The sequence below is a fragment of the Rattus norvegicus genome, chromosome 4 (assembly GCF_036323735.1).
Source record: "Rattus norvegicus strain BN/NHsdMcwi chromosome 4, GRCr8, whole genome shotgun sequence".
Lineage (NCBI taxonomy): Eukaryota > Metazoa > Chordata > Mammalia > Rodentia > Muridae > Rattus > Rattus norvegicus.
The window spans coordinates 144,470,842-144,615,020 of NC_086022.1; the positions used below are offsets into that span (position 1 = coordinate 144,470,842).

General features: G+C 37.4%; 1 pseudogene; it reads left to right on the forward strand.

Moving 5' to 3' along the window:
* Positions 1 to 59,031: 59,031 nt before the first annotated feature.
* On the forward strand, positions 59,032 to 59,112 carry LOC120102553 (U4 spliceosomal RNA; annotated as a pseudogene).
* The last annotated feature ends 85,067 nt before the right edge of the window (positions 59,113 to 144,179 follow it).

Sequence of the window (144,179 nt, forward strand, 5' to 3'; positions counted from 1 at the left end):
TGGCTGACTTGTGCATCTCAGCAAAGGCCTAGTGGTTTCTGCTAAATTGTGCCACCTCTACTGAAGGAGGCTTGCTATCATAACACTGCTGAACAGGAAAACTGGAAACTGAAAAACAGAGATTAAAATTGCCCCAAGGAACTACTTCTAACCAAGTCCATATCCCCTTGGCCTATTTAGCATCTTTTCTCTCATACCTAGAAGGACTGGGAGGTGGAAAGATTTGAGAATGCTTATTAAAAGTAAGCTTTAAAAAATCTAAGCCTACATCATATGCCTTGGGGAAATCTTGAATCTTTCTGAGCTTTGGGATAGAGTACAGTTTTCACCCTTTTGTTCTATATGCAGAACTCTGTTTTGGGGGAAGTAAGAGAAAACAAGTCAGTGTGCATTTCTATTGAGGGTCAAACAGCAGATATTAGCACCTTTGTGAACCATCAGACAAATATAACAGATATGACAGCATGACATTGTGAATTCAACCACAGCAAATTCATAAATATCATAGCCATGTTCCCACAAGGCATTATTTATGAAGGGGTAGTAAGCTTTGATTTTCATAACTATTTCCAGGAATCATGAAATATTGTATTTATTTTTATTAAAAGATGTTTGAAAATGTAAAAATAAAAATGTTTTTTCATGAAATATTTAAGACATTAGGTAGCATCCAAGCTTAACCTAGGTTAAGCTTGCTACAATAGGAGATTTGAGATTCTCTTAGCAAAAGGAACTTTTGGTAGCCCGGTCACTACATAGAGGATAGTTGCTCATGACTTGGAATATCTCTTTAATTTATTTTTTGTTCATAAATCTGTATGATGTGAAACCTGATTATTATGTTTTGTATTTGTTAAAGTGGCTAGTTTTGCTCTTAATAATGAATCATCCTATGAGAATATATAAAACTTCAATGGGGGAATATGACATTCATTAACAGAATGCCTGGTATGCATTGAGAGTTGTGGACATACATTGCTGACTTAGTCCACAGAGAAGCAGTGGACTTTCCAACACTAAATGGCCATATTGAGCCTCTTAGTTCACACGTGACTGAGAGCCGATCTATTCAATTCTCCTAATCTTCATTTACAGGAACTTCAGTGATATTTTTTGCAGTAAAGCTTTTTCAAGTATAGTTGCTAGAATATGAATTGTAGGTATCTCTCTAAAACTCTCATGGTAAAGACATGACCCCAAAGTGAAGCAAGTAAAAGAATGATGAATGTTTCAAACATGCTGTTTTGTTTCAGCTAATCGATTTTGTTAAGTTCACTGAGGTAGTCAACTGTCTTGGAGACACTTCTAAGACGTCAAATATGGTTTGATTCTGCTATGTACTCTCACCATGATATTTGGCTTCATCAGAGTTCCAAGAAGTTATGAACCAGAACATACCAAATGTAAGCAAAAATGAACCTTTTCTCTTTATAAGTTGACTTATTTTGTGTAATTGATATAATTGCAGAAAACAGACCAACCCAGAAATCTAACAATCCTATGTGTCCTTATAGAAAATGTAACCTATCAGGTCTACTAGACAATACATCACATATTTATCTATTGTTTGCAGCTAAGATACATCTAAAACCAATTTAAGAAAACACTTCATGTAGGGACATATCTCTTCTATGCAGAAAACCAGCTCCATGTATCTGCAGTTTTCAATATAAGTCACAATTTTTTTTAAAAAGCACAACCACTAAATACAGTCTATAAATATCTGTCCTTCTACTCACAAATAAGTGTATCCTTCACCTCCATCATGGAAAGTTGTCTTTGCAACAGATAAGAACCATTACAGAAAACCATAAACAGTCCAAATCCAGAGCTAAGCATGCCGATATCAATGACTACAAAACAATTCCACACCTAAGGCTCAGGGAACATTGCAAAGAGAAGAAGGAAATATTATAAGAGCTGGATGATAAGGGAGTTTGCTATGAGATTGTACTTCCTAGTAATATCAGAAGCTATACCCATAAGTCTCACTGAATGATGTCTCAGACGTGAGCTGAAGTGTGGCAACACCAGTGAATGTGCCAAAGTGGACAGGAAAAGTTAATGAATCTTCAACATTACACAACAAACTATGGGCAACTGAGGAAAGCTGGGAGAAGTGCCTTTTCCTAGGGAAGAGCACTATTGTTTACTCAGTGTCAAATGTCATCCATAAAAATATACATAAGAGTGATATGACATGAATTGAACATGTTATATTTAAGAATATATATTTATATTTGTATATGTATGCAGTCATGATTAATTAAAAGAAGAGTTCATGAAATTGGAAGTGAGAGGGGAGAGGTTATGCGGCAAAATTTAAAGGGGAAAAATGGAAGGGGAAGTGTAATTTAGGTTATATTATAATCTCAAAAGAAAAAGCAATATGAAAAAAGTAATATGTCAGAGAGTTGTAGCATACACTTTAAATATCATGAATTGGGGAGGCAAAGACAGGTGGATCCTAAGAGATTGAGGCCAACCTGGTCTACAGAGGAGTGAGTTTTAAAACAGTCAGGGCTACATAGAGAAACCCTGTCTGAAAAACAACCAAAATGTTCATGTAGTTTTCATGGAGCTATCGATAATTATTTGATATTAAAATCACAAGACATTTGACATGTTTCTGCTGTCATTTTTATATTAAAAGATACAAGGTTTCAAGCTTTTTCCAAAGTCAATATAACTGCTTCTGTATGGTCCAAATATACTTTTGAGTTTTATTTTAATCAGAAAACAAATTAATAATCCTTAAACACACACAAAAAATGTCACAGAGCGATTATATGTGGGTACTTTACATATCATAATCACTTATACTTTTATGCTTAACATTGAAGCTTTTAAAATAATGTGTGTATGTGTATATGAAGTCTGTGTATGTGAATATACAAGCATGTGAGCGTTTGTGTTTATGTGTACGTGTGTGTGCATACAGGCATGCATTTGCCATAGTTTATATATAGATATGGAAAAATAACTTCAATTGTGTATCCTCACTCTCCACCTTGTCTGTATTTATGCTTCTTGTTTGCCAGTGCATCATCTAAGCTAGCTGTCCCATGAGCTTCTAGAGATCTTTCTTGACTTAAACTCATATCATAAGATTAACAGTAGAGATTTCATATGTGTATTCTTATGTCCAGCTTTATGTGTAGTCTAGGAATCTGAATTTATCTGATCATTCTCGCAAGGCAGGAGCATTGCCTGCTGAGCATTCTCTAAGGTTAGCAGTTTTTAAAATGATAAATTTTAAACTCAAGTTGTTTGACTATATGTCAAGATCAAATCCACTAAAACAAGCTAGGAGAGATGATCTTTTACATTTTGACCATGTCCTTTAGGCTTTGAATATTTTTGAGCTTCAATTTGATCCCTCTCTCTCTCTCTCTCTCTCTCTCTCTCTCTATATATATATATATATATATATATATATATATATATATATATCTCATATGTATACATTATGATACATACATAATGATGATGCGATGAAATGAAGTTTGTGGCAAGTCTTTATAAGCTAGAAATCTCCATAATTTGTGAACAGGTCTTTTGTAACAAAGATTTTGACAGTTTGTAAGCTGTTCCTTAACTGGTTTTATATAAATGTAATTTTTATTGTAATCTTTCTTATTCCCTACCAACACAACACATCCCCCCCCACAGAGAGAGAGAGAGAGAGAGAGAGAGAGAGAGAGAGAGAGAGAATACATGATGAGTTGTGATGTTAGTTTGAAATAAACATTATGTCCATTGCTGCAAAAGAAACTTCTGACCATATTTCTTCAACCTCTGTGAGTGGAATGAGAAGAAAGGTGATAGAACTGTTGAAAAATGAGAACAGCTGCCTGAACCTTGGCATGCATGCATTGAAGTTTTATTTCTTCTGTGCAAATCTGGAGATCTCAGTTTGCTAACAGGCAAAATTTACAGCAAAATAAATAGTTTGTTCAATGGCTTCAGGAGCTATCCATTTGAAACAGTATATCTGTGTAGAGAGTTGCAATAAGAAATGGCTAGAGCATCAATTCTGGAGCTCTTCTGAGAATTAGATGTTGACAAAGTGACTCTTTCCCCATATGTTGCAGATGCCCCCATCTCTCCCACAATTCCTTCAGGCACTAACTTTATGTATTTATATCTTAGTACTGCTTTTACTGAGAAAACTTGCTTTGGTTATTGTGAAGTTAGTAAATCATGAGAACCTCGTATTCTCACTGGGAAAAATGATGTAGTAGGTTGAAACTAAGTGCAGGACAAGATAACTAAATTCACCTCAATGGAAGCTGGGTTATGGCCTGTGTTTATCTCTAAAGCAACTACTCAAGGGCCTCACTGGAGGACAAAGATGAGTGATGTGAAATGGGAGACAGATTCTAGGCTTTGCTTAAAGGAATGTACCCCCAGATTTTTCAGTGCAAACTATAATGTCTAGGCTACTTGGCTGCAGAAAGCAATCTCACATCATTTGGGGTTTGCAATTCACATGTGTCTTGGGTGAATCATGTTTTTAACAATTTGATTCACAAAGTCAGTACTTTAAAATCTATTCCTTGGGATAGTGGGACATAGTTGTTATGAAGGGGCAAATAGGAAAAATCAGGGTGCTTTAATTGGGTAGTGGGCAGGAGGCTTAATAAAGAGAGGAAGGAAAGAGAGAAAACAGTATTTAAAACAATCTACAGAAAAATGCAACACTATATAAGCTTTTAAAAAAATAACTATTTGTAAATCTGTGTGTCTGTCTGTCTATCTACCTACCTATCTACCTACCTATCTATCTGTCTGTCTGTCTGTCTGTCTCTCTGTTTTTTGCCACTAAGTGTGACAATGTTATATCCAGAAGTCATAGACTACCTATAAATATCCCCAGTGTCAGGCATTGGGCACCATCCTTCACATTAGTGTTTGTGGGGGGAAAGCCCAAGAGTTTTCCCAAATGATGTAGACTATTGCCACTGTCCTTTGCTGCCTCCAAGTGTTGAAGGTAAAACTTCATTGCTGAAGACAGTACACATGGTATGCAAAGGATTCGGAGGTATCTAACTGGAAAGCATCTGGATTTCTCCTTGAGGACTAACTCTCACAGTACCGAGACTTGCTATCTAAGCTGCCAACAGCGTAAAACAACCAATAGTTCTACCCAGATGCAAACCTTGAGAACCTCAACCTGATAACATATCCCTAAGGAAGCAATGGTGGCACTTTCATCTTGGAGGTAAAAAACAGTTCTCTAAATTGACTTCAAACCCACTCAATCAAAGGGAATTCATGCTTGTTATCCTAAACCTCAGTGACTACTCATGGCAGGAGAGATAATAGAACTTGTAGGAAAATCTACCATTGTGGTGATTCTAAATCAATATAAATTCCAACTGTATTCTAAATACTTGTATTTATATCCTTCATAAAAGGAGATGTTTTTGCATCAGATAAAGAAATAACCCTTATCTGTGATGCTCAAGAGATATTTCTGAATAGAGGGCAGAAGGAGTGTAATAGCCAGAATAACAGTGTATTGTAGGCAAATCAACAAAGGCAAACCCATAAAATCTCAACAATATGATTGCCCAAACAGGACCATCAAAATGTTAATAGTAGTTAACATGCCAATATTGATGGGGGAAATCTCATATGGTCCTACTCCAGTTGAAGGGCTAATATAAATGGCTGCTGAGAATGACTTCCCCAGGGACAAATCTCCTGATAGGTTACTGAGGTGATACACAGTAATTTTTAAGTACAAGTACATTCCAGCACCACTTAACAGACTCAGTAGGGTATGTGTCTATAACAGAAATAATTAATGAAGAGGACATGGATTGGAGAAGGAGTAATGGAGACATGAGAGGAACTAGAATAGGTGGAGGATACATAAAATTATGTGAATATGGTACTTAAGTATGGAATTCACAAAAAATAAATAATAAATAATAAAGCTACTTTTTACCTTAGCACCTTCTCACATATAGAATGAAAAAGGAGCTATTGAATTTGTTCCCTGCATGTTGTTAGGAGTCTCAAAGGAGTTAGAATGTTCTCATAGAACCTATTTTCACATAATTAAGAGGTTATTTTGGAGATTTTATTCTGGTTTTTTTCAATAATGATACTGGAAATGCAATTAATGGATGGATGCAACAGAAAACAGATGGTCAAAAATTAAAATATCAGTTATTCACAATTCCTTAGCTTGATTAGCCATTGATGGCACCTCTTCTATTCTACCTATATTTAGCTCAGAGCTATGTATATAACAAAAATGTGGTTTCCCTGCTTTCAGAATGTAATGTTTTTCATGAGGATGAATTTACTCTGTTAATGGAGGGAGAGTATATGTTGTTTTGGTTCAAATTTTTATCAAGTATAAATAATCATTACAAAAAAATAGTTGGCAATGACAATGTCACTTGCAGATTTTAGATTATGGATATTACTATGTGGAGTCATCCTGTTTATCACCCCTACCCTTATCATGATTCTATTTTTTGAACATATCCAACTTCATTGCCTCTATAGGTAAGTTGTCCTGCTCTTTGCATGTTGATATGGGCACTGTGTTATTATGAGTTGCTATGATTTTATAATCTGAGTTTTACTGGGACATTATTTGAGTTTATACATGTAGGCTAAGATATACTATCTTTGAATCTCATTTCTAGGTGCTGAACATTTTTTTAAAAGAGGGCTATCAAAAGGAAACAAATAACAGACTGAGAAATAGTGGATTTCACTCTTATGGCTTTATAATACATTTTAGAAAGAACCTTTGATACTAAAAAGATATAACAAAAACTGAAAGCCAGCAATGCAGGCACTTCAAAAACCTCTGAACCAACCAAAGTGATTTTCTTTACCATTGGTGAGCATGGGCTATTTCTATGTAATGTCATCATAGGCCCCACAGAGCAACTGTATTTTCTCATAGCTAACCGCATGGCTCCTTTGTAAAAAATTACGAGGTAATAAACTTGTTTCCAGCTTCTTAGAGACAGAAAAGGCCAAAGAAGTTCAAGCAACCTTCTCATAAAAAAGTACTCTCTTAGGCAAATAATATACAAATTCAAGATTTGTTGCTTCAGTGTCTCTGGAGATGGAAAAGTTATTACCATTCAGATTTTGTTTTCGTCATTCTATGAGCAATTTTAGAAAGGTCACACTAAAATGTCTCTACTTAAAATTCCATCCACTTGTCCAAATTTAAATCTCATTAGTGACACGGAGCCAGTTTCTATTCCTCCCCAAAAGAGGTTGGACAAGAATGAATGAGTTTGTAGAGAGGAAGTAAGACAAAGAGCAGCTAAAGGGAAGTGGGAACATGTGATCTCGGTAGTCTCTGCTGAGGGCTCTGTGGTGTGGATCTAGGCTGAGGCTACAGTCAATATGTGAAAAGTATATTCAGGGGTGTTTGACTGAGGACTCTATGGTATAAATCTGGCCAGAGCACAGAACCACAGGAAAGGGATGGGTATTTTTCAATTCCCGCATTAATTTCTTCAGCTACCTTTCCTTCAATATCACAGTTAACTCCAAAATCTCAGAAACTATGAGACACTTTTGAAGGAGATTGTGTTCGAGAGAGAGAAGCACCAGTGGGACTATGGAAAGTAGATAAGTTGGACTTTATGACTTTACCATCTTGGGTTTCAGTTTGTGTACCTCCTGAGAAAGCAAGAACACACAAGTTCAATATCTTTGTGGGATTATTGATAGCTCAATAACTCCACTATCCAAGGAAAAGAAGTATTCTCTATCACCCCTTTTCATTTCCCCTATCTTTCTTCATACCCATAGAGGTGTGGGTGGGTGTGAGTATATTACAATGTTAGTCTAGTGTTTTCTGCTTCCTGAGTAGAAAAGTTCTTACTCACACCTCTATTTTCACTCAGGTCTTGACCTTACTTCAGGTGTTAACCCACATGTAATCTGCTCAGCAGACAATTCGTGACACTATCAACACCTAGCATTCTCACCCTTACCCAACTTCCTCTGTGTTGGGCTGCTTTACAATGCTTGATAAAAGCTGCAGAGCTATGAGATATATCTTCAGATCTATCATAGCTTCTAATGTCCTTGCCTTAAGGAATTGTAAATTTTATGAAATTCTGGCGTTCATTTGCCTGCTTACCTGCATATATTAAGGACTTTCAGCTGAGTTTGGATGTGGTGCATGCTCAGTAAATCTGTGACTGAGTAAGGGGAAAGAATAGAGAGAGCTTTAGGGCTACTCTTTTGTATTTTAATTGTTTATGTTTTACTTTTTCAAGTTGTGCAGAATTTTTCTTCTTTCTTCGAGCTTTGTAAGTATTTCATTCTATCCATGATATAGCCCACACTCTCATCTTTGGAAATAATCTAATGTTCTTTTTTAAAATATGATTCCTAACATAGAACTGAGTGTATCTTTGGCTCAGTAACTTTGGTAGCCCAAAGACTTAGGGCTTGGGATATTCCAATTTTATTCAGTGTTGCTTAAACTCTGGAAATAGCTGGTTGAATCTACCTGAGCCATTTGTTACCCTTATTATGTAGGTTAATTTTAAATTATTTTTGTATGTTTAGTTTTCCGGACTTTCTTCCTCCATGTACTCACATTATGAGATAGAACTTTATTAAGCAACATGAAATCATTTGAGTGTGATGCTCTGGTCTTCATGTAAAAATGTCAAGTTTGACCAAGCAAATTTTTTAATTGATTATGTTATGGGTTTATTTTACATCTCTAACACAGCACCTTCTCTCTTTCTTCTTTCAAGTATCTCCTTCTCACCCCCTTTCCTCCATATAACTCTCATTTCCTTCTCTTCAGGAGGAGAGGCCTCCCATGGATATCATATAGTCTTGATATATAAAGTTATAGTAAGACTAGGAGCACTCTTCTATTGAGACTGGAAATGGCAGTACAATTAAGGGAAAGGTATCCAAAGGAAAGCATCTTTAGAGAGAGATCCAGCCCCTGCTCTAGCTTTAGGAATCCCACATGAAGACCCAGTTGTGCAACTGTTGCCTATGTGCTGTTAGGTCATCTCATGTATGCTGTATGCTCTCTGGTTGGTAGTTAAGTATCTATCAGCCGCTATGGGCATAGTTGAGTTGATTCTATAGGTTTTTATGGTATTCTTCAAAGCTTGTTGTCCTTCAGGTCTTTCCCCCACTCTTCCACAGGCTTTGTTAACCTCCACTTAATATTTGCCTTGGATCCTTGCATCAGTTTTTATCAGTTGCCGGGTGAAGCCTTTCTGCTGACAGTTATGCTAGACTCCTATCTGCAAGTATAGCAGGTTATCAATAATAGTGTCAGAGATGGGCTCCCTCTCATGGAATGAGTCTGAAGATGGGCTAATCATTGCTTGTACCTTCTCTCAAAATCTGCTCCATCTTTTACCTGTATACTTCTTGTCAGCAGGACAAGTTGTGGGTCTAGGGTTTTGTGGCTTGAATGGTGTCCAAATTCCTCCATTAGAAATGTTGCTTGTTTACAAGAAATGGCACGGGCTTAGCTAGAGTAACCCTCATAGATTCTTGGATAGTAGGTCCAAGTCCTAGGTTTCTAACTCTTTTCAAAGACGCTTGCTCAAAGCTCAATCCAAATATTGCAGATGGCCAACATGTAAAATACAATAAAGAACTTAAGAAATTTGACATCAACAAACTAAATAATCCAATTAAAATGGAGTATGAACTAAACAGAGAATTCTTAACAGAGGAATTGGAAATGACTGAGCACTTAAAAAAAATTACAACATTCTTAGTGGCTCATGATGCTGAGGATGTGGAATAAGGGAAACCCCTTTCCATTACTCGTGGAAATGCAAACTTGTGCAACCACTTTGGAAGTCAATTTGACAGGTTATCTGAAAATTGAGCATAGATCTACCTATAGATTTACCTATACCAGTCCTGGGCATATACCCAAAAGAAGCTCTACCATACCACAAGGATATTTGCTCATCTATGTTCATAGCAGCTTTATTCATAATAGCCAGAAACTGAAACAATGTAGTTGCTCTTCAAACAAAAAATAAATAAAGAAAATGTGGTACAGTTATACAATGGAGTATTACTCAGTCATTTATTTAATAACAATGGCATCATGAAATTTGCGGGCAACTGAATAGAGCTAGAAAAGATTATCCCAAGGAAGTTAAGACAAAGAAAGACAAATGTGAATATATGTATATGTGTATATATATATATATATATATATATATGTCATAAAGTATAGGTTAACCATGCTACAAACCACAGATCCAAAGACTACTAGGGCCTAGAAGACAATACTTGAGTCTCACAGAGAAGAGGAAATAGATTAGATACTGAGAGTGGATGGAGGGAGGGTACTGGGTAGATGAGGAGGTATGGATTTTAAAAGAAGTGATGAGTTAGAAAAGGATGAAAGTGGTGCACATTTTAAATTCCACCACTGGAGAACTGGCGATAGATAGGTTCTTGGGACTTCCTGACCAAACAGCTCAGTCTATTTTGTGATCTATAGGCTACTGAAAATTGCCTTAGAAGAACTTGTGGGATGAACCCTCCTGTGTCTACATTATACACACATATACATTGCCTACCCCCTCAAGTACAATGCTAGATTTTAAAGATTTAGTTAGGATAAGTATTATTCCTGCTATAGTACACTTTCATGACACCTAGATTCCTACATAGTCATTATTTAATATTCCTTCAGGTATGACAGATATTTTAAGTGTTCTTCAATAGATCTTGCAGTATCAAAAGCCGTGTCTGAACATTATTCTTTTGATATACTACTTAATTCTATATTTCATTAAATGTGTGGAGATCCAATTAATTTGTAATTGCAGAAGTACATCGCAATTTAAATGAATCCCACCATGAATATATTTGTTAAGAAGTAACAAATTAATTTTATTCATATGTAATACTGCTTCAAATTAATTAATTTTACTCTGATGTAATTATAAGCAATGTAATTTATTATTAATCACCTAGAAAAAGGATAAATCACCAGAAACATGTGGAAATGTTCATGATTTGAAATTGTGATTCTGATAACATTTTAGATGGTGGCTAGGTCACTGTAAAAGTAAATCATTGGAGAAAATCCTTTTTTTCCTTTTTGAGAAAATCAATGTCACTTTTCTGCAGGACTTTTATCCTTTACAACTTTTTCATTATAATGGCATCTGTTGAGATGAACAGATGTGGCTAATTTTATTTATTCCTTTAATGTTTATCCATAATTAAATATAACAGACAATAGAAACTAAAAAGCTTTCATAAAGATTATGGATTAAAGGATGTTTCTATGCTTACACCACTCAGCATTTTAAAATATAGAATATTTTAGTTTGGTTTCTATTGAAATGACCAACAGCAAATTGGGGAAGGATAGAGTTTTCTTACATGTCTGGTTAGGTTCTATCATAAAAGGACGCCATGACAGAAGCTTGAAGCAATGACCCTAGAAGATTGCTCTTTCTCAGTTTGTTCTCCCTGACTTTCTCAGATAGCTTTCTTATAAAGCCCAAGCCTACACGCCTTGGAGTGACACTTCCCACAGTATGATTGGCATTTTCACATCAAGTAGCAATTTTAAGGATGTCTCAGAGACATGAACATAAACCAATCTGATTGAGGCAATGTTTCAGTTCAAGTTATTCTTCTTCAGGTAAACCTAGGTTCGTATCAAGTTGACACTGAAGATATCTATAATATGAATGGAATTTTACACTAATTGTTATACTAATACGAAATGTTAAATATGACTAAATTGATGTTCTGACTGACTATATGCTATATACTCTGACTTTCATAATTTGATTGCAAAGATGACCCCTTAATATAACTTTGCAGATAGTGTTTTTTCTCAAAGAATGCTGTATTTATGTCCTTACAAGTCCTGTGTTTCAACTCAAGCAATGGTTTTTGTAGTCTTTTGGAGAAAACCCATCACTCCTAATAACTGCTACGAGATGACCACCACCTTCAGGTGGTTCTTAAATTCCTAGGTCTATGAATGTCTGAAGAATGACAAATTCTATTCTGAAGGGAATCAACTATTGACTGTGACATTAGTTATATAGATGTCCGAGAATCTTTGTCTATGGAACACAGAGTCCATTGGAATCATTTTCTTTAACTCTATATGTTTGTCCTTGTGGATGCCCAGTCCAAGGACCTCTCATTACAGTGATATTACTGGGCTCCTAGCGCTCGTGCAAGCACTGTCCAAGGTGCTGAATAAACACTGACCAAAATGACCTCCCTCTTGGATATTAAGCTGTTCTTCAGCTTACTTTTTTTCACCTTCTTGCTCTATTCCTGTCAGGAACTTTCCTTGACTCCTCCTGCCATCAAACAAAATTTCTGAAGAACTATATCATATATAAAATGCTCCTGACATTTTCAAGGGAATTAGAGTGGCACGTTGCAGTAGCAATCTCTGACTACACCTGTCAAAGTGCATTCATTGGGCCGCAGTTCAACAAAAATAGATACACAGTAGATAAGTAGTGGTAAAGTCAAATTGTTTTCCTCTGTATTTGTTTTTACAACTGGCTTCTAAATAAAAGGGTAAGACATTTATTTATTTATTTATTTATTTATTTATTTATTTATTTATTTACGCAATCATCGTTTTGTGCTTAAAATACCCAAAATTTAAATGGAGAATGATTTTAATAAATCTTACTTGATAACTATAATGAATGAGAATGTTTTTATTCGGTCATTTGTTTTTATTTGAGTGTGACATTGTGCAGCTAAGTTTACATAGTGCCAGTGACTATGGAGGCCAATAGAGGGCATCAGATCCCCTTAAGTCAGAGAAATAGGAGGTTCAAGTTTCCAAATCTGAGTGCTGTGAACTGAAATTGGGTGCTATAAAGATTATTAGCAAATACACTTTGCCACTAAGTCAATTATCCTTCCTGGTATTCCTATTCCTGTTCTCATATAAGAAAACCTAGATTAAGAATCCTTGAAAACTTACAAAATAATGGATCCTAAATTTCAAAACAGTATACTTCAACCCATAGCCAACAACAGCACCCTGAAATTAATATTTCCAGGACCATATATATCAACTTTCTTCTCTTAAAGGACGGTTGAATTTTGAATACATAATTTGTGCTACAGATCTGGTATTTTTTATTATGAAGATACTGTTTAATTTTGGGTCTGACCTGAAAAATGTACATGGACAAATGATTTTGTCATGTACCATTAAAAAGACTTAAAAACTATCATGTAATCACTAGATACTTCTTTTCTGTCTATGTTGTAGAAAGTGTATTTCACATGATTTTAAAGGAGATGCTGAAATAAAACTAGAGACATAATAATTTCACTTTCAGCATTTTATACCTTTACAGTATCTCAAGTAAACATTGTAAAACTAGGTATCATGATTTCTAAAAGGTGTCAACCAATATTCCAGTCCACTTACAGTCTATGGACTATTTGAGGCAGGCTGCTCCAGAAAAGGAATTACATAATTTATAGAAATGTGTATGTGTAAATAATGTTATTGTTGACTGTGCTTTAAATCATATTTATGCATGAGTTCCAGGGGTGTGCAATTAATTATTAATTCAAATCTTTTTATTTATAGTTGTCTATTTGTTTCTCTATGGCATGATGATACTGTTGTTAACTAGTTTGAGAGTTTTAAACTAAACAAAATTTCATTAAGGTCAACCCTGCAGTTATCTGACTTGGGTCAGTCTACTGCTAGGTAAGTCTGATATTTCAGAAATAAATTTGAACCATTATGATTCAGGCTGATAATAGTTTAGAGTCATTATAGATATTCATTTTATAACCTGGAAACAGTGTTGTTGACTTGGTTCATAGATGTACCATGATAGAAGGTGCCTGGTGAAAATTGTTATGGCAAACAGAAGTTGTATCTGGATTCATGAAACAGTGTCATGTTAGTGTGGGAATTCAGGTTGTGTATTCAATGAATTGTATTTAAAATGGTAGATGAATGCTATGGGATGACAGCTTTTAGTTATGGATAATGGAGGGCTTTATAGTTGTCTTTTATGTCCAGCAATGCTTCAGTAAGCAATAAATTATGATTCTCTGATCTTAGGATTTATCAAACATAAGAAAGTGCAGATCTGATAATGGCTTAGGTGTGAATATTAAAATTGGTGTGTGTGTGTGTGTGTGTGTGTGAGAGAGAGAGAGAGAGAGAGAGAGAGAGAGAGAGAGAGAGAGAGAAAGAGAGAGAGAGTTGTATAAACATAATTATTATGGAACACTTCTATATGTAGGTCATCTATCAAGTGATAGTTAAGTTAGATCAGTAAGCAGTAAGTACACTCATCAACTTAAACAACAAGAGTTTCATGATTGATACATCCAAAATTGTCTCTTCTAGCATTTTGAGATATGCCTTTCAATCTGGTATTCCCTAAATCTACAATTTAAAATAGATTGTGCTCTAATATATTTTCATTTATGTATTATGTTTTCTTTATAATGTCAACATTATTTGCAAACTTGTTTTCTTTTCACTACCTTTCTCTTAACTATGCTTTAAATTTCTCATTGCCACTGCCTTACAGATGTTTTGCTGGTATGCTATTTTCCTGTTTCATTGAAGTGTCCTGTATCCATATGAGAGTTGTGATCAATATATACAGCTTCATCTTAAACACTTAAGAACTCACACATTTAGATTTACATTCAAATATTACTCTGGAAATAAGTTTGTATGAGTCTCAGCTTACTCATACAAAACCACACTTCCTTTTGTGGACTCTTGCAAAAACAGTGAATATGTTAATATTAATGGTAGTTATTCAAGGATTTTGAATACATACGTAAGAATCTTTTTGGTATGATAAAATTGATAGCCCCTCCCCCTGCTTTAGCCCATGTACATGCATAAAATGTATGTTATGTTTTGATTTTCATCATTTTAGATGGCTCTTCCTGAGATCACAGGTTTTTGCATTATTGTTCCTTAACACTTGACTTTGCGCCTACTCCTCCATGGAAAACTCACATATGCCAGAGCTTCAAAAGTGTTGATCCACACAACTGAGCTGCTCTTAGAAGATGGCTAGAATTGTGTTTTATGAGTCTGAGATTAATATATGCTTGACACTAACATTTTGACATTTTAGAGTTTTTCAAGTTCCATACATCTGAAATTCAATTTCTACTTAGCTTCCAATGAGATTGTTTTACTTCATTTTATGGGGTTTTATCATTTAATAATCCATGTGGGAATATGTGAGCTTTCTTGGATTTCATCCATTTGCTCCTATTCTTGGGAAGTGAAGAAAAGATAAAGTATACTCTGGGAATTCTATTTCATGATTCTACAGTTTGTAAGAGATACCTCAGTGTAGTCCTCTTTTTTTATCTTTGTTTCCAGAACCTTCAGTGAGTCTGCTCTATCTTTGGCCTGAACCACTGTAATTATCTCTTCATGGGTTCCCCTGATATCTTTTTAATCATTTCAATTCATTTTTAAAGACCAAATGATATTTTCTTTTGCTTTGTACTTCAAAAAGACAATAAATTTTGTTTCAAAATAATTATAGAATCTTCAAAAAGTTATACAATATTGTTTGAAAATATCATTTAAAGTAATATTTTTGAAATTCACGTCTCATGTCTCTGACTTGCTTAAACACAATTAGAGGTTACTTATTTTCTTTAGGATAATAAATAGTGCCATGTGACTCTAAATCTGAGCGCTAACTCTGATCTGTTTCTTTAGTTTCCTTTTTATTTTGCTTTTCCCTTCAATTCAGGTTGCTCCATTTATTCTGAATTTCTGTTCCTTTGATATCAAAACCTCCTTCTTGGCTAATCCCCTCTCGATGTGCTATTTTTTGCTGATCCCCCGTCAATCCATTAACCACCAACTCCTCAGTCTAGAGTTGGTTCCTTTTTTATTTCGTCTTATTTATGTCTCATCTTTCCTACTTTCTTTTTCTTTTCAAAATTGTATAACTAAGAGAATACTATCTCTAAAAGAGCATATTTTAGAGAAGATGTATATTTTAATTAAAATTTAATTATATCAATCCCTACTTGTTTTTCCTTGTTTGTGTGTGTGTGTGTGTGTGTGTGTGTTGTTTTTGTTACTTGTGTGTATATAATTTCAAGGATGATGAATTTTAGTATTGGAAAATCCATTAGGGAACTTATTTCTATAATGACAAATTCTCCTCTTGAAGTCTCTAGTTGCCTGTAAATCTTTGACTATGGCTATTAACCATGAGACTTCCTCCTTCCACGTAGCATGCCTATTGGTATTGCCTCTCTTCAGTTCATATTCTCTATACACCATCAAACTTGTTTACATGCTTCTTTTTTACTGTCCTCTTTACAACTATACTGTAAGCTTGCTCATCCCTTTATGGTCTCTGCCATGGAGGTAAGAAGGTGTCTTAGAGTTTTCAAATCTATGAAGGGTCATGTGTACATAAGACAGAGTTGTGATTGATATTTGCAATTTCATCTTAAACACTCAAGCATTCACACAGATACTATATTAGCTTGACCAGTTAATTCAAACAAATTACTTATACATATTGAAATCCAAATCACTTATCAAAAGCCATGCCACCTTTTATTGACTTTTGCAAGGATCAAGTGAGTAAAAAGAATTGCCAGAAGTAAGCAGCCAGGTCTTGGGTACATTGCTTTTAAATGTTTGTTAGGAAAGCAGCTATGCACAGCAACATACTAGGAAAACCCCAAGAATACAATCCCTCAGTACCCCCTCTGAATATGCTATACCTTTCATTCAATTTCCAAATACTATGAAAATTTATAATCTTGGAATTTTTATGAGCCCTTTTGTACAACATTGTCTTTTATTTCTTATTGTATTTCAATTTAATATTCAAAATACAGCTTGCAGCTTCCTTTCCTCTTGTCTTCATCTTACTGTGAAACATGATAAATATCAACTCCCTGGGGTGAGATCCTTTTATAGTTTACTAATCTAAGCAAGATAGCTTCTCTTTAGTATAAAATGTGAAACTTGCATGAACTGAATTTTGACCCTTATAATACAGAGTAGATAGTAAAATATCCCAAGGCCTGGTAAGTACAGCTGGGCCATCAAATGGTGCCAGCTTTTGTAATTGCCACTAAATGGATAAGTCATTTTAAAAGCAATTGTGGTCTCACAAACCTAATAAAAATGGCATAGGAATGACTCCTGAATAAATTTCCATGTAAATAATGAGAACATTGGCAAATGTCAGCAGAATCAAGTTTTCGAGGACTCTCAAAGTGAGGTCTGACACAATCTAAGGAGCATAAACTGAAGTAAAATAGCTTTTGTAACCTTTGTGAAAATTAAAGGCTTTGTGGCATATGCCTTATTCTATCTTCATTATTCCATCTCTGAATCTGCCTTAAAAACTAGTTCTCAGCAATGTTACTGGAAGCCAGAACACTAGAGCAACTATGGATGAGAGAAATGGGTTTGGAGCTATTTTTAAATTTCAGAGAGTTGTCATTCTGTAATTTGTCTAAAAGTTTCCTAGCCCAACTATTCTCAGTGTGCGAAGTGCCCTTTCTAAATGCAAGCAGAGAGGATTTGTTAACCTTGTGGCTCTCTTGGATAGTTAATAGAAGTTGAACTATGCAGTAATGTAGAATTTGCATGTTCATACACATGATTAGCTCTGCCATGTACTGTGAATCTAGAAGACAACATGCATGTATACATGTTCTCTTGACCATGTATATCCTACAAATCTGATAAGGCCATACCTCTTAGCTTTGTACAATCCTAAGTCACTGTACATGGAGGGAGTAAAAGTTAAGGCAGAGATGTAAAAAGTTTTATGAACATGTAAAGTTTCCCAGAGAACATATAGAGATATTTTTTATATTTATAATTTATTGGTTGGGGGAGGATCTACTCAATTGTCAACTGGTGACTATGCTGTCTCAACTAGAAATATTTTTGTAGTTACCTTAAAACTTTATAGACTTACTTCAAAAAGAATTATTTCAACTGTACTATCAAAACAATAAAATGCATCAATGAAAAAGAACAACGATAAATTCTAATAGGAGAGATCTTACATCCTGAATTTAACATTATATTACTAAAGGTGATCATTAAAAAATAGGAGATGCATAAAGAAAATAGTATTTAAATCTCATATATTTTTAAAGAAAAACAAGGAAGGTCTCTCAGGGGACCCACATTTCTACTTTTTAAATAATTTAGAATGCAATTTTCAAAATAGTCACACTGAAATACAGAAAACTGTGAGAATATTATTTTAGTTAAGTTTATACAAATAAAAAGACAAACCAAAATCATAAAGATAAATTATGAAATTGAATTTCCAGAATTAAAGGTTAATAACATCTGTAGTAAAAATATTTCAAAGAAGGTTTAAATAGACAGAATTCTGAATGAGTTTAAATAAAGAGCAATTGAAATTGTACACCCCAAAGAGCAGAAATACAAGAATAAATGAAGTGTCTTAGAGACACACACCAGTGAACACTATATCATGAGTCTTTGAGAAAAGCAGGGTCAGAAAGAATGCTTGATTGAAAAATGGCAATTGCTAACAAAAATCCTGGGTATTTATATCCAAAAGGCTTAGTGATCTTCTGATAATATATACTAAGATATATATTTATAGATTTATATATATATAAAGACACTTCATAGCTCAATGGTTGAAAGATAGATGAGTGAATGATATTCAGTCAAGAAGATTATGGCTACCATAATTGAAGAAATATTATGACATTTTCAATTAAAAAGAAAATACAATTTCTCTGATCTTATGATCATACAAGGGCAATTTCTGAAAACAAAATCACATAAATAATAAATAGATTTATGAGTAGACTATCAAATAGAACTGCTAATGGAATCCTTAAATGATGGACACCTAAGTAAAAGAATTGATCTGCATACAATTCAAAATTAAGGTAACTATATATGTAAGCAGTGTAGCTAGACATGTTTGCACACACCTATAATCTAATCACATGGAGATAGAGACAGGAAGGTACTCAGTTTGGGGCCAGTCTGTGATATTTAACCAGATCATTTATCAAATTAAACCAAACCTGAGAGTGTAAATGTGTTTTGGGACAGATCACTTTTTATCTTTTATGTGATTTAAAAAACACCTACATTAAGGAGTTTTTTTAGATATATTTTGAAGAGCTATAGAAGCCATAAATCCATTATTCAAAAATTGACTTAGCTGAAAAATAGATTATTGAACAGTAAAATTAGTATCTTTAATGATCTTATTTTTGTCATAGATAGAGCAAAACATTAGATCATTTGTGAACAGAAGACTTGAACGCTTTAAAATACACAGATGAAGCAGTGCAGGTCCTATCTCAAAGCAACATATACTTCCATAAGTCTATGAAAAAATTTTCAGGACATAAAATATATCAGGCATGAAATAAACCTCGGGGAATTTTTTTTTTGTTCTTTTTTTCGGAGCTGGGGACCGAACCCAGGGCCTTGCGCTTCCTAGGCAAGCGCTCTACCACTGAGCTAAATCCCCAACCCAAACCTCGGGGAATTTAACTGAGTTGACATCACCAAAGTTTTGTTCTCAGACTACAGCAGACTAAAATTTAAAATCAACAATCAATCCCATAAAGATGGGTAAAAACATCTTAGTAGAGAGTTCTTCATAGAATTTGCTGATAGGGAACAAACACATGATATTCACAATATGATTGGTAATAAAGAGAGAATAAATAGTGTAACTCAAATTTGTATTGTGGTATCTGTATAACCTTGCAGGTTGATTTTAATGAAAGATTCAGTAATAATTACTGGAGAATTAGAATTGGAATACTAATTATTGAAAAATTATTATTCTGAGGATAATAAAGAATGATGTAGCTTGTTTGGGAAACAGTTTGAGGTTTCTTAATAATCCAATACAATGCAGTTTTAATTTATCTATCCAGGGGAGAAATGACAAGAATAGTCTCCCCAAATATTCATGCAGAAGTGTTACTAATAACATTGCTTACCGATGCTTCCTTTGCCTCATATAGGAACAATTTTAATATCCAGTTGAAGAACAAAAAAAAAAGAGGCCTTATAGAATATATACAATGGAGTAACAATTCACCTGTAGCAATGTAAATGATACAACATATTTGGACTTGGAAACTACTATGTTAAGTGAAAATAGACAACAAGAAAAGGCTGCATACTTTATAACTAAGCTTATGTGAAATAGCAAGAGTAGACACTCATAGTACAAGAAACTAGACAATTTCATTCTGAGTGAGGTGACTCAGACCCAAAAAGACATGCATAGTATGTACTCACTAGTAAGTGGATGTTAGCCAAAAAAGTACAGTATACCTAAGATACAATCTACAGAACTCAAGAAGGTTGATAAGGAGAAGGATCCAAGTGAGGATGGTTAAATTTCACTTGGGAGGGAAAAGAAAATAATCACAATCAGGGGAGGAAAGGAAGGGAGGGAAGGAGGAAGGGACAGAGGGAGGGCAGGAAGGAGAGAGGGACCTGGGTGGGAGAGGAGAAGCAGAGGTGAAAGGGGAACATGCTCAGGGATGGGGGTGGGGGGCAAAAGAGAAGCCCTGAGGGCCAGCACAGTAAATGGAAATATGCACCCTCAAGGTTGTGAGGTGGCAGGGGGTGGTGCTGGGGCTGTAGAAAGTACCAGAGACCTAGGAGGTGAGATATTTTCAGGACACAAAGGGAGGAACCTTAGATGAAATGCCCAACAGTAGGGAGAGGGAACTAGTAGAATCCGATTCCAGTAGAAAAAACAGGGTACCAAGTAGAGGGATAGGGTTCCCATTCCACAGTCAAAACTCTGACACAGAATTGTCTCTGTCTAAAAGAACTGCAGGGACAAAAATAGAGAAGAAATTAAAGGAAAGGAGATCCAGTGACAGGCCCAAATTGGGATCCATTACAAGGGGGTGGGGCTCCAAAGCCTGACATTATTACTGATGCTCTGGTGTGCTTACAAACAGGAATTTAGCATGGCTGTCCTCAGAGAGGTCCAACAAGCATTTGATGGAGACAAAGCAGACTGAACTAACTCAAACCTCTGAAATTTCTCAGACAATGAACCACCAACCAGGCAGCATTTACTAGATGTTCCCAGGCTTCCAACACATATATCGCACAGAAATGACTGTTTGGTCTGACCTCAGTGGGAGAAGATGCACCTAACCCTCAAGATATTTGAGATCCCAGGAAGTGGGGAGGCCTAGTTGTGGGGGGGGGGATGCAACTTCTTGGCAACAGGAGAGAGGAGGACAGGTTGAGGAACTGTGGGATGGGGACTGGGAGGGGAGCAGAAAAAAGGTAATATATAATCTAAAACAGTAAATTCTGCAAGAGCCTGATCAATACAGATGATACAGATTCGGATACTCACAGCCAACCATTAGACTGAGCATTGGAACCCCAATGGATGAGTTAGGGGAAGGACTGAAGGAGCTGAAGGGGTTTGCAATCCCATAGAAAGAACAGCAGTTATCAACCAACCTGAACCCCAGAGATCCCAGAGACTAAACCACAAACCTAAGAGTACCCATGAAGGGACCCATGGCTCTAGCTGCATATGTAGCAGAGGATGGCCTTATTTGGCATCAATGGGAGGAGAGGCCCTTGGTCCTGTGAAGGCTTGATGCCTCAGTATAGGGGAATAGTAGGGCTGTGGGGCAGGAGTGGGTGGGGGAGCACCCTCATAGAAGCAGGGAGAAGGTGAATGGGATAGGGGCTTTGTGGAGGGTAAATTTGGAAGGGGTGGGGGTTAACATTAGAATTATAAATAAAGAAAATAAACAAGAACAATTAATAGTAAATAAAATAATAACAACAGAAGAGGTTGGATTACTCAGCCTGTGTATTAAAACAAGTGGATTTTCAAGTGGAAAATAGTTATTGTTTAATAATTTAGTCAGAATAAGCAACATGGAAAATATGGAAAACTTTTTAGTAAACATTCCGTGTGAGAAACCATCATTGAGAATGCTCAGGTGTAAGCACCTCATGTACTTAACATGTATGTGTAATAATGACCAAATACATAATTGGTCTTCAAGACTATAACAGAGGCCATGTTGCCATCTTTAGGCCCACAGTCTTATGTTAAGACCCCTTACTGTGAATGAGATAAGATGTTAGACATTCTGGAAATGGGGACTAAGCTTTTGGCAGTTCTATTGAGAGCTGATATTTGACACAATACTGCATTCCCAGTGATGAAGAGGAGGGGCATGTGTAAATGTAGGAGCAGGACATTTGTTATTTCTTTCCTCAATGACGGTCAATGTGTTTATGTGCTGTTGAAATTTTTTCAAGAGTTGCAAATGTTGTATTTCCCCTGATCCTCCTTTATTTCTGTTGAAGTGATTATTCATGATATCTTTATAATATTTTGATGATCTATCTACAAGTAATCCATATGCATAAACAACTTCCATCAATGTCTCTCTTTCCCTCTCTCTCTCTCTCTCTCTCTCTCTCTCTCTCTCTCTCTCTCTCTCTCAAACACACACACACATACACACACAAACACACAAGCACACAAACACACATACACACTTCATGAACAGCTTCTGAATTCTTAAATCAGAGTTCAGCAAAGGCCCTTAGCTGATATCAAACTCTGTGAGAATTATGGCAGCTTAAGTAATTTCAGCTTTATATTTTGTTTCAGAGATATTACCTCAGCTGGATGGTTCCCTTGAAGGCTAGGCTAGGCTGTTATTTATGTACTGACTCTGAGTTCCCATTTCTCTCTCATTTTGAGCTTGTTATAGTTTATGTCCCCTCTTGGAACCAGAAACTCAGAATTTTTTGTGGGATAATTGATTATTTCCTTCTTTGGTCAGCTGTATTTCATGTACTATGTTCTGAATAATCTTTGAAGTATTTAAAATAGAAAAACGGTGTCAGTTTTGGCATTACCCAAAGATGGGAAATTGGCTTTATCCTGTATAGCCAAAGATTAAACATCTTAAAGAGAACCTTATACAGGATGTACCAGTCCAAATGTTTTAAGGTGGTTTTAACAACAGCTCCCAAGTCAAGTTAACCTAACGATAAATTGAATTGTTACTTTCAACTTGTAAATTAGTGTGTGCAGAGCTACCAAAAGCTCTGGCTGTGGTCTAGTTACACAACCCATCCTGATTGTACTGTTGCTTTCAGCTCTGCCTTTAATCTAAAGATGATTGTCTCCATGGTTGCATGATGTCTGCCATGCTACAAACAGCTTTTCTTTTCTTTATGTCTGAGTCACTTTTGGACACATATCTCCTGCACAAATCACTAACAACTGTCTGAGAAATTCATACAGCAATCTGTTCATGCTACAGATACCTGAGTTTGCTCAACTTATCCTTAGCCACATTTTTGTCTAAAGAAAGAAAAAATATTGATAGAAAATATAAAATTTTTTCATGTATGGCTTGATTCTTTATCTGAAAATAAGGTTACAGACAAAATTTTAACCAGCTGCTATAAAATATCTTGGTGTGTGTGTGTGTGTGTGTGTGTGTGTGTGTGTGTGTGTGTGTGTGGAGAGAGAGAGAGAGAGAGAGAGAGAGAGAGAGAGAGAGAGAGAAACTATTAAGTTTAACCTTAATGAAATTTAGATTCAATAGTAAATTTAGAGTACTTGGGAATACAATTAAACACATCCATGTATGAACTTCTTTTTATGTCTTGAGAGTCAGTATGTTCTGATAAACTAGCCTATTTTGAAATATTAAATTTCAAATATCCTTAAAACCTTTATTGTAAACTATATCTAGATGTGAGCAGAGAAAACACACTTAATTCATTAAACTGATATTTTGCAACTGTGGATTTACATACAAATGAAAATATTCTGGCTTTCTACATGTAAGAGCTACTTGAGTTAATGTCAGAAATATTCTCTCATATGATTGTGATGGGTAACCAAGTTCCCAACTCCATGTCATGCCCTTCCCAGGATGTGCACATGGCTAACTTTTCAGAATAGAGATCCTTACCAGTTCAGATGAGATCTTTATGGTATCCTCCAGCTAATATCCCCAAGGTGACATATCTTTCTCATACAGGGACACTAAAAAATGGACTACAGGAAACGATATGCTTTGATGAGACAACTGATTGGCATCTTAGCAGCATGCCTGAAAGGCTCTTCACTCCAGACATGAGTGGGATGTGAAAATGGACCACATCTGCAAACTGTGGAGTGGTGGAGTGCACACTTGTAAAAATATGCTTTGAATCAGTGATTTCAGAATCTGAACTCCAGTTTTACTTTGATACTCATTCAGACAAAATAAATGAATAAGTAAATAGCCAAGTATATTTTTGCTTTACTCGTGTCATGAAGTGAAAAAAACGCTTATGTCTTATTAACTGTTAATTTCTGCCATTCAGATATAGTTCAAACCTAAAAAACAAAGCAAAACAAAACCTTCCTTTATTTTTATTGTTTGGGAAAAAAATCTATTCTCACAGACCAGTCTGCAAAGGCAAACAGTTGTCTGCACACACATGATGGATTTGGTCCTTGATTTACTAAGTCTCTATTTACTTTTGAAACACCTTTTTGAATAAAGTCAAATAAAACAGGGTATTAGCAACTACTTAACTGAGGTTTAAGCTTCAGCCAAAGTAGCAACTTGAGAATCACTCTAATCCAGCACCACCTCACAGCTAGTCTGCACACATGATGAGCACCTACCTTGACTCATAGGAAGTGCTCTAGGAAGAATGAGGCTCCACAGAGAATACAGCATGGGTTTGTGGAGGGAGTTCTCACACAGGGACTTGGCAACACAGCATAGCTACTACTCTTGAGAAAATATAAGGGACAATCCGGAAGTGAAGTCACGGTGTCTGATGATTTTCATTTCTGTCTTGCAGATAGATGTATGTGTTATATTTACAGAAACAGACATGCACACTCATACACACATATGTATGAATTGCTCCTGCCCTGTAACCAACAACATTGGTTACTTGCAGAAAATATTTATGTTTTGAACAAATCCATCTCCTCAAAAAAGACTTTAGGACAGCATAAATAGATGCATACAGGGGCTTCACTTGGTAGCTTACCAGTTCCTCATTTTACAAAAAACAAAACGAAACAAAAACAAAAACAAAAACAAAAAAAACCTTACATCTAGCAAAACTAGATTTTTTAAACCATATGACCTTAGCTTAAATATTCATGTAGGATTTCTGTCTGAATGTTATGTAATAATATATGGAGGAGTACTTACAAGCTAATTGTCTGACTTCATAGCTTTCTAAATAAGCTAAAATTTCTTTTTACATGAAACTCTTTATATTTTATTAGTATTTATTCTTTTTAAAAATTTATTTATTTTACCTTTTTTTAATTTTTTTTACACTCCAGATTTTACTCCCCTCCCGGTTCAACCTCCGACTGTTCCACATCTCCTACCTCCTCTCTGCTCCCACCTCTGTCTCCATAAGGATGCCCACCCCACCCCCACCCCACCAGACCTCTAAACGCCTTGGGGCCCCCGGTCTTTTGATGGTTAGGTGCATCTTCTCTCACTGAACCCAGCCCTGGGTGTCCTCTATTGTATATGTGTTGGGGACCTCATATCAGCTGGTGTACTGCCTGGTTGGTGATACAGTGTCTGAGAGATCTCTGGGGTCCAGGTTAATATTTTTCTTTTTTCTTTTCTTTTATTGGATATTTTCTTTACTTACATTTCAAATGTTATCCCTTACACGGTTTCCCCTCCGGAAACCCTCCATCTTATTCCTCCACCGGCTGCCTCCACGAGGGTGCTGCCCCACACTGGTGTTCCCCTACACTTGGGCATGGAACCTTCACAGGACCAAGGGCCTCTCCTCTGATTGATGCCCAACAAAGCCCATTCTCTGCTACATATACCGCTGGAGCCATGGGTCGCTCTGTGTGTACTCTTTGGTTGGTGGTTTAGTCCCTGGGATCTCTTGGGAGTCTGGTTGTTTGATACTGTTGTTCTTCCTATGGGGTTGCAAACCACCTTAGATACCTCAGTTGCTAACTCCTCCATTGGGAACCCTGTTTTCAGTCCACTGTTTGACTGTAATCATCTGCCTCTGTATTTGTCAGGCTCTGGCAGAGCCTCTCAGGAGACAGCTATATCCGGCTCCTGTCAGCATGTACCTCTTGGGATCTCCAACAGTGACTAAATTTGGTAATTGCATGTGGGATGGATCCCCATGTGTGGCAGTCTCTGGATGGCCTTTCCTTCAGTCTGTGCTCCACACTTTGTCTCTGTATTTCCTCCTATAAGTATTTTGTTCTTCCTTCTAAGAAGTACTGAAGCAGCCACACTTTGGTCTTTCCCCTTCTTGAGTTTCATGTGGACTGTAAATTGTGTCCTAGGTATTTTGAGCTTTTGGGCTAATATCCACTTATCTGTGAGGACATATCATGTGTGCTCTTTTCTGATTGGATTACCTCACTAAGGATGATATTTTCTAGCTCCATCCATTTGCCTCTTTGAAAAAGTACATATGTATGCATGCATACACTAATGCAGAAATATAGAAAATTGTAAATTCCTATAAAAAGGATGCCTCTCAGTTATGTGCTAGGAAACTCTTTTAAACCCTGAATGAATGAACAAATACCATATGTTGGATTGTTCTTTCATGTGAAATGTCCAGAACTAGTAAATGCCGTTTTAAACAAAACTCAAATATTTGATTTTATCAATGAAGACTTGGGAACCAGGTGCTGGCATGAAAGCCTGCTACCTTAGAAAGCCAAAGAAAGCACTCAGCTCATCTTCCTCCTCAGGTGATATCCCAAAAGAAAGAACAAGCTCTCCTTCACAAAATTGAATGTCCCTCTCTTCTACTTCCTGTACATGTCTACAATGCCACCTGATGCACCCTCCCCTTCCTCTTTTTGGTATACTCAATTCCTATCAACTCTGTCTCTTGACCTATGGTTTACTGTATTAATTTTTTTAATAAAGAGAAAGCTTGGTTTAAATCTCTATGCTAGCGCTGAGCCACACAACTAGAAACAGGTCTTTCCAATAAATAACATACTTTTGAGTTTTACAGTGTGACCAAATATTCTGCAAAAGGCAAATCTACAAGAAAAGAAAATCTGTTATAGATATGGTAAGGCTGGGGGAGTAAGGTGATTAGAGAATATGGCTAAGGGGACTTAAATATCTCTTGAGAACTATGAGAATGTGACAAATTTGACCGTGAACTACAGCAAATATGTGAGTATAGTAAGGTCTTCACATTATACATTTTAAAGTGAATAAATAGTATGATACATGAGTTATGACTTAAGAAATCTTTTTTCAAAATATTCACTTCTATTTCATAGTATATATCTTTATATTTCTATTTACTAGAAAGACCCCTTTCTCAACAATTTGATTAATATTTTCCTGGCACTGTTAGTTTGAGGGGGGAGGTGATAACTTGAGGAGATAAGAGTACAAGTAAAATCTAACATCATTAGAAAACTAATGATGGAATCTAACTTGGAAAACTAACTTGGAATCTAAAAATCTTCTGGAGTAGCTGGAATTTCGTGTGAACAGAACTCACTGCCACCCTACACCCCTCCAAGTACATGTGCCAAGACTTCGTATAGACAGAAGAGTGAAAACTTCCTAGTTAGTCACTGCAGTAACTCTCTATGAATGATTTTGTGTATCTCAGCTAATTTATGAAAAGGCATGAACTTATAAATGGATGAAAATGTTGTCCCCTTAACTTAACAATGTGTGCAATTGTAGAGTGTTTGTATGAATGCAATGCCCATGGAGGTCAAAAGAGGGGAAGGCATCTCTCTGGAGTTGGAGTTACCTATGGCTGTGAGCTACCATGTAGGTGTGGAACTGTTAGGTTGTCTGTAGAAGCATCAGTTCCTCCTAACCTCTCAGCCATCTCTCCAGGCCCTCTCTCTTTAAACAAATGCATCACATCAAAATGAAATGAATCATGCTATCACATAACAGCATTAGTTTTTCATTGGATGGATCATTGCCTAATTTTCCTCTTTTGACATTCTAAAAGTGTTTACTGTTTATCTCGATCACAGTGAAACTTGTAAGCATAATGTCAAACAGGAGAATAAAATGTCTTTGCTAATATCCAGTGTCTTCAAAGTGATTCGTCATTTTAAAATTTGAGGTTCCATCCAAAAATGGTGAGAATCTATTCCCCATGAAAAATATGGTGAGCAAGAAAATGGTTACTGAACATAACTTAGGTTGTAATATTAAAAGCAAAGTAGTGAAAACACAAATGCCCATATAGATAGCTGATAATATCAAAAGAAGCATACAGATGGTGCTATGGTTTGGAATCTTGATGAAATTGGTTTCAGATACCCAAAATTACAGACTGAACGAGGTCCTAATATAAAATAAATTTCTGTTGCCATATATACTATTATATGTGCTTTAAGTTTCTGCTAGCTAATTATGATACCTAAAGAAATGTAAGCTGTAAATAAATAGATATTATATTCTATTATTTCAGGAACCATAACAAGACATAAAATGACCATATGTACAATAGATTGCTCATTTTTAACATAATGTATTAAATCTCTGGTTGGTTAAATATGCAGATAGATAAACGGCAGAGGTGGATGAGAAACTCATTGCATCATGTCTAAAACAATAGAAGCCAGGTGCCAGCAGCCAGATGTCACCATGGAAGATACCACGTAAGCTTTGCATTTGCCAAGAGAATCTCATAACAGTTTTTCATTTTTATGTGAGCAGTGACAGACATTAACATCAAGACTAACATTAAAAGTAGTTATGACTTAGATTTTATAATGTTAAGACACTTAAAGTTAGAGGTAAGAAAAATATTTAATATTATCTTTCCAAACAAAATGTATAATATCATTGACTTAAGTAAAATATATAATTATTTATGGTACTGGAATTAGTAAGTGAAACTATAGAATTTAGGATAAAAAATAAAGTTAAATTCAGAATTGTGAAAAGTTATGTCATTTAAAAAATTAAACTTTTGGAAAGTCAAAATGAAAGACACCTGTGAGTAAGATTTCATCGTTATTGATCATCAGCTCTCTACAACTGGCATATGGCCAGCCACCAAAATTTGATTGATAGCTTTATTGATTTCTTCAAAAAATAGTCACTGGTTAGACTGAGGTCTTCAATGTGCCATCCTGAAAATAAAAATGGAAAGGAAAATTTTGGCTCTCCATTCTGACATGAGAAAGGGCACATTCAAAGGAACAACTACATAGACAGAAAAAACAGAAAAATAAAAAACAAACAAACAAACAAACAAACAAACAAAAAACCCCTCTACTCTATACTCTTGGAAGAACACCAAAAGAGGGTTGCTGTCTTTGGATTAGAAGATACTGAAACTTTGTTGCTCGAGCAAACAAGATTTTGAAATTTGAAGGTTTTTTTTTTTTTTTTCAACAGAGTACTTAATGCAGGTTAGAAAAAAGGAGAGCAAGCCAGAGTTTAAGGAGTGGGGAAACTGAGTTCAAACTCTCTGAACTCACAAATGTTAGTTACCCTTTACTCTTCATACCTATTGATCTCTCAATGCCAGCGCTGTTCAGTGACAATGGCTCTGAACTTGCCTTTCTTTGTGACTCTCACCGCTGAGAACACCTGACTTTGGGGGTTTTAGAAAAGAAAAGGGCTTATGCAAACAGAACATTCTGGAAGACTCTTGTGTGCCTCCCATGGAAATTAATATTTAGAATACTGATACAAATGAGTTAAATTTCTGGATGACTAGAACTTTGCCTCATGCCAGGTTCCAACTGCAGTAAGTATTTAAGGAACACTCTCAGGCAATCAAGCAGTTTGGGCAGTTTAAATCTACATTTAACAGCTACAAGCTTTTATCTACAAAGGTGAGAAGGCGAAGTTGCATGAGAAACGAGAATAATAATAGTTTGCACTTGATGGGTACATGTACCATTAGGGACAGATTAAGAGTGTATGCCATCAAGTTTGTACAAAGAGAAATACACATTCTGGGTGCCTAGTGGTTGTGCAATATATTTGTTTCTGGTACATAGTTTTGTTAGATCTGTGGGCTACCCCTCCCCAATAGTAGACTGCCTTGTGCTGTCATGCGAACTTAAATAAATTTGTTTAAAGAGCAGAAAAGGAAAATAAAGGTATATTACTTCTGCAGCATCTTGTTGCCTAACTTCAACTAAGAAAGGCTCAGGAATTTGCAAGAGAATATAAAAAGTCATAATAGGAAAAATGGCATCGGACATCAACATTGTGATAAATGAAAAAATGAGTTTGGAGAGATGACTCAGCACGTAAAGTACTTGCTGCGTAAACGACATGAAACTGAGTTTGCATCTTCAGAATGAAGAGGAAAACCAGGCACTGACCTTGGTACCTATAATTCTTTTATATGTGTATACACATATGTACATATGTACATGCATGTATCCACATATACATTTAATGTATGTATATTAATTTGTTCTTTTATTCTTCTATACAATACATCCCAACCTCAGTTTCCCCTCCCTCCACTCCCTCAGTCTGTCTCTTTCAGATCCACTCCTTCCTTATTACCCCTTAGAAAAGGGCAGGCCAGAAATATCAACTAAACATGGCCTATCAAGTTTCAATACGACTAGGCACTTACCCTCATGTTAAGTGTAGACAAGGCAAACAAGTAGGAGGAATAGGGACCCAAGTACAGGTAAAAGAGTCATGGTCAGTCTCCGTTTTTACTACTAGGAATCCCACAAGAACAACAGCTGCACAACCACGAGATATGTAGCAGAAGACTTAGCTCAGACTCAAGCAGGGTCTAAGTTTGTGGTGTCAGTCTCTTGAAGCCCCTAGGAGCCCTGCTTACTTGAGATTGTTATCTGTGTTCTACTGGTGCCCTCTGCCACTTTGGCTCTTAAGATCCTTCTTCCCCACCCCCTTCTGTAATTCTTGGACTGGGAGAAAAGACAGCAAGGTCCTGGAAGCTCACAGGACCATCTAGTTCAGTAAAGAAGGCAGCACGGGGCCTCATATGTAGCAGGCAAGTAATTTGGAGGTGAGGTATCTGCACAGTCCTGCAATATGATATTTTGAGCTGTCATCTAAAACCAAACCAACAAAATATTCTTCCACTTCCACAATTTACTCCCATAAAGTTGCTGGAGTCCAGAAAATATTGTCTAACTTGTCTCACAAATGTATGCCTGGGCCTGAAGCATTTGCTGTTCAAATCCTCTCTTTTTTTTTTTTTTTTTTTTTTTTTTTTTTTTTTTTTTTTTTTTTTTTTTATTAACTTGAGTATTTCTTATATACATTTCGAGTGTTATTCCCTTTCCCGGTTTCCGGGCAAACATCCCCCTCCCCCCTCCCCTTCCTTATGGGTGTTCCCCTCCCAACCCTCCCACCATTGCCGCCCTCCCCCCAAAGACTAGTTCACTGGGGGTTCAGTCTTAGCAGGACCCAGGGCTTCCCCTTCCACTGGTGCTCTTACTAGGATATTCATTGCTACCTATGGGGTCAGAGTCCAGGGTCAGTCCATGTATAGTCTTTAGGTAGTGGCTTAGTCCCTGGAAGCTCTGGTTGCTTGGCATTGTTGTACTTTTGGGGTCTCGAGCCCCTTCAAGCTCTTCCAGTTCTTTCTCTGATTCCTTCAATAGGGGACCTATTCTCAGTTCAGTGGTTTGCTGCTGGCATTCGCCTCTGTATTTGCTGTATTCTGGCTGTGTCTCTCAGGAGCGATCTACATCCGGCTCCTGTCGGTCTGCACTTCTTTGCTTCATCCATCTAGTCCAATTGGGTGGCTGTATATGTATGGGCCAAATGTGGGACAGGCTCTGAATGGGTGTTCCTTCAGTCTCTGTTTTAATCTTTGCCTCTCCCTTCCCTGCCAAGGGTATTCTTTTTCCTCATTTAAAGAAGGAGTGAAGCATTCACATTTTGATCATCCGTCTTGAGTTTCGTTTGTTCTAGGGATCTAGGGTAATTCAAGCATTTGGGCTAATAGCCACTTATCAATGAGTGCATACCATGTATGTCTTTCTGTGATTGGGTTAGTTCACTCAGGATGATATTTTCCAGTTCCAACCATTTGCCTACGAATTTCATAAACTCGTTGTTTTTGATAGCTGAGTAGTATTCCATTGTGTAGATGTACCACATTTTCTGTATCCATTCCTCTGTTGAAGGGCATCTGGGTTCTTTCCATTTTCTGGCTATTATAAATAAGGCTGCGATGAACATAGTGGAGCACGTGTCTCTTTTATATGTTGAGGCATCTTTTGGGTATATGCCCAAGAGAGGTATAGCTGGATCCTCAGGCAGTTCAATGTCCAATTTTCTGAGGAACCTCCAGACTGATTTCCAGAATGGTTTTACCAGTCTGCAATCCCACCAACAATGGAGGAGTGTTCCTCTTTCTCCACATCCTCGCCAGCATCTGCTGTCACCTGAGTTTTTGATCTTAGCCATTCTCACTGGTGTGAGGTGAAATCTCAGGGTTGTTTTGATTTGCATTTCCCTTATGACTAAAGATGTTGAACATTTCTTTAGGTGTTTCTCAGCCATTCGGCATTCCTCAGCTGTGAATTCTTTGTTTAGCTCTGAACCCCATTTTTTAATAGGGTTATTTGTTTCCCTGCGGTCTAACTTCTTGAGTTCTTTGTATATTTTGGATATAAGGCCTCTATCTGTTGTAGGGTTGGTAAAGATCTTTTCCCAATCTGTTGGTTGCCGTTTTGTCCTAACCACAGTGTCCTTTGCCTTACAGAAGCTTTGCAGTTTTATGAGATCCCATTTGTCAATTCTTGATCTTAGAGCATAAGCCATTGGTGTTTTGTTCAGGAAATTTTTTCCAGTGCCCATGTGTTCCAGATGCTTCCCTAGTTTTTCTTCTATTAGTTTGAGTGTGTCTGGTTTGATGTGGAGGTCCTTGATCCACTTCGACTTAAGCTTTGTACAGGGTGATAAGCATGGATCGATCTGCATTCTTCTACATGTTGCCCTCCAGTTGAACCAGCACCATTTGCTGAAAATGCTATCTTTTTTCCATTGGATGGTTTTGGCTCCTTTGTCAAAAATCAAGTGACCATAGGTGTGTGGGTTCATTTCTGGGTCTTCAATTCTATTCCATTGGTCTATCTGTCTGTCTCTGTACCAATACCATGCAGTTTTTATCACTATTGCTCTGTAATACTGCTTGAGTTCAGGGATAGTGATTCCCCCTGAAGTCCTTTTATTGTTGAGGATAGCTTTAGCTATCCTGGGTTTTTTGTTATTCCAGATGAATTTGCAAATTGTTCTGTCTAACTCTTTGAAGAATTGGATTGGTATTTTGATGGGGATTGCATTGAATCTGTAGATTGCTTTTGGTAAAATGGCCATTTTTACTATATTAATCCTGCCAATCCATGAGCATGGGAGATCTTTCCATCTTCTGAGGTCTTCTTCAATTTCTTTCTTCAGTGTCTTGAAGTTCTTATTGTACAGATCTTTTACTTGCTTGGTTAAAGTCACACCGAGGTACTTTATATTATTTGGGTCTATTATGAAGGGTGTCGTTTCCCTAATTTCTTTCTCGGCTTGTTTCTCTTTTGTATAGAGGAAGGCAACTGATTTATTTGAGTTAATTTTATACCCAGCCACTTTGCTGAAGTTGTTTATCAGCTTTAGTAGTTCTCTGGTGGAACTTTTGGGATCACTTAAATATACTATCATATCATCTGCAAATAGTGATATTTTGACCTCTTCTTTTCCGATCTGTATCCCTTTGATCTCCTTTTGTTGTCTGATTGCTCTGGCTAGAACTTCAAGAACTATATTGAATAAGTAGGGAGAGAGTGGGCAGCCTTGTCTAGTCCCTGATTTTAGTGGGATTGCTTCAAGTTTCTCTCCATTTAGTTTAATGTTAGCAACTGGTTTGCTGTATATGGCTTTTACTATGTTTAGGTATGGGCCTTGAATTCCTATTCTTTCCAGGACTTTTATCATGAAGGGGTGTTGAATTTTGTCAAATGCTTTCTCAGCATCTAATGAAATGATCATGTGGTTCTGTTCTTTCAGTTTGTTTATATAATGGATCACGTTGATGGTTTTCCGTATATTGAACCATCCCTGCATGCCTGGGATGAAGCCTACTTGATCATGGTGGATGATTGTTTTGATGTGCTCTTGAATTCGGTTTGCCAGAATTTTATTGAGTATTTTTGCGTCGATATTCATAAGGGAAATTGGTCTGAAGTTCTCTTTCTTTGTTGTGTCTTTGTGTGGTTTAGGTATAAGAGTAATTGTGGCTTCGTAGAAGGAATTCGGTAGGGCTCCATCTGTTTCAATTTTGTGGAATAGTTTGGATAATATTGGTATGAGGTCTTCTATGAAGGTTTGATAGAATTCTGCACTAAACCCATCTGGACCTGGGCTCTTTTTGGTTGGGAGACCTTTAATGACTGCTTCTATTTCCTTAGGAGTTATGGGGTTGTTTAACTGGTTTATCTGTTCCTGATTTAACTTTGATACCTGGTATCTGTCTAGGAAATTGTCCATTTCCTGAAGATTTTCAAATTTTGTTGAATATAGGTTTTTATAGTAAGATCTGATGATTTTTTGAATTTCCTCTGAATCTGTAGTTATGTCTCCCTTTTCATTTCTGATTTTGTTAATTTGGACGCACTCTCTGTGTCCTCTCGTTAGTCTGGCTAAGGGTTTATCTATCTTGTTGATTTTCTCAAAGAACCAACTTTTGGTCCTGTTGATTCTTTCTATGGTCCTTTTTGTTTCTACTTGGTTGATTTCAGCTCTGAGTTTGATTATTTCCTGCCTTCTACTCCTCCTGGGTGTATTTGCTTCTTTTTGTTCTAGAGCTTTTAGGTGTGCTGTCAAGCTGCTGACATATGCTCTTTCCTGTTTCTTTCTGCAGGCACTCAGCGCTATGAGTTTTCCTCTTAGCACAGCTTTCATTGTGTCCCATAAGTTTGAGTATGTTGTATCTTCATTTTCATTAAATTCTAAAAAGTTTTTAATTTCTTTCTTTATTTCTTCCTTGACCAGGTTATCATTGAGTAGAGCATTGTTCAATTTCCACGTATATGTGGGCATTCTTCCCTTATTGTTATTGAAGACCAGTTTTAGGCCGTGGTGGTCCGATAGCACGCATGGGATTATTTCTATCTTTCTGTACCTGTTGAGGCCCGTTTTTTGACCAATTATATGGTCAATTTTGGAGAAAGTACCATGAGGAGCTGAGAAGAAGGTATATCCTTTTGCTTTAGGATAGAATGTTCTATAAATATCCGTTAAGTCCATTTGGCTCATGACTTCTCTTAGTCTGTCGACATCACTGTTTAATTTCTGTTTCCATGATCTGTCCATTGATGAGAGTGGGGTGTTGAAATCTCCCACTATTATTGTGTGAGGTGCAATGTGTGTTTTGAGCTTTAGTAAGGTTTCTTTTACGTATGTAGGTGCCCTTGTATTTGGGGCATAGATATTTAGGATTGAGAGTTCATCTTGGTGGATTTTTCCTTTGATGAATATGAAGTGTCCTTCCTTATCTTTTTTGATGACTTTTAGTTGGAAATTGATTTTATTTGATATTAGAATGGCTACTCCAGCTTGCTTCTTCTGACCATTTGCTTGGAAAGTTGTTTTCCAGCCTTTCACTCTGAGGTAGTGTCTGTCTTTGTCTCTGAGGTGTGTTTCCTGTAGGCAGCAGAATGCAGGGTCCTCGTTGCGTATCCAGTTTGTTAATCTATGTCTTTTTATTGGGGAGTTGAGGCCATTGATATTGAGAGATATTAAGGAATAGTGATTATTGCTTCCCGTTATATTCATATTTGGATGTGAGGTTATGTTTGTGTGCTTTCATTCTCTTTGCTTTGTTGCCAAGACGATTAGTTTCTTGCTTCTTCTAGGGTATAGCTTGCCTCCTTATGTTGGGCTTTACCATTTATTATCCTTTGTAGTGCTGGATTTGTAGAAAGATATTGTGTAAATTTGGTTTTGTCATGGAATATCTTGGTTTCTCCATCAATGTTAATTGAGAGTTTTGCTGGATACAGTAACCTGGGCTGGCATTTGTGTTCTCTTAGGGTCTGTATGACATCAGTCCAGGATCTTCTGGCCTTCATAGTTTCTGGCGAGAAGTCTGGTGTGATTCTGATAGGTCTCCCTTTATATGTTACTTGACCTTTTTCCCTTACTGCTTTTAATATTCTTTCTTTATTTTGTGCGTTTGGTGTTTTGACAATTATGTGACGGGAGGTGTTTCTTTTCTGGTCCAATCTATTTGGAGTTCTGTAGGCTTCTTGTATGCCTATGGGTATCTCTTTTTTTAGGTTAGGGAAGTTTTCTTCTATGATTTTGTTGAAGATATTTACTGGTCCTTTGAGCTGGGAGTCTTCACTCTCTTCTATACCTATTATCCTTAGGTTTGATCTTCTCATTGAGTCCTGGATTTCCTGTATGTTTTGGACCAGTAGCTTTTTCCGCTTTACATTATCTTTGACAGTTGAGTCAATGATTTCTATGGAATCTTCTGCTCCTGAGATTCTCTCTTCCATCTCTTGTATTCTGTTGGTGAAGCTTGTATCTACAGCTCCTTGTCTCTTCTTTTGGTTTTCTATATCCAGGGTTGTTTCCATGTGTTCTTTCTTGATTGCTTCTATTTCCATTTTTAATTCCTTCATCTGTTTGATTGTGTTTTCCTGGAATTCTTTCAGGGATTTTTGCCATTCCTCTCTGTAGGCCTCTACTTGTTTATTAATGATTTCCTGTGTTTCCCTAAGTGTGTTCATGTCTTTCTTGAAGTCCTCCAGCATCATGATCAAATATGATTTTGAAACTAGATCTTGCTTTTCTGGTGTGTTTGGATATTCCATGTTTGTTTTGGCGGGAGAATTGGGCTCCGATGATGGCATGCAGTCTTGGTTTCTGTTGCTTGGGTTCCTGCGCTTGCCTCTCGCCATCAGATTATCTCTAGTGTTACTTTGTTCTGCTATTTCTGACAGTGGCTAGACTGACCTATAAGCCTGTGTGTCAGGAGTGCTGTAGACCTGTTTTCCTCTCTTTCAGTCAGTTATGGGGACAGTGTGTTCTGCTTTCCGGCGTGTAGTTTTCCTCTCTACAGGTCTTCAGCTGTTCCTGTGGGCCTGTGTCTTGAGTTCACCAGGCAGCTTTCTTGCAGCAGAAAATTTGGTCTTACCTGTGGTCCCGAAGCTCAGGTTCGCTCGTGGGGTGCTGCCCAGGGGCTCTCTGCAGCGGCAGCAACCAGGAAGACCTGTGCCGCCCCTTCCGGGAGCTTCAGTGCACCAGGGTTCCAGATGGTCTTTGGCTTTTTCCTCTGGCGTCCGAGATGTGTGTGCAGGGAGCAGTCTCTTCTGGTTTCCCAGGCTTGTCTGCCTCTCTGAAGGTTTAGCTCTCCCTCCCACGGGATTTGGGTGCAGAGAACTGTTTATCCGGTCTGTTTCTTTCAGGTTCCGGTGGTGTCTCAGGCGCAGAAGTCCTGCCGCTCCTGGGCCCTCCCCCACGGGAGCCCAGAGGCCTTATACAGTTTCCTCTTGGGCCAGGGATGTGGGCAGGGGTGAGCAGTGTTGGTGGTCTCTTCCGCTCTGCAGCCTCAGGAGTGCCCACCTGACCAGGCAGTTGGGTCTCTCTCTCACCAGGTCTGGGAGCAGAGAGCTGCTGCGGGCCGGGATCCGCGGGTGTGGGACTTCCGGTAAACACAGACCGTGCCTCCTAGAGAAATTCTGCTTCCGTGTCCCAAGCTCACCAGGCAGCTTTCTTGCAGCAGAAAATTTGGTCTTACCTGTGGTCCCGAGGCTCAGGTTCGCTCGTGGGGTGCTGCCCAGGGGCTCTCTGCAGCGGCAGCAACCAGGGAGACCTGTGCCGCCCCTTCCGGGAGCTTCAGTGCACCAGGGTTCCAGATGGTCTTTGGCTTTTTCCTCTGGCGTCCGAGATGTGTGTGCAGGGAGCAGTCTCTTCTGGTTTCCCAGGCTTGTCTGCCTCTCTGAAGGTTTAGCTCTCCCTCCCACGGGATTTGGGTGCAGAGAACTGTTTATCCGGTCTGTTTCTTTCAGGTTCCGGTGGTGTCTCAGGCGCAGAAGTCCTGCCGCTCCTGGGCCCTCCCCCACGGGAGCCCAGAGGCCTTATACAGTTTCCTCTTGGGCCAGGGATGTGGGCAGGGGTGAGCAGTGTTGGTGGTCTCTTCCGCTCTGCAGCCTCAGGAGTGCCCACCTGACCAGGCAGTTGGGTCTCTCTCTCACCAGGTCTGGGAGCAGAGACCAAATCCTCTCTTTTTAATGGCTTTTGCTCCCACTCTTTGGTCCTGCAACTGTGTGATAACTTGGGTATAAATTCTTCTTAAGGAATCTGCCTTACATGGAAACAACTTGGCAATATTTGCACAATGACTGGAAGAAAGGTCTTTTCTCGAGACATACAAACAGGCCAAGCGTGTGGATCGCTGATTAGACAAGGCAAAGGCCATGAATATAAGAAGGATGGGCTGGGTCCCTGCGTCAGTCAAAGGAAGTCTGACCCGGCTCCACAGTGAAGTAGAAAACGCAGAATCCTGCTCGCATTGAGATTTCACGGTTAAATGGGGCAGAAACATCCTATTATATTGCAGCTACAACCATGGCTGTTGCTTCTTACGATGACATTTGTGACATGTAAAATGTCCTCTTGTTCCCACACTGTGACAACTTAGATATTTCTAGTGTGGGCCAATTTGCTTATGTAAGGTTCCAGAGAAACATAAAAGAAGCCTCATGAGGAGGTGAATTGTAAATGTTCTGGTTAGAATTGCCAGGTGCTTCCAAAACCATCACAGCATATTTACACAATGCAGTTTTTAAAAATAATTTTTTTAAACATACACATGGAATTCCTTTATTAGTAGAAATTGCTGGCTATAAATGTAATGAAAACACTTAAGTACAAGACTACTAACCTTTATTTATATTATTGTGTTTATAAAGCATATAATTTTATTCAAAACAACTACATAAACATTACTAACATATGCTGAACTACAATTAAAATATATTGAAGTATACTGTTGTCCCAACTATTATTTGTTCCTCATCATATATGTGGCTGTCATTTCCCTTTTCTTTCTTTAGTTTCTTTGTTTTTTTTTTGACTCCTGTTTTTTTAGAAGGGTCTTCTGAAGCTGCTCAATTAATTTTTTTCATATTTACTGAAAGACAACTCAAGAAATTTGTGAACAGAAACATCAGAAGAAAACTAAGAACCCATACAAACTTACAGTGTGAATAAGACTCATCTGATGAATATTAAGTACCATGGTATAGGCAAAATTAAAGTTGATTTTAAAGTTTTTTCTGTAATTTCTTTCTATACTAAAGAAACTGCAATTAATCTTGTATTGTACAGTTTCTTGACATAATGTGTCCATTATATCAAGTCCATCTTATGTTATGCTAGATGAAAGTATATTATATCTAGTCAAAAATGATGTAAATATCCTTTATAAAATTGTTTTCATCAAGCGTGTCTTAGTAAAATATTGTTCTGTCGCTTTTGGAGACATTCATTCTTTTCATTTACTTCCAAGTGATCAATTTTGCACGTGCACATCATAAAATATTTTCTAAACAATTATTATTTGTTTAGTAACTGAAATTGGGAATCTAGAGATAGAAAGAGAGAATACTGATAAAAATCTCAAGTTGATAAAATGCATGTGTGCGTGCGCGCACACAGTGCTAATAAACAGAAAACCCAAGCCAATATTCGCATTTATAGAAACATCAATGTCAGAGGTTTAAATTTTTTCCAAAAGATGTATGGACGAGATATCTATGTCCACAGAGATGCATATCCAAGAAAGGCAGAGAAGAAGGATAGATGGGGTATGGATGGGCATTCGTGCAGAGATTTCATAGGTAGCTTATATGGTCAGTAGCCTACAATGAGACTTTTGCCTGATGCAGTTGTGGTACAAAAAAGAACTGAGCCCAGATCAACATGTAAACTCTATAGTCCTTCTAAATCTACCATAAAAGGGAAGGTTATGATTGTAATTGCCAGATATTGAAAAGGGTGAGAGAGAATAGGAAGAGGTTGATAGCTACAAAATTATGGTTAGGTAAAGAGAATACATCCAGAATTCTGTTATATGACAGCAACATTGTGTATTTCATTGTGGTTAAAAGGATTTTGAATATCTCCAATAAAATAGAGAGATAAATGTTTGGGAGGATATCCATGCTGATTATCCTTACTTGATTAGTGTTATTTGTCTTTTTGAACAAAAATCACACAATACCCAGTGGTTATCTGTAACTACACATAAATTAAGAAACAATACCTTAGCCTGCTATGTTTTCCTTCTAGGACAGGTTCACAAACAGAAGAGAACCTGCAGGAGTGGAGTCAATACTGAGCTAGAGACAGACAAGAGAAGAAAGGAGAGAGAAGACGTAGATCAAAGCCGTGGAGAAGCGGAGTCGGGGAGCTGCCTTGTGCTTTGAACACTGCACACTTAGAATAGAAGAGCGATCTCTGTGAAGTTAGACTCTACACTCCACGAAGTTTCCTTTCAAAAGGATCAGGACCACACAGTCACATAAAATATTGAACAGAAGGTTATTTTGAGGTCTCATGCATCAGAAATTACCATAAGAAAAAAGTAATAAGCGTGATAACTTCCTCACAGGTGACAAAACGTACCATGACCACTTTTTGTAGAAAGATCCTAAGTGCAATGTGCTTTTTAGTAATTAGCTTAAAATGCTTTAAAGGACATGGGAAAAGATAATATACCTCAGAATTGGAGGAGTTTTGGTTTTTAAAGTCATTACAGACTTTATCACAGACTTTATTACAGACACTACAGACAGGGTTTCCATTGATGTGAAGAGACACTGTGACCAAGGGAACTCTTACAATGAACAACATGTAGCTGAGGATGAAAGGTTCAGTCCATTATCATCATGGCAGTATCCAGGCAGGCATGACGTTGAAAGAACAAAGAGTTCTACATATTGTTCCAAGAGAAACAGAAGACTGTTGCCTAGGCTGCTAGGAAGAGCTTCACAAAACCCATTCTCACAGTGTCACACTTTCTCCAACAAACCTACACGTAATACATCAAGTCCTCAATTCCTTACAGTGCCACTCCCTAGGCCAACATATTCAAACCACCATAGACTTTCATTGTTAGACAAGGTATATATGATGTTATCATATTAAGTAAGGGAAAGTTGAGAAATACAAGTGTGATTTTTAGGGGGGAGTTTGTTTTGTTTTCTTGAAAATTTAATTGGTTACAGTAACACAGGCACAGTGTTAAAAATATTTCTTCATGGAATCAGAGAAAGAACTGGAAGAGCTTGAAGGGGCTCGAGACCCCATATGTACAGCAATGCCAAGCAACCAGAGCTTCCAGGGACTAAGCCACTACCTAAGGACTATACATGGACTGACCCTGGACTCTGATCTCATAGGTAGCAATGAATATTCTAGTAAGATCACCAGTGGAAGGGGAAGCCCTTGGTCCTGCTAAGACTGAACCCCCAGTGAACTAGATTGTTGGGGGGAGGGCGGCAATGGGGGGAGGATGGGGAGGGGAACACCCATAAAGAAGGGGAGGGGGAGGGATTAGGGGGTATTTGCCTGGAAACCGGGAAAGGGAATAACACTCGAAATGTATATAAGAAATACTCAAGTTAATAAAAAAAATTCTTCATAGTATATGAAAAAAATTAAAATTAGGTTAGAGTTATTTCCCTTTTATTGTTTCCACAGTCCAAATGAATCATTGGATATATTTTGACTTCAAAGGACATAAGATATGAGGTAGGTAAAAATCATAGTTCAGGTTAAAGTTGTTAATACTTAAAATTTTACACTCAAGTAAATGTTATATATATATATTGTATTTTCAGTTAAGAATACATTATATTATAATATTGCATCTAGTTATCTATGTGTTATATAATGAGAATAATACATATATGCACACACACACACATACACACACATACTTTCTCACACACACCACACATTCTCTGGAAACCTATTAAATTGACCATATAAAACCGAACCCCAGATTTATGCTTAGAATACTATTATTCCATTATAAAAATATGATTCCTTTTGTTAGTAAGCCTCTATCAGGACCATTTCAAGTGGACTCATAAGTCTACTTGTTGAGGTTATTTGAACGTCAAGACTGAAAATTGTCAAGATAATAAACTCTATTAAACACATATTCATGTATGGATTCACAACTGCATATTATGTTTGTAGTTACAAATTCTGTTTTATTTGAGATGATAGATATGCAGTTAACTAATAGTGCCTAAAAAGAAAAAAAATCAGTTAACCTTATTTTGAATAGAAAATGTAACATTTGTCCAAATAGATGAGAAATGTCTCTCTACAAATACTTCCAATAATGAACATGAACTATCACTGTGATTTCTAAGTAATTAGTAGACCTAGCTACTGAAATAAAAAACACTAATGAATATTATGCATGTAACATTATACCATTTATAAAATTTTTCAGTTTATACTCGATCCATTCATTGAGAATTCTATCACATTAAAGCATATACTTTAGCAGATTTTAGTGGGTTTCTCATGTTGCTAACCACCTTTATTTCATGCCAGAAGAATTTTACCTGCTGAAAACCAGCTACATTCCAAAGCACTCTCACTAACTGCCTAATTTATAATCAGCCCTAATGGACATTTAATATAAATCATATGTAAATGTCACTTTTATTCCCTCAACCTAAGTAATGAAATGATAGCCTTAGTTAAACTGTATGGTTTCTTGGCTTGGACTGAGCTCAGAGTATTTCCTTCTCTGTTCTAACTATCCATAGGCCAAGGTCTAGAAGGTTCTCTAAGATCTCTGAGAAATAAATAAACGATGCTTTATTACCTTTAATTTTTGAATGAAAATGAGTCAGAAACAACAGCTACTGAAATCCAGCTTCCTGAATTGTAGGGAAAAAAAACCAGCAAAACCAAAACTACTGAATTAGATCAACCTATTATATTTTAAAGGTGTTTCAACATTAGAATGTTTTACATTGAGGAAGGTGTTTGGCTTATACTCCCACAGGTGATAAAAGTCTATGGGTTCCACCAAAATTATTAATATCTGATTTGAATAAGAGAAACTTCGTAGGAAAGACACTGCTTAAGGAAGAGATCTAGAGAGAAAACAACTCAGACAATGTAGAAGGCTGATCCAGTGCATGACATTTTAACGCCTGGCTGGAAAAGAGCAGATTGTTCAAAAGATCGGCAGGCCAAAAATATCTTGATGCTGAAATGGACATTTTGAGGGATGAAGAATGATCAGAACTGAGGTTATGAAGAATCGTCTGTTATCATCTCTTTAGGTTTGGTTTTTCTAGTATTTCATAAATCTGTAATCATGTAGTGGTATGTAGATTTTGTGGATTGCTTCTTTTTTCCTTCACTTAGTAACAATACACACTGAAGTTTCTTCAGTGTCTTGTGTGTGCTTACATGTGTGTGTTCACATACGAGCGTGTCTGCACATAGAATATGTGCAGTTAGAGGTCAGAGGGTAGCCTCAATCTTCATTCTTTGAGAACCGTTCGTATTGGTTCTCGGACAAGGTCTCTCATTGAGATCTAGGACTCACCAACGAGACTAGGCTGGGTGGCCAGTGAATCTCTGCAACTCTCTTATCTCTGCTGCCTTAGCACTGGGATTATATCACTTTCCCGACTGAGCTATTTCTCTAGCCTGCCTCCATAGCTTTTAATATATCGACTATACTTAAATGGTCCTTTGAAGCTAAATTTTATGCATTTGTAGTTACTCCATTCTCATAAAGAATACTATTAATTTATGTAAAACACCTGTTTGCACAAGAAATATTCTCTTATACCCTTATATACTTACATATCTACAAGTATGTTATGGATTAAGAAATGTATTTTGCTACAGCACTCCTGACACACAGGCTTATAGGTCAGTCTAGCCACTGTCAGAAATAGCAGAACAAAGTAACACTAGAGATAATCTGATGGCGAGAGGCAAGCGCAGGAACCCAAGCAACAGAAACCAAGACTGCATGCCATCATCGGAGCCCAATTCTCCCACCAAAACAAACACGGAATATCCAAACACACCAGAAAAGCAAGATCTAGTTTCAAAATCATATTTGATCATGATGCTGGAGGACTTCAAGAAAGACATGAACACACTTAGGGAAACACAGGAAATCATTAATAAACAAGTAGAAGCCTACAGAGAGGAATGGCAAAAATCCCTGAAAGAATTCCAGGAAAACACAATCAAACAGATGAAGGAATTAAAAATGGAAATAGAAGCAATCAAGAAAGAACACATGGAAACAACCCTGGATATAGAAAACCAAAAGAAGAGACAAGGAGCTGTAGATACAAGCTTCACCAACAGAATACAAGAGATGGAAGAGAGAATCTCGGGAGCAGAAGATTCCATAGAAATCATTGACTCAACTGTCAAAGATAATGTAAAGCGGAAAAAGCTACTGGTCCAAAACATACAGGAAATCCAGGACTCAATGAGAAGATCAAACCTAAGGATAATAGGTATAGAAGAGAGTGAAGACTCCCAACTCAAAGGACCAGTAAATATCTTCAACAAAATCATAGAAGAAAACTTCCCTAACCTAAAAAAAGAGATACCCATAGGCATACAAGAAGCCTACAGAACTCCAAATAGATTGGACCAGAAAAGAAACACCTCCCGTCACATAATTGTCAAAACACCAAACGCACAAAATAAAGAAAGAATATTAAAAGCAGTAAGGGAAAAAGGTCAAGTAACATATAAAGGGAGACCTATCAGAATCACACCAGACTTCTCGCCAGAAACTATGAAGGCCAGAAGATCCTGGACTGATGTCATACAGACCCTAAGAGAACACAAATGCCAGCCCAGGTTACTGTATCCAGCAAAACTCTCAATTAACATTGATGGAGAAACCAAGATATTCCATGACAAAACCAAATTTACACAATATCTTTCTACAAATCCAGCACTACAAAGGATAATAAATGGTAAAGCCCAACATAAGGAGGCAAGCTATACCCTAGAAGAAGCAAGAAACTAATTGTCTTGGCAACAAAACAAAGAGAATGAAAGCACACAAACATAACCTCACATCCAAATATGAATATAATGGGAAACAATAATCACTATTCCTTAATATCTCTCAATATCAATGGCCTCAACTCCCCAATAAAAAGACATAGATTAACAAACTGGATACGCAACGAGGACCCTGCATTCTGCTGCCTACAGGAAACACACCTCAGAGACAAAGACAGACACTACCTCAGAGTGAAAGGCTGGAAAACAACTTTCCAAGCAAATGGTCAGAAGAAGCAAGCTGGAGTAGCCATTCTAATATCAAATAAAATCAATTTCCAACTAAAAGTCATCAAAAAAGATAAGGAAGGACACTTCATATTCATCAAAGGAAAAATCCACCAAGATGAACTCTCAATCCTAAATATCTATGCCCCAAATACAAGGGCACCTACATACGTAAAAGAAACCTTACTAAAGCTCAAAACACACATTGCACCTCACACAATAATAGTGGGAGATTTCAACACCCCACTCTCATCAATGGACAGATCATGGAAACAGAAATTAAACAGTGATGTCGACAGACTAAGAGAAGTCATGAGCCAAATGGACTTAACGGATATTTATAGAACATTCTATCCTAAAGCAAAAGGATATACCTTCTTCTCAGCTCCTCATGGTACTTTCTCCAAAATTGACCATATAATTGGTCAAAAAACAGGCCTCAACAGGTACAGAAAGATAGAAATAATCCCATGCGTGCTATCGGACCACCACGGCCTAAAACTGGTCTTCAATAACAATAAGGGAAGAATGCCCACATATACGTGGAAATTGAACAATGCTCTACTCAATGATAACCTGGTCAAGGAAGAAATAAAGAAAGAAATTAAAAACTTTTTAGAATTTAATGAAAATGAAGATACAACATACTCAAACTTATGGGACACAATGAAAGCTGTGCTAAGAGGAAAACTCATAGCGCTGAGTGCCTGCAGAAAGAAACAGGAAAGAGCATATGTCAGCAGCTTGACAGCACACCTAAAAGCTCTAGAACAAAAAGAAGCAAATACACCCAGGAGGAGTAGAAGGCAGGAAATAATCAAACTCAGAGCTGAAATCAACCAAGTAGAAACAAAAAGGACCATAGAAAGAATCAACAGGACCAAAAGTTGGTTCTTTGAGAAAATCAACAAGATAGATAAACCCTTAGCCAGACTAACGAGAGGACACAGAGAGTGCGTCCAAATTAACAAAATCAGAAATGAAAAGGGAGACATAACTACAGATTCAGAGGAAATTCAAAAAATCATCAGATCTTACTATAAAAACCTATATTCAACAAAATTTGAAAATCTTCAGGAAATGGACAATTTCCTAGACAGATACCAGGTATCAAAGTTAAATCAGGAACAGATAAACCAGTTAAACAACCCCATAACTCCTAAGGAAATAGAAGCAGTCATTAAAGGTCTCCCAACCAAAAAGAGCCCAGGTCCAGATGGGTTTAGTGCAGAATTCTATCAAACCTTCATAGAAGACCTCATACCAATATTATCCAAACTATTCCACAAAATTGAAACAGATGGAGCCCTACCGAATTCCTTCTACGAATCTACAATTACTCTTATACCTAAACCACACAAAGACACAACAAAGAAAGAGAACTTCAGACCAATTTCCCTTATGAATATCGACGCAAAAATACTCAATAAAATTCTGGCAAACCGAATTCAAGAGCACATCAAAACAATCATCCACCATGATCAAGTAGGCTTCATCCCAGGCATGCAGGGATGGTTTAATATACGGAAAACCATCAACGTGATCCATTATATAAACAAACTGAAAGAACAGAACCACATGATCATTTCATTAGATGCTGAGAAAGCATTTGACAAAATTCAACACCCCTTCATGATAAAAGTCCTGGAAAGAATAGGAATTCAAGGCCCATACCTAAACATAGTAAAAGCCATATACAGCAAACCAGTTGCTAACATTAAACTAAATGGAGAGAAACTTGAAGCAATCCCACTAAAATCAGGGACTAGACAAGGCTGCCCACTCTCTCCCTACTTATTCAATATAGTTCTTGAAGTTCTAGCCAGAGCAATCAGACAACAAAAGGAGATCAAAGGGATACAGATCGGAAAAGAAGAGGTCAAAATATCACTATTTGCAGATGATATGATAGTATATTTAAGTGATCCCAAAAGTTCCACCAGAGAACTACTAAAGCTGATAAACAACTTCAGCAAAGTGGCTGGGTATAAAATTCACTCAAATAAATCAGTTGCCTTCCTCTATACAAAAGAGAAACAAGCCGAGAAAGAAATTAGGGAAACGACACCCTTCATAATAGACCCAAATAATATAAAGTACCTCGGTGTGACTTTAACCAAGCAAGTAAAAGATCTGTACAATAAGAACTTCAAGACACTGAAGAAAGAAATTGAAGAAGACCTCAGAAGATGGAAAGATCTCCCATGCTCATGGATTGGCAGGATTAATATAGTAAAAATGGCCATTTTACCAAAAGCAATCTACAGATTCAATGCAATCCCCATCAAAATACCAATCCAATTCTTCAAAGAGTTAGACAGAACAATTTGCAAATTCATCTGGAATAACAAAAAACCCAGGATAGCTAAAGCTATCCTCAACAATAAAAGGACTTCAGGGGGAATCACTATCCCTGAACTCAAGCAGTATTACAGAGCAATAGTGATAAAAACTGCATGGTATTGGTACAGAGACAGACAGATAGACCAATGGAATAGAATTGAAGACCCAGAAATGAACCCACACACCTATGGTCACTTGATTTTTGACAAAGGAGCCAAAACCATCCAATGGAAAAAAGATAGCATTTTCAGCAAATGGTGCTGGTTCAACTGGAGGGCAACATGTAGAAGAATGCAGATCGATCCATGCTTATCACCCTGTACAAAGCTTAAGTCGAAGTGGATCAAGGACCTCCACATCAAACCAGACACACTCAAACTAATAGAAGAAAAACTAGGGAAGCATCTGGAACACATGGGCACTGGAAAAAATTTCCTGAACAAAACACCAATGGCTTATGCTCTAAGATCAAGAATTGACAAATGGGATCTCATAAAACTGCAAAGCTTCTGTAAGGCAAAGGACACTGTGGTTAGGACAAAACGGCAACCAACAGATTGGGAAAAGATCTTTACCAACCCTACAACAGATAGAGGCCTTATATCCAAAATATACAAAGAACTCAAGAAGTTAGACCGCAGGGAAACAAATAACCCTATTAAAAAATGGGGTTCAGAGCTAAACAAAGAATTCACAGCTGAGGGATGCCGAATGGCTGAGAAACACCTAAAGAAATGTTCAACATCTTTAGTCATAAGGGAAATGCAAATCAAAACAACCCTGAGATTTCACCTCACACCAGTGCGATTGGCTAAGATCAAAAACTCAGGTGACAGCAGATGCTGGCGAGGTTGTGGAGAAAGAGGAACACTCCTCCATTGTTGGTGGGATTGCAGACTGGTAAAACCATTCTGGAAATCAGTCTGGAGGTTCCTCAGAAAATTGGACATTGAACTGCCTGAGGATCCAGCTATACCTCTCTTGGGCATATACCCAAAAGATGCCTCAACATATAAAAGAGACACGTGCTCCACTATGTTCATCGCAGCCTTATTTATAATAGCCAGAAAATGGAAAGAACCCAGATGCCCTTCAACAGAGGAATGGATACAGAAAATGTGGTACATCTACACAATGGAATACTACTCAGCTGTCAAAAACAACGAGTTTATGAAATTCGTAGGCAAATGGTTGGAACTGGAAAATATCATCCTGAGTGAACTAACCCAATCACAGAAAGACATACATGGTATGCACTCATTGATAAGTGGCTATTAGCCCAAATGCTTGAATTACCCTAGATCCCTAGAACAAACGAAACTCAAGACGGATGATCAAAATGTGAATGCTTCACTCCTTCTTTAAATGAGGAAAAAGAATACCCTTGGCAGGGAAGGGAGAGGCAAAGATTAAAACAGAGACTGAAGGAACACCCATTCAGAGCCTGTCCCACATTTGGCCCATACATATACAGCCACCCAATTGGACTAGATGGATGAAGCAAAGAAGTGCAGACCGACAGGAGCCGGATGTCGATCGCTCCTGAGAGACACAGCCAGAATACAGCAAATACAGAGGCGAATGCCAGCAGCAAACCACTGAACTGAGAATAGGTCCCCTATTGAAGGAATCAGAGAAAGAACTGGAAGAGCTTGAAGGGGCTCGAGACCCCAAAAGTACAACAATGCCAAGCAACCAGAGCTTCCAGGGACTAAGCCACTACCTAAAGACTATACATGGACTGACCCTGGACTCTGACCCCATAGGTAGCAATGAATATCCTAGTAAGAGCACCAGTGGAAGGGGAAGCCCTGGGTCCTGCTAAGACTGAACCCCCAGTGAACTAGTCTATGGGGGGAGGGCGGCAATGGTGGGAGGGTTGGGAGGGGAACACCCATAAGGAAGGGGAGGGGGGAGGGGGATGTTTGCCCGGAAACCGGGAAAGGGAATAACACTCGAAATGTATATAAGAAATACTCAAGTTAATAAAAAAAAAAAAAAGAAATGTATTTTGACACCTCTAGTAATGACATCTCAATATTGAGATGATTATTGTCAATTTTGAAAATTCCCAATTTTGAAATAGCCCAATTAGAATGTGATATAAATTAAAATCACATGAGTAAAAGGAAAAAAAATTAAGACATTATTTTAAAATATGCATAGAATAAGTTTTAGTCTTTCAGAGATTAAAGGCTTGGTTTGCTGCAGAAGAATTCTATTTTCTCTCAGAAAATGACACTTGACTGTTCTCTTTAAGCTGACTGCCTCTGGGACAGCTGCAGAGAGGAGGTGGAGGAGGAGGAGGAGGAGGAGGAGAAGGAGAAGGAGGAGAGAGAGAGAGAGAGAGAGAGAGAGAGAGAGAGAGAGAGAGAGAGAGAGAGAGAGAGAGAGAGAGAGAGAGAGAGAATGAATCACTTGTGTGTGTGTGTGTGTGTGTGTGTGTGCAGCATCTGATAAGCACATACCTGAGATGCATCAAAGGGTATCTTCCCAACCAATGTCATAAGAAGGAGGCAGCATAATGCCCTTTCCAAAGCAAGAACGTGGCACACATTACTGATCCATAAGAAGAACCAGCTTTGGCTTGAATTAGAGGATTCCATGCACACTATCGCAATGGCATGTGTAATATTTTTCCTTTTTCCAATTAGTGCAGTGTAACATATTCATTTTGTGGAATAGAGAATAAAGATGCTAATTAGTAGTGTACCATCAAAAGCATTGGTGGCTATTGGGATACCTTGTTTTCTGGAGAATTCGCTAATGTGAGATGCTGCTTTTCAGGACAGTAGTCAAGGGATCAAAGAAGAAAGGACTGTGGAAATTACCCAGCTTCATTAGAGAGTCATCTCTTTTATCTCGTGTTTATAAATGTCACTAAAATAGTGTTTGAGTTGAAGTCTAGTGTTGCTTTGTGGCAGCTCTAATGACAGGTATTCTGAGCAACCATGACCTGCTATTTACAAATGGTGCATTTGAATCAGTGGAAGGCTGAGAGTAATGCTTTCTTGAGTCATGCTGTCTCTATTAAACCTTCTAGCATTTCCTCATCCCTTAGTTGAAGTGAATTCTCTTGGTGAGTTTGGTCTTTTGACTTATCGGTGACAGGAGAGGTGGAAATGATCTGCAGAGTGACTTTTACTCTGACTGATTCCTACGAATGCACTCTTCATTCTTTCTGTACTTCTCAATTCTGCACTGCCAAAGAAGGGCCAGAGGATGGAAAACCAGTAAATAACCACATGGTTTGTCATAGCCAGCACTAACATTTTATAGCACCAAGTAGATGGACCCTGTGTGTGTGAGAATCCAATGAATGTTGTTATATGATTCTGAGATGTGGAATAGTTTGCCATGTAGCACTATCTTTTATTCATATGAATAGACCTTCGGTTAAGATGTTCCTTCCTTCTGGGATGCTCCTATTTTATTTTCATTCCTTTGCAGTCTTTTTGATTTGTTTCTGTTATAGCTATTGAAAATTAAAAAAAAAAGTCAGGCAACTGAGCTACATGACCTTGGTTTAACACTTGAGTAATTTTGTTATTTTTTGGAATGCATTTTGGACATAACACTTTCTTCTTTTTGTGTTGAAGTCATATAATATTTGAGTTTGTAAGGTTTGAAGAAATAATATATACTTGCAATTTAATACATATTGCCAAATATATAATACTTACTTCAGTGTCTTACATATTAAAGCACTTATTAAATGCCAAGGGCAGGGGCTCTATTTTCATAGTAATAGGACATTTTTACTATGTCCTATTTTATTATGTCCATATTTACAGTTCTAGCTGTCTATCTTATTTTGATCTTTAGAGAGAAACAGCCTTTAGTTAGCTGTTTATTTTAATTTTCTGCGATCATAATTTTTTAGTTTATAAGAAGCATGATTGGTTAAATATTTGGTTCTTCTGTTTATTTACCATTAATACTTCTAAAAATAGTGTGTGTTGACATTTTTAAAAATAGATTTAAAAACTAATGTAAAAGATACAGCAAAACCAAAAGTTAACATCAATTCATACACTAGTGCTTGAAACAGTGATTTGATTCACAATTATTCTTCTCTCAGGAAAGGGTAGCACCACTTTTGGAATTTAAATTTACTGTCCCCAACTGGAGTTAACCCTCAGGTTTTAGAGTTTTGCCATTACATTGATTGTGAGTCTTCCAAATGGACAAAACTTGAAACATTTTTGTAAAGCTACATCCCATCCAAATTATGAAATCAATTAAAATGACATATGTATTATAAACTCAACTGAGTATGTTTCTCTCACCTAGTACATTTATTTTTTCATTTTTATTGGTTATTTTATTTATTTACATTTCAAATGTTATCCCCCTTCCAGGTTTCCCCTCCACAACTCCCTATCTCTTCCCCTTACATCTGCCTCTATGAGGATGCAACCCCCACCCTTCCACCCACTCCAGCCTCAGCGTCCTAGCATTCTTTTATCCTGGGTCATCAAACCCCCACAGGACCAAGGGGCTCCCCTCCCAGTGATGCCAGATAAGGCAATCCTCTGCTACACATCCAGCTGGAGCCATGGGTCTCGACCCTTCTCATGTACTCTTTGGTTGGTGGTTTAGTCCCTGGGGGCTTTGGGTAGTCTAGTTATTTGATATTGTTGTTCTTCCTTTGAGGCTGCAAGACCCTTCAGCTCCTACAATCCTTGCCCTAACTTCTCCATTGGGGTCCCAGTGCTCAGTCCAATATTTAACTGAGTACATCCACATCTGTTTCTGGGCCAGCTCTGGCAGAGCTACTCAGGGGACAGCCATACCTGGCTCCTGTCATTAAGGACTTCTTGGCATCAGCAATAGTGTCTGGGTTTGGAGTCTGCAGATGGGATGGATCCCTAGGTGGGTCAGTCTCTGCATGACCTTTCCTTCAGTTTCTGCTCCCATCTTTGTTCCTGTATTCCCTTTTGATGGGAGGAATTCTGGATTAAAATATTCCAGATTTTGCATGAGAAATTGAATTTTACCTTAAAATGCCTTAGACACATAGACTAGATATGGTAACTGAACTTATTGATTTCTGGAATAGATGATAGAGATCATCATAACAAATGAGTGAAAATACTTCTATGCTAATATTATAATCTTAATTTGTTCCTAAATATCTTTACTATTTAAAATTCTTTGGAAATGTATTCTTTTCTTAAATTACACTTCATTCAAATTCTGATTATGGGTGACTCTTGTAATTTCATTTCTTTTTTAGTCACCTTATTGTTAGTTCTGTTAGTCATTCTCTGTCAAAGAGGACCTTTAGCTTCTCATTACCAGTGCTTTAAGAATATACTTTACACTTCGTTTTTTGTTTTATAATGTTGCTTAAAAGCTGTCTCCTCCAATGCAATGGCTATTCTTGCTTGTCAACTGGAATACATCTATAATTAACTAAAACCCAGGAGCTGTAACCAGCAAGGTGTTTTTCTTAATTAAATCATTTCATGTAAAAAGATTCATATTTAATCTAGGTCTTTTGAGACAATAAGGTCCTTCTTAAAACTGGGCCACATTTTCCAACGGTAGTCTACATAAAAGACAAGAATGGAGAACACTTATGCACTTTGCATGCTTGCCCTTCCTCTCAATGGAGTGTTTGTTCTTCACTGGAATTATAGTCAACTTCTTCCATATTCCAGCATATACTGAAGTCAAGTTGAGACATCCAGACTCTTGGAATAAACAATTATTAAATTTTTGGATATTGCACTAGTACACAGCCACTGTTGAACTATCTGGATCATAGTCTGTAAGTTACTCTAATATGTATATTGCATGTATACATACATACATACATACATACATACATACATACGTGCATACCTATATACATATCATATATGTGTGTATACATACTCAGTTTTGTTCCTCTAGAGACCTCTGATTAATATAACCTTAAAAACATTGGGAAAGTGATGGAATAGTAAAAGGAGATTTATTCAGTATGGCATTGGGAAAAGTAGAGGCATCCAGTAACTGCCCCAAGTCCATCTTCAGGGTCTTGATGTGAAGTTAAAGTTTAAATAGAGGGCCAAGGCTAGACACATCTAAGCAGGTAGGATCAATGTGTATGATTTTCTATCGTTGACTTATCATAGTACGGGCTTCAGTCTCATAAGGTGATCTGAGAAGGTATTAGAACTGTGTGAAATGGCTTGGGGTGAACATGACCTTCTTCTCCTGGGATGAGATTCCTGAGGAAATCCCACTTGTTTCAAGTATTTATTTCAACAGTCTGAGAATCAACTGGAGAGAGTAAATGTCTCTTTAGAATATCTTCATTTTACCAGACCAGCTATAGCCCCCCACTTTTCATTGTAATGCCTCAATCTTGAGGGAGAATACATTGCACAACAATATATTTAAACTGCAACTAGGGAAAAAGGTTAGCACACATTTAGCTAGTGCTCAAGTTGATCTTTTTCTCTACTCAACTCTGAAATCCCACACAGTCAAGGAATTATCTTTCTAGAAACTTTTCTCTTAGTACCTAGATAAACAATTCAGTAAACACACTGAAAAAGTGATATTTGAAAGGTAGAATTATCTATTTACTTAAATTTTTAATTTGATGGTCATTCAGAAAAAAATACCAGCACAAAAATTCTTTTCATAGTGTGTGTGTGTGTGTGTGTGTGTGTGTGTGTGTGTGTGTGTGTGTGTCTTTCTTTTCAGATGAGAAAGCCTTGGGGCTAAAGGTCTTTCCCTCAGTCTTCACTCATTCTCATTCAGTTAGCACTTGTGTCTTCTCAAAAGCAATGGGAAAATATCTGTGTGGCTGCATGTTTTATGTCAGTTCTGTGGTTTTGATCCAGGTTCTCATGCTTGCATAATATGTATTCTTAAAAAACTCTCAATCCCAGACTTGTTATTAAATAGTAAAATCCCATAGTTAAAACTTAGAAAATTAAACCAAAACTCCAACTCTATATTTATAAGCAATTATTTTATGATATTTAATATCTACACACCTCTATTTGTGTGTAACAACTTACGCATGAGGATAGGAAATTTAATATTTGTGGCAGAAATAACATTATTATTCAAAGACCTTATGTTAAACATACCTTAGTAGGTAATATTTCACATATTACCTTCACTTAGTTAACTGAGTTATGAAGTCTATAGGGACATGCCACCTTTGATATTATGGAATATGTTTTTGAAAATTTGACAGGCCATTGTCCCAATTTTTGATGAAATCTGGTGATGACCTACTTCTTATGATGGTTGAAAGTTAAATAAAATGTCTATGAATATAGTATATTTTCTTCCTCATTAATTTCTGTAAAGATTGGTGTCTATAGATTACAGATGACTCAGGAGAAATTAGAAGCCACTACTGGGCTTCTTAATCTAAAGGAGAATAGTCTCAAGCAAATGCTCAAGAGAAATTTTATTAGCATAAAAGAAAAACGTAAAGGATAGGCAACAGGTAAAACTCAGCAGTTGCCCAGGGAATGAAGGAAAGAAAGGGAAAAGGGGGCCATATCATTTAAACTGATATGTAGGTCATACATACACCCTACAAGGAGCTGCTTTCAGTGAGGGAAACTGTAGGAAAGAGTAAGGAATCCCCAGACATTGGAGAAACACAAAGTGTTAGGAAAAATTCAGAAAAGTAGGCAGACATATGTAGGGTTATGAGGTACCACTTCCACTCTGCCACAGGGCACAGCCGCTTGGTGAGGCAAGACACAGAAGTTGACTGCACTTACCCCACGCTGTTTCTAGGCTGGTGTTGGGTTGTAGAGAAGGCCTGAGACAAGCCTTTGGGTGTGGGGAAGTACAATCTTAGGTGTGGGACAACCTGAGTTGGTTCAAGGGTCCTTTGGCTTTCTGGTTCTCAGGCTCTTGGACATGTAGGTACTGCTGGATTCCGAGGAAGAGCTGAGAAGGGAGTGTGGGTCTATAGGCTGGATGTAGCTCAGGGCTGAGAGGGAAAGGAGGGCTCCAGCTAGTCCAAAGAGGAGAGTCTTTGGCTTGTGGACTGCAGGATTGGTGGTTGGCTTGGTTGGGAGCACAGAGAGGCCTTCTACTGGAGACTATACAGCGGCTTTATAGGCAAAGGCCTTCTCCATGACTCCCCATGGCTGATCCGGATGAAAAGAGGCAGTCCATAGTTTTAAGGCATTTATAGTCATGACAGAAAGTGGATGTGTAAAACCATACCCCTCTTCTCAGGGTGGGCCTGAGATTAAATACCTTTTGCAGGAAGGAATGTCTGAGAAGGAAAGCTTATTGACTAAGCCCTCCAGGCCTTTAGCTACCTCATTAAAATGGAGATCTGTCTGGAACCTACATTACCTATGGTCATGTCCTCTATATGTGGAAGGACCTGGGGTATTGCCCTTACATAACTGATGGCCACAAATCTATGGGGGGCTATGGCTAATGACAGGGGCCTAGTACCCAGGATCAGGTGAAACTTCTACTGTTCCTTCAGTATTTCCAGGTTTCTAGCCTTAGCTCACTTGGGAAGCAGGCTGCCTTTCACAGTCCCACAGGCAAAGGATGACACATAAATAGACCCTCAATAAACTACTCTACTAGGGGCAAAGATTCTGGAAGAAAAGCTGTAATATTTCATCAAAAGATGACTTATTACACAAACTTAGTACCATGTATTAGCTTAAACTGCCTTTATATGACCGATTATATATAAATATATATATACATATATTATAATATATAGTATATATATTATATTATATACTAATACTAATGAATTGATTCATTTAACAAAAACCTTGGAGATTTCTATTTGATACTTGCATAAAGTTACAATTCCCCCATAGAAATTTGTAAACTTCATTTTTCTTTGGTTGTCATATTGTCACAGAGGATGAAATATGATTAAGTTTCTCCATTACCTGTGGGTCATTAGAACTGTAAGATACTATTTAGCCAATCATTAGCTACCTTGTAAAATTGAATATTCAGTCATTTCCCTGGATGACCAGCCTTTTCTAAAATAATTGTGTTGATCTCTTAGAGCAGGTAGGTTTTGATGCCGCCACTTGTCTACATCTCTTTAGTTTCTTAATTTAATTTTAATTCATGTTGCTTCTTCAAATTATGTATGTCCCCTGGGTCACTATCAGTCTATGATACCCAAGTTTGTACTTTACTCAATAAACATTTGTAATTATAATTTTATAGCCTCGGGTATAAGGGTAAATCAATATCAGTTCACTAATGCTATAGCCCCCAAATAGAGCAAGTCCACTGACAACCATTTACATAATTAATACATAAAAGTGAGAAATGTTGATCCATCTACGTACTACATTAGTGATGCATAGCTGAAGTGGTATTTAGTCACTATTTGCGTATGGCAGAAAATCATCCCAGTCCATCCTGGTCATGTAGTGGATTTCTGTCTGCCTCTTAATGTTACTAGAAAAATGAAGGCAAAATGTCGTTTGCTCCTTTTACTACCTTTCATCTTAGGAAAGTCACTTGTCCCTGACCTTTGTCTATTTTATTCTTTTTTGTTAGTCTCTGAGGATGTCATGGCCAAATCCAAATATTAAATTTTTCCTATTGTACAGCTGTTCTTCAGCAATCTACAAGTATGGATGTGTTCTTAAGTTAGTGGTGATAAATCAGAATGTCATATAACTAATCCAGTTTCACCATTAAATTTATATAAATCGAGGTCCTCCTGAAGCAAAATTACTAGTCCTAGACTAAGAATGAAGAGGAAAGTTACTAGAAACAATTGGGTTTACTTTTCTCATTGTAGATACCTAAGAAATTAGACTCCTCTATTTTCTGTTTCAAAGCTGCCAGGCAAAATATCCTTGGTTTCTCACTACCCCAGCCAAAATTAGCATAAAAAAACAATTGCTCAAGTGATTTGTTTCCTCAGCGTCTATACAGTCACCAATGTCTATCATTTTGTTTCTCTGAGGAATTGACTACACCTTACAAAATGATTTATTAAACTACTTGCTTTGATACTCAATGTAATATACAAAAATGAATAGTTTTCAAATCTCCAGAGACTTGATTCCAAATGTAAGCTTGGGAATTACTGGATTCAGAGCTGGTTTGCGACTGTTTAGATTGACTACTTTACTAGTAAATCAGATAGTGATATGTGTGAAAAATTCTATGAGGATTAGAATCTGCCTGGACCTACCCAAGTTTATTAAAATGGATAATGGATAATGGATAATGGAAAATGGAAAATGGATAAAAAGCCAAATATTTTTGTTAAGGAATAGGCTAAAGTCTGAGTGGTCTTTTGTTCCATGGCAGAATCTAAGGCCAACATTCTGCTCACTGTATCGAGTACATAAATAATTGCTCAGGGAAGAGAAATAGTATGAACTAATACATCATCCCCCTTCAAGAAATTCACAACTCATGACCCTTGACTGAGATATTGTTAATTACCAAAAGGTACTTTGAAGTTCTTATTTTCCAAAATTCCAGTACTGTTCATGAGACTTGCCTTTGATAAAATGTGTTTTGGCTCATGGTTACCTTACAAAGTAATTAAATGATTATTTACCTAAAACCCGAGCTTTCTTTGTTATGTGATGTTTCCGTTTTTCAATGACTGCTTATATTGATCTATCTAGTAAGTATCAATTTAATTTGATTTACCATTGCTAAAAATTATTGGAAGAGATTCTTTTTCGAAAAGCCTACTGATAGCTAATAAAACTATCACTGGATGATCTGCACATTAAATTTACAATATAATAAACTAAATGAAATTTTAACTAAGACTTCTCAGAGATGTCCTATGCTCACATTTAGAAGAGTGACTTATGTTACAGTGTTTCACATTTATGTTTTGGCTGTAGGGATAGAGATACCATACTTTGAATATATTCCACTGATCTAACCCATGTATACATCTTACATTCATTCTCACAGCAACATTTTATGAAGACTATTTTTCTGATCACAGTACTGTAGATGGCTATAGGCATAAAGAAGTTCAGGCACAGAAGAAACTGCCAAGTCTGAACCTTAGGGAGTATGTCTCCTACTCTATCAATTGATTACTATATGGCAGCCTTTTGAGCTGCTTTTGACAGAATAAAACTTACTTGGAAAGAGCCTTTCAAGAATATGTTAGGAATCACTGTGTAAAATATAATTTGGCAATTTTGGGTCATTACTATGAGGAGTTCTTATTAATAAAGCTGCTTGAATATGTTCTGATGAGCAAATTCTCAAGAGACTTATTTTATTTCTGTTGGAACTTTCATAAAAGTAACTTCTACCTAATAAGTCTGATAAAAATAAAAAGGAACCACTAGCTTTGCGCAGTGGCAGTATCTTAGCCAATGAGGTTTATCCGAGGCGCGATTATTGCTAATTGAAAAAAAGGAACAACTAGTACAACATTCTAACAGGACCCAAAGTACTCAAGAAGAGGGATCCTAGAAGCAAACACTGATTATATTTTGATCACAATGAAATGCACTCTCAAAACTCCTTCCTAGTAGAAATCAATCTAGTTTGTTTCTTTACAATGAGTCTCAAATTAGACTTTGTAAAGTCACGTGATTTCATTTTAACCACCTTTATAATAAGAGAAACTTCTACTTTAGGAGTGCCAGGAAATGTAGTACTGGCTACTTACATAGGACTACTACATAGCTTGAAATATGAAATGATTTCAGAAATGTCTCCATCATCATATTTTTTGATGTTAGGATGAGGAGAATTTGTACCACTAAGGCTAATATCTTGAAGTACTTATGAGCTACCAGTTGTCAAATCTTTGATAGAACTTAATGAATTTCAACTGTATTGCTTTGTCTCACATATAAAAATGTCAAAAATGTTTACTCTTTTAAGACGTTGAGCTCACTTCAAATTTTATTGAGGGTCTTATATGAATGAGATACACTTCATAAAGTCTTGAGTAACAGGCTCTCTCTCTCTCCCTCTCTCTCTCTTCCCTTCTTTTTCCTTTCTTTCTTTTTTGATAAATTATGAGAAAATTATAAGTAGAAAGGAAAAAATAAGAAAACAATCTGGCTTATCAATTGAGGTAATCATTTTGAGTTTGTGTGTGATAAAAATGTGAAACAAAGAAAAACAAACAAAGAAACAAAAATTATGTCCTGGGGCTGGGGAAACGACTTAATTGATAAGAGTACTACTTGCTCCTACATAAGGAGACATGAGTTCAAATCCTCATCTCCTATGTATAAAAATGTATATGGTTGTGTATATCTGTAATACCAATGATCTTAGGGGTACTTACAGGAGGATTAGTGAGCATAGTTAACTGCCAGCCTACCTCTAGTGTCAGTAAGAGATCATATCTTAAAGGAACAAAGCAGGTACTCCCTACACTCCTGTCAGTTGCAGATTTCCATTCATTCTCATAGCCATCTGGCCATGCCTCCTGTCCTTACCCCTGCCTGATCCTAGACCCCACCCCAACTCCACTCCCCATCTCCTCTCCCATCCAGTTCCCATCCTCCATCTGCCTCTTATGACTATTTTACTCCCCCTTCTAAGTGAGATTCAAGCATCCTCACCTGTGCCTTCTTGTTTGACTTCTTTGGGTCTGGAGAGTGTAGCATGGGTGTCTTGTAGTTTATGACTTATGTCCACTTATATGTGAGTACATACCATGAATGTCAGTTTCAGATTTGATTATTTCACTCAACATGATATTCTTAAGATTGCAAAATTCATGATGTCTTTGTTTTTAATAGTTGAATAGTATTCCATTGTGTAAATGTACAACATTTTTTATCCATTCTTCAGTTAGGGAAAACTTAGCTTGTTTCCAGTTTCTGGCTATTATGAACAAAACTTCTATGAATAGAGTTGAGCATGTGTCTTTGTGAGATGTTGGAACATCTTTGGGAATATGTCCAGGAGTGGTAGAGCTGGGTTTTGAGGTAGTACAATTCTCAGTTTTCTGAGAAACCACCAAATTGATTGCCAACATGGTTGTACATGTTTGCACTCCCAACAGCAAAGGGAGATTATTCCCCCTGATCCAGATCCTTGCACATCCTATCTCTTGAGTTTTTAATTGTAACCATTCTGATGGGTAAGAGGAAACCTCAGAGTTATTTTGATTTGCATTACCCTGATGACTAAGGACTTCAAAGATTTCTTAAAGTGATTATGGGCCATTTCAGATTCCTCTGTTGAGAATTCTGTTTAACTCTCTGCATTTTTTTTGGTTATTGGCTTTGTTGCTATTATTTATATATTTTGGATATTAGCTCTCTATCAGATGTAGAGTTGGTGAAGATCCTTTCCCAATATGTAGGCTGCCATTTTGTCCTATTGGCAGGCATCTCCAGGACAAGATAGACACCTGGGATAAAGGAGGCTCCCAAAGTTATGATTCTCAGAACTGGGGACATGGAACCCAAAGAGTCAACCTCCTAAAGCTAGTCAGGAACAATAGGAGTACCAAACCACCCACAAAAGTTTTGACCTAAAATTTATCCTGCATCCTATAAGAAATTCAGGGATAAAGGATAGACCACAGCCTGAGGGAATGATCAATCAACAACCAGCCCAACATGAGACTAATCCCATGGGAAAACCGTTCTTGGCATTATTAATAATACTCTGTTATGTTTGCAGACCGGAGTCAAGCATGGCTAACTCAGATAGACACAGACATCCACAGCCAAGCAGTGTATTGACCTTGAGGACTCTCATTGAAGAATAGGAAGAGGGATTGAGGTCCCAAAAGGGGATAGGATCTCCCCAGGCATACCAACAGAGTCAACTAACATGACCCTTAGTGCTCTCAGAGACCAAAACACAAACAAACAAACAAACAAAAAATAAATAGGCTGAACTTAGGCCTCCTTGCACATATGTAGCAGATGAACTTCATGTGGGTCACAAACACATGGAGAGGGTTATCCCAAAAGATTTTGCCTGTAGGTGGGTTATGTTCTTCCATTGGGCTGCCTTGTCTGGGAGAGGATGTTCATAGCCTTAGTAACTTGATGAGACAGGGGGAAGGAGTCAGCGAATAAGAGGCATAGTGATTAAATAAATGAATTAATAAATGAAGGAAGAAAGAAAGAAAGAAAGGAAGAAAGAAAGAAAGAAAGAAAGAAAGAAAGCAGAGAGTTACACACATCCTCTCTACCACACATGTGCTCACATAGGGCACAAAAAATAAATTAAAACAGCTTAAAAAACAGAAAGAAACATAAAAGCCACATGGAGGAATAATCTATCTCCATTAAGCATTATAATAAAATGTATTGGTTCTAAAAATTCCATTGCACAATATAAGCTGAGGTACCTAGAGAGAGAGCTCAGGAGTTAAGAGTGCTGGGTCTTTGTGCAGTGACCCAGATCCAATTTCCAACACACTAATGGTTTCCTGTAGCTCTATATAACCTTTTCTCGTGTCCGTAAGCATTGCATTCATGTGATGCAGAGACATACATGCAGGCAAAAGAATTTATGCACTTTGAAAAAAAATGTAATAAGACTATTGTGTATAAAAATTTTGTAGAATATTACAGGAGTTTGGAAAAGAGGACAACAGTTTCCAGATAATATTAAGAGGTAATGTATTCATCTCCAGAACATGAATATTCTCTAATAGTCCATTTGCAAACATGTTAGTTTATGCCAAGTTTGATGGTTTGGATCTAAACATTACTCAGAAAAAGTCTCTGTGAAGAGATATCATAACTGATAATATATAAGCAGACCTTTAGTCCTCATTATTCATATAGCCTAAAAGTTACAACTTAAGTTGTTCAACATTTAAGGTGAGAGTACTTTAAAGTAAGCTGGTATCAGAAACATTGAAACTGAAGTATCAGTCACTTTCTGTCTGGTTTCTGTCAGCATGCACTTTTTAGCTTCATCAATCTTTTTTTTTTTTTCCGGAGCTAGGGACCGAACCCAGGGCCTTGCGCTTCCTAGGCAAGCGCTCTAACACTGTAGCTTCATCAATCTTATCTAGTTTTGGTGGCCACATGTGCGGCAGGCTCTAAATGGCCATTCTTGCAGTCTTTGCTCAAAACTTTGCTTTCATATCCCCTATTATGAATATGTTTGTTCACCCATTTAAGAAGGAGTGAAGTCCTCATTCTTACTAGCTGCATAGTACTCTGTTGTGTAAATGTACCAAGTTTTCTGTGTCCAGTCTTCTGTGGAGGGACATCTGGGTTGTTTCCACCTTCTTGCTATTTTAAATAAGGCTGTTATAAATATAATGAAGCATGTGTTCTTGCTATCTGTTGGTATATTTGGAGCATCTTTTAGGTATGTACCTAAAAGTGGTATGATTTAAGATCAAGAATCGACAAATGGGACCTCATAAAATTGCAAATTTTTGTAAGGTAAAGGACACTGTCATTAGAACAAAACAGCAACCAATAGATTGGAAAAAGATCTTTAACAATCCTATATCCAATATAGGGCTAATACCTAATATATACAAAGAAAGAAGTTAGACTCCATAAAGCCTAATAATCCAATTGAAAATGGGGCACAGAAATAAACACAGAATTCTCAAATGAGAAATTTCTATTGGCCACAAAGCACCTAGAGAAATGTTCAACATCCTTAGTCAACAGGGAAATAGAAATCAAAACAACACTGAGATTCTACTTCACACCACTCAGAATGGCTAAGACCAAAAACTTAGTTGACAGCAGATCCTGGCGAGGATGTGGGGAAAGAGGAACACTCCTCCATTGTTGGTTGGATTGAAGGCTGGTACAACCACTTTGGAAATCAGTTTGGTAGTTCCTCAGAAAACTGGACATAGTACTACCTGAGGACCCAGCTATACCACTCCTGGGCATATACCCAAAAGATTCTCCAACATATAACAAGGACACATGATCCACTATGTTCATAGCAGCCTTATTTATAATAACCAGAAGCTGGAAAGAAGCCAGATGTCTTTCAACAGAAGAATGGATACAGAGAATGTGGTACATTTACACAGTGGAGTACTACTCAGGTATTAAAAATGACTACATGAAATTCTTAGGCAAATGAACGGAACCAGAAAATACCATTCTGAGTGAAGTAACCCAGTCACAAAAGAACACACATGGTATGAACTCACTAATAAGTGGATATTACACCAAAAGTTTGGATTACCCATGACACAATTCACAGACCATATGAAGCTCGAGAAGAAGGAAGACCAAAATGTGGATACTTCAGTTCTTCGTAGAAGGGGAAGAAAATACACATAGGAGGATATATGGAGATAAAGCATGGAGCAGAGACTGAAGGAAAGGTCACCCAGAGACTGTCCAACCTGGGGATCCATCCCATATGCAGCTACCAAACCTAGTCACTATTGCTGATGCCAAGAAGTGCTTGATGACAGGATTCTGATATTGATGTCTCCTGAGAGGCTCTGCTAAAACCTTATAGATATAGATGAAGATACTTGCAGCTAACCATGAGACTGAGCATGAGGACCCCAATGGAGTAATTAGATAAAGGACTGAAAGAGCTGAAGGGGTTTGCAAAACCATAGGAAGAAAAACATCAACCAACCAGACACCTCAGAGCTCCCAGGGACGAAACTATCAATAAAACAGTACACATAGAGGGAACCATGTCTCTAGCTGCATAAGTAGCAGAGGATGGAATTGTCTGGCATCAATAGGAGGGTAAGCCCTTGGTCCTGTGAAGGTTCATTTCACCAGTGTAGTGAAATACCAGGATGATGAGGTAGAAGTGGGTGGGTGGGTGTGGGAACATCTTCATAGAAGGAGAGGAACGTGTGGAGGGGGATGAAGAAGGGGAACTGGAAAGGGATAACATTTGAAGTGTAAATACATTAAATATCCAATTAAAAAACATTCATTGTGGCTGAATAATTTTCAGTTACTGAATATGCATTGAAATTGTCAAACAAGGAGATAGGACTTGAGTTTCAGTATGTAATTTTATCAAGCCCTTTTACCCTAAATAGAAAATATGTCTATTAAAACATGACACATTTTGATTTATTTTTTTTCCTGTTGATTGTTTCCCACCAGTCAGGTTGACATCTGGGCTCCGTAAAACCATTTTAGCTGCTAAACTGTGTTCTTTCTATTTTCTTGTGCCTTTTATCACAAGAGGTCATATGATAGGGCATTCATCTTACTAGGAGACAGGTTGCTTGACCTTGTTACATGTTCTTGGTTAGGTATCCATGAACAGCTAAATGCTCCATGAGACTTGGGACTAGACTGATTATAGAGTCTTCTCCCTCAGAGAAGCAGAATGCAGAGAAACAAGTAGGAAAATTCTGATCCGCTCAGCCATTTGTCTACTTCACAATATATGATTATTTCCAATTTTAAAATAGTCATGAACTGCTATAAACATTTAAATCAAGTTTTTATGTGAGAAAAACTTCATTTTCTTTGTTAAATACATAAGATTTCAACTATTGTGTTACATATAACATACATATATTTAATTTCTTAAGAAACTTCTATACTGATTTGTAGCATCTAACTTTTGTGCCAGTAACATCTGGAGGCACAGTTCATTTTTAGTTCATTTTCAATACTGATTTTTCTGATCCACAAATATAGTATGTGTTCTGACTAGTTATATGTCAGCTTAACTCAATCTAGAGTTATCAGAAAATAGGGAGCCTCAATTGAGAAAAGACCTCCAAAGATTAGAGCTGTATGCAAGTCTGTAGGATATTTTCATAATTCATGACAGTTGTGGGAGGGCCACCACATTTTGACTGGGACCACTAGGGTCATATTAGTCCTAGCTTCTATAACAAAGTAGATTGAATGAGTAAGTAATAGTAATCAGGACATTAAGAAGCATCCCTCCAAGACCTCTACATGAGGCCTCTAGGTTTGTGCCTTGCCTGATTTACTGTCCGTGCTACTTTTGATGATGCCTTGCTATATGAAATCAGGAGTGAAATAAACTATGCCACCCCAAATTATCTTGGGTCATTTTGTTTTCTTACAACAATAGTAACTCTAACTAAGACAAATTGGTTCTAGAGTCATTGGGGCATTCCTGGGACAGACCCAATTATGTTATTTTGGGAGGATCATGGAAGGACTTTGGAAATTTAGCTAGAAATGCCATTGAGTTTTCATAGCTTTATGAGTTTTTTTCTGTGGGAGTTTGAAAGGTAGGAATGTTAACAGCCATTCTGACAATGGAAGCCTGTCTTTTAAAATTCCAGAGGGAAGTTTAAGAGTCACTTAAATACCATGAGTGCCATTTGCTAGTTTGAGTTGTTCTCTGGTTCTGGTTATCTGGACCTGAAGAATCCACTGAGATTAACAATAGATCAGAAAAACTCTATTTTTCCTCTGGAACAATTGATGGTGGTTAGTCAGAGTTTAGAAATTATTGGTGATTGTGAGAGGCCTCCATCTTAAAGTAAAATCTTGGAAGTATTTTCTCAGAGTCAGCATACGGGGGCTGTTTTCCTCAGATGTACCTGAGGTGCCAAGGGTGTTCCATACACTATCAGCCAAACTTAATAATGGCCAAGAGTCACCCAGATGGTACTCATATGCAGGCATGAAGGAGTCATAAAAACAGCTGAAGCACTGTATTGTGAAAACCAATGATAGGCCATTAGAGAAGGTATAGCCAGAATAGCAGTAGAAGTCCCAAGAGTGAAGGGGTCATGGGGAGGAGTTGAGATTTGGTAATATGAAAAAATCAGCCTGGAGAGGCTACTGGTGAAAGTGCAGTCCAGGTGCAAAAGAGATGTCATCATTTTAGAGTCGCCAGAATGATGGGAAGACCATCAAGAATAGCAGCAGGTGTGGAGTGGAGCATGCCAGAACCTGGAGGACAAGCTGTGTGTGTTGCAGAAGAAGGAGTTGGAGAAGAGACCCAAGCCCCTTGGAGAATCTCAGACACTGGTGAGTGAATCCCAGATAACACTGAGTTATTTACACTGCTGTAGCTTGTTTTTACTTTGGTCAGAGTATGGGGCGTTTTGTTAATTTTTTCAATGTTTGGTAGAGTTTGCTGTTGAAAATATCTAAATGTAATTCTGTTATATGAAATCCAAAATTAAGGATTCATTTTTCATTAATAGTGGTTATCAGCATTATTATAATTTTTATAAATTAATGAAAATGAATCTGTGTATTTTGTAGAAGTTTTTAATTCCACGTAAATATCTAGATTTTTGGATGCAGAGTTGTCCATAATATTTGTTGATTTTCTTTAATGATTGATGTGCTGCAGTTTAATCCATCATGCATGATTGCTCTATCTGCTTTTACATATCTTTTTGTACTGTATTCTCATCATTTATTCATACAATTTAATTTTAATTTTTTATTACCTTTAATTTTTTAAAGTATTACTTTTTAGAAAACATTTTTAGTGGCTCATAGTTGACAGGTTTTATCCTTTAACCTGTTCAAGTGGTGTTGAAGCCTTACCTCCCCTTCCTGGTATAAAGTATAGTTGTCTAAAATAATTTCTTTAGAGCCCCAGGAGACAGTATAGTAATTCCTCCTTTTGGTATGAAATATGATGTAGCAGATTCAAGGGGACAGGGGAAGTTGCCCACATGTTGCCTTCCCAATACCATAAGACTGTTACTTAGATACTACAATGCTCTTTCTATTTAGAGAACATTCATTCAGTATTTTAAAGAAGAATCTTCTAGAGATAAATATGTCAGGTTTTCCTTCTTCTTTTGATGTTTTTGATTCCTCTTGATTTCAGAATTATGTGTTCATTGAATAAAAGAATCATGGTTGATAGTTCTTTGTATTTGTGGTTTAACGAATCCTGTTTTCCAGTATTACTCATTCCCTGATGTGAGATGGAAAATCTCATTGGCCATTCAGAGCCTGGGAGGAAGGGCTCACTTCTCTTGTAGACTCTTGTCCTCTGTCTTATGAATTTTCATATTTCTCTGGGGATTTCTTGACTTAATATTTTAGCTTGTTTTCAGAATTCATTTTATATGTTATGCTAATATTTAAAAGTTATAGTTGTAGATAATATCAGTATACAGGGGAAGGCAGCTACAAGATAGAACAAGGCCTGTCATTGGTTGAGAAGGAAGCAGGGGAAGGAGAAAAGTTTTCGAGGAGGAGAACACTGGAACAAGGGAGGAGAAGCAGCCTAGAGAATGTGGAGGTGAATGTTAAGATTCCTCTCCACACATTTACAGGGTATTATGAATATTCTTAAGGGATGGATGTGTACAGGGTTTTATATGTCTAGGTGAGCAATTATATATTATCAATTGGATCAGAGGTCATGGTGTTTTGTTTTCTTTTATGTGGCAATTTAATTGAGTTCAAGAGCATATATGGTGGTTGGAGACACTAGGCTGCCACAGAATAGGGATGTGTATATCTGGCATGGTGGCAACCTGCCTTGGGAAGTAGATGGGTATAGAGATTGTTGCCAGGCTCAGAGAGTAGCCATCAGCAGTGCGATATGGGATGGAGCAGAGTGGTTGAGATGCTTTGCTGACTGAGACGAAGATATCTACCAGATATCTTGGGGCACTACGGTGCCAGATCTAGTGTGGGATAAAAGACAGCATTTTTTTTAATTTTACAGCAACATATAGTATTGGATTTTTTGGATGTTTTTGTTGGTTTGTTTAGATTTGCAATCTTCTGGGGGCACAAATGATAAATTTGTAACAAGTCTTCCACAGGTCACTGGGGCTCAGCTCCCCTTTTTTTTCCCTCTCATTTAGTCAAACTGGGTAAGTTTGTCTGTCCTCAAGACCACTGATATTTTTGTCTGTCTCTTCCATTCTGTTATTGTTCATTGTTCATTTAAGAATGCTTGGTAATCATTTTGCCCTTATATTTCTACTCTTTTTTTAAATATCTTCTACTGCTTTATGAATATTTATTGAATTTTTAATGAATTTTTAATTCATTGATTTTTTTGATAGTTTCTAACATGTTTGCACTTTCTCACAGAAAGAGCTTTATTATGCATACCTTAAAGGTTTTCTCACTGATTTCTTACATCTCCACGTTCTCAGCAACAGCACTTATTCCCTGCTTTTTCCTTTAAACTTAAGATGTTACTATTGCTTTATGTTGGATAAATTGGCTTTTCAAACCACAACATTTCAGATACATCATTCATGAGACTGGATGTTACTCCAACCTTTTGCTTAGCTTAGCCTTGCCATTATGCAAACAGCAGAAAGAACAGCACTACCGTGTTACTGCTGTGTGACGTGTAGCTTCTCACAGCTGACTAAATTTTCAGCTGCCATTGAAGTCTATGGGAGGTAGGGTTCTTTTTCTTGCTGGGATGAAAGTCTTCCTCTTTATCAGTCCTTCATAGTAGCAGTAGCTAAAAGACCATTGCTTTAGTTATTTTCCTATTGTGCTAAGTAAATCACCCCAAAAGAGCAACTTGAAAAAGGAAGTCTCTATTTTATTTCACAGGTCAATGTCCAATTCATCATGGCTGGGAAGTCATGGTTATAGAATCTTAAAGAGGCTTGTCAAAACCTGTCTGAGTCAGAAAAGGATAATGAATGTGCTGAACATTCCTTCTTTTTCACCACTTAGATAGACTACAACCCCTGCTAGGGCATGGTGCCACCTACAGGTCTTCCCTTAAGTTAAAACAATCAAGGTAAGCATATCCCCCTTACAAGCATATCCACAAGCCTTTATCCCAGATGATTCTAGATTAGGTCATATTTACAATACTAACCATCACAGGCACTTACTGCTATCATGAGTGAAGGTCCAAGGTTCCTATTTAATATTCTCTATCTCAGCATTACTTGGCAGAGGGAGAGTTAGAATGTTTTATACCAATAAGAGTAGGAGTCTAGGTTCTCTATCCTTTGAATGAACAGTTGTTTCTCTGAGATATTTAGCTGGTATAGCTATTGTCTAAAAGATCCCACTATGCTTGCTTTCCGCTTTCTAGATCCTTGGGTTGTGGGAGGTAAAGTGGAAATCAGGGAGAGCATAATTAATGTTGACCTTGAGTAAAATATCTCTTGCTGTTTCCCTTTTTTCTACATACTTGGGAAAATCACATGGTTGCTTAGTGTGTAATTCCCAGGGATTCTAGTCTCTTGCATTGAGAAAGTAGCAGAAATCACACTTTTTCAAATTTCAGGAGCAGAATGTGCCCAAAATACTGCTTTCTCTTCAATGCATTAAATACTTCTACTCTTCATCAATTTAAAAAATGGTAATACACTGAGTTTAGGTTTGCTATTTTTAATTTTTCTATGAATAAATGATGTTTATAAAAAGGTTCTGGTTAGTTTGATGAAAAAGTTTTGCAAGTTACCAAGGAACAGCAATCTCCCCCTGCCTATACTGTTTAGATGCTACATGTTTCAGCTTGCAGTCTTCATCCTCGTCGCTTGACCATTTAGTGTGAGAGAGATGCACATTTTAATTCTTTGAGACATGATGTGAATTTTTCTTACCTTCTTTCTTTTTAGCCCATTCTCTTAACATAAGCATGTATAGTACAATAAGAACTCAGCCAAGTACTTGGGGTATGCAAAAACTTAAGTATATATTTGTCTTTATAGAGCCTAAGGTAAAGCAACAAACATAGGGGACAAATAACACTGAAAAAATGAAGAATTGGGGTCAATTTATTTTTATCCATTGTGAATCACTTATGTGCAAATGTAAAACACAATATGAATTATAAATATTATAGGGCTTGCTTTGCAATAAAATATAAACATACAAATTAATTCAGAGCAGCTTTAGAAATGCATAAATGCACAGAAATGCCTATAAAATGAATAATAATAGTAATATTGGTAACACAGTATTGATCCATCACCCAACACATTCTTTGCAAAAATTGTTCTCATTATTCCTCATTACACCCTTTGAGGCAGGCTATTTTTAACTACTTTTCCATATGAGCAACCTGTTAAATTGGGTAGACAATTGATATTCTAGAAATGGGCAGTATCATACTACCTTAAATGTGCTTTGCCTTGGGGTTTGAAGAAATGTCAGTAATTCTTGTTATGATTTTTGAGTATGAGCTATGTATTAAGCATGTCTCTAGTGATGTGAGTCTGACTGTGTAGTTTGTAACTGAAGCTGCTCTGCATTCCTTCTGCATCTTCAGTTCTCACTTCTCACTCTGCCAATCAGCTTAACATGCTTCCCATTCATTCTATTTTCCAAAACTTTCAAAAGGTAGGACTGCTTCCCCAAATTGTTAACTGTATCACATCTACGGAATGTACAGAATGAACATTACATGTAAATCTTGTCTTTTCTAGGTATATTAATACTGTATGTTCTTTGTAAGATGATTTGAAATATGTTTTAAGAGGTGCAAAGGGTCAGAAAATTGAAGAAAAATATGTAGCAGGAGGGACAAAGAACTGGGAATAGCCACTGGAGTCTCAGACACCAGGAAAAATGTGAGGATCTCAGGACCCAACACAGACCGATTTAGCTGAAATGTACAGAGAAGAAGGAGATAGAACCTGTTGAAACCACCTCCAGTAGATAGGCACTGTCCTGGATTGGGGGATGAGGATACCCACCCATCTAAAAGTTTTTAACCCAAAAATGTTCCTGTCCAAAGGAAGAACAGGGACAGAAATGGAGCAGAGAGTGAAGGAAGGGGCAACCAGGGACTGTTCTACCTGGCAATCTATCATGTCTGTAGACACCAACCCCAACACTGTTGCCATGGTCAAGAGGAGCTTGCTGACAGGAACCTGGTATGACATTTCCTTGGGAGGTCCAGCCAGCAACTGACAAAAGCAGATGTGGATGATTGGAGCCAACCATCTGACTGACCTCAGGGGACGTGGTGGGGGAGCTGGCAGAAAGACAAGGGGAGCAGAGGGAGATTGCAACCCTACTGGGAGAAAAACATAGATTGGCCTGACCACTCAGTTCTCACAGAGACTAGACCACCAACTAAGCAGTATACTTGGAGGGATCCATGGCTCCAGATTCATAAGTAGTAGAGGATGGCCTTGCCTGACAGCAATGGGAAGGGAGGTCCCTCATTCCTGGGATGTTTGAAGCTCTAGAATAGAGGGATGCTAGATTGGTGAGGTGGAAGAGTATGGGTGGGTGAACACCTCAAACAGGCAAAAGGGAGGAGGCAGGGCAGATGTGGGATGTGGGGTTGGTCGAGTGGTAACCAGGAAGTAGGGTATCATTTGAGATGTAAACGAATGGAATGATTAATTAAAAAAAGTAAGTGTGTTCCTCTTATATCAAATAGTCCCTTTTCTATAGAATTGAGCCCCACCCTGCATCTCCGCACTCTATCTACCCACCCTGGTCTCTATATTACCCTTACTATATTAAACAGCAGACTGGTTTGTAAATATACCATCTGTGATACTTTGTATGGGAAACATGCCCCACTTTTTGTCAGCTGTTTGAAAAGTAAGTCCCCAGTTGGTGACACTGTTTGAGGTTATGGCTTTGACTGAAGAAGTATTTCAATGGAGTTGGGCTGTAAGAGCTTAATGACCAGACTCCCCCACACTTCCAGATCAGTCTGTGGTTTTCTATGATGCAAGATATAAGCCCTAAGATTGATGTTATAGATGTTGTGCTTGTCACATGCTTTTTTCTTGGTCCTAGTGTTTTATCCCAGCAAAAGGAAAGAAAGTAATTGATACACAGCATGCTTATTATCTATGGCATTTATTTATTAAATTTATTTGGAGGATTTCATATATTTGTTAAGATGACAGTTTTTTATGGACATCTAAAACTTGTCAGACTGGGTTCTTCTAGATCATTGGTTCTCAAACTTCCTAGTGCTGTGATCCTTTAATACAGTTTCTCATGTTGTGGTGAACCCAATCATCAGGTTATTTGTTACTCCTGTTATGAATCACGATTTAAATATCTAGATGCACGATATCTGATATGCTTCCTCCAAAGGGTTTGTGACACTTTCATTGTTAGCTTCTGTTCCAGAATTTCCAGCAATGTATTCTGTTCTAATTAAGGTTAAGATTTTGTTTTAAATATTTAAGAATGAGTTTGAGATCAAGAACTTTGTATCTCTGCCTGTAAGCATCCTTTTTGACAGTAGTTTCTGTATTAATGATTCTAGAAATGGGATGCGTTTCCAGTGGCAGCTACAATCTTTCCCTCCTACATTCATATGCATTGGTAAGTTTTCTAATTCATCCTAGGTTTATATGCATTTTCGTCATTTAACCGAATCCCAAATGACTGTGAACTTTAAGGAACATGTTTACTCCTTAGGACAAAAAGCATTATACATTTATAGTAAGCATGTATTGGTTGCTATAGATTTCTCCCCGGATATTTCTAACCAAGTATGCCTCTTTAGTTTTCTGGAAGCATGGGCAAAGTCCTAACAGTTGAAAGACCTCCCCCCCCTTGAAAGGAAAATTATATAAGCTTAAGGTCCACAACTATAAAAGTAAAAGTAAGTTTTAAGATTCACAGACTCAGAGCTGAAACAAGCCCGGGCAAGTCCAGGCATGCCCAGGCCCTGTGGGGCCTGCCCCGCTGTTAAGACTAACAGACCATAAAGACAAGGAAAAAGGAATGCAGCAACCAGCCCGAGTTATAGAAACTGACTCATAGGCCATCTGGCGGGAAGGGATAAGCCCCTAGCCTCTGACATTCCAGACGCCCCAGCCTGCACGTACACTTTTGCTATGTTGTAACATCATTTGAATATGTTTGAAATAGCCAATCGGGCGTAACTATACATCTGTGACTCATTTGAATATTTGAATCCACCAATCAAGTCCCTGTAACCATGCATCTGCTTCTGTATGCCTGCTTCTGCTCCCCAGAACCCTATAAAAACCCGTCCCTGGTTCTGTTGGGCTCACCAGTCCTTCCGAGCTGACTGAGACGCCCGCAGGTACCTGTGTATCCTGACAATAAACCCTCTTGCTGATTGCATCCAGTGGTCTCGGCCTGGTCACTGGGCTTGGGGATCTCCTTCCCGAGGGAAGATTCTCACTGAGGGTCTTCCACAGTGAGCTGTGACCTTAACAAGTGGGCATTACATGCTTCTGTAATGTTTAGGTTTTCCTTCCACAACTACAACTGAAGAATGCAAGCATTTAAGTGTTCAAGGGAAGCTTCAGGAATTTTCCATTTTCTATCACCTGTTGACCTCTTCTTATCAACAGATGCTGAATAATTTGTATGATTCTGCTTAAAAATAATTGCTTTTGGCATATTATTTTTACATATATCTATAGGAAAACACTTGATATTCGAGACTTCTAATGCATATAATAAATGTCATTGAAAAACATGGACTTTCTCACTAAGCAATTGAAGATAAAAATACTTGAGCTATTATGATGCCTTCATAATACTGTGTTGTAATTATTCTTAGATATATCTGACTACTTCCAGTAAACCCAGATGCAGTAACTCAATGCAGCATGGATGCTTTTCCCCACTGTCTTTCTGAGTAAAAATGTGTCCTGGAAATAAAAAATTCTGTGAATATTCTATTCAAAACAACTTTGTAAGATGATGTCATTATGCAGATGAAGGCAGGTACAAGATTGAATGAGGCCTGTCATTAGACAGGAAAGAAGGATGGATGAGAGAAAAGTTTTAGAGGAAGAGGACACTAGAGTGAGAGGAGGAGAAGCAGTCGATAGAACGTGGAGGTGAATGTTAAGATTCCTCTCTGAACATTTACAGGTTGTTATGAATATTCTTAAGGGATGGATGTGTACAGGATTTTGTACTTCTAGATTAGTAAATTATATCTTATCAATTGGATCAGAGGTTATTGTGTGGTGTGTTCTTTCATGTGGCCATTTAATTGAGCTCAAGAAATTGGGATGTGTATGTCTGGCATGGTAGCAACCTGCTTTGGGAACTGGATGGCTAGAGAGATGGTTGCCAGGCTCAGAGAGAGGCTATCAAAAGTGTGATATGGGATGAAGCTGACTGAGTGAGATGCTTTGATGACTGAGATAAAAGTATCCAACAAATGTCTTATGGCACTAAGGTGCCAGATCTAGTGAGGGATAAATGAAAGACTTATTTTAATTTTACCACAATACAACTTATCCCTGTTTATTTTCTGAATGTGCCTAATTCAAGTTCATTCTTGGTCTAGTGGTCTATAATGAATGAACGGGTCAAGACATTTCTCTGAGCTAAGACTGACTCTTATTAGCTTTGAATGGATCAACATGGATACTTAATATCTGAAGCAAAACAAATAAATTTAAAGGCTTTGTTTAATCCCAAGGTCCTGACTAGACAAGATCACTCCGTATCTTTGAGACTTCAATTCACTAGTTAGAGAGTGGACCCAGGATATTCTCTTCTGCCACATTCATACAACTATAAGAAATATCATATGATGTACTAGTTTGGACGATTTATTCAATGAGAAATGTAGAAGTATTTTATGGTGCTGTTAATTCCTAAATATAAAATAAGTTTTACAAATTATCAATTTGCATATAAAATGAGGTGGTGATTCTGGCACTCATTTAGAGGAATTACTCAAATCCATTAGTTTGTTAACAGTGTTGCCCATCTAAGGATTCTGCATAAAATTGATGTTCCCTTGGTTCTTTCTGACTCATTTTTGCAGCAGATGAATTACTCCATCTATTCTGAATACCTCCCATTTGTCAAGCAAGTTGTATTTATGAGTCTTCATTTTCATGTATTTTTCATTAAATTATGTCTTTATACTAATAATGAATTATTGTTTGCTAGCATTATACTCTTTTGGATATTTTATAAATCTAAGATTCTCCTGGAAGTATGTGTTCTATATTGGTCATTATTAAATCCTTAGAAACATCTCAGAAATCATGACAGTAGCAAGTACTGAGTGGATACAGCATGAAATAGTGAGTGGATGGATGGATGGATGGATGGATGGATGGATGGATGGATGGACAGATCGATGGCTGATTGTTGGATAAAAATGGGAGATGAATGACAGAAAGACGCTTCTATACCCATAGTGAATTCACTGAGAGAAGAATTGATCTTCAACAAAAGTGTACACCCAAGTAATGCAATAACACATAGTGTTTAAGGAAATAAAGTTAAGGAATAATAAGAATTCAGTATCTTTAAAGTAGCCCAGGCTGGCCTCAGACTCATGATCCTCTTACCTTTGCCTCCTTCAGCAAATTCTACCAGAGTATGCCACAACAAAGAGCATTGTCTGTTCTTTCAGAGGTCCTGAGTTCAATTCCCAGCAACCACATGGTTGGGGGGAATTCCCATCTATACTGGGATCTGATGCTCTCTTCTGGTGTCCAGGTGTACATGCAGATAGAGTGCTCATACATGAAGTACATGCTGACAGGAACTGGATATACATCTCTCCTGAGAGACACAGCCAGAACATGTCAAATACAGAGGCAAATGCCAGCAGCAAACCACTGAACTGAGAACAGGACCCCTATTGGAGGAATTAGAGAAAGGACTGAAAGAGCTGAAGGGGTTTGCAACCCCATAAGACCAACAATGCCAACCAAGCATAGATTCCAGGGACTAAACCACTACCCAAAGACTATATACATGGGCTGACCCTGGGCACCAACTATTTATGTAGCAGTAAATAGCCTTGTTGGGGCACCAGTGGAAGGGGAAGCCCTTGGTCCTGCCAAGGTTGGACCCCAAGCGTAGGGGATTGTTGAGGGGTTAGTAAGGGGTGGATGGAGGGGTAGGGGAACACCCTTATAGAGGGTGAGGGTAAGGGTTAGGGGGCTGATGGACTGGAAACTGGAAAAGGGAATATTATTTGAAATGTTAAATACCCAATTTAATAAAAATGAAAATAAATAAATAAATAGATAAATAAATAAATATCTTAATGAAAATAAGCTATTATGCTGATATTCTGATTCTTTTAATGGCCTCATCCATAACCTATGGGGGGAATATTGCTGAATCTGACAAAAACTTTGTAATAATTGTGACTTACAAAAACTTAATAATAATTGTCCATACTATAGTAAGTTTCTTGTCAATCAAGGCATCAAGTGGAAACTATCTGTTATACTTGTTGACTGTTAGCTGTGTTTTGTAAGGGGGTTGACAGGGCTCAGTTGACCTCTAAAAAGTACCTTGCTGTGATAAAATTTTACTTTATCTAAATCATCAGATAAAACTGACCTCCAGCTGAACAACTTTGCTCTGACTGGGTTCAAGTCCAGACAAAACTATGGCATTGGAAAACGTCTTCTCTGTGACAAAGGCACTAATATGGGCCTTTTTCTCCCCAGGTCCAAGTCCTTTTATGCACAAACCATTTTGATAATTCTTAGCTTTGACAATTGCAATTCCAGAAACACAATGACTGACAACTCTGTACTATGTCAATAACTTATGAGAGGTTATCCTGAAAAATGGCATTTCTTGATTAAATTCAGAAGGAAACACTTCCTATCCTTTGTTATCCTCTTACCTTCAAGAAACACTGGATCTCTGCTTCATAAATTTTCAAGTAAGGTAAATAATACTTTCTCAGCTGATTCTGACAGTGTGATATCAGCAGCAGTGAGCTCCATAGAGAACTGTGTGTGTTCATGTGTATGCGTATATGTGAAGTTCATGTGCATGTATGTGTGAGTATATATATATGTATATGTATATATACATATTTTCATGTATACACACATATATGTATATATGCACATATATACAAACATATACAACATACACATATTTTAAATATATAATATTGCATATATATAAAACATAAAATATTGCATATATGTTACATATTTTACTGTCTCAGCAGCTACAGCAAGATCTAGAACATAGTTAATTCTTAGTAAACATTCATTCCTTGGGAGCTGTGAAGTTGTTTTAAGTGACTGTTATGGTAGAGGGAGAAAATGCTATGGGTCTGCTTCTCCTACAGTTCTCGCCTCCCCCAAGTCCTCTATTTTGTCTTTTGTTGGGTAAGCTTGTTAGACCTCCTGTAAAGTCTTCTTCCTGCCATTTCTAAAATGCTGAAATACATAACCATTGTAAATTCTATCCATTCACTCTATTCTCCCCCTTTACCTTTGCTCTCTCAATTATTCAATTTGGAGTAGACTATAAGATTGAACTTCAGTCAGCAAGGAACCCTTTGTATTAGAGAAAAATAAAGGCTACCTAGGCCAAGCATGCTGTTCTTTGTATTCCTGCATGCAATGCCAAGATTAGTCTTTTGTAAATATCTTGGCTATGAAAAGTTACCGAGAAGTTTTACATATTCTTGCTTTAGCAAGCGTTTGCACCGAACTGATTCACAAGGCTGTCAGCTATCCATATGGTAGGACAGACCACAGAGCAATGGTGATGTAACTCCTTCATTAGTCTCATAACCTGCAATTGAAGACAAAGCACCTGCTGGTTCCCAAAAAACCAAGGTGCTGACAACCTGTTTACAAAAAGGAATTTCTCTTCAGATAAGTAAGCTTATTCAAGTAATTCTTTAGATTTGTCTGTGATGGCTCTCAATCATTTCTTGGGCTCCATTCCCTTTCCAGCAGTTAGTTCTGGGATGCCTGTCAGCGCTCTGGATTATAGTTTTGTCTCTAGTTTTATTGCTTCCCCCGTGTAACACAATTATTCATATATATTATATACACTCATTACCAATAGTGCTCAAACATTTAGTTACTTAAATTATTGCCTGAAGAGTCAATTTTAAGCAGGAAATCCAACCTATTTTAGGCTTTAATAAATACAAACTACTCTCATTTAGAATTTCATAAATACAATCGTTGCATACAACGAAACTCATTATATTTGAGTAATATACAAACAACTCTTGCTAATGCACAGTTTAATTCAGCTGATTACAACAATGCATTTACAACTTCAAAGCTTAGCTATAATGCTGATGCAGAAAGCATCTCTAGTGGAATGACAGATTTTTCTTCTCGGGAGGAAAAACTGTATTCTAGCAGATGGCCTACTATTACCACAATGGAAGCAGAATCCTGGCACGTCCTTTAAGCTTTGCCTCTGAGTGTTTAACCTTACATGAACCACATAATCTCACAGGGTTTCCTCCCTCTATTTTTAAAGGAATAGACTGGGACATGTAGACCCCAAGATCCTTTCAGCTCTAAAGCTGTGTTTGTGACTTATATCCCTCCCAAGTAATCAAAGAGACCTATGACAGAGGTTCAGAGAATGAGTCCATGTGAGAAGCGACTGGAAGAAGTGTCCGGAAGAATATTAATAACCTATTGCTCACATTCCTTTACAGCATCTCTCGAGGCGAACTCCTGTCGAGTAGCTCTTCATTCTATTATTATTTTTAACAATGCATAAGCAGAAGACATAAGCATAAGGTTCTCAGTGCTGTCAGGGTTGCAGAGGGATTTGTAGATCTGAGCTAGGGAGAAAGGACTGACTGGTGCATTTAATTTATTACTTTTATTGACTTCTATAGCACTACTACTGCTGTACTCAGAAGGGCCATACCACCTAATAAAATAGGACTTTAGAATTGATGTAGCAAATAAAATGCTGAATAAGAATGCCATTGTTATTAAAATGTAGTGACACTATTGATTTAAGATAAATATATTAGCCAGTTTGCTGTGCATTTAGGACTGGACGTAGACTTTGAAGGCACTGTTTGGGCTATGGGTTTACATGACAAATGAAAGGCTTCTTACCAGGAGGAGTAATGCAGTTTTATGTGGCAGAATTACCATGGAAACAGAAATAAATCCTGAAGCTAAATAGGGTAGTGAAAATCCTGTCTTCTGAGTTCAGCTTTCAGGGATCCATAGAAGAAAGTCACAGATTCACAGAAAGCTGTCCTTTTAAATGAAAAATTATAGACTTGGTTTTTCTCACCTCTTCTCCTTTGCCAGGTCCTGTTCTTCATTGTAATTTCTACAAAGACGGCTGGCTTAGACAAAACACATACATGCCTCTTTCCCCTCCTTGGCTCAGGTTATCTTCACACACACACACACACACACACACACACACACACACACACACACACACACACACACCACTGACAGCTCTGCTTTGTACTATATAGTTCCAAGTGGTATGTATTGAGCTTTCAGGCTCAGTGTTGAACGGTCCTGGGAAACACATACTTCTTTTTAAAAGACCTTGATAAAATTTAGTCTGTTAAACTTTGTCTACAAATTACTGTCAAAAATAGCACTAAATTTTCTTGCCATCCAGTGCTATATACACACACTCACACATATTTGTGTACATCTGAATAACCATGGATTTCGGAGGAGGGCACCATATCCTCTAGAGGTAAAATTAGAGGTAGCTGTGAGACACTTGATACAGTTGCTGGGAACTGAACTCAGATCCTGTGCAAGAGTATTACCTGCACCATTTCTCCATCCCTGTTAGATTCCTTCCATCAGAAGCTAAGAATGATGTGGAGTCAGCTGTTAAGAGCATTTGCATTCGTCAGAGAGCCTAAGTTCTTATCTTTTAGTTATATACTAGTACTTTATATGTAACATTTATTTGTTCACACTGAGGCAAAAGCCATCGATTTGACTCTATTCATCACTTTGGCAACAGTACCTAATGTTGAATAACAAGTAACAGACACCAAGTGAATATTTTTGATATTTTACAAATATACTGAGCCAAATAAGTAAGTGCAAAGTTAGATTACTCTTCTAATAATTTGAGTTTTCACAACCAATATACTGGAAAGCTGAGGGCAGTAATTGACAGGGAGCTTTATCATTTATGTCATGTTAGGACACATAGCCATGCCTCACTTACTGCATGAATCGTTGTGTTACCATTAAGAATGATATGTGAAAACAAGTGTTCTCCCCCTGTCAAAAGTTACTCTGTGGAGATGAAGTTCAAATCTTTATTCTCTCATTGAATTATACAATTTACTGGTTGCAAAAACTTCCAGTCTTGAATATTTTATCTGAATATTTTCAATACTTTAGGGGTCATGGTAAGGAGGGACCATAAAATGCAATGGCTAGCCTCTGCTTTCTAATTCTTTGACAGACTAGATAAGACTTTTCTTTCATAAATATTATCCTATTGTATAGATTAAATCACATAGTGATTTCAAAATAGAAAATAGACTTTCTGTCAATGTTAAACAGTATATTTTATATATTTTGCCTAAATTTTCCCTATCTTATGACTGCAATCATTAAAAAAATCCTCCATATAAAGTGACATTGGGCCAATGAGTTAATCTCTTTAGTATACACTGGGTAATTTTTTTAAAAAATAAATGCAAATATATTACTACTGATATAAAATTAATTAATTGACATGTGTAGGAGCTGAGGTAACAGAAATAGAGAAGTACTCACCACACCATAAACTCTACTAGGGAAAGAATCTGAAAGGTTTTCATTGTGTCCTTGACATGCACACCACTCTCCTGTTATGTGATCAGGTGCTGTATGCCAGGCATACATTCATGAGTGAAATTCCAATGTACTCATAAAGGAATTGATAATGAGGGGGGTGGGAGTTGCTAGGGACTATGGGATACACTGATTAATGCCTTAAATATCTTTCATAAGCAGGATATTTTATCTTTTTATAATTAGAAATTCTTAATTCTAAATTAGCCTCTGCATTCCTCATAGAAAAGACATACTTCCCAAATTTGTTGACAGATTAGTAAAGAAAAGTTAGTTCCAGATTAATAATAAATAAATTAATATTTATTTAATAAATAATAAATAAATATTTAAGTGCTTATTTTATTATATAGAAAACTTTTGTGTTCAATAATAAAAAAGAATGCACCATCCCACATTAGCGTCTGCTACTCTCAGGCCCCAGTGGACTCACTGCCTCCATGGCTAGCCCCATGCAGCGACCGCCCGTCTCGTGGTTACCTCTTACAAATCCCTGTACCCCAGTAAAATCAAAACTCTAGAGGCTTGGAATTCTTTTAAATTTTATTTTTCTTGTATATTTTATGTATTTCCATTGCAAATGTTATCCCATTTCCCACCTCTCCCATACTCCCTTCCCCTTCGTCCTAATTATATGAGGTGGCTCCCATTCCCACCTATTCAACATCCTGGCAATCTCCTACATTGGGGAAATGAGCCCTCAGAGGACCAAGGGCTTTTCCTTCTATTGATGCCAGACAATGCCATCCTCTGCTACATATGTGGCTGGAGCCATGGGTCCCTCCATGTGTACTCATTGGTTGGTGGTTTAATCCCTCCAACCTGGGTGGTTGATATTGTTGTTCACCATAGGAATATGGGGTTGCAAACCCATTCATCTCCTTCAGTCTGTTCTCTAACTCCTCCATTAGGTTCCCCTGTTCAGTCCAATAGTTAGCTGCAAGCATCCTCATCAGTATCTGTAAGGCTCTGGCAGATCCTCTCAGGAGACACCCATATCTGGCTTCTGTCAGCAAGCACTTATTGGCATCTATCAGTCAGATTTACATCAGTAAATTGTCAACCCACACAATGCCCAAACGAAGAACTCAGAGCCAATTGATATAAGCTGCCCACATAGATTGGACCAATTGTCCTGTAGTAATCCATCCCTTATAAGATATTCATAGCTACCTCTGGCTATTTAAAGCACACGGATTTGGGTCATCCTTCTCTTCCTCCATCTTCCTTCCTTCCTTCAACTCTCCCTCCTATCTTTCCTGCCTCTCAAAACTCTCAGACCTCCCATTTTTCTACTGTCCAATCACAGGCTCTTGTCTTTCACCTACCCTCACTTGCTTTCAGACAACAAACTACAGAAGACATAATGAATTGTTTTGTTAGAAACTGTTAGCAGAATATCACTTCTCCACGAGAATCATAGATTCTTTTCTGATTTTGTAGTATGAACATGAGCATCCCAAGCTTCCACTAAAAAGCTGAAAATTACCCATACCTCTCCTTGGAGATTGATGTATGTCCCCAAGTATTTCCAAGTCTTAGGTGTGTACCCAGTAGCAAATCCCTCCATTTGTAGCTATAAATAAATCATGATTACGGACAATATTTTCCCAGGGCATGCCCAAGCAAATGAGTTAGATGAAGTGGTGTTCCTCCTGCTTCATAGAAAGATACAGGCAAACAGCCTCAGAAATGAGCTCTAAGAGTGACAGGTGAAGGGAGAGGCATGGTGGACTGCAACAAACAATTTACTAGGGTCAGATGTGCTGACTTCAAGTTCTGGCTCCAGTAACTGATGTTGGGAAGTATTTTGTATAGGAATCAGAGATTTTTGCCTCTGACAAGATAAAGATCGCATGTAAGAGTTGGCATGTATATTGATGCAACATGTGGGTTTATAAGTATATACATACATATCTGTTCAAAGTTCACATAGGTGTGAACACACATAACTACAAAAATCATGAGGGTAGTTCATGATTATCTTCTATTTTCTTTCTTTTAACAGTAATCTTTATTTGTCAAAAAAATAACGTGTAGACTGTAATTTACGCATGAAAGCCTTATCTTTTCCCATTTTAGCTCCCAAATAATTAATGGAAAGACATATTGTGGTGGATTGAATATACTTAACCCAGGTTCTGGCACTATTAGGTGTATCTGTGTTGAAGTGGGTGTGGCCTTATTAGAGAAAATGCGTCACTGTGGGGTTGGGCTTTGAGAGAATCCTTCTAGCCATCTGAAGACAGTCTTTCCTGGCTGCAGTTGGATCAAGATGCAGAACCCTCAGCTTCTTCTAGAGCATCTTGTCTTCCTGAACACTGCCGTGTTTCTAGTCACGGCATTAATGGTCTGAATTTATGAACCTGTAAGCCACCCACAACTAAATGCTTTCCTTTATAAGAGTTGCCTTGGTCATGGTGTTTCTCCACAGCAATGAAACTCAAAGTAAGAAACCTACTAAGATTATTAATAAGATGTAAGGCTAAGTTACCAGGTTCTGAGCTATTCTATTCCTCTTAGTCTGTTAATACCAGTCAGATGCCCTGTTACCTGGCAATTTAGTCTTGCCCTGACTCGCTCTGATGTGTCCTCATGCCTTCTGTCATGACCTCTTGGCAAATCTTCTGTTCTCTTCAGTGGTCTCTCTACCTCTTCTCCTTGTGATCTTTCTGTTACTTCCCTTTACCTGGGATACCTGACTGGTATTGAAAGTTCAGCCTTCTTATTTTCTCTACCCAGCTAATTGGCTGATCAGCTCTTTACTGACCAATCAGAAGATCATGAAGAAGAATGTTTGTAAGCACTGAGACAGGTGATTCTTCCTAAACATAACAATAACAAAGTCCTGCCTGCAATCAGCTCTCTGCTGGTACAAATGAACATTTGAAAAGTACAAGGGTAATCTTTACATAGTGCACAAAACATCACTTCAATATTAATGCTTATATTACCTTTCTCAGATGTTATGAATGTCTTATATATATTTCAAAAAGTATTAAATATTATTATAGTCATTTTTTTATTAACTTGAGTATTTCTTATATACATTTCGAGTGTTATTCCCTTTCCCTGTTTCCGGGCAAACATCCCCCTAGTCCCTCTCCCTACCCTTCTTTATGGGTGTTCCCCTCCCCATACTCCCCCCATTGCTGCCCTCCCCCCAACAATCTAGTTCACTGGGGGTGCAGTCTTAGCAGGACCCAGGACTTCCCCTTCCACTGGTGGTCTTACTAGGATATTCACTTCTACCTATGAGGTCAGAGTCCAGGGTCAGTCCATGTATAGTCTTTAGGTAGTGGCTTAGTCCCTGGAAGCTCTGGTTGCTTGGCATTGTTGTACATATGGGGTCTCGAGCCCCATCAAGCTCTTCCAGTTCTTTCTCTGATTCCTTCAACGGGGGTCCTATTCTCAGTTCAGTGGTTTGCTGCTGGCATTCGCCTCTGTTTTTGCTGTATTCTGGCTGTGTCTCTCAGGAGCGATCTACATCCGGCTCCTGTCGGCCTGCACTTCTTTGCTTCATCCATCTTGTCTAATTGGATGGCTGTATATGTATGGGCCACATGTGGGGCAGGCTCTGAATGGGTATTCCTTCTGTGTCTGTTTTAATCTTTGCCTCTCTATTCCCTGCCAAGGGTATTCTTGTTCCCCTTTAAAAGAAGGAGTGAAGCATTCACATTTTGATTATCCGTCTTGAGTTTCATTTGTTCTAGGCATCTAGGGTACTTCAAGCATTTGGGCTAATAGCCACTTATCAATGAGTGCATACCATGTGTCTTTTTCTGTGATTGGGTTACCTCACTCAGGGTGATATTTTCCAGTTCTAACCATTTGCCTACGAATTTCATAAAGTCATTGCTTTTGATAGCTGAGTAATATTCCATTGTGTAGATGTACCAGATTTTCTGTATCCATTCCTCTGTTGAAGGGCATCTGGCTATTATAAATAAGGCTGCGATTAACATAGTGGAGCACGTGTCTTTTTTATATGTTGGGGCATCTTTTGGGTATATGCCCAAGAGAGGTATAGCTGGATCCTCAGGCAGTTCAATGTCCAATTTTCTGAGGAACCTCCAGACTGATTTCCAGAATGGTTTTACCAGTCTGCAATCCCACCAACAATGGAGGAGTGTTCCTCTTCCTCCACATCCTCGCCAGCATCTGCTGTCACCTGAGTGTTTGATCTTAGCCATTCTCACTGGTGTGAGGTGAAATCTCAGGGTTGTTTTGATTTGCATTTCCCTTATGACTAAAGATGTTGAACATTTCTTTAGGTGTTTCTCAGCCATTCAGCATTCTTCCGCTGTGAATTCTTTGTTTAGCTCTGAACCCCATTTTTAATAGGGTTATTTGTCTCCCTGCGGTCTAACTTCTTGAGTTCTTTGTATATTTTGGATATAAGGCCTCTATCTGTTGTAGGATTGGTAAAGAACTTTTCCCAATCTGTTGGTTGCTGTTTTGTCCTAACCACAGTGTCCTTTGCCTTACAGAAGCTTTGCAGTTTTATGAGATCCCATTTGTCGACTCTTGATCTTAGAGCATTGGTGTTTTGTTCAGGAAATTTTTTCCAGTGCCCATGTGTTCCAGATGCTGCCCTAGTTTTTCTTCTATTAGTTTGAGTGTATCTGGTTTGATGTGGAGGTCCTTGATCCACTTGGGCTTAAGCTTTGTACAGGGTGATAAGCATGGATCAATCTGCATTCTTCTACATGTTGACCTTCAGTTGAACCAGCACGATTTGCTGAAAATGCTATCTTTTTTCCATTTGATGGTTTTGGCTCCTTTGTCAAAAATCAAGTGCCCATAGGTGTGTGGGTTCATTTCTGGTTCTTCAATTCTGTTCCATTGGTCTATCTGTCTGTCTCTGTACCAATACCATGCAGTTTTTATCACTATTGCTCTGTAATACTGCTTGAGATCAGGGACAGTGATTCCCCCTTGAGTCCTTTTGTTGTTGAGGATAGTTTTAGGTATTCTGGTTTTTTTGTTATTCCAGATGAATTTGCAAATTGTTCTGTCTAACTCTTTGAAGAATTGGATTGGTATTTTGATGGGGATTGCATTGAATCTGTAGATCACTTTTGGTAAAATGGCCATTTTTACTATATTAATCCTGTCAATCCATGAGCATGGGAGATCTTTCCATCTTCTGAGGTCTTCTTCAATTTCTTTCTTCAGAGTCTTGAAGTTCTTATTGTACAGATCTTTTACTTGCTTGGTTAAAGTCACACCGAGGTACTTTATATTATTTGGGTCTATTATGAAGGGTGCCGTTTCCCTAATTTCTTTCTCGGCTTGTTTCTCTTTTGTGTAGAGGAAGGCTACTGATTTATTTGAGTTAATTTTATACACAGCCACTTTGCTGAAGTTGTTTATCAGCTTTAGTAGTTCTCTGGTGGAACTTTTTGGATCACTTAAATAAACTATCATATCATCTGCAAATAGTGATATTTTGACTTCTTCTTTTCCGATCTGTATCCCCTTGACCTCCTTTTGTTGTCTGATTGCTCTGGCTAGAACTTCAAGAACTATATTGAATAAGTAGGGAGAGAGTTGGCAGCCTTGTCTATTCTCTGATTTTAGTGGGATTGCTTCAAGTTTCTCTCCATTTAGTTTAATGTTAGCAACTGGTTTGCTGTATAGGGCTTTTACTATGTTTAGGTATGGGCCTTGAATTCCTATTCTTTCCAGGACTTTTATCATGAAGGGGTGTTGAATTTTGTCAAATGCTTTCTCAGCATCAAATGAAATGATCATGTGGTTTTGTTCTTTCAGTTTGTTTATATAATGGATCATGTTGATGGTTTTCCGTATATTAAACCATCCCTGCATGCCTGGGATGAAGCCTACTTGATCATGGTGGATGATTGTTTTGATGTGCTCTTGGATTCGGTTTTCCAGAGTTTTATTGAGTATTTTTGCATTGATATTCATAAGGGAAATTGGTCTGAAGTTCTCTTTCTTTGTGGGGTCTTTGTGTGGTTTAGGTATAAGAGTAATTGTGGCTTCATAGAAGGTATTCGGTAGTGATCCATCTGTTTCAATTTTGTGGAATAGTTTGGATAATATTGGTATGAGGTCTTCTATGAAGGTCTGATAGAATTCTGCACTAAACCCATCTGGACCTGGGCTCTTTTTGGTTGGGAGACCTTTAATGACTGCTTCTATTTCCTTAGGAGTTATTGGGTTGTTTAACTGGTTTATCTGTTCCTGATTTAATTTCAGTACCTGGTATCTGTCTAGGAAATTGTCCATTTCCTGCAGATTTTCAAGTTTTGTTGAATATAGGCTTTTATAGTAAGATCTGATGATTTTTTGAATTTTCTCTGAATCTGTAGTTATGTCTCCCTTTTCATTTCTGATTTTGTTAATTTGGACACACTCTCTGTGTCCTCTCGTTAGTCCGGCTAAGGGTTTATCTATCTTGTTGATTTTCTCAAAGAACCATCTTTGATTCTGTTGATTCTTTCTATGGTCCTTTTTGTTTCTACTTGGTTGATTTCAGCTCTGAGTTTGATTATTTCCTGCCTTCTACTCCTCCTGGGTGTATTTGCTTCTTTTTGTTCTAGCGCTTTTAGTTGTGCTGTCAAGCTGCCGACATATGCTCTTTCCTGTTTCTTTCTGCAGGCACTCAGCGCTATGAGTTTTCCTCTTAGCATGGCATTCATTGTGTCCCATAAATTTGGGTATGTTGTACCTTCATTTTCATTAAATTCTAAGAAGTCTTTAATTTCTTTCTTTATTTCTTCCTTGACCAGGTTATCGTTGAGTAGAGCATTGTTCAACTTCCACGTAATTTTCAACTAAAAGTCATCTTTATGTTTAGCACACCATTTTAGAATAGTTGAATATGTGGTTCATGGTAACACCTGTGAAGTTAAGGGGCTCATAATCACTAAAAAAAATCAATGTTGGGGTGATAGGGAAACCAAACCTCCCACAAAACTTTTGATCCAATATTTATCCTAGCTACAATGGGGTTTGGAACAGAGACTGAAAAAATGTCCAACCAATAAACTAGCTGAACTTGAGACCCATCCCATGAGCAAGCACCCATACCTAGCACTATTAATGATACTTTGTTATGCTTGCAGACAGGAGCATGTTGTCTTCTGAGAGGCTGTATCCAGCTGGTAACTCAGATTTAGAGACCCCAGCCAAACATTAGACTCTTATGGAAGGATTAAAGGTCTCAATGAGGATTGGAATTTTACAGGATGACCAAAAACGTAAACTAACCAGGACCACTGGGGGCTCTCAGAGACTGAACCACCAACCAAAGAGAATACATGGGTACAGGACTCTTCCCATATATGTTGTAAGTGTGCAGCTTGATATTCGTGTGAGTCCTGAACAACTGGAGCATGGCTATCTCTAAAGTTAATTTCTGCCTGTGGGACTTGTTCCCCTAACTCAGCTGTCTTGTCTGACCTTAGAAGAAGCACCTAGTCCTGCGTGAACTTGATGTGCTACTGTCAGGGTATAGCCAGGGACCCTCCTCTCTCTCACAGGAGAGTGGGACAGGGAATTGGGGAGGGACTGTGGAAAGGGGGAACAGCAATCTGGATGTAAAGTGAATACATAAGTTAAAAAAGCCAATGAAAAGGTCAGCTGGGAATTTAACCAGAACTGCTCTAAGCTTTTCAACTTTTCTGCTCTATAATTTAGATTCCCCATTGTCTGCTCCCGTGTTTCTGGTTCCAGCTGTCTTTTGTACTTGACCCATAAAACAGTTTGCCAAGACCATCAGATATTTTTATTCCTAAAGTAGTCTAGGTTTTTTTTGGCTCAAATTCTTTCCTTCAATTATTTCAGCCATTTCTTATTCAGACTGTGGAAACTCTGTCCTTCAAAATGCTGAGCCTTAATCCCTTCTTAGTCAGGAGTTTCACCTGTTCTCTGTTTACTTATAAGTGTTCTCTTACCTCCAAGAATTCTACCAGACTACACCAGAACTTTGTGTTCTTTCAACATGAATTGCCTACAGACAATTGTTCTCTGCCTATTTTTCTCTGTTTGTCTGTATTTATGTTTGTCTGTCTCCCTGTGTGTCTCTGTTTCTCTCATATCTCTGTCATTGTCACTCTGTGTATCTCTCTTTTCTCTTTCTCTATCTCTCTCTGTGCCTCTTTTCTGTGCCTCTGTTTCTCTGTTTCTCTGTCTCTGTCTCTGTCTCTCTGTCTCTGTCTGTCTCTGTCTCTGTCTCTCTCTCTCTCTCTCTCTCTCTCTCTCTCTTCTCTCTCTTTCTCTTCATCCCCTCAATCCCACCCTGCCTCTTAGGTCTAAACACTGGTAATGATGTCCAATAACCTAAAACTCTATCAATAGAGGAAAACTCAGTGCATTATGCTTTTTGCATAAGAGAGTACCACATTGTCTAATGAGCTAGTGTGTCTCAGCAGGGAGTCTTTGGAACTTACAGAGTTTGAGGTTATGTCCAGTATAGACATCAGGAGCAGCACATTCTGGAATTGGACTGGATTTACTGTTATAAGAACTTCATATGTTGGGGCATAGTGAGTTGAGGCTCCTGAGGGTAATAATTGATCAGTAAGCTATCAGTTTTGGAAAAGACACTATTTCATTTAATTTACAGTCTTACTTTTCAAGAATAAATTTTCTGGTGCAAAGACACATATGTTTGAGTGTAAATGCATGGTAATTTTATAACTAAAGCTTAACCACAATATTGTTCACATATTTCATAAAAATACAAATTTCTTTCAGTTCATATTTTTTTCTTCTTTCAGAAGAGGTTGTGGGGAAATAACTAACATGTTGTTTCTACTTCAGATGATAGATCTGAGATAATCTTAGTGTCAAGGGAAAGCACAGCTCAACCTTAATTACACCTCAGGGTTGCAGGCTGTGGGAAGCAGAACTTGCCTCATCAGGAGAAGAGGACAGTAAATGCATTGAAACTGGACCCCCTGGGAAACCAGCTTTGCAGAAGGGGAAGAATAGATGTCAGAGCAACTAGAGAGGATTTTAATGAGGGTGATAGGACTCTGATTAAATGATAACTTGGTTGTAGACAGAATGCAGCCCAGCGTCAGGTTAACCTATCTATTGCTCTCTACACTTTCCTTCTTCTCTCTAAAGAAGATATGATGTTACTGGTGCTGGCTAGCTTACAGAGTCCTTTCTCTTCATGTTAACTGTGATTTCCCTTTTGGTAATAAGATTAGTGTCTACTTGAAGAGTGGCTTTGAGTCATGTATAAGAATGTAAATGAGAATCATGACATGCTCGGCTCACTTGCTAGCTTGTCAGGAGTCTTCTGTACAAATCCAGAGTTCATCGGTATTAACCTGTACAAGGCATGTCTCTGATTTTAATGTTGTTGAAATGGCTCTAGAGTCATCAAGATATTGTATTTATGTAAAATTTAGATAATAAAACATATGTTCTAATTATATGGAAGCTCTAAATTATTATCAGTGTTTCACTGTAGCAATACAATGAATGAAAACTGATTCTTCTGTGTGAATCTATATAGTTCGAATTTAATTTTTTAAACTAAATGCATTGGTTGAGAAGTTGTAGTTCTCTTTTTCTTATAGGTATTTCACAAACTATTTATTTCTAAGTCATACATATGTATGCATAACCTCCCCAAACGTATGTCTACTAATCAGTGTAGGTCATGGGCATTTCATATTCTTAATGTGTTCTTAAAGTTGAGGACATAATCTAATAAACAGAAATGGTGTTTTCTATCTTTGACAACTGAATTCCAAATAATATAAGTACTTATTTACATTTTAGTACTTTTTAAATAATTTAGATTTATATTATAAAATGTGAGTTTTGGATGTGTTAGGAAACAAACCCAGATTTTAGTATATTTTTCAGCACCTAATTCAGTTGTTAATGAATCAATACTGAATTAGAAGTGAGTTGGATTAGAAAGACAAGATGGAAAGTAGAAAATGAAGAAAGAATAAAGGAAGTGAGGGAAGAAGGGAGAGACAAGGGAGGGGAAGAAAGGAAGGAGAACAGAAAAATATAACTTATTAGTGTCATTAGGAAACATGAAAATTTAAAGTCTAATAGATGGAAATACTGGTACTTATGACTCTGAAGCAGGAGAATTGGACTAAGAGTCCAGTCTAGTTTAGAGAGTAAGCTTTATGTCAGTCTAGTGCAGGAAACTAAATGACCAACAAGAAGAGTCAGTGTTTTGACTTACAGTATATATTTTTTAAAAGAGCAGTAATTGGGAATCTGGACTTAAAGTGGACTATTGCTTTCAAGTATTCCAAATTTATATTGTATATTTTATAACCCAAATAAAACTTTATATATTCTAAGACATAATTTGTCACTAATTTAATCATAGATAGTATACTTATAAATTATGTTTATCCTAGCACACAACTGTTTTCTAATATGAAATTTCAATGAAGAAACTCTGTTCTGTCAGAAGATTTTTTTCAGGCTATTGTACTTATATGGAGAAAAGGGGTTGATACTCACCCTATCATTTAAAGACATGGGTCCACAGAAGGCTATGAAAGCAGAAAATCCTATAGATCCTTCTTCTGGGCTGAGCTACATGATCTCACAAACTCTACTGCCAATTACATTATTCACCAGGGAACTTTTCAAAAACATTCCTATTAGATAACAAACACCAAGGATCCTGTTTACCTGTATTGATGGGCTGGCTCAATAATAGGACACTTAAAGCCCTCTGTGGGAGTCTGGCATGCAGAGTCTGGCTTATTTTTACAAACTCAGAACCACTATTTAAAGGATATTAAGGAACATTATGTGATGTAGCTATTTAATATTTAGTTGAAAATAATCAAACATAAGGAAATATTTAGCATGTTTACTAAGGGATTATCATGTGTCAGTGCTAAAGGTTCTTCCTGTTCTGTCTTAATATCCTCCTCAAATAACAATGAAAAGCTGTACCACTCTTGGGCATCCAAAGGATGATCAAACATATAACAAGGACACATGCTCTACTATGTTCATAGCGGCCTTATTTATTATAATGTCCAGAAGCTGGAAAGAACCCAGATGTCCTTCATGCCCAACAGAGAAATGGAGATGGAAAGTGTAGTACATTTACAAAATGGAGTACTACTCAGTTACTAAAAACAATGTCTTCATGAAACTCTTAGGCAAAGGATGGAACTAGAAAATATCATCCCAAGTGAGGTAACCCAGTCACAAAAGAACACACATGGTATGTACTCATGGATAAATGGATATTAGCCCAAAAGTTCAGAATATGCAAGATACAATTCACAGACAATATGAAACTCAAGAAGAAGGAAGACTAAAAAGTAGATGTGTCAGTCCTTCTTAGATGGGGGAACAAAATACTCACAGGAGGTAGAGGATGGGAGGGGCTTGGGAGGAGTAGAGAAAAGGGAAGGGGAAAAGGGAGACAGGATCAGGTATGGGAGGAAATGGTGATGATATATAGAGGGTCAGGAATATGAACAGAGGTGTGTAGCAATGGGAGCTGGAGAACTGAGGGTAGCTACCAGCAAGTCCCAGATGCCAGGAAAGCAAGAGGTTCCCAGGACATGGCAGGAATGAAATTAGCTGAAGTTCCCAACAAAGGGGAGGAAGAATCTGTAGAGACCATATCTACATACCGGCTGGGGTATGGGGCCACCCATTCCTCTCCAAATTTTTAACCCAGAATTGCTCCCGTATAAAGGAAATACAAGGACAAAGAATGGAGCAGAGACTGAATGAAAGGTCATCCAGAGACTGCCCCACCTTGGGATCAATGTCATATGCAGCCACCAAACCCAGTCACTATTGCTAATGCCAAGAAATGCTTGCTGACAGGAGCCTGATATGGATGTCTCCTGAGAGGCTCTGCCAGAGCCTTACTGATACAGATGAGGATGTTTGCAGCTAAACATTGGACTGAGCACCATGACCCCAATGGAGGAGATAGAGAAAGGACTGAAGGAACTGGAGGGGTTTGCAACCCTATAGGAAGAACGACAATATCAATCAACCAAACACCCTACAGCTTCCATGGACTAAACAACCAACCAAAGTGTACACATGGAGGGACGCATGGAACCAGCCACATTTGTAGCAGAGGACAACATTGTCAGGCATCAAGAGGAGGAGAAGCCCTTGGTCCCTAGTGTAGGGGAATGCCAGGGCAGTGAGGTGGGAGTATGTGTTTGGGAGGGGGAGCATATAATCAGAGGGAGATGGGAGAGGGAGGAACTGGAAAAGGGGATAACATTTGGAATGTAAATACATAAAATATCCAATATAAAAAAAAAACAATGATGAGACTCAGAGCTGGTCATTACACGAAGCCACCCAATGAATCAATGATGTTGCTTGACTCCTTATCAAAGAATATTTGTTCCACCTTAAATTCAGAGCACAAAATATTAAGTGTCCTTACCCCATGCTACCACTACACACATTATTAAAAGACATTTACTATGGAACAGAAGTGCTGACAGAAACAGTATTCTAAGCTTTCTGAAAAGACATGAGCTTGTTTCTCCTGAGTAACCCTATGCTTAAGCAAAGTTCTATTACCCATCAGCTAATACCCAAAAGACACATTGCAATGTGTGCATCTAACTAGAGTACTGCTTTAGAAGGTGACCATAATAAATAGTCAGCGTTGACTACTTGGCAGCTAATATTAATCAGTGCCTTCCACAATGTTTCCTAAGAGACTATGTTACGAGTTTCTGAGGTACTTAGATTTCAGGCATGGGGGAGGGGGGTGATCAATATTACAAAAAGACGACACCACCAATATGTCTTTGTCTTAATACAACAGCAGAGCAGCTGTGCATTATATCTTGCCTGATGATCTGGAAAACAATGTCACTTCTGGAGAAGTGAAAACAGACAATACCTTTCTTCGCATCTGTGTCTGTTTTAATCCCTCCAGTCCTTTGCCTTCCATATCTTCTCTTTTTCTCCTCCTGATGATTTTTCTTAAAAGTTTTACCTTTGCTTCAGTTGCATCTTAACCTCTTTTAGCCATCTGTGCCCAAGGTATTTGTAGGAGGGAGTGGTTTTCTTCTGTCAGCCAAAAGGATCTGTAAACCTGAACCCAAGTTTATTCTTCATTTTGAGTGCTCTATTATAACCTCTGACCACTATTATGAGGTTGGGACAAAATTGATTTTTTCTTTTAATGGCTTGTGATTCAGGACAGAAGAAAATAAAGGATTTTCCCCAGTCTTTTCTGTTTCTGTCTTTGTGTAATATTAGAATGAGATCGGTGATTCACACAAGAACTTGAAAAGTAGGTGTGATAAATCTTCAGAGAAAATCCCCGGTTATGAGGCAAAAGCCTGGGATTTCTGCTTGAGATACAAGGTATGATTGTTTCACTATAGGTCAGATGGGCCAGGCTCACTAACCTCAGAGAGAAGGACTGATCTATTGGATGATGATACTGACTGTCCTTGTTTTGGATGAGAAAGGAGAGTCTGCAATGCCAACCAATCATATGCTGTTATTTCTGACCAGCTGTGTTTAAACATGAAGTTTGCCAGGAAAACACAGTTATATCTTTGTTTATGTGTCAGTACTTTTTACCAGATGAATGCATTTGTGACTTTGGAAAACATTTGAATAACACAGAAAAAACTGATTGAATATCATGGTCATGAAAACCAAGAAAGGGTTCCAGTCCTGGAGAATCAATAGTTCTATGAAATTCATTGCTGGTAGAAATCAATGGGAACATCTCTGGTACTATCTGAAGACCTAAGCCAGAGGAGGTTCCTGGACTTCTATGGATGACCCTAGATGAGAATTCTACAAACAAGGGATATGGAGACTAAAGACTACTTCTCATGGTCACGCAGGACTTCCAGTGGAGGGAGTAGGACATCAACCTAACCATAAAACCTTCAACCCAAAATTTGTCCTGCCTACAATGTGGTCTGGGATAAAGAGGTTGGAGTGGGGTGTCAGGGGCCAGCTCTGATTAGGTCAGGCACTGAGGTGGGACACAACTTCTGGTAAATGCCAAAGTCTGATAACATCTGGACCTCTAATTCTCTCTTACTATTTTGGGGGCCAGAAACTGATGGCTTGTAACCGTTTAATTTTTTTCTATTCCTGGGCCAAAAATTGATGACTTCTAGCAATTTAACTCTCTCTTGCTATTCTGGGGCTAAAAGTTGATAATATTTGGCAGCTTCACAGAGAAATGGAGAGAGAGAGAGAGAGAGAGAGAGAGAGAGAGAGAGAGAGAGAGAGAGAGTCAGGTGACACGCGCGACGCGCGCACACACACACACACACACACACACACACACACACACACACACACACTGGTCAGACCTGACCACCTGTTTTATCAATCTCACAAGTACAGATATTTATTACATTTATTACATATACACATACATATAAAATACCCACACACACACACACACACACACACACACACACACATGATGGATGGACAAGAGCCCCAAAAGTCACATTTTTTTTCTCTCAGCCATTTTATACCTTCTTAGACAAAAGTTTTGTATAAAATTACCTCATAGATAAAATGTTACACAAAAGGAGAGTTAGAGAAGACTGTCAATAGTAAGTTCAAAGCAGTATTTTATAAGCTCATTATAAGTTCAAAGCAAAAGTATCACATGGCCTTATTTTTTTTTTTTTTTTTATTAACTTGAGTATTTCTTATATACATTTCGAGTGTTATTCCCTTTCCCGGTTTCCGGGCAAACATCCCCCTCCCCCCTCCCCTTCCTTATGGGTGTTCCCCTCCCAACCCTCCCACCATTGCCGCCCTCCCCCCATAGACTAGTTCACTGGGGGTTCAGTCTTAGCAGGACCCAGGGCTTCCCCTTCCACTGGTGCTCTTACTAGGATATTCATTGCTACCTATGGGGTCAGAGTCCAGGGTCAGTCCATGTATAGTCTTTAGGTAGTGGCTTAGTCCCTGGAAGCTCTGGTTGCTTGGCATTGTTGTACTTTTGGGGTCTCGAGCCCCTTCAAGCTCTTCCAGTTCTTTCTCTGATTCCTTCAATAGGGGACCTATTCTCAGTTCAGTGGTTTGCTGCTGGCATTCGCCTCTGTATTTGCTGTATTCTGGCTGTGTCTCTCAGGAGCGATCTACATCCGGCTCCTGTCGGTCTGCACTTCTTTGCTTCATCCATCTAGTCCAATTGGGTGGCTGTATATGTATGGGCCAAATGTGGGACAGGCTCTGAATGGGTGTTCCTTCAGTCTCTGTTTTAATCTTTGCCTCTCCCTTCCCTGCCAAGGGTATTCTTTTTCCTCATTTAAAGAAGGAGTGAAGCATTCACATTTTGATCATCCGTCTTGAGTTTCGTTTGTTCTAGGGATCTAGGGTAATTCAAGCATTTGGGCTAATAGCCACTTATCAATGAGTGCATACCATGTATGTCTTTCTGTGATTGGGTTAGTTCACTCAGGATGATATTTTCCAGTTCCAACCATTTGCCTACGAATTTCATAAACTCGTTGTTTTTGATAGCTGAGTAGTATTCCATTGTGTAGATGTACCACATTTTCTGTATCCATTCCTCTGTTGAAGGGCATCTGGGTTCTTTCCAGTTTCTGGCTATTATAAATAAGGCTGCGATGAACATAGTGGAGCACGTGTCTCTTTTATATGTTGAGGCATCTTTTGGGTATATGCCCAAGAGAGGTATAGCTGGATCCTCAGGCAGTTCAATGTCCAATTTTCTGAGGAACCTCCAGACTGATTTCCAGAATGGTTTTACCAGTCTGCAATCCCACCAACAATGGAGGAGTGTTCCTCTTTCTCCACAACCTCGCCAGCATCTGCTGTCACCTGAGTTTTTGATCTTAGCCAATCGCACTGGTGTGAGGTGAAATCTCAGGGTTGTTTTGATTTGCATTTCCCTTATGACTAAAGATGTTGAACATTTCTTTAGGTGTTTCTCAGCCATTCGGCATTCCTCAGCTGTGAATTCTTTGTTTAGCTCTGAACCCCATTTTTTAATAGGGTTATTTGTTTCCCTGCGGTCTAACTTCTTGAGTTCTTTGTATATTTTGGATATAAGGCCTCTATCTGCTGTAGGGTTGGTAAAGATCTTTTCCCAATCTGTTGGTTGCCGTTTTGTCCTAACCACAGTGTCCTTTGCCTTACAGAAGCTTTGCAGTTTTATGAGATCCCATTTGTCAATTCTTGATCTTAGAGCATAAGCCATTGGTGTTTTGTTCAGGAAATTTTTTCCAGTGCCCATGTGTTCCAGATGCTTCCCTAGTTTTTCTTCTATTAGTTTGAGTGTGTCTGGTTTGATGTGGAGGTCCTTGATCCACTTCGACTTAAGCTTTGTACAGGGTGATAAGCATGGATCGATCTGCATTCTTCTACATGTTGCCCTCCAGTTGAACCAGCACCATTTGCTGAAAATGCTATCTTTTTTCCATTGGATGGTTTTGGCTCCTTTGTCAAAAATCAAGTGACCATAGGTGTGTGGGTTCATTTCTGGGTCTTCAATTCTATTCCATTGGTCTATCTGTCTGTCTCTGTACCAATACCATGCAGTTTTTATCACTATTGCTCTGTAATACTGCTTGAGTTCAGGGATAGTGATTCCCCCTGAAGTCCTTTTATTGTTGAGGATAGCTTTAGCTATCCTGGGTTTTTTGTTATTCCAGATGAATTTGCAAATTGTTCTGTCTAACTCTTTGAAGAATTGGATTGGTATTTTGATGGGGATTGCATTGAATCTGTAGATTGCTTTTGGTAAAATGGCCATTTTTACTATATTAATCCTGCCAATCCATGAGCATGGGAGATCTTTCCATCTTCTGAGGTCTTCTTCAATTTCTTTCTTCAGTGTCTTGAAGTTCTTATTGTACAGATCTTTTACTTGCTTGGTTAAAGTCACACCGAGGTACTTTATATTATTTGGGTCTATTATGAACGGTGTCGTTTCCCTAATTTCTTTCTCGGCTTGTTTCTCTTTTGTATAGAGGAAGGCAACTGATTTATTTGAGTTAATTTTATACCCAGCCACTTTGCTGAAGTTGTTTATCAGCTTTAGTAGTTCTCTGGTGGAACTTTTGGGATCACTTAAATATACTATCATGTCATCTGCAAATAGTGATATTTTGACCTCTTCTTTTCCGATCTGTATCCCTTTGATCTCCTTTTGTTGTCTGATTGCTCTGGCTAGAACTTCAAGAACTATATTGAATAAGTAGGGAGAGAGTGGGCAGCCTTGTCTAGTCCCTGATTTTAGTGGGATTGCTTCAAGTTTCTCTCCATTTAGTTTAATGTTAGCAACTGGTTTGCTGTATATGGCTTTTACTATGTTTAGATATGGGCCTTGAATTCCTATTCTTTCCAGGACTTTTATCATGAAGGGGTGTTGAATTTTGTCAAATGCTTTCTCAGCATCTAATGAAATGATCATGTGGTTCTGTTCTTTCAGTTTGTTTATATAATGGATCACGTTGATGGTTTTCCGTATATTAAACCATCCCTGCATGCCTGGGATGAAGCCTACTTGATCATGGTGGATGATTGTTTTGATGTGCTCTTGAATTCGGTTTGCCAGAATTTTATTGAGTATTTTTGCGTCGATATTCATAAGGGAAATTGGTCTGAAGTTCTCTTTCTTTGTTGTGTCTTTGTGTGGTTTAGGTATAAGAGTAATTGTAGATTCGTAGAAGGAATTCGGTAGGGCTCCATCTGTTTCAATTTTGTGGAATAGTTTGGATAATATTGGTATGAGGTCTTCTATGAAGGTTTGATAGAATTCTGCACTAAACCCATCTGGACCTGGGCTCTTTTTGGTTGGGAGACCTTTAATGACTGCTTCTATTTCCTTAGGAGTTATGGGGTTGTTTAACTGGTTTATCTGTTCCTGATTTAACTTTGATACCTGGTATCTGTCTAGGAAATTGTCCATTTCCTGAAGATTTTCAAATTTTGTTGAATATAGGTTTTTATAGTAAGATCTGATGATTTTTTGAATTTCCTCTGAATCTGTAGTTATGTCTCCCTTTTCATTTCTGATTTTGTTAATTTGGACGCACTCTCTGTGTCCCCTCGTTAGTCTGGCTAAGGGTTTATCTATCTTGTTGATTTTCTCAAAGAACCAACTTTTGGTCCTGTTGATTCTTTCTATGGTCCTTTTTGTTTCTACTTGGTTGATTTCAGCTCTGAGTTTGATTATTTCCTGCCTTCTACTCCTCCTGGGTGTATTTGCTTCTTTTTGTTCTAGAGCTTTTAGGTGTGCTGTCAAGCTGCTGACATATGCTCTTTCCTGTTTCTTTCTGCAGGCACTCAGCGCTATGAGTTTTCCTCTTAGCACAGCTTTCATTGTGTCCCATAAGTTTGAGTATGTTGTATCTTCATTTTCATTAAATTCTAAAAAGTTTTTAATTTCTTTCTTTATTTCTTCCTTGACCAGGTTATCATTGAGTAGAGCATTGTTCAATTTCCACGTATATGTGGGCATTCTTCCCTTATTGTTATTGAAGACCAGTTTTAGGCCGTGGTGGTCCGATAGCACGCATGGGATTATTTCTATCTTTCTGTACCTGTTGAGGCCCGTTTTTTGACCAATTATATGGTCAATTTTGGAGAAAGTACCATGAGGAGCTGAGAAGAAGGTATATCCTTTTGCTTTAGGATAGAATGTTCTATAAATATCCGTTAAGTCCATTTGGCTCATGACTTCTCTTAGTCTGTCGACATCACTGTTTAATTTCTGTTTCCATGATCTGTCCATTGATGAGAGTGGGGTGTTGAAATCTCCCACTATTATTGTGTGAGGTGCAATGTGTGTTTTGAGCTTTAGTAAGGTTTCTTTTACGTATGTAGGTGCCCTTGTATTTGGGGCATAGATATTTAGGATTGAGAGTTCATCTTGGTGGATTTTTCCTTTGATGAATATGAAGTGTCCTTCCTTATCTTTTTTGATGACTTTTAGTTGGAAATTGATTTTATTTGATATTAGAATGGCTACTCCAGCTTGCTTCTTCTGACCATTTGCTTGGAAAGTTGTTTTCCAGCCTTTCACTCTGAGGTAGTGTCTGTCTTTGTCTCTGAGGTGTGTTTCCTGTATTCAGCAGAATGCAGGGTCCTCGTTGCGTATCCAGTTTGTTAATCTATGTCTTTTTATTGGGGAGTTGAGGCCATTGATATTGAGAGATATTAAGGAATAGTGATTATTGTTTCCCTTTATATTCATATTTGGATGTGAGGTTATGTTTGTGTGCTTTCATTCTCTTTGTTTTGTTGCCAAGACGATTAGTTTCTTGCTTCTTCTAGGGTATAGCTTGCCTCCTTATGTTGGGCTTTACCATTTATTATCCTTTGTAGTGCTGGATTTGTAGAAAGATATTGTGTAAATTTGGTTTTGTCATGGAATATCTTGGTTTCTCCATCAATGTTAATTGAGAGTTTTGCTGGATACAGTAACCTGGGCTGGCATTTGTGTTCTCTTAGGGTCTGTATGACATCAGTCCAGGATCTTCTGGCCTTCATAGTTTCTGGCGAGAAGTCTGGTGTGATTCTGATAGGTCTCCCTTTATATGTTACTTGACCTTTTTCCCTTACTGCTTTTAATATTCTTTCTTTATTTTGTGCGTTTGGTGTTTTGACAATTATGTGACGGGAGGTGTTTCTTTTCTGGTCCAATCTATTTGGAGTTCTGTAGGCTTCTTGTATGCCTATGGGTATCTCTTTTTTTAGGTTAGGGAAGTTTTCTTCTATGATTTTGTTGAAGATATTTACTGGTCCTTTGAGCTGGGAGTCTTCACTCTCTTCTATACCTATTATCCTTAGGTTTGATCTTCTCATTGAGTCCTGGATTTCCTGTATGTTTTGGACCAGTAGCTTTTTCCGCTTTACATTATCTTTGACAGTTGAGTCAATGATTTCTATGGAATCTTCTGCTCCTGAGATTCTCTCTTCCATCTCTTGTATTCTGTTGGTGAAGCTTGTATCTACAGCTCCTTGTCTCTTCTTTTGGTTTTCTATATCCAGGGTTGTTTCCATGTGTTCTTTCTTGATTGCTTCTATTTCCATTTTTAATTCCTTCATCTGTTTGATTGTGTTTTCCTGGAATTCTTTCAGGGATTTTTGCCATTCCTCTCTGTAGGCCTCTACTTGTTTATTAATGATTTCCTGTGTTTCCCTAAGTGTGTTCATGTCTTTCTTGAAGTCCTCCAGCATCATGATCAAATATGATTTTGAAACTAGATCTTGCTTTTCTGGTGTGTTTGGATATTCCATGTTTGTTTTGGCGGGAGAATTGGGCTCCGATGATGGCATGCAGTCTTGGTTTCTGTTGCTTGGGTTCCTGCGCTTGCCTCTCGCCATCAGATTATCTCTAGTGTTACTTTGTTCTGCTATTTCTGACAGTGGCTAGACTGACCTATAAGCCTGTGTGTCAGGAGTGCTGTAGACCTGTTTTCCTCTCTTTCAGTCAGTTATGGGGACAGTGTGTTCTGCTTTCCGGCGTGTAGTTTTTCCTCTCTACAGGTCTTCAGCTGTTCCTGTGGGCCTGTGTCTTGAGTTCACCAGGCAGCTTTCTTGCAGCAGAAAATTTGGTCTTACCTGTGGTCCCGAGGCTCAGGTTCGCTCGTGGTGTGCTGCCCAGGGGCTCTCTGCAGCGGCAGCAACCAGGGAGACCTGTGCCGCCCCTTCTGGGAGCTTCAGTGCACCAGGGTTCCAGATGGTCTTTGGCTTTTTCCTCTGGCGTCCGAGATGTGTGTGCAGGGAGCAGTCTCTTCTGGTTTCCCAGGCTTGTCTGCCTCTCTGAAGGTTTAGCTCTCCCTCCCACGGGATTTGGGTGCAGAGAACTGTTTATCCGGTCTGTTTCTTTCAGGTTCCGGCGGTGTCTCAGGCGCAGAAGTCCTGCCGCTCCTGGGCCCTCCCCCACGGGAGCCCAGAGGCCTTATACAGTTTCCTCTTGGGCCAGGGATGTGGGCAGGGGTGAGCAGTGTTGGTGGTCTCTTCCGCTCTGCAGCCTCAGGAGTGCCCACCTGACCAGGCGGTTGGGTCTCTCTCTCACCGGGTCTGGGAGCAGAGAGCTGCTGCGGGCCGGGATCCGCGGGTGTGGGACTTCCGGTAAACACAGACCGTGCCTCCTAGAGAAATTCTGCTTCCGTGTGTCCCAAGCTCACCAGGCAGCTTTCTTGCAGCAGAAAATTTGGTCTTACCTGTGGTCCCGAGGCTCAGGTTCGCTCGTGGGGTGCTGCCCAAGGGCTCTCTGCAGCGGCAGCAACCAGGAAGACCTGTGCCGCCCCTTCCGGGAGCTTCAGTGCACCAGGGTTCCAGATGGTCTTTGGCTTTTTCCTCTGGCGTCCGAGATGTGTGTGCAGGGAGCAGTCTCTTCTGGTTTCCCAGGCTTGTCTGCCTCTCTGAAGGTTTAGCTCTCCCTCCCACGGGATTTGGGTGCAGAGAACTGTTTATCCGGTCTGTTTCTTTCAGGTTCCGGAGGTGTCTCCCACATGGCCTTATTTTAACATAGTGCATACCTATGGCTTTATCCTTGGACTTGACCTAGAATGAATGTTTTCCTGTGATCATAAATCTGTTCCAAGATGATTTCTCTTCTTATTGAAATTTATGGAAACTCAATGTATTCTTTATTATTCAGTCTTGATTCTATTCTTAATTCTAACTTTATTATATCTTTCTGGCAAAAACATTAAAACCATTTTCTTAAACTTTCTTCCTAAATTATTTTAATCAAATCAGGAATTCTAAAAGTCATTAATTCACCTAAAGAGCATTAACTCATAAAAGTTCATCTTCATGTTGATCTGCAGGGAGTTTGTCCAATCAAGTGGGCTGATGCCCAGGAATCATAAGGCTATGTAATAGTGTCAGGAAAGACTTATTAGCAGCAAGAAGCAATCCTGGGATGAAGTCTCTGGGGTTATGCCTCTCCACAATGCATCCCTCTTAGCCATGCAGAATGGTGGGCCATCTGCCAGATCTCACTTGCTTACAATAGCTTTTCCTAGATGGCCTCTATCAATGGACTGTCTCTCACTTTGTTGCCTGCCATTGGATCCCTTGACCCTAACTGGACTGCCTTGTTGTGCCTCAGTGGGAGATGATGCATTTAGTCCTGCTGATATTGGACATCCCAGGGTGGGTGGTACTCACGGGTGCTTCCCCTTCTCTGAGGAGAGACTGAAGGAGTAATGGAGGAAGGATTTGTAAGGATGGGACTGGGAGAAGAGGAGGGAGGGGGATTGTGTGATGGGGCTATAAAGTGAATAAATAAATGAATGGGAAAAAAGAAATTTGCTGCTAGATAAAACCTCACTTATTTTTAGAAGTACTGATGAGAGACCATGAGGGAATAACCTAGAAGTATAAACAGGTGAGGCTGTAGGCCTCATCAAGACACTTAGCTCCTCCAAATGCCTGCTGTCGGAGTTGAGGGCACTATTGTCTCTTAGCTTTAAAAGATTATTTTATAAAGGACTGTTTTATTCATTGATAACTATACTATTCACCATGGAATAAATGTGTCCCTGAAAATCTCTGTGCCATGTTAGTAGGACTGTTAAAAGACATAAAAAATTAGCCTAGCTAGAACAAGAAAGACCTCTATGTGAACAAAAGATCAATCGCAGTAGTTGTCCAACTCTGGGCTACCTCTTTGCCATTGAGTTCCAAGTTTAAGGACATCCAAGTCTTTTGTGTAAATTGTTATGTTGGATTATAACTTCTGCACATCCTCTTTTATACTTGAAGTAATCTTTTGATTGTTTATAATATCTAAAACAGTGTAATGCCATATAAGTTTTTCTTTCCTCTTTCCTTTTTGGTTTTTAAATGCTTGAAACATTTATTTAATTTTATAAACTTTGTTATAAAACACTTTTAAATAAATAAATAAAGCATTGCACAAGAATATTATCCAGATCCAAAGTCAATGCAGCACAAGAAACTCCTTGCAGTTAGATTTACCATTCAAACTGGAAGTTGTGAAGCTTCACATTATACTGTATGTTTCCAGTATAGACTGTATTTAATAATCTTATCTGCCACCTAAACCCAAACAATCATGACCAAGTTCGAACTAGAGAAATAATTATCTTTATTTCTACTATTATAACTTGTGTGCACTGCCTAAACTCATCCCTTATATTTAGTTTTCTTGTTTTCTTATGTTGTATTCAAATTGCTATCACATATTACTTCTATTTTATATACAATATACATATTACTTAGAAAATTACAAAACAATTTTCAGTAAACAAGCATAGTTCCCAAGTATTATTCATCTGTGATCTGTGCATGCCATGGACCTGCAAATCTCAGACACATGAAACCCCTTGTCTTCCCAGAAAGCTCTTGGCCTCTAGGAGATAGATGTTCAGCTTCTGTGCCATTTCTCCTTGAGGTTCTGTTCATTGTTGGTGGGAAAAAACTGTCTCAGGAAATAGGGAGCTCTGGTTTTATTTTAATTGTGCCTTTAGTTTTTCTAGTACACCTGTGTCCATTATTCTGTGGGCCCTCTGCACAATTACAGGAACAGAGAGATGTGACAAAGATTCTTTCCAAAGCTTTTCTCCTTCACAGAGTGAATTTAAATTGTAATTTCTGTAGGTGGAAATTTGAAAGACAAGAGTATACTGACACTAGAACTACCTCCCATTCAATCACTCCACCTTTCCAAAACTGTTGGCAGAGAAATCCAAGAAAACTTAGCGAACACATGTTCACAGAGGAAACTCTTCACTATACATAAACGGTTTCAGGTAACTTGGGGCCTAAAATTATACTTCTTAGAAATTCAATAAAGACATAATGTTCTTCCAATATGCTCTTCCTAATTTTTCTCCAATATAATAAAATATGAATAATTTTAAAGACTGCTTGAAGCTTTTCAGGTTTAGGTTTTTCTTCCCTCTAAGCAACAGAAATATATTGGATTAGACTCCTTATTGATTTGTAGTGTAATCAATTTATTAATATGCAACCAGTATTTCAGGACATAGGTGTGCTGTTAGAATTGGTGGTTTGAACATGCAGTTTTAGGTAAATGAAAGTCATGGTTTCAACTCCCCTTGAATCAGGCTTTACAAAGATTACAAAAGTCATAATATTGTTGTTCTAATTGTTTCCTAAAATCCTAATCAGAGAACCAGAGAGCAGAGAAAATAGCATTTTTCACGAAGTATGGTGTCCTTCCTTCTTCTTCTTCTCCTCCTTCTCCTTCTCTTCCTCCTCCTCCTCCTCCTCCTCCTCCTCCTCCTCCTCCTCCTCCTCCTCTTCTTCTTCTTCTTCTGTTGCTGCTGCTGCTTCTTCTTCTTTTTCTTCTTCTTCTCTCTCTCTCTTTATATATATTATATATTTTTTTCTCGAGACAGTTTTTCAAGCAGTTTTGTCTTGCTATTCTTTTTTTTTTTTTTTTTTTTTTTTTTTTTTCTGGAGCTGAGGACCGAACCCAGGGCCTTGTGCTTGCTAGGCAAGCGCTCTACCACTGAGCTAAATCCCCAACCCCTTGCTCGAGACCCCATATGTACAACAATGCCAAGCAACCAGAGCTTCCTGGGACTAAGCCCCTACCCAAAGACTATACATGGACTGACCCTGGACTCTGACCTCATAGGTAGCAATGCATATCCTAGTAAGAGCACCAGTGGAAGGGGAAGCCCTGGGTCCTGCTAAGACTGAACCCCCAGTGAACTAGACTGGTGGGGGGAGGGTGGCAATGGGGGGAGGGTTGGGAGGGGAACACCCATAAGGAAGGGGAGGGGGGAGGGGGATGTTTGCCCGGATACCGGGAAAGGGAATAACACTCGAAGTGTATATAAGAAATACTCAATAAAAAAAAAAATTCATTGGGCAGCTCATCTCATGCAGATCGTTAGCTTAGTCTTTTATTTCACATATAAATCCAGTAATTTAATCCAGGTTTCCTTTTGATTACCCTATGAATCAGCATCCCATGACGCCATCTTCTTAATTCTTTGGAACCCATTTTCTTTTAGCATTGTTAAATTCAGTGATCTGCCTGCCTCAGTTAAGCACAGATAATAAACTAGCTGGATGGGACCCTGTCCTGAAATTACCATTTCTACTACACCTGGGACTAACCTTGCTTTGTCCCAAGCTGACTCTGAACTCAGGAATTTGTGTGCCTTTGTAATCATAAATTAAAAAAAAAAATGTAGCTGGGTGAAATCTCCTGTAATCAGACTCCCTAAGTCTCTATCTCCTTCCTTTGTATTGTTCTAACAAGTTGGCTCACAGCATAGCTTCTTTTTACTCCTTTAGATTCATGAACTAATTCAAACTGCTTGTTATTTTTGAGAAATTACATCATTTTGAACCCATGTTTTTAGAGTTTTTTTTTCCACTGCTCTAAGTGCAGTCATGAAGGTCCCAGCATTTATTTACCTTTACACTGTGACATTAGCCACACCTTTGCCTCCCAGGCTTCTGTGGTCTCTGATTATCATGGAGTCATTAACATTAACAGAGAGGAAATTCCTTGAAAGAGGAACATAGAATATGTATGTTAGACAATCAAGCCATAAACTCCCACAGCAGCCATTGACAGTCACACTTGTGGAGGTCAACCCTGTGCTGGCCCTGTCCCAGGGGCAGGAACCATGTCATTCTGTCCCTATCCATGCTGTGCCTGACTGGCAATATGCAATTTTTTTTTGCATTAGGTAAAACTAATCATTGAAACACAGTTCAAAATTGCTAAAGTGAACAGTGGTATTCACTGGCTTATGCCACTTAAGAGATTCTGAGGGATGGACTGTATATGTGGCTGTTCATAGGAGCTCAGAGGGTGGATTCAGACACCGGACCCATCTTTCTTTGCTCATCTCCAAAAAGATTTTGTAGTGAGGGAACCCAGGCCACCAAGTTTGACTCTGTCTTTCATCTTGACACACTGAAGGGCAAGACATTCTTATTCTCTTTATTTACAGGGATTGCAGATTTAATTTGCCAATTAGATTGGAATGTGGGGTAATTGTGCTGATCTGGGTTGAACTGTTTATTTCTGTAACCAGAGGACAAAGCAGAGACAGCCTGGCTCACCATCACTAAGAAGGGAAGGAACAATAATTGATGTAGGCAAAACACAGTCTAGCTGAGCACAGCAGGGGTGATTCAGGATCAGGGCTTCTTATTGTTGCTGTCTTTGATATTGCATCAGCGTATTAAAATCACAATGACTGCTTTAATAACTACTACACTCAGAGTTCTTAATAAAGGAATGGAAACGTTCAGGTCTTAGCTAATTTATACATTTGGACTTTTCATATGACCTGTTATTAGTTAAGTATATGATTGTGAAGTTAAACATCCCCTATTTCATCAGGTCTCTTCTGTCCCAATTGGGTTGAAGGTCAATACATTGACTTTGTGACCTCTAGGCTTTTCCTCTTGCAACCCTAGAGCAGATATGTATAAATAATTTCTATAAAGTAGGCTGTCAAACAAGGCATGTTATGGCCAAGTTGGTGGAGAAACATGATAGTAGCAAGGCTTTACCAGTACCCATATTTCTGAAATCTGTACTGTTTGGTATAAGTACTGCAAAACTAAGAAATGTGTCCTACAACTCAGTATTTCTTTCTTTCTTTGTCTGTCTGTCTGTCTGTCTGTCACTGTCTCTGTCTCAGTCTCTGGCTCTCTGTCTCAGTTTCTGTCTCTCTGTCTCTGTCTGTCTCTCTCTTTGTGTGTGTGTGTGTGTGTGTGTGTGTGTGTGTGTGTGTGTGTGTCTTTCTTTTCAGATGACAAAGCCTGAGGGTGAAGAGACTTTCCTTCAGTCTTTACTCATTCTCATTCATTTAACAATTGTGTATTGAGCATAATCCAAGATGACAAATGTCAGCATAGTGCCATGGTGCCAATTGGTAATTTCTACTCAGACTTACTCTACTAAGTCATAGATCTTTAAGGTGCCTGTGTGGATAACCTAACACTTAGATCTAGACCTCTATCCCTCTTTTCTCAATCACACTGCTGTGAAGAAGGATTAAATTGAAGACAATTACTTGCTAATGGAAATCCCTATATTCCCTGGAGAGGCTAGCAGGTCCCTCTGTCAATCTCCCAGAGGGACAATCTCTACCATAATCTCTTTAAGGCATTAGTCTCAGTTGAATTCTGTGTGTTTCTTTCCTTGAGTAACTAATAAAAAAGTGGTGGTGTTCAGCTCTTGATTCTCCGAGTGCCAGATGGAGAACATATTAAGTGATACATTAAGAAGAAACTAGGAGAGAAACTGGGCAGCAACAAGTCTCTGGCGCTGGCAGCAGCTAGCCCAGCTAGCTTGCCACCTTTATTCCAATAAAAAGAGCATATGATGTAAAGGTATTTTTTGAAATATTGTCAAAATGAAATGTAAAAAGGGTTCCCTAATTTTAATGTTGCTCTCCTGTTAGATTCTGAATACGAAAATTATTTAATACAATGTGCCTGGTACCATGCCTTTGTTTTCCATTCCTTAGGTAATTTATCCCCATAAGAATTCTATGCACTGAATGTAATGTGTACTTCCTGAGTTAGTACTATCTTGAAACAAGGAAAACATGTGCTTTAGGGAGCTGTTCAATTTGCCCCAAATCTCCTTGAGTAAGCATGTGCTAGAGCTAAGGACGAGGACAGGCTCCTGGTACAGGAGACAGATCTCACAAGCCACCCCTCAGTTTGCTCTTCTTTGATGAAGTGGTGTGTGGTATGTCTGTGTGTACTCATGCAGGTTTTGTCCTATGGAATGCTATTAAAGCTTTTGTCTTGTAATATGTTAAAATATCTGTCATTAAAAAAGGTGATAAAGTCAGGATATTAAATCTCTTATATAACATAAAATTATGTAAGTTTATGGGCTCAGGCAGAGATTTCTGAGGTCCTCTTGTCCAAGTTTCATTTATAAGAAAGCTGGCAATTTCATAAAGCTATTCAATCTTGTCATTTGTTTTAAAATGATTTAGCGGGGACCTGTGATAAATCATGTAAATGTAAATTGTGGCCATGACAGAAACACAGAGATGATTCTGTCTGATGGCTCATCTTAAAAAATATCTATGAGCGATCAAATTATACAAGCTCAGAAACAAAGAGCAGAATGGTGATGGATAGCCATCCTGCCCCACCTCCCAGGGAGAGGGAGATGAAGAGACAGTGCTCCATGTCTGAAAAACAACATAGTACACATTGTATATAAAGTGCTGTTCCCACTTTATAATGGTACTGGGTAATCTCTTCATAAGTGCTACATTTTACAAACAAAACAAATGAAAGCATCAAAAAAAAAAAAAACACAAGTTTTGGAAGGGGATGGGTATGTTTTATAACTTGATTGTGGTGTTGGACCCAAGATTGAAGAAAAAGCTGTGTACTCTGCCTGAGTTCAGGATGTACTCATTAATTGAGGGGTTATATGTTAGCTACACTTCATAAAAGTTTTCCTGTCCCACTACTGTGCAGATAGCATGTGTGGGATTTTTCTTCTCTGATCGCATATCAATCATTTCTTCTTTCTAATTCTCAGTCTCTATTCAGAGCTTTTCTGTCTTAGTTTCTGTGTGTAACTCTGCCTCAGTCTCTTCTTCACATCTCTTCTTTCCTTTCATTTTCCTACCTTTACCTCATTTCCCTGTTGCATAATTATTATATTTCAGTGGAGAAACTTGAATAGCAAAGAGCTGACTAATCACTGTAAATTAATCGATCTTAATTTCCCAACTAAATGTAAATGAAATGCTATGTATTGATTTTGACTGTTTTTAGTATGTGTAACCACTGGTTATAATTTAAATGGGCTATCATAAACTACTTGGTTTTTTTTTTTGTGCTATAAAATATATAAAAAATTTTCTTGAGACTCAAAGAGTTGAACATTGGATCAAAGGAGGAATAAGTCACCAGTTGAGTACTTTCCAAACCTGTAAATGATAGCTTTATGGCTAAACATCTGCTTCATCTCTGGTTTCCCTTTGTAATTTTTTTCTTTGAGATGGCAGAGCTGGGAACAGGACAGACTGATAATGTTATATTATTTACTCCACCTAGCCTCTTTTCTGATACCTTAAAATCCCCCAGAATTCTATGTCCTAATTTTGTTTTGATTCATAAATTATTTCTACCCTGAAAAAGCAGATCAACCAGTCAGCTTGGAAAGTGGGTGTCTGGAAAACCTTGAGGTAGAACATCAGCTTCATTATTGCCTACATATGATGTCATCCCTTGGTGGGAGAAGGTGTATATGTAATTTGTGGATCATTGGAAGTTACTGGCCATGCTGCAAAGAGTTAATGCTAACACTGGGCTCATGTTGGATATGGAGTGAGTTTACTTTGCCTCTGCCAGTGATTTTTCAAAGATCATATCTATGTTTATGGCATTTAAAAGAGTAGCATATTCTAAGGAACTGATAGGAGTTTCTACAACAGGGTGGTTCTAGAATTTTAGAAATTTAAGTGGTCACTGAAGTTGTTAAAGATTAGCAAAAAATCAGATGAAAGAAAGAGGATGTACCAGGTGCCTCTAGCAGGTAGTTGGAAGCCATGATTGTTTAGAAAAAAAGGGAAATTTTTTAGAGTCTACACTCAACTGAACCACTTAAAAATGTGATTTACACATAATAATGAACTATTGAACTTTTACACACACACAGACACACAGACACAGACACAGACAGACAGACAGACAGACAGACAGACACACACACACACACACACACACACACACACACACACACACACCATATACCCTCTGACCTGGATTCAGAAAAACAGAGTAGCCTATCAGCCGCCTCATGTTGATACTTGGCTTTGAAGAGATACCTTTTCTATGTAGGATGTAAATTATTTATCACAATAATGAAGCTTTTCATCACTGTGACAAAGACATGAGTAAGACTGAATAAAAAATATTTTGGTTCAGGTTTCAGAATTTTACTTCCATAATGTCCTGCCTCAGTGATTATGCAGAGCATCGTGATGAAGAATACACGTCAGAGCAAAGCTGCTCACCTCATCGAAACCAAAGAATAAGATGAGATGAGGAGGGGAAGAGAAGGAATTAAGAGCAAGATCTTATACCTGCAAATGTACGTCATAGAACCCCAGTTTCTTTGGCAACACACTGTCTCCCTATGGCTGTTTCAGCTATGAACTTATCAATGGACAGTAGCACATTTAAGATACAACTACGTCTCCACACTGACAGCAGTTGGAAGCCATCCCTTCAATACAGGAACATTTTAGATACACCATTTCTAAATCATAACTAACTATGTATAAATCCCTATATTCCATTATATACCCAGACATGTAAACCATAAAATTCATGTACTTTCCTGAAAGATCTCTTGTTCTATTATATATTTAATGTGATTTTAATAGTTTTGTCTGCTTTTTAAGAACATGTTTTCATCTGTTCACAATTTGGATAGCCTTTAAAGACAATTTGGATACCGTCAGTTTCTCTGGTATTATAATATCCAATCTACAATAGTAGCCTTTTAAGTTACTTTTTTTTTAAATCAGAGAGAATGATCCAGTAGGAGACATTATCATTATGGAAAAGCATCCTTGTTTCATGAGAAGACAGATGGTACAATGTCTCATGCTGAGTCCAAAGAAACCCTTAATAAATACAGTACAAATAACTTTTTTCTTGTTACCCTATGTCATGCCCATTTTTCTTCAATTACCATGGCAACCCACATCCTATCACAAATATCTGATTTTTATCAAAAGAGACAGAGGTGAATTCTGGTAATTGCCATTTTATATTATTTTTGAAGGTTGGTAAAGACATAGCCACAATTCTTGGCACTATTTTAATACCTTGTTATCATTGCAATACCATAAATTCTACCAAAGGATTATAGGCAGAGGGAAGGTTTTATGAGATGTGTGATTGTATGTGTGCATTGTTTTTCTTTGCTTGGAGATTTTGTTTAAATCACAGAGACATTGTTGTTTCTTTGCACCCTGCTCTCATCTTGGCTGTCTGACAGATCAGAATCCCAAGGGGTATAGTTTAAAAATTTTACTTTTGAACACTTCCAGAAAGCAGGCAAATAATAAGTAGTTGAATTTCTGAGAAAGAAATGCTTTGCTCAAGGACAAAACCAACCTTCTAAGGACCTATACATAAACTTCTTGTTCACTAGACTACATTTCATGGTTCCAATTGTCTGCATGTATAAACCAGTGTTGCAAATATGTTCAGGACATGCAGTAGTCTGTGAGGCCTTGTCTTTGTCACTGTACAGTAGGAATAATTCAATTCAGTGAAAGTAGCCATTTCATTAAGATTTTGGCTAATAACAAAATCAGTTGGCTAATAGAATATGATGGCTGGCATTTACCACTAAATTTTGTATTCTCAGAGTCTAACTTGGTGTCCTTCTAAAAGCACAGGAACCTACATGAAGGAGAGATAACTTTGAAAGTAGAAGAGTTATTAAAACATAAAGTTCCAGGTCATTAGTCTCTGATGTGCATGCCAGAGAGTAGGAGAGCCAGTTTTTCTGAGCTTAATTTCTCTTCCCAAGGAAGACCAAAATAATGTCCTATGTCTCCCAGGTGTGGCAAAGAAAATAGTGTAAACACTAGGGAAATATTTTAGACTAAAAAACACATGTAAATCTAGGTATCTTTTATTAGTCTAGATAGATGTGCTTTCTTTCATGGAAATTAATATATGAGTAAATTGTCCTGATTATTTTTTATATATATGGAGAGAAAAACAATAGTTACATGCTGATCTGCCTTACACACTTGAGATTAGTGGGTCTACTAAACTGACAATTGGCACAATGAATTTAACATGCAAATACTTAGGAGGCATGTTATTTTTTAATATTTTTTAGATTTTTTTAGGTATTTACACTTCAAATGTTATCCCAGTTCCAGTTCCTCCCTCTCCCATCCCCACCCTGCTTTTATGCAGATGCTCCTCATCACACACACACACACACACACACACACACACACACACTCCCACCTCACTACCCTGGCATTCCCCTACACTGGGGAATCGAACATTCACGGGACAAATGACTTCTCCTATTAATGCCAGGCAATTCCATCCTCTGCTACATATGCTGACAGAGCTATGCTTCCCTCCATGTGTACTCTTTGGTTGGTGGTATAGTACCTGGAAGATCTGGGTGTCTGCTTGGTTGAAATTGCTGTTCTTCCTATGGGGTTGCAAACCCATTCAGCTCTTCAGTCCTTTCTCTACTTCCACCATTGGAGTCCCCATGCTCAGTCTGATGGTTGGCTGCAAGCACCCACACCTGTATTGGTAAGGCACTGGCAGAGCCTCTCAGGAGACATACATATGAGGCTCCTGCCAGCAAGCACATCTTGGCATCAGCAAAAGTGACTGAGTTTGGTGGATGCGTATGGGATGGATCCCCAGGTGGTGCAGTCTGTGGATGGCTTTTCCTTCAGTCTCTGCTTCACACTTTGTCTCCACATGTTCTCCTGTGAGTATTTTGTTCCCTCTTTTAAGAAGGACTCAGGAATCCACATTTTGGTCTTCCTTTCTCTTGAGCTTAATATGGTATGTAAATTGTATCTTGGGTATTCTGAGATTTTGGGCTAATATCCACTTATCAGTGAGTGAATACCATGTGTTTTGTTTGAGACTGGGTTACCTCACTCAGGATGATATTTTCTAATTCCATTCATTTGCCTAAGAATTTAATGGAATCATTGCTTTTAATAGTTGAATAGTATTCTATTGTGTAAATGTACCATTTTTTCTGTATCCATTCCTCTGTTGAAGAACATCTGGGTCATTCCAGCTTCTGGCTATTATAAACAAGGTGACTATGAACATAGTGGAGCATGTGTTCTTGTTATACGTTGGACCGTCTTTTGGGTACATGCCCAGAAGTGGTATAGCTGGGTTTTCAAATAGTACTATGTCCAATTTTCTAAGGAAATGTCAAACTGATTGGCATAGTGGTTTTACCAGCTTACAATTCCACCAACAATTGAGGAATGTTCCTCTTTCTCCACATCCTCACCAGCATCTGCTGTCACCTGAGGTTTTATCTTCGCCATTCTGACTGGTGTGAGGCAGAATCTCCAGGTTCTTTTGAATTGCATTTCCCTGATTGCATCTCAGCCATTTGGTATTCTTCAGTTGAAAATTCTTTGTTTAGCTCTGTAGTCCATTTAATAATAGGGTTATGTGGTTCTCTGGAGTCCAACTTCTTGAGTTCTTTTTATATATTAGATATTAGCCTTCTATCAGATGTAGGATTGACAATGAACTTTTTCCAAACTGCTGGTTGCCATTTTGTCCATATAATAGTGTCCTTTGCCTTACAGAAGCTTTGCAATTTTATGAGGTCCCATTTGTCAATTGTTGATCTTAGAGCCTAAACCATTTTTGTTCTATTCAGAAAATTTTCTCCTGTGCCTATGTGTTGTAGGCTCTTCCTCACTTTCTCTTCTATTAGTTTCAGTATATCTGGTTTTATGTGGATGTCTTTGATCCACTTGGACTTGAGCTTTGTACAGTGAGATAATGGATCAATTTGCATTTTTCTACATGCTGACGTACAGTTGAACCATCACCATTTGTTGAAAATGCTATCTTATTTCTACTGGATGGTTTTAGCTCCTTTGTCAAAGATCAAGTGTCCATTGATGGGTGGGTTCATTTCAGGGTCTTCAATTCTATTCTATGCTATACCTTCCAGTCTCGGTATCCCTACCATGCAGTTTTCTCATGATTGCTCTGTAATACAGCTTAAGGTCAGGGATAGTCATTCCCCCAGAAGTTCTTTTACTGTTGAGGATATTTTTTGCTGTCCTGTTTTGCTTGTTATTCCAAATGAATTTGTAAATTGCTCTTTCTAACTCTATGAAGAATTGAGTTCGAATTTTGATGGGGATTGCAGGGAATCTGTAGATTGCTTTTGACAAGATGTCCATTATTGCAATATTAATCCCGTGAATCCAAATCATAGGAGGTCTTTCCTTTGTCTGAGACCCTCTTCAATTTCTTTCTTCAGAAACCTGTAGTTCTTGTCATACAGATCTTTCACTTACTTAGTTAGAGTCACACCAATGTATTTTCTGTAATTTGTGAATGTTGTGAAGAGTATCATTTCAATAATTTCTTTCTCAAGCCTGTTTATCCTTTGAGTAGAAAAAGGCTACTAATGTAAGTTAATTTTATATCTATCCACTTTGGTGAAGTTGTTTCTTTGCTTTGGAGTTCCTTGGTGGAATTTTTGGGAATCACTTAAATATACTATCTTATCATCTTCAAATAGTGATATTTTGAATTCTTCCTTTCCAACTTGTATCCCTTTGACCTCCTTTTCTTGTCTGATTGCTCTGGCTAGGACTTCGAGAACTATATTGAATAAGTAGGGAGAGAATGAGCAGCCTTGTCTAGTTCCAGAATTTAGTGGGATTGCTTCAAGTTTCTCTCCATTTAGTTTGATGTTGGCTACTGGTTTGCTATATATTGCTTTTACTATGGTTAGTTATGGGCCTTGAATTCCTGATCTTTCTAAGACTTATCGTAAAGGGGTGTTGAATTTTGTCAAATGCTTTCCCAGCATCTAATGAAATGATCATGTAGTTTTTTTCTTTGTGTTTGTTTATCTAGTAGATTACATTGATGTTTCCATATGTTGAAACACCCTTGCATCCCTGCCATGAAGATACTTGATCAAGATGTATAAGCTTTTTGATGTGTTCTTGGATTTGGGTTGAGAGAATTTTATTGAGTATTTTGGCTTTGATAGTCATAAGGGAAATTGGTTTGAAGTTCTCTTTCTTTGTTGGGTCTTTGTGTGGTTTAGGTATAGACATTATCATGGCTTCATAGAACTAATTGTCTAGTATTCCTTCTGTTTCTACTTTGTTGAACAATGTGAAGTGTTGATATTAGGTCTTTATATGGTTCTGGGATCTTTTTTGTTTGGGACTTTTAATGACTGCGTCTATTTCATTAGGTTAGGAGACTCTTTAGATTGTTTAACTCATCCTGATTTAAATTGGTACCTGTTTCCTGTCTAGAAAATGGTACATTTCATCCAGATTCTCCAGTACTGTTGAATATAGCCATTTGTAGTAGGATATGATAATTTTTCAATTTCCTCGGGTTCTGTTTTTATATCTCCCTTGTCACTTCTGATTTTGTTAATTTGTATATTTTCTCTGGGTTCTTTGGTTAGTCTGGCTAAGGGTTTGTCTATCTTGTTGATTTTCTCATAGAACAAGCTACTGGTTTTGTTGATTCTTTGTATAGTTCTTTCTGTTTCTACTTGGCTGATTTCAGCTCTGAGTTTGATTCTTATCTGCCATCTACTCTTCTTGGGTGCATTTGCCTCTTTTTGTTCTAGAGCTTTCAGGTGTGCTGTCAAGTTGTTAGTTTATTCTCTGTCCGGTCTCTTTTTGGAGGCACTCAGCGCTATGGGTTTTCCTTTTAGCACTGCTTTCATTTTGTCCCATAAGTTTGGGTATGTTGTGCTTTCATTTTCATTAAATTCTAAATAGTCTTTAATTTCTTTCTTTATTTTTTTTCTTGACTAAGTTATCACTGAGTAGAGCATTGTTCATCTTCTATGATTATGTAGGCTTTCTCTTGTTTTTGTTTTTATTGACAATCAGCCTGATTCTATGGTGATCTGATATGATGCATGGGAATATTTCCATCTTCTTGTATGTGTTGAGGCCTCTTTTCTGACCAATTAAATGGTCAGTTTTGGAGAACATAGTATGGGGTGCTGAGAAGAAGGTATATTTTTTTTGTTTAATATGAAATGTTCTATAGATATCTGTTAATTCATTTTGTTCTTAACTTCTTTTCTTTTTTAAAAATATTTTATTAGATATATTCCTTTACTTACATTTCAAAGGTTATTCCCCTTCCCGGTTTCCTGTCCATTGTGTCTCTGCTTAGTTTCTCTTTCCATGATCTGTCCATTGATGAAAGTGGAATGTTGAAATCTCCCTTTATTTTTGCGTGTGATGTAATGTATGCTTTGAGCTTTAGTAAAGGTTCTTTTATGAATGTGTTTCCCATTGCATTTAGAGCATACATGTTCAGAATTGAGAGTCCATCTTGGTAGGTTTATCCTTTGTGAAGTATGAAGTGTCCTTCCTTATCGTTTTTGATAACTTTTAGTTGAAAGTTGATTTTATTCGATAGCAGGATACCTACTCTACCTTACTTCTTGGGACCGTTTTCTTGAAAAAGCATTCCCAGACTTGTACTCTGAGGTAGTGTTTGTTTTTGTCACTGAGGTTTGTTTCCGGTATGCAGCAAAATGCTGGGTTCTGTTTACTTATCCAGTCTGTTAGTCTATGTCTCTCTATTGGGGAATTGATTCTATTGATGTTAAGAGATATTAAGGAATAGTGATGGTTGTTTCCTGTTCTTTGTTGATAGAAATGGAGTTATCTTTGTGTGGCTATCTTCTTTTTGTTTGTTGAAAGATTACTTTCTTGCTTTTTCTAGGATGTAGTTTCCTTCCTTGTGTTAGAGTTTTCCATCTTTTATCCTTTGTAGGGCTGGATTTGTGGAAAGATAATGTGTAAATTTGGTTTTGTCATGGAATATCTTGATTTCTCCATCTATGGTAATTGAGAATTTTGCTGGATATAGTAGACTGGGCTGGAATTTGTCTTCTCTTAGAGTCTGTATGATATCTGTCCAGGATCTTCTAGAAACTTTCATCTTCTGTGTTGAGAAGTCTAGTGTAATTCTGGTAGGTTTGCCTTCGTATGTTATTTGACCTTTTCCTCTTATTGCTTTTAATATTCTTTCTTTGTTTTATGCATTTGGTACTTTGACTCTTATGTGATGGGAGGAATTTCTTTTCTCATCCAATCTATTTGGAGTTCTATAGGCTTCTAGTATATGTTCATGGGCATCTCTTGTTTTAGGTTCGGAAAGTTTTCTTTTACAATTTTGTTGAAGATACTTACTGACTCTTTATGTTTGGAATTTTTGCTGTCTTGTATACCTATCATCCTTCGGTTTTGTTTTCTCTTTGTGTCCGTATTTCCTGGATGTTTTGGGTTAGGAGTTTTTTTTTTCTTTTTCATTTTGCATTTTCTTTGACTATTGTGACAATGTATTTTGTGGTATCTCCTGCACCTGAGATTCTCTCTTTCATCTCTTTTATTTTGTTGATGATGCTTGCATCTATGACTTCTGATCTCTCTCCTAAATTTTCTATGCCCAGAGTTATTTCTCTTTGTGATTTCTAAACTGTTTCTATTTCCATTTTTAGAACATGGATGATTTTTTTTTCCTTTATCTGCTTGGTTATGCTTTCCTGTAATATTTTAAGGGATTTTGGGTTTCCTCTTTAATGGCTTCTACTTATTTACATGTGTTCTATATTTCTTTAAGGAAGTTATTTATGTCCTTCTTAAATCCTCTATCACCTTAATGAGATGTGATTTTAAATTCAAACCTTGCTTTTCTGGTGTGTTGTGGTATTGAGAACTTGCTGTGGTGGGACAACTGGGTTCTGATGATGACATATAGCTTTGGTTTCTGTTGCTTATGTTCTTGTGCTTGCCTCTCACCATCTGGTTATCTCTGGTGTTAATTGTTCTTTCTGTCTCTGATTGGAACTTGTTCCTTTGCCTGTGAGCCTGTGGTCATAGAAGTGAGAGAAGTCCTTGGAGACCAGCTCTGTCCAGGCAGAATTAAGTTACCAGGAGGCATGTTATAAAGATGCTAAGTGTCAATGACAAAACCCTGTGATTCCTTAATATGAAATATTGTATAGAAACTGCAAAAGTCGATCAGAGAAACTATATTATGAATTCTGATTATAAATACTATCTCATATAAAAAGCAAGCAATTATTCATCCTTACAAACTTAGACTTGTGCAAGTTTCCATTCAATAAACACTTTAAGTTAGTTGAGTTTGGGGAGAATGTCTATATGCATGAATAATCCTTTCTTTGCTTTCAATGCTTATTATATCAGCTGTTAGAGCCTTCTGAAAATTGTAGGTTTAGCTCTTTCTTGTAAAGGTTCTTTTGAAATAGTTAGCATGAGCAGGTAGAAAAGTCAAAATCAATTCTCAATGACCCAAGGGCTACTGGATGAGTCCAAGCTTTTGAGGTGAAGTCTCATTCAACTAAGTAATTCTGAACTCTTTTTCTGTGGCTGAAGCCAATGTGGCCAGTTTATATTATTTGACTGCTTTTTTTTAAAAATAACATGGTTACTATCACTCAGAAAATGGGGAAAGGCAGACATATTAATCATAAAGTCTACCTATGCACTGATTTTGAGATCCAACCTGAAGAAAAGAATGAAAGATATAAAGGAAAAGAATAACAACCATAACTTACAGGGATTATATAAAAGTAACTTTTATTTTCCCAGATGTAATTGTCATCTCAGAGGCTTATTGGTAAATACATTCAGCATTACTAGGTCTTTATGAACTCTTACTGTCTAGCTGAACTCAGCTGTTTTGGGTCAAGCTTCTCTCCAAGCTGACTTCTCTCAGCTTCTGACTGACTTGCTCTACTTGGTTTCAAACTAATTCTTGTAATTTGTTCTAACCCCCTGGCTCTATCTTATTCTCTGGCTTCAACTGCCCCTGCTAACCAGCACTGAACTGCAGGAACTCACAGAGGACTTCACCTTTACTGCACTGCACTCAAGGCACTGACTCCCAACTCACTGTATGGAACTCAACTCCACTGACTGAACTAACTGAACTAAACTCACTAAAGAATGTAAGTCCACTGCACTGTCCTCAGTTCACTGACTCCCAGCATACTCAACTCCCAGGTCACTGAGGAACTGACTGAACTCCACTACCCTGAACTCAACTGACTGATCAAAGCTTACCGAACCTATTGACTTTTCTTGAGCTGCTTTTAAATGGCTTCTGGTGAAAGTTTGGTGTATCCTATCTCTGTCAAATCTTTCTCTGAATTATCACTTTATCAGTCCCTCAATTAGACATCATCTTTTCAGATTAAAGGTATCTACTCAGGGCCTACCTATATACCAGCCAGATCACACACATCTAGAAGTTCTTTGGATATGATCAGAACAGCCAAGTGGCTGGATTAAAATTCCTCTACATGGACACCTGAAAAAATGTTCTTTAGTGTTTTTTTCAACATTAGTACTAATTTACCTCTGAGATATATTCCCTACAAACAGTATGAGTTTAATAGGTAATATTAAAAAATAGGACCAGTATTCTGCATTTTATTTATGTCACTGGAACAACTGTCTTTCAGTGTCTAGGTATTCGAGTTATTAAAAAACATTGGCAGAACAATTCTTTTTGTTGCTGAGATAAACAGCTTATAAAGAAAAAAAAGGTTGATTTTATTCATCATTTAAGCACTGTTAGTTTTTTTTGTCAATTAGCTCTGTTTTTAACCTGAGGTGAGGAAGCAAAGCATAGTGGGGAAAGCTATGAATAGCTGTGGTCCCCATTAGCTTATTAATTTGCATGCTTAGGCCCCAGTTGAACTGTTTCAAAAGAATCAGGAGGTGTGACCCTATTGCCATGTGTGTGTCTTGATGAAGGAGGTATGTCACTGGTAGTGGGAATGGAGGTTTTAATAACTCATAAAGGCTCATTGTGTCTCTCTACCTCCCTCTACCTCTACCTCTCTCTCTCTCTCTCTCTCTCTCTCTCTCTCTCTCTCTCTCTGCTTGACTGTATATCAGAATGTAAAGCTATCAGCTACTGTACTAATGTTGTCTATCTGCTTCCCATCATGGTAATAATGAATTTAACATCTGAAATAAACAGCAAGCTCCAAAACAAATGCTTTGGCCACAGCATCTCTTCATATCAATAGAATAGTAGTTAAAACATTTCTGTTTTACTCACTATTATAGTCTATTGTTTGATAAATAACATACATGTTAGTTGTATATGAATATTGTACTGACTGGTTTTGTGTGTCAACATGACACAAGCTGGTTTTATCACAGAGAAAGGAGCCTCCCTTGAGGAAATGCCTCCATGAGATCCAGCTGTTAGGAATTTTCTCAATTAGTGATCAACAGGGGAGGGCCCAGTCCACCCATCCATTGTAGGTGGTGCTATCCCTGGGATGGTAGTTCAGGTTTCTATAAGGAAGCAAGCTGAGCAAGCAATCCAGTAAGCAACACCCCTCCTTGGCCTCTGCATCAGCTCTTGCCTCCAAGTTCCTGCCCTGTGTTAGTTCCTGTCCTGACTTCTTTTGGTGATGATCAACAATGTAGAAGTGTAAGCTGAAAAAAAGATTTCATCTTCAACTTGCTTATTGGTCATGATTTTGCAGGAATACAAAACCCTGACTAAAACAATTATCATATTAATTTTGTATTTGAAAATTCTAGCTATCTATAAGAAACAGAAAATACTTGTTATTTGTCTATAAACGTTGTACCCTCCAGATTTGTTAAGACAACACAAGACTCTCAGAGCTTTTGAAGTGAATTCTTTGGTGTTTTCTGCATATATGAAGAAACAAAAATGATTCATTACCTCTGTGAACTAATGCACGAGGAGTAGAAACCCTTCATGTTTCCTACTTCCGTGTGCTAGCTGCCTTTTCTAGCATGATCTTGAATAGAACACAAACTCATAAGAGAGGGTATTATTATCTTCCTTCATTTCTTTGATGCAAAGTATGTAGTTGCTCACAATTAAATTTGCTATCCAATATATATTGTTTGGAAGTTCATCTGTATTAAATTTAGGAAATTATCCTCTATTCCTATTTTACTGCAAATTCTTGTTCTGAATAGGTTTATGATGTCCTTTCAAATAGTTTTTGGAGTCTATTAATATGGTTTTGTGAATTGTGTTTTCTGGCCTATCAATATGATAAACTATGTTAGTTGATATTAAAGAATGAACTACCCTTGCCTACATAGGTTAAATCCTTCTTCATCCTGGTGTATAGGTTCTTCATATAATATTGAGTCTAATTCCCTAATGATTTATAAAGAATTTATACAATTATAATTATGAGTGCTATTTATCTGTAATTTTACTTTCTTTACGAGTATGTATCCATATCAGGTATGAGGATAATACTGCCTAAAGCATGTGTATACAGAAACATACCCCTTGTTCTGCAGAGTCAGCATACAAGTGATACAACTTGTTCCTAAAATGTGGATAAAATTCAGCAGCACACGCATCAACTCATGTTGTAGAAGGTTATTCATTTTTAATTGGAGGTTTTTTTATTTGAAGATCTATTTTATTTTAAATTTTTCATGTGTGTTGTGTGTGTATGTGTCTGTCCATGCACACATGTGTACCTGGCTTTGCACATACAAGAGTACAGATGCACCTGGACGTCAGAAGATTTCCTGGAGCTGGAGTTGCTGAGTTCTCAAGAGCTGGATGTGGTTCTGGAAACTGAATCCCAGAACTCCAAGAAAGCCACTGTCATTACCCTCTGAACTGTATCCCTAGCCCCTATAATTTCTTTAGGACACCTATTCACTTTTCCTTTCTGTATGTTTTAGCAGAACATTTCCTTATAAAACTTGATTCTTTTTTTTTATCTAAGTTACTAACTTTATGAGCATATAGAAGATAAGACACACTGGCTATAGTGGTAATGGGTCTCTTTTCATTTTTGTTATTATTAATTTGTGTCTTCTCTTTTTTTTATTTACTCCAGCTAGAGATTAGTCCAATTGTCATTAAATCAAAAGCCTAGATTTCAGGGTATTAATATACATATATTTATACATTTATAAGTGTAAATTTATATTTACATTTTAAGGTTTATGCTACATTTTCTCTAAATTTTAAAATTACTACTGATCTTTTTATTCTTGTTATTTAATTCACTTTGAATCAGGTTGTCTGCTTTATATTGCTTTCACTAATTTTGTTTTCTAGTTTGCTAAATTAGAGTGCGAAATTACTGATTTTAGATTTTTACCACCTTTTATAGTGTTTATTGCTACAAGTTTTTAACTAAGAACTGCTCTTGCCAACATTCCATACATTTTTATAAACTGTGTTTTATTTTTCAATTGTTTAGTTAAAAATCATACGATTCCTACTATTTTGAATTGTAACTTGAAAGCATACCTGATGTAATTTTTAATTTTTTTTTAAATTTGGTAAGAATTGTTTTACAGCCTCAGAAATGCTGTGTTTGAGAAGCATTCTAAGTCAGCTAATAAGGTACTCATCATCTGTTGTTATTGTGGGAAATAGCTTATAAGTGTCAATAATATCTGTGTGATGGATAGTTGTTTGAAATAACTATCATTTGACTGATTTTCTGCCTACTGGATCTGTCAGTTACTGATAAAGGGGTGCTGAAATCTGTAATGACTTTTTGCATAGCTTTCAGGTTTTGACTCACAAATACTCTTATTAGATACATGCATGTTAACAGTTATTGTATTGTCTTGGAAAATTATCTCTCTTGCTACTAAATGATACTCTTCTCTATCACTGATAATTTACCACCATGGCAATTTGGCTTTACCTAAACTTAAGAATCATCTTCAGCTTTCTTTTGGTCTTTAATGTATCTTTATTCTTATGTGTAACTTAGGTTTTATAAAGACAATATATTTCTGAGTATAATTTTAAAGCCTTATGACAGTCTTCAAACATATTATTCGTATACTGACCTCTCAAAGTAATTATTAATATAATTATATGTGATATGTGTTACTGCTTTACTTTGGTTTCCTTTCATTTATTTTCTGGATTATCTCTTTTTAGTGTTAATGTGCATTTTTAATGAACAGAATGGTTAATTTTAATTGCCACCTTGATAAATTGTACTAAAGAAGAGTGTTCTAAGAAGAGATAGTCTAGATCACGTTTGTCTGTGAGCACATCTTTGGAAATTATCTTGATTATATTAACTGATGTGAGAAGACATGCCCACTGTATGTGGCACCATTTTTAGGAAGAAATTACGGACAACATCATTGTAAAATTGGATCTGAGGAGAAGCAAGACCATATGAACTGTTTCCCTCTGCCTTTAAGAGTAAACGTGTTGTGACTCACAGTTCTAGGTTCCCCCTGACTTGAGTTCCTTGCTATTACATGCTACAATCAAGAATTGTAACCTGAAATAAATCCTTCTTTGCTGAAGCTGCCTTTTTTTAGAGTAGATTATCATGACAACAGAAATAAAACTAGTCTTGTGGTGACATGCACGTCATAGAATTTGCCACCTAAGTTTATTAAGTGCATGGTTTACTGGTACAATGTAAATGTTGTGTAGTCATCAGTGTTTAGAACTTTCTGATTTTATTTTTTTTTTAATTTTAAACCATTCATAACCCCAAACTTGCTCTTAGACCATGTTTTAGTTTAATGTTTGATATCTATATCAAGTTACTCATATTCTGTTGTTATGTAATGGTCACCTCTGCCCCTTTTCAGAAAAATTTCACCTTACAGTTAAAGGTATGTCTCAGTTAAAGAGTAACTTCGCTTTTCACTTAATTCCATGCCTGACAAAACATTTTTTTTTTGTGCCTGTCTAAGGTATCTATTCTGATGCCTCAGGTATGGCCCCTTGTGACTGACTTAACTGACCTAGATATTATTTCAAAAGATCCTCCGTTATCTCGGGTATTTGTTCTTCCATTTACAGAATAGATATATTCCACTAGATGCCTGTTATTTTTCCTCTTAGATTCTCTCCAACTTTTCACTCTCTTGAATAATGCTACAGTTACTAACATCGTCATGTGTGCATTTGCACTGTAAGCTTCCCTCTCTTCTCTCCCGTCCATTCTTTTCTTACCTCTCCTCTCTCCCTTCCTCCCATCACACCCTGCCGCCTATTGTGCCTTCCTTTTTCCTTTGCCTCTCACCCTTGCAGCTGTGAATTTCATTTGCTCTTAGCCAAAAGTCAGAGAACTTCTGAGGAGGCTGTGATTGAACCCAAGGTCTCATACATGCTAGGCAAATAAATCTGTCACTGAGATAAATTCTGATCCCTATCATATACTCTTAGAACATTAGATTTTAAGGATTTTTAAAATGAAAACTCAATATTAAATGTAAATTCCACAATTTGAAGTGAAATATCCAACTTAATTAGCTACTGTTACTTTCAAAATACTGTTATCTCAATCTGATAAATTAAAGTCCAGTTTTAACATTCCTTTTTATTTTGTTTAGCAACTTAAAATAACAGGGGTTTTCAACTGTTATTCTAATGGACATGTGTGGTGTTAACAAAGGCAAACTGACTTTCTTTGTTAATGATAATTATAAAATGTTTAGTCATTCAGTATAATTGGTATTAAGTCCTAAGTTACTATTATAGTACTAAATGGGAGAAAGTAAGTGTGTTGAGACAAATAAGGCTAAAAGCATCTAGCTGTGTTACCATCACTGCTTCCACCCTGGGTAACAGTACTGGAGATTTTATAATTGATTTACACTCAGGATGTTTTTATATCTACTTGGGATTTTGGGTATTTAGTCAATAATATTCCTTGGTTTCATGTGGCCAGACTGAAGTGGAATGTGTGACCTGATTAAGTAGTCATAGCATATTCAAATTGTCCCCTCTTTTCCTGTTAGGGGTAGCTTGGGGGTTGAGGTTCTCTGCCATCTTATATTTTAATAATGTATTTTTTTTCCGGAGCTGGGGACCGAACCTAGGGCCTTGCGCTTGCTAGGCAAGTGCTCTACCACTGAGCTAAATCCCCAACCCCTTAATAATGTATTTTAAGTAATTTCGTTTTTTCTCTTCTCTTAGACAAGAATATGCTTCAAAAAACACTGATTTACCTGAATTTTTCAGTTACTGTATACAGTACTGTGTATTCTCAAAACACATGTGTTAGTTTTATTTCTGAGTTTGATGATTTGTAAAAATGGTTCCGTTGAGACACAGGCTTATATGGTCACTAAGATGAGGCCTTGTGATTGAATTCGTGTCTTAGAGGAGTTTTGTGGGCATTTTCAAATGGTTTAGAGTCGACGATACTGTGCCACAGGTAGGGGGTTGCATGTCTCCGAATTGCCTATGTGCTAAGTGTGTGATGCCAGTGTCTGAGGCAATGGAACCTTTCACTAGAGACCTCATTGGAGCATGACGTCATGATAGGAGATGTTCAAATCCTAGATCCTTCCTGTTTCTCTCTCGTTTTGGTTTTCCAGGTACCATGGAAGAATGGACTTAATTTATTCAATTTCTTACCTGGTATACTTTGCCTTCACAGACCCTGATCTACAGACTTAAGAAAATATAAACTGAAACCTTAAACCCTTTGTCCCACAATTTATTGTCCTAGGGTATTCATCATTTTGTGTCACAGTGAGGGAAAACTGACTAATATAGTCTATGGGGAGAAGGCTTTTCACACGAGGATTTATTTCATATCAGTGTTTAAGCTATCTGTATTTCTTGGTACAAGTATAGATGTTATTCTAAAATCTGTCATATTTGCTTTCTTTATGTTTCTAGCAGATTCCTAAACTAGAATTATAACCTTGTTCTTGAATTCAGCTCTATTTTTGTTATCATACAGCATTTTTTGAGTGCAGACTTTTATATACCTATACTGCTCTTCAATGAGCTCATCCCATTCTTAGGTGTTGCTTCACATTCTACTATATAAGATATAATAAGGTGGTTCAAAAGGTATGAAATTAAGCATCCTCCTCATCATGCAGGTTCTAAGGAATGTTCACCTTTTTGAGACAGGATATTGTAATCTACAAATTCTTTCTTGAGAACTTTACAATTGAGTTATGAAATTATATAAAACTAATCTCATTGTTTTAAGTGAATTTAAAGTTTTTAGTTGGTAGCATCTGTAGCAGTTCTGGAGCTGTGTGATTTGTTGTCTAAGGGTGGAATTTTTTTGGAAGCTAAAAAGCTAATCATCTTTTCTTTCCTCTGTGTCATTTCATTCTGTTAAAGATTATGTCAGTTTGTATCTGGTCTTTTTCCCCTTAAGAAATTGGTTGATGATAATGGAATATTCTGGGTTTATTTTAAGTAGTAATTTTTCCAGTGCTTCTACTACAAATGTGAAGGAATTTTCTTCCTTCGTTTACTCAAAGAACGTTAGTAGGATCTTAGTGATGACTCAACAGTTTTGCAGGATCCCATAGGCTTGCTGCCTATAGGAGGTTGTTATGGTCAACAAGTGCAGTATTACATCCAGTCATTAATGACTTTCCTCTATTCTTCCTGCCAAAGGATTGCTATAGTTCCTGTTCCTATCCATGTGTTCACATGTATGTGTCATATGTGCCAATTATTTGATATTTGACTCATAGTTTAACTTCCTGTCCAGATTATAATCTCATTTGACTTTTTTTGCTATAGTTCACACACACACACACACACACACATATATATATATATATATATATATATATATATATGTATATATATATATATGTATGTATATATATATATATATATATAAGAATCCATCTAGTGATGGCACAAAATAAATTCTATAATGTCTTTCTTTTTGAGTAAGTTTTCTTTCAGTCAAAATATAAAGATGCTCGGATTTCAAATGATCAAATATTTACTATCTTTATTTAGATTTAGTCCCTTTCAAGGCAAGAAAGGTTAGTATGTCTGCTGGTGATGTTTACAGACAGAGCCCTGCCAATTGCACCTAAGAGAGTTGGAATAACTGTGCTCACAAATAATTCCTTCAGCTGAATTTGGCATGGCTAGTAATTGGAATGATTTTTTTTCTAAGTTGTGTTATATGTGTGGTGTGACCTCATTTCAAAGGTTAATAGAGCTTTGCCCCTTTGTTAAGTCATCAATAATTTTAGGTATGTAGCATTTGTACATTTAATGCAAATAAAATTTCCTTCCCATTTTAATATAAGTATGCCTGGTTTTCTTCCTGCTTAAAGATGGGGTTTTCCTCTGGGCATTTTTTTAAGTTGTAAATATTTCCTACTACTCTTGTGGCAAGTCTTAAATACTAATGATTGAGAGATTTAGAAAGTGGGAAAAGGATTAACATCAATCAAGATTAAGGTAGGTAGTTGAATAACCCAGTCTCTTCCTTTAATTAGGATGGTGTACAGGGACAAGTTCTGAAGTCGAGATGTGTTTTCTAATTAATCTAGAAAGAGTTTTTTTTCTTTCCAACTAAATATAATTAATTTGCCTCTACTCTGTTATGCTTATGCATTCTTAAAAGGTAGTTGTTGTAAGATGAAATCATGCCTAATATAGCTTGTGAGTCAGATGTTTTAAAATGTCATCCTTGGATTCTTGAAGGAGGTGGGCATAGGTTTATTTGGTGAACCCAAAATAGAAATGAACTGTGAACTCAAAGAGGTTTTCTAATTCTCCTTTCTCCATTTATTTTTAGTAGCCTACAAAACATTAGGAATTTATTAACAGGAAATGACTAAATTGCAATTTTAAGATCTCCTTTTTATAAATTGTTTAAGATATCCCATAAATCTCCATTCCTACTATAAAATGTGTAAGCATCAAATAAAAAATTTTCGACTGGCTTGTGGTCATATGCCACACAAATATATTGGCATGAGATGAAATCTGAAAGCAAGCTATTTTGTGGGGTTGGGAGAATGATCTACTACAGCCATACTTTCGCTTTCAAATGGATGAGATTATTAAGGATGTAAGAAGCAAAAGTAAAAGAACAAACAGAATGGAACAGATGAGCAAGAATAGCAGATTAACAGCACATCATATAATTCAGGCACTTATAGTATCCAGTGGTGAAGTGCAGTAGCATATTTAAAAGAGCAAATACAGGGAACATATCAAATCCAGACCTTATAAACGTCCAAGAGAAATCAACTGGGGAAGAATAGCCATGCTGATAGTCTGTCTACTGATGAGGGGTTGGCCTCCTGTCCTCATGCCTCATGGTCAGTGTTTTTATATCATGGCACAGATGGTGAAAATAATAATAATAATAATAATAATAATAATAATAATAATAATAATAATATCTGTTGGAAATTGCTTGCCGTTTAGCTCTTCTCAAGTTTGTAATGTCTTTAACGCCTTCAGCTGCTTTCTGTTTTTTCATTTCTACGCCTTTATAGAACCGAGGTGGACACTTGTTCTCTAATAAGAGGCCTTGGAAAATACTTTCAGACAAACATGCTTGGGGCTAACATGGAGCAGGCTACCATTCCTATATAATCCGTTTTCAGTAACCTTAAAAATCACATGACAGTTTATCAACATAGTTGCAACTGTTATACTAGTTTAGAGTTTTTCCCTCTATTTCACAATTTCACTTCTTTTTCATCTTTGGTTATTGTTGGTTATTTTTTATTTATAGCAATAAGAGTCTCAGAGACTATCAGAGACTATCGAATAGTCCTTGCTTGTTGAGCTGTTAATGACCTGTGACATTCTGTTCTGGGTCTTTAGCCTCTATGCTTCCCATCAGCATATGGGCACAATACCACTGTGACAAAAAACTGAGGATAATTCACATCTTTCGAAGAAAGTGGATATTATAGAAAAACTCCATGTCTGAGGCTTCTTGGTTTGATGTGATTGCAAACTGTTACAACCACTCTGGAAATCAGTCTGGTAGTTCCTCAGAAAATTGGATATTGTACTACCTGAGGACCTAGCTATACATTTCTTTTGCATATACCCAAAATATGCTCCAACATACAACAAAGACAGATGGTCCACTACATTCACAGCAGCCTTATTTGTAATAGCCTGAAGCTGGAAAGAACCCAGATGCCTTCAACATTGGAAAGGATTCAGAAAATGTGTTACATCTACACAATGGAGTACTACTCAGCTATCAAAAACAATGACTTTATGAAATTCATGGGCAAATGGTTGGAACTAGAAAATATCATCCTGAGTGAGGTAACCCAATGACAATAACACACAAGGTACGCACTCACCGATAAGTGGATATTAGCCTAAAAGCTTGAATTATCCAAGGTACAATCCACAAACTATCTAAAGTCAAGAAGTATGTCCAAAGTGCAGATACTTCATTCCTTCTTAAAAGGGGGGACAAATATATTCATAGGAGGGGATAGTGAGGCAAAATTTGGAGCAGAGACTGACAGAATGGCCATTCAGAGCCTACCCCACATGGGTACACAGCCCATATATATATATACAGCCACCAAAACTAGATAATATTGATGAAGCGAAGAATTGCATGAGGACAAGAGCCTGATATAGCTGTCTCCTGAGAGAAACAGCCAGAGCATGTCAAATATAGAGTCGAATGCTAGCAGCAAAGCATTTAACTGAGAACGGGGTCCTCGTTCGATGAATTAGAGAAAGGATTGAAAGAGCTGAAGGGGCTTGCAACCCCGTAAGAACAACAATGCCGACCAACCAGAGCTCCCAGGTACTAAACCACTATCCAAAGACTATTAAGTGGACTGACCCATGACTTCATGTAGCAGAGGATGGCCTTGTTCAACACCAATGGAAAATGAAGCCCTTGGTCCTACCAAAGCTGGAATCCCCAGTGTAGGGGAATGTCAGGGGGGTGGGGGGACAGGAAGTGAGCGTGGTTGGGGAGGGGAACACCCTTATAGAAGTAGGTGAGGATATGGGATAGGGGACTTAGGTCTGTGACACCGCGAAAGGGAGTAACATTAGAAATGTAAATGAAAAATATCCAATAAAAATAAATAAAATAAAATAAATATTAATCTTCTGCCAAAAATTTACTTGAGAAATAAGAAAGAAAGAAAATAAAAGTGTTTTGAAAAGATTATTAGAAATGGAGAGTATGTTTTATGAAAACTCTTAAGGAATAAGGTGTTGAAATGTTTATCTCCTAATGCAAAATATGCAAGAACCACAAATGCAATAAAATGTCTTGATAAGTCTGTGTTTCCAGTGCTATCCACATATAGTGGATTATTGCCATGTTCTTTTCTCTCTATAACTTGCTATGACACTCTCAGGCACCCTAGTGAGATGAGGCACTAGATTTGACCATCATAACAGTTCATCCATATATTCTCCTTCAGTTTCTGAGGTTTGAATCACATATGACTATGGGATGAAGTCCCAAAGTGCACTGATGTCACTCCTAGTTATCTTCTATTCACTCTGTAGAATCAATCCAGTTTTCCCAGGGCTGAGGATTTCCTGGTACTTGGGACTCATAATGTTGAAACTGAAGCTAATACTGAACACTTCAGGGTGCACTCCATTCTCTTCATTCTATAATAAAAGTACAGTAGTGGATACTGGGCTATAGTGACCAGCCAAATATGTCTGATAGAGAGCCCTCAGTGGATTCATTCTTCATAGAACTGTGACATTAAAATTCAAAGAAATCTTAGAATTACCCTCATTGTATGAAAATTTTGATCCAATCTAAATTTTAAATGGAATCTCATTTTTTGTTTAATTTATTTTTATTGGATGTTTTATGTATTTACATTTCAAACGTTATCCTTCCCCCCACCTCTTCCATCCCCCTCCCCCTCCCCTTGCTTCAATGAAGATGCTCTCACTCCCACTCACATATTAACATAGTTTATGCAATGAGGTAAAGGTCAGCTAACTCACTTGTTATTACTTCTTCTTCCCTATTGTTATGTGATAGATTGTGTTTTAAAAGTCACAGGGACTTCAAGAACACACAAGGAAAGCATTAATGGACACCAATGCTATCATGTCACAGGAGGGCAATTGAGACAACAAGATATCACTCCCTACTATTCAGAAGCATGCTATCAGTGTGTCTGGTGCTGCAAGAAGCACAGGTTTGGATAAGATTCCTTGAGCTTTATTTAGTTTCTGAGTTATGATCTCAGTGGAGAAAATGGAATGCCTGGTAGAGGGGTTGTTTACGCCTAATTCTACTTGACCGAACTTAATAACACTTATTTTCCTTTTCTTTCAGTAAAAGACAATGCTGACCTGTAACAAGTTTTAGTGATGATTCAGTTTGCTGAATTCTCTCTCATTCCTTCTTGGTTGCTTTGACAGAATTTGTTCCCATATTCTGGGCTATCCAACAGTAAGGAGATATTTTGTCTTTTGGAAGCATTCTTGGTCTTTTTGCTTTGGTCAATGTCATAAATATTTTATATAACCTCTGGAGCTGAAGGGCAGCCTTTGAAACTTTGAAAAATTGAGTCACAATTGGTTTGACCTAAGCAAATTCAGGAAAGCATACATCATCAAGAAATAATTCCCCTTCATTATTTATAAGAACACAGAGCCAGATGTCCAATTGTTCCTGAAATAATTTTCATAGATAAAATACATGTACATAGAGAACACTGTCAGCTGGCACAATGTGCTGTTTACTTCCGAGGTGCCATTGCTTCTATCCTTGTATTGAGAAAGTCATACTTCTGTTATGGTGAATGGATGGCTTCCATTCTCTTTCCTTTGACAATACAAACTAGCTTTCAGCCTCATTAAATATTTTCTCTTATTTTCAAGTCTGTCTGTCTGTCTATCTATCTATCTATCTACCATCTATCACCCATCCATCTATCTTACTACTTATCATTCATTTATAATCTAATTATCTATCAATCTTTCATTCTATATGCAAGTTACCTGTTATCATTGGTAATAGTATCATTTATCTACTACTTATGAATTATATTGTATAATTTACCATCGATGTCTATTATATATGTCATATACTATCTTTTTATATAATTTTTTCTCAGCATATATACATTTTGTTATTACATTCACATATATATGTATATATATATATATATATATATATATATATATATATATATATATATGACCATTTGACACAGGAGAGCCAATTGGTGTGGTTTTCCCTTGGGAGGGCCACCTCTCCTGCTTGATCCCAGGTTTGTTTAATTATTTTCAGTTATTTGTCTAGGGTTGAGGCCTGGTGATCTTTATCTAGGGGCAATTTGGCATGTATTTATTTAATCATATACATGATTAAATATATATTTATATAAAAATACATAATTATTTATAATATACAGTATATGTGTATTTTTTGTGCCTATGCCTGTGTTTTTGTTAGTGTGTTTGAGGAAGTTATCTATGACACAAGAAGAAAATCTACAGTTTTCATTAGTGATTAATCCTTTCAATTATCTCTTTGAATATCATCCAAAATTGAGATCTTCAATGCTGTGTTTATTTGGAATATTTCAGATGATTTGTTTATGGCCTTTACCTACTTGTCTCATTTAAAATATTCCAAATACTGAATATTGATATAAACATGTAAGTATTTTTTCCTCTCTCTCACACAAAGAAACTATCAGTTAGAACACAGAATTTCAGTAAAGACAGTTATCATGTTAAAGCAGTAAGTAAATATATCTAAGTCACAAAAACCCAGCATAATCACTTTTCATGGCTCAATTTAATTTGAAGAGAGTTTTTTTAATTGAAATAGTCTCTTGTAGATGAAGATATGGGGTGGGTTTGAAGTGAGTAAACCCCTTAGTTTCACTGTTACTTTTCATTACCACAGGGCACATTACTTCAATAAACTTTCTTGATAACACACTCTCTGATTTTAAGAGATATTAAAGATAGATAATCTAGGTAATCTAAAATTATCTTTCTTGTATGGATTTGGTTTAATTTTCAAAATGAAGTCTATCTCTATCAAGCATCCTGAGAACTCATACTGTCCTTCCTCTTATCTCCCAAGTGTCTATGCGGGTCCCATATTGCTCTGGCATGTAGCCTTTTTATTTTTACTAGATTATTAATTTGTTAGCTGTGAGGTACCCATGTAGTAGAATATTTTCAGCTTCTGAAATTTACTACCGAATAAGCTGACCCTTTCTTGTTGTTTCTGAGCTCTGTCTGTCTGCTCAACTTAGCAGTTCTGGCACAAAACACTTGAAACTGGCTGATTCAATCTCCCTTCTTTCTGGACCTCTGACTGAATTGTTTTGCTTGGCCTTAAACTAACTATAGCAATATTTTCTAATTATCTGGTTCATTCTGACTTCACTGTGTCTAGCTTGTTCTCCAACCTGTCTTTGTGAAACATTGACATTAAAACTGCCTCCCTTCTTTTTTTCTCTCCCTCTGTGCTCTTTTTTTGGGGGGAGGTATTTTTTTATATTGGTATTTTTGAGCAGAGGTACTTTAGCAGAGTCTGTGCTCTAATCCTAAGTAGCCTCCTTTTCCTCTCTTGTTTCATGAGAGTTGGGTATATAATATTCTGCTAAATATTTCTCTGATTTATCAGTTTGTCTGCTACTTAATTATACATCAATTTAAATATGAGTGCTTCCTTCTACAAACTAACTTTATGTTCATTGTTTAAGATTAAACATGTACTACCTGAATGCCTCTATTCCAGCCAGAGGGAGTAAAAGTATGTGCTAAGGGCTGAGCCATGCTGCAACTAGAAACAGCTTGTTTTCAGTAAATAATACAATCTCAGGGTTCAGAGTGGGATCAAATATTGTGCAACAGGTTTTGGCTAGGTTTCAATAATCAGGCACAGTTGAAAAAATATTGGATAATACCGTTTAAAATAATTTTAGTATTAAGACAAAGTTACTAACAGAAAAGACGGACAACATTCAAGATTAAATATTGACTTAGAAAACAGACAGAAAGATAGATTTCATTCCAACTTAACATGTCTTTATCAGATTAGGATTATAAGAAAAGTCAAATCTGTGTGCTAGAAAGAAGACAGTAACTACTCCAAAATCATCCTTTAAGGCTTCATCAATAGATATGAACCAAATGGGAGTAGTCAATGAGCGTTCTGATAGGTCAGTGGGCATTCCTGCAGCCAAATCTAAGAAGCTTTATTGAGAGAAGTACAAAAGACTATGAACCAACTGTGAGCAGATAACACACCATCTACCTTATAGAATTGTATAATTTAAATGATGAACAAAGACAATAATACAAAGGAGAAATACTGATAAAATTATAATTGAGAATTTTACAGATATAGGCATTCCAAAATACTTTAGTTTTAATCAGTTTTAGTTTATCATATATCTTCCACCTTGTCATGTGCACAGCCTACTTCATAGTCTAATATCCTTCAAAAAAAGCATAGATTATAATTTATAACTCAACCTTGACACTTGTATGTTGCCTGAAGCTCATAGCTTACATTATAATTGACTCTTCTTCTTAGTATTGGCTGAGTGTTTGATGAATAGATCCATGTAAAATATCAAATAACAGCATTTGGTTACAGTACAATATCAAAATTCAGTACAGTACAAATTATAGTACAATGTTAAAATTCCTCTGTATTCCAACATTTTATCTCTTATCCTCTGGCAACCACTAATATTTCTGAGAATTATAGTTGTTTTATCTTTTTTGGAATCTTTTGTATTTGGAATCATCACTACACAGGCTTCTTATATCAGAATTTGTCTTTACTTATTTATCTCCAAATGTCAATTTATGACATAATAGCTTATGTTATTTTGGGAGTTGGTAAATATTCTATTGCCCAGGCATACAACATTTTATTTATCCAAACATATCTTGATGGATTCCCATATTTTTGAAGTGGGTTTTTCTGTATTTAAATTACTCCAAGTAAATGCCAAAAAATTATCCTTTCTGCATCATGAGTAACCTATATTTTTGCATAGAAACTACAAGTTATCTTCCAAAATGTTAATACCAGTTTGCATTTCTGAGAGTTATACCAGGCTCCTGTCTGCAAGAGCTTCCTGGCATTAGCAATAGTGTGTGGGTTTGATGTCATCAGATGGGATGGATCGCTACGTAGGGTAGTCTTTGGATGGCTTTTCCTTCAGACTCTGCTTCACTTTTTGTCCCTTCATTTTCTTTTGACAGGAGCAATTCTGGATTAATAGTTTTGAGATGGGTGGCTGACGCCATCCCTCAACCGGGGATGTTCCTATCCGCTGGATACGGTGTCTACAGGTTCTATCTCCATTTCGTTGCTTATTTCCACTAATATCATCCCTATTGGGTCTTGGAAACCTCTTGTGCCCTGGCATCTGGGACGTTCTAGTGGCTATTCACAGTTGCCCATCTCACACTGCTACACACCTCTGTTCAATTTTCTGACCCTCTGTATTCTTCTCCTGACTTCTCCCTCATCTGATCCTTTCCCCATTTTCTCCTCCCACTCCCGTCTCTCTCCCAGATCTTTTTCTTCCTCTATTTCCTGAGATCATTTTCTTCCTCCTTCTTAGTATGACTGAAGCATTTACACTTTGGTGCTCCTTGTTCTTAGGTTTCATATGGTCTGTGAATTTTATTGTGGGCATTGCCAGGTTTTTGGCTAATATCCACTTATCAGTGAGTACTACAAGGTGTGTTCTTTGTGAATGAGTTACCTCACTCAGGATGATATTTTCTAGTTCCATCCATTTGCCTGAGAATGAGAGACTACCAGAGGCTTTACCAATACAGATGTGGGTGCTCACAGCCAACCATTGGACAGAGTGTGGGGATCCCAGTGGAGGAGTTAGGGGAAGGGCTGAAGGAGTTGAAGGGGTTTGCAACACCATAGGAAGAACAACAATATCAACCAATCAGACCCCCCAAACCTCCCAAGGACTAAATCACCAACCAAAGAGTCCAAATGGAGGGACCCATGCCTCCAGCTGCATATGAGTACAGGATGGCCTTATTGGCCTCAATGGAAGGGGAGCCCCTTGGTCATGTGGAGGCTCCATGATCCTGCATAGGGAATGTTAAGGTACTGAGGCAGGAGTGGGTGGGTGGGGCAATCCCCTCATAGAGTCAGGGGTTTTGTGGTGGTTTGTGGATGGAAAACTAGGGAAAGGGATGACATTTGAAATGTAAATAAATAAAATAACCAATAAAAAAGTTAATATACATAAAAACAATTAGAGTTACTGGTATTTTCACTTGCTTGCCAACATTTAACATCCCTGCTTTAGAATTTGTTCATTAAAAGAGATATGTAAGTTTACCTTATTTTTGTTTTTTTTATTTTCAACATTCTGAATATTATAAATTGTGCTTAATTTCCAACTGTATATGCTCTCCAGTGAGAATCTCCTTCAAGATTCTGTGCTTTCAATATAATCACCACAATGTATGTATTGTTCGTGTGCAGCTTTGGAAATAATTGAATTACGTTTTTAAATAAATACTCATATAAAAGTTTGGGAATCTCTGACAACCGAAGAGCAGTTGAATATGTTAGTTTTGGTTCATATATATCATGACCCTTACATATTGGATAGTAGAGAAGAATGAGCTGCTGTGGACCATGCTTTAGTCACAGGTGCCCTTGACAGAAAGTCTACAAGTCATAAAAAAAAATGAATGAAATGTGACCCACCTAGAAGACGTATGTACAGGTAGGCCTGTAGTTATACTACCTTTAATTTAAAGGATGCCTGTTCATAGCTGTATTCTCAGTCAACTTTTTGCAGAAGCTGTTATTATTTTTGATTTTGCATGTGAGCCCCAAAGACTGATTCTTCTTAAACTCTTAAAAGTTTTTTATTTTTTGTGTATGTTTGAATATTTTACCTACATTTATGCAGGTCTAATGTGTATGTAGTAGCCACAGAATACATAAAGGGATATTGGATTCCCTGGCACTAGACTTAAGGGTCAACATTGTGTGAGATACCATGTGATGCTGGAAACAGAATCTGGATCTTCTGCAAGAGCAGCCGGTGCTATGTACCACTGAGCCATTTCTCTAGCCTCAAGTGAATTATTCTTATAAATGAAAGATAAAGTTCTGCTTGTTACAAGTAGATGAAGAGATTACATGCTTAACTCTGGTATATAAGCATCTAGAAGTTGGGAATTGAATATATCCACGCTCAAACAAGAAATTAGCTCTATGTTTCCACACTCTTGATTTAGTTCTCAAAATTTAAATTGTATCAGACTTTATAAAAGTAATGTTGCACGGATCAGTGCTTTACTGATTCTTTCAGAATAGGTTTAATCAAGCATGTCTTTCTTTGATTTTGTTTTAACAATGAAAGCACAAAATTCCATAAAAGAAAAAGAAAATAATTGAATTTTCTACTACAACTAAAATTATTAAATTGTACTGTAATTAATAAACATCCCAAAGGGAAGGCATTCTGTGTTGTATCTGTAGTCTTTTCTTAAAGAAAGAGTGAAATAATGCCATGCATGTTTGTTAAATTATGAAGCTTCAAACATACTGATTAAGAAAAATCCTCTTATCAGAGAAAGGACTGAAAGAGCTGAAGGAACTTGAGACCCAATAAGAACAACAATGCCAACCAACCTGAGCTTCCAGGGACTAAGCCACTACTCAAAGACTATACATGGACTTACCCTGGGCTCCAAATTCATAGGCAGCAATGTATAGCCTAGTAGGGACACCAGTGGAAGGGGAAGCCCTTGGTCTTGCCAAGGTTGGACCCTCAAGTTATTGGGATTGTTGGGGGGGAGGGCAGTAATGGTGGGTGGATGGGGAGGGGACCACCCATATAGAAGGGGAGTTGGAGGGGTTGGGGAGCTGATGGCCTGGAAACTGGGAAAGGGAATAATATTTGAAATGTAAATAAGAAATACCCAAATTTAATAAAATGGAAGAAAGAAAGAAAGAAAGAAAGAAAGAAAGAAAGAAAGAAAGAAAGAAAGATCCTCTTTGTGATTTCAACATGCCTGTGGTGATTTGAATAAGAATGCCCTCATAGAATCATACTTAAATTTTTGGTCTCCAGTTCGTAGAACTGTTTAGAAGGTTAGGGGTGTGGTCTTGATGGAGGAGATGGGGTGAGATTTGAGTTTTCAAAAGACTACTGCCAAACCTTGTAGTTAGTGCTCTCTTGTTCTCTCTCTCTCTCTCTCTCTCTCTCTCTCTCTCTCTCTCTCTCTCTCTCCCTCCCTCCCTCCCTCCCTCCCTCCCTCCCTCTCTCTCTCTCTCTCTCTCTCTCTCTCTCTCTCTCTCTCCCTTTCTCTCTCTTTCCTCTCTCTACCTAATGGTCTTAGAATTGAGATGTGAGCTCTTAGCTACTGATGTACCACCATACTTGTCTGTGTACCTGCGGCCAAGTTCTTCATGATGATAAGGAGTCACTTTGTGGAATCATAATGATTTCTTTTATGAGTTGTCTAAATAATGATGTTTGATCATGGCAATATGGAAAAGCAACTAAGACAGTACTTTTGAAATATGGACATCTATGCCTTTTCATTAAAATTTTTTGATTGGTAAAACAATTTTTCTTTCAGATATCTATAATAGTTATTGTAGGGAAAAGACATGGTAATTCAACCACTCAATTTTCTGGTTTTATTTGAAATGGTAACTACAGTAACTCAAGTAACTATACTTTCAGGAAGAACTTTAGTTAGAACTTTGTACCTATTATTTTCACATTTACAAATTTGATTTCATCACTGTAATTTTTTGGCATTTTAAATTATTCCAAACTTAGTGGAATAGCATAGTACTTGTAAGGTTCCTGAGTCTGCTATATTAAAGAACCTGAACTGGCTGGAATATTTCAGGTTACTCAACCTGATATTAGGAAGCAAGTTAGTATTACTTAATGCCCCATGATGTGGTCTCTCAACAAATAATATAGAATTGGTGATCTTAAGAGGTGGTGGTACCCAATGAAATCTGCTAATGCAGATATTCAAAAGCAAAGGAGCAGTATCAGGCTTCCTGTTTTAAAGTATTCTTGTAAATTTCTCTGTGTACATAGAAATTAGTCAGATCCCTGTGAAGAAAACACTGGCTATAGCTCTTAGTGAAAAAAATGTCAAAGTATTTAAAGACATATTTAATGTATAATTTATGATATATCCTAAGTAGCAACTTGGGGTTGTAATATTGCTCAATGTCTATAATATTCCAATTTTATTTAGTTATATCAGTGCCTACAAGATTTTATGTATATTTCTAGTTCCTTAATTTTGTGCATATTAAAATGAATATATGTTTTATAAAATAATTAATAGCATTTGATGAAAATCCCAAATATAACTAAAATAGGCTGATCATCTCTAATCCAAATACCCAGTGTTTTCTAAATTTGAACTTTTAACTTATGTGCTTTCAATGGGTAAATTTTACTTTAGTGTCCAAGTAAAGCTTATGCTGTTTATGAATTTTAGATATTATATTGCTTCTTAAACTCTTGTGTTGTTTATAATTTATACAATATTCAGGATGAAACTCAGACTTAATATCTTTAAGGACAAATTTTTTTTCAATGTGACAATCTGTGTATGATGTATATGCAGATAAAGATAGTGAGAAATGTAATCAAATTAATCATTTTGTCATTTCAATGGTAATAAAATTCACTGTCAAAGCTCAAGTCCAACATTCTTAGTCTGTAACTATTTTTCACTGAGATTTCAAAACATAGTCAAAGAAACAATTCTTTCTAATGTACTTGACAGTTATCTTTGTTGTGGTTTGAATCAGAATGGCTCAAAAGGCTTATGTATTTGAATGCTTGGTCCCTAGTTGGTAATCTGTTTGAGAAAGATTAGGAGGTATGGCCTTGCTGAAGGAGGAGAAGATATTAGCTCTCAGCTACTGCTCCTGTGCCATGCCTACCTGACTAACATCTGACATGCTTCCTGCTATAGTTTTCAGGGACTAACCTTCTGGAACTGGGTGCACAAAACTATATACTGTTTTAATAAGTGCCTTGGTCAGGTTATTTTGCTGAAGTAATAGAAAGATAAGTAAAGCAATCTTTATTTAAAGTGTTGGATATTGTAGATTGCTGCCTGTAAGCAGGTGAGGGCAAGTGAAAAGTAAGGCTAGAGTCTGTGATTAGAGAATGAAAAAAAGATAGCAGGCTGAGAGTTTTAGAGAGGGTATGGAGAGAAAGAGAGAGAGAGAGAGAAAGAGAGAGAGAGAGAGAGAGAGAGAGAGAGAGAGAGAGAGAGAGAGAGTTGCAGAAAGAAGAGTAGACAAGATGGAACCTATAAGAGAGGAAAAGGAACAGGTCCATGCGGCTTGAAACAGCCATAGAGACCACTGTGGCCAGAAAGTAGCCGGCATAGCACACATTGATTTTAAATAATTAAACACAACAGATAACAATCCATGTGGGAGGTGAGAATTCACTATTAATTTACAGAATATATTTTTTCTTTCATTTTTGGGGGGCTATGGTGTTGGGATTCAAACCCAGTGCCAGTATGTATCAAACTTGTTTTATGCCAAGTTTATCTCTAGATGACTGTTTTTAAAAATCAGAAACAGCTAATTTTGACTCAGAAAGCCTGAAGGACCCAATATACTGCAGTTTTGTGACTTTGGGTAAATTTTTATTACTGTTTAAATATCTGTCTTCTTATATGTAACATAGTATGGTATTTTCCAAATTGTTTCAGAATATTGATATTCAGTTATGAGTCGGTACATTGGATTCCTAATGCTGGTAGATATACTCAATATTCAGAAATAACAAGATTTATATTATGAAATATTCTAACCCACATATGAGACACTGTTCTCATTGGTTTAATATGCTTTTCATTCACTTATATATTTTGAATAAATATAGAGTATTACCCATGTTTGTGATAGCACACAATCAAACATTTGCATTTATTACTTACATTACTTTGATGTGTTTATTAACAAATAATAAATTCATCAAACTCTTCAGCATTCCTCCCTTCTCTGTTTTCTTTCACTGCAGATGCTTTTCTAAGTTTCCATATTGCCAAGACATTCTGCTATAGAACCACAGTTACAGCTCTGTTTCTGACCTCATATGACAGAATAATCCCAGACTTTTGTGTTAACTTTCCTCTGTTGTCTAGTCAGTAGCTTCTAACAACCTAGATACCTTTGCTCTGCCATAGGTATTCTGGAGGTCTGTTTTCTGTATCACGGTATATTGTTTTGTTTGTTTCTTTTGTCTAATATAGCATGACAGCTATCTCAAGAAGAAATGCTACATCCTCAAAGAAATCCACATTGAAATTCATAGAGACTTGAAAAGTGGTGAGACTTTACAAAATGAGCTCAGGAAGCGATAACAAAGAAAAATTGCAGTGTGCAGCACCCGGACAGTAATAACTTTTTGTAATAACTGCCTTAAAACGTTCCTCAGCGAAGGATGAGAAAAAAAGAAACAGAAGAGAGGAATGTTGTGACTATAATCTCAAAAACAACAAGTAAAGTTAAACAAAAGTTCCTACTCATAATTCTGTATGTCACAGCTCCTGCCTGCCTTGTCCTCTCCTTCCATCACCTATACTTTTGTACACCTTTGTTCGTAGTGTCCTACCTCTCTTTCCCAGGCTTCGCAAATCCATTTGTGCCTTAGTTTCCCATTTTCTATTATGACTCCTTCATTTCCTTCTCCAGGCAGCTCTCAGTAATTTCTTACATCAAAAATTTTTACCTCTTCTTTCAAACAAACATTACTGTTTTAGGTATTTGGAATCCTTGTTGAGGGATTTTCTCAAGATTCCTTACTTTAGATTTGTATATCTGGCTGGTGATATTTTCTGAGAATTTCAAATTTTTAAAAGACAAGGATTGGTATATGCTAGTTGTCAGCTAAAAGTTTCCCACTACATCCTGCTTATATTTTTCAAAATATGTATGCTCGCTATTTATTCCAATCTACATTGTTCAGAAAAAGTATCCCTTGCTTATTTCATATTTATTCCCTTTATTCCTACAGTAATAATTAAGTAATTGAATATAAAGAGCAGACATGATAATGAGGCTAAGAAGCATGGTTTCCATAGAGAAAATTGACCATTCTGACTTTCTTAATTCATAGCCAACAACTGTCATTACTCATTTATGATACTTGCCACTCATTTTCCAGAACAAAACTTTTAGCAAGCACTAGGAAAGACGCTACCAAACAATTGCTTCTCAAATAAGTTTACATGCTTCTGTTAGATTTTGTTCTATTCCTTTTTTGTTTTACTCCCAATTTCTATGGCTCATGTTTTCAAGGATGAAAACAAATCATGGTACAATCTTTGACTGGCACTCTCAAACTATATGTAAGCAGTGTATAATTGCTAACAGTGTTCTGCTTCTCAGCATGATGTTTGTATTGATTGCATGCTGCTAAAATCTTTATCACCAGTCATCTTGCATAATGTTGGCCAGAAGACTACTTACCAAACATCCACTTGCCTGTCTCTAGAGAAATGTATTCCCTGGAAAAGGAATGTGATAATAAAATGTATAGCAAGATCTGATTTTGAAGATCAATTAAAATCATTTGCCACTAAATTCCAAAGAACCTATGTTTCATAGCCAATTTAAAGCTAAACAATGCTTCATGAAAGAGAAAGTGTTTGGTAGATGGCAAGGCATTGTGACGTCATTTCATGCACAGGCAAAGAATCCAGTTTTGGAGGGCAGAGACTACATGGGAACATTTCCCCCTAAACCATCTACTTCCTAATGGTTTTGTACCTGGTGTGTCTATAATAGATTCCCAGTTATTTCTAGGACTACGATATTGTGATAGTAATTAAAGCATTTCTTTTCATTCAGGACCAACTGCTGACATATGGATCCTGGAGATCTGAGTCTTCCGTTCAAAAATATCAAGTACAAAGTACTTGGAAGCTTTTTCTTTTCTTTTGTAGTTTCTCTTTCATCTTGCCATGCTTACTCCTCCCTAAATGTCTTTCGAAGCAAAAAAAAAAGTTGATTTATGTTGTAAGCATGGTTCTCATTTTTCCTCATACTGTACAATAGTATTTGAAAATTTAAATTTGATTCATGTGTGGAGTCATGAAATAATCCTTAATATTTTTAATTTATAGATGCACATGGATTTTGCTCCTAATACAAGGAGAAAATAGAAACACACACCATCTTCAGCATTCCGACTTCACTCGACAGGCACACATTTTCCTGACAATATTTGAGGCTTTGCAATGAGGAAGGAAGGAATAAGAGAAAATTAATCTCAGTGTTATCATTTTTGAACAAGTACTTGGCAAGTAATGTGGAAAAACATGATTTTTATTATGCATATTTCTTACAGTGTTATTATCTTTCTATCTTGAAAAAACATTTTTTGAGGGATGGAAAGATGACTAAAACAGTACTTACTTCTCTTTTAGAAGTCCAGTGTTTAGTTCTGAATATCCTTTGTCAGGTATGTGATTTCATCTCTCCGTCTATGTCAATGCATTTTTCTGCTCTACAAACACACACACACACACACACACACACACACACACACAGAGACACCACATACACACACACACCACATACACACATATACCCATTTAAGAACTTAAAAGA